Here is a 126,524-nt window from a genome sequence, read left to right on the forward strand (position 1 = left end):
GCAGGGGATGCCAGAAATCTGACTTGTATCTTAGGCAGACTTCTGGGAAAATTGATGAGCCAATCACAACAGATTATGTTTCTGGGGTGTGGTCAGTACACATTCATTGTACAGAACAGCTCCAGGTAGCCATATTGCATTGCATCCCTTTAGATGTGTTCCTATTGGGACTATCTCACCAAAAATGACATTTTTGTTGCAGGGGATGCCAGAAATCTGACTCTTAGGCAGACTTCTGGGAAAATCGGTGAACCAATAACACAAGCAGGAAATGATGTTTCTGGGGTGTGGTCAGTATACATTCTGTGAACAGAACACCTCCAGGTAGCCATATCGCATTTTCAGAAAATGACAAGAGCTGCAGATTGAAAAAGAAAGGTAATTTTTAAAACATTCAATTACAATATGATTTGTGTCACAATTGTATACGCTATATTATTTTCTCTTTATTTGCAGATTTTTTCCTCCACCTAAGTGGAGTTGCCATTTAAGTATCTCAGGACTCTGAGTGTTAAAATGAACTCTATTGTAACCTTTTATACAAGCACACAAAAAACACGCACTGATGTACATTAAAGCAGACATCAGCCCATATTAAAAGAGCGTGTTGGCATATGTAAAAATCTACATAAAAGCGTAATTTTATTGCACGTTACCGCAAGAGTATACAATGTGAGCCAGCCCTGATGGTAAGACCTGTGAGCTTGAGGTCTGCACACTCACCGCAAAATATACAAGGCAGTCTCACTCTTTGTGTTAACTGTATTCTAGACTCAACCACCTATAAATAAATGATTATTGTGGGGATGGACTGGCCCTTTAAGATTGCATACATCAATTGCCTCGAAGGGCGTCTGGTTAGTTTTAAAGGAAAGTTGAAAATATAAAGCCCTGGTGTGGTTTATATAATAGCCGATTCCAGGCAGGCACCAACAAAGAATTGTGTGTGTTGAGTGAAACCACAAATCATCACCAGGCAAACTTCCATCCTGCAGGGACATAACACTCGCCGGGCTTTGTGCGAGGAGAGTCACAGATTTTTTTTTTTCCATGAGCGAGTTTAAATATAATCACATATAACACTTCCTTATAAGACAAAGGATCCTGTCCAAAATAATGGAACTCACAGGGAGTGCCTGTATATTTTCTAGGAAAAATCCCATTTTTTTTATTATATTTTCAATGTGAACCATGCATGCCAATATTCTGAGAAGAGGTTTATATAAAACTTTTTTGTTTTGGATAAAGTGGGGAAGCCTTTGGGCCTGTTCACACTTGACACACGCTAAAACATTCCCTTCTGGCAAGCGGCATTGGAGTCCATTTTGCAGGGCAGCGAGGAGTGTTAAAGTGGAAGTAAATCCTCCTATCGCTTTCAGCCAAGGAAGCCGCCATCTTGGCCTCTGTTTGTTCTTCAACTGCCATGATGCTGCACCTGTGATCAGTTATGACACCAGCTATTGGATGGTTTTACAGTTTGATTGAGAGCACAGGCAATGAGACAGTTACATTCCTTGCACATGCCGGGAATGTAACTGTTTTTTTAACCGCTTCCGGAACGCCCACAGCACATTTACTGCGGCTGCGCAAAGTGACGTACCTGTAAGTCGATTCTTCTTCCTGGTCTGGAGCACGCTCCCCCCGCAGACCAGCTCCCGTTGTGATTGGGCACAGTGGGAGCCAATCAGTCGGTCCAGCAGATGCGATGTCTGCCGGGACCCACCAATCGTTCCCGAGAGAGGCAGACTGGCAGACTGTAAACAAGGCAGATCGCCATTCTGTCAGGGGAGAAGATATTGATCTTGTGTTCCTGCTAAACAGGAACACGGATCTCTGTCTTCCTCCAGTCAGACCATCCCCCTCACATTTAGCAAGCACCCCCTAGGGACACATTTAACCTTTTGATCGCCCCTGATGTTAACACCTCCCCTGCCAGTGTCATTAGTACAGTAACAGTGCATATTTTTAGCACTGATCACTGTAATAATGTCAATGGTCCCCAGAGAAGTGTCAGTTAGGTGTCCGATTTGTCCGCCGCAATGTCGTAGTCCTGCTAGAAATCGCCGATTGCCACCATTACTAGTAAAAAAACAAATAAAATAAATAAAAATGCCATAAAAATATCCCATAGTTTGTAGACATGATAACTTTTGCGCAAACCAATCAATATACATGTATTGGGATTTTTTTTTTTTAACCAAAAACATGTAGCAGAATACATTTTGGCCTAAATTAATGAAGAAATTACATAGTTACATAGTAGTTGAGGTTGAATAAAGACAATAGTCCATCCAGTTCAACCTGTGTAGGTGTGTGTGGCCGTAATAATCTCTCATACCCCTGAATGTTCTGATCATTGAGATGTACGTCCAAGAGTCTTTTGAAAGCCACCATACTTCCCGCAGAAACCACCTCTTGTGGTAGAGAATTCCACAATCTTGTAGCCCTAACAGTAAAGAACCTCCTGCGTTGCCTGAGGTTAAAACGCTTCTCCTCTAATCGCATTGTATGCCCTCTTGTCCTCAAGTCCTCATACAAATTCGATTTTTTAATTTTTTTTATTGAATGCGTTTCACAATAGTAAGTAAAAAATATATTTTTTTTAAATTGACGGTCAATGTTTGTTTATAGCGCAAAAAATAAGATCTGCAGATGCAATCAAATACCACCAAAAGAAAGCTCTATTTGTGGGGAAAAAAAGGAAATACACTTTTTTGGGTACATCGTCGCACAGCCGTACAATTGTCAGTTAAAATAAAGCAGTGCCGTAACGCAAAAAATAGCCTAGTCATTAAGGGGGTAAAACCTTCCAGGACTGAAGTGGTTAAACTGATAAATTGATGGGTTTACTTGTACTATAATACATAAAAAAAACTGATAACTTCTGACAAGTTCTAAAATCAGGCTCAAATGTGTGTCCTGGGAGGTTGCTATAAATAGATTAACAGACAGTTGGGCTTATCACAGCACAGCTCTTCCTTCCCCTGTCTATTTGGAGGGGGGAGGAGGGGTGCCTTTCCTCCAATCAGCTGTCATACCGTGTAAAGCTTCACTACACTCCCAGTGCTGAACAGGAAGAGAACATTTCTAACACAAATATATAGAGCTGAAGACAGCAGATACACATGTAAAACTTATGTAGGAGGATTTGTTTCATCTCTGTGTATCATTTGAGACTGTTCACTTTACTGGGTATATATGAGAGTTTACATCCACTTTAATTTTAAACATACTACTCCATGAGGAGCGTTTATCCTTTTTTATTCCTACATGGATTTAAGCCAATAGAGATGTGGAGAAGGTTACTCTGTGCTGAGTATAGGTGTCCATCCCGGTGTCACTACCGCAGATTAATATTATGCCTACCACTCTGGATAAAGTGATCACTGTGGTCTGGTAAGGCCGCACCTTTATCATTTATTGGGTGTTGGTGGATGCTACTGGCACATTTTGAAAACTGCAAAGAATTTGAAATGATGCATGTTTAATATAGGACTTTTTTTGGCTTTGGGGTTTTCCATGGACACTGTTTTTCACTTTCAATCAATGTTTGTATTAAAGCATTTGTAACCTTAAAAAAAAAAAAATATATATATATATATATATATATATATATATATATACCTTTAAAGCATGTTACCACTTAAAGTGGAGTTCCACCCTTAAAAGTAATTTTTCCCCATCTGCTTGCTCTCTTTCACCTGAAAAATAAAATGGATAATCACGATTTTTTTTTCTTTACTTACCTTGTTTTAGAATAAAATATACTCACCTGAGGACGCGCTGGCCTCAGCTGCCCACAGCTGCCCACACCTGAGATAGAAACATAGAATGTGTCGACAGATAAGAACCATTTGGCCCATCTAGTCTGCCCAATATATCTGAATCCTATGAATAGTCCCTGGCCCTATCTTATATGAAGGATAGCCTTATGCCTATCCCATGCATGCTTAAACACCTTCACTGTATTTGCAGCTACCACTTCTGCAGGAAGGTTATTCCATGCATCCACTACTCTCTCAGTAAAGTAATACTTCCTCATTTTACTTTTAAACCTTTGCCCCTCTAATTTAAAACTGTGTCCTCTTGTGGTAGTTTTTCTTCTTTTAAATATGCTCTCCTCCTTTACCGAGTTGATTCCCTTTATGTATTTAAAAGTTTCTATCATATCCCCTCTGTCTCTTCTTTCTTCCAAGCTATACATGTTAAGGTCCTTTAACCTTTCCTGGTATTTTTTTTCCTGCAATCCATGTACTAGTTTAGTAGCTCTTCTCTGAACTCTCTCTAGAGTATCTATATCCTTCTGGAGATATGGCCTCCAGTACTGCGCACAATACTCCAAGTGAGGTCTCACCAGTGTTCTGTACAGCGGCATAAGCACTTCTCTCTTTCTACTGCTTATACCTCTCCCTATACATCCAAGCATTCTGCTGGCATTTCGTGCTGCTCTATTACATTGTCTTCCCACCTTTAAGTCTTCTAAAATAATTACTCCTAAATCCCTTTCCTCAGATACTGAGGTCAGGACTGTGTCAAATATTCTATATTCTGCCCTTGGGTTTTTACGCCCCAGGTGCATTATCTTGCACTTATCCACATTAAATTTCAGTTGCCAGAGTTCTGACCATTCTTCTAGTTTTTCTAAATCCTTTTCCATTTGGCGTTTCCCTCCAGGAACATCAACCCTGTTACATATCTTTGTGTCATCAGCAAAAAGACAAACCTTACCATCGAGGCCTTTTGCAATATCACTTATGAAGATATTAAACAAAATTGGTCCCAGTACAGATCCCTGAGGTACCCCACTGGTAACATGACCTTCTTCTGAATGTTCTCCATTGACTACAACCCTCTGTTGTCTGTCACTCAGCCACTGCCTAATCCACTCAACAATATGGGAGTCCATGCTCAATGACTGCAGTTTATTGATAAGTCTTCTATGTGGGACAGTGTCAAAAGCCTTACTAAAATCTAGATATGCAATGTCTACTGCACCTCCACCGTCTATTATTTTAGTCACCCAGTCAAAAAAATCTATAAGATTTGTTTGACATGATCTCCCTGAAGTAAACCCATGTTGTTTTTCATCTTGCAATCCATGGGATTTAAGATGTTCCACAATCTTATCCTTTAATAGGGTTTCCATTAATTTGCCTATTGATGTCAGACTCACTGGTCTATAGTTGCTCGATTCCTCCCTACTACCTTTCTTGTGAATGGGCACGACATTTGCCAATTTCCAATCTTCCGGGACGACTCCTGTTACTAATGATTGGTTAAATAAATCTGTTAATGGTTTTGCCAGCTCACCACTAAGCTCTTTTCATGATTTTGGGTGTATCTCATCAGGACCCTTTGACTTATTTGTCTTCACTTTAGACAACAATCTTAGAACGTCTTCCTCTGTAAAGACACATGCCTCAAACGATTCATTAGTCATCCTTTCAAGTGGAGGTCCTTCTCCTTCTTTTTCTTCTGTAAAAACTGAACAGAAGTATTCATTAAGGCAATCGGCTAGCCCTTTATTCTCTTCTACATACCTTCCGTCCTTTGTTTTTAATTTAGTTATTCCTTGTTTTAATTTCCTTTTTTCATTTATATATCTGAAGAATGTCTTATCCCCCTTTTTTATAGACTGAGCTAGTTTTTCTTCTGCCTGCGCTTTAGAAGTTCTTATAACTTGCTTGGCCTCTTTCTGCCTAATCTTGTAGATTTCCTTATCTTCATTGCTCTGGGTTTTTTTATAATTACAAAATGCTAGCTTTTTATTTTTAATGATTTGGGCCACTTCTGCTGAGTACCACAGTGGTCTCTTCCTTTTTTTGCTTTTACTGACAAGTCTAATGCAATTTTCTGTTGCCTTTAATAAGGCAGCGCTGGACAAGACATTTTCAAGGTAAGTATTTCTTCTAAAAGGTAAGTGCGACCTGGGACAGATCAGAGGCTATCCATTGTGGAATGCACTAGCCCTGACTGTCCCGGGGGTATTTTTATTAAAAAAAACTTTCCGAGGGTGGAACTCTGCTTTAAGCCCCAGAGGATTTGGCTGCCCAAAGACCAGGCCCTATTTTGCGATTCGGCACTGCGTGACTTTAACGGACAATTGCACGGTCGTGCGATGCTGTACCCAAATTAAATTGACGTCCTTTTTTCCCACAAACAGAGCTTTCTTGTGGTGGTATTTGATCACCTGTGCGATTTATACTTTTTGCGCTATAAAAAAAAAAAGAGCGACAATTTTGAAAAAATAACAATATTTTTCAAATTTTTTTATATGAAATTCCCCCCCCCCCCCACCCCAAAAATGTAAAAATCAAAATTTTTTAACATTTTAGTCCAATTTGTTTTCTGCTACATATGTTTGGTAAAAAAAAATCGCAATAAGCATATTTTGATTGGTTTGCGCAAAAGTTATTGCGTTTACTAACTAAGGGAAAGATTTTTGTAATTTTTATTGTTTTTTTTTAACGAGTAATGGCGGTGATCTGCGTTTTTTTTTGCGGTACTGCGACATTGCGGCGGACAGATTGGACCCTTGACTGACATTTTTTACACTTTTGGGGGTACCAGTGACATTACTATAGTAATCAATGCTATATATATGCACTGTTACTGTAAAAATGACACTGGCAGGGAAGGGGTTAAGTTTATTGGTGATGCAGAGGATAAGTGTGTCCCTAGGGGCGTGCTTCTAATTGTAAAGGGGTGTGGCTAGTGATGTAACCACAGAGACATACGATCCTACATAGCAGGATCATATGATCTCTGCAGTTAGATCAGGGAGAATGACAGGCGGCTTTGTTTACAATAGCCGCCTGCCTTTCTCCCTCTGCACCGGGAGATCGCGAGTGACCGGCGGACATCGGGTCCGCCGGTCACACGCGCGGACATGTTAGGGAACGAGCAGGCTAGAGGCTCTCAGGCTAGCGACGTAGTACTACGTCACTTTGCCTGTACGGGGCTAACTGCCGCAGTAAATATACTGTGGGCGGTCGGCAAGTGGTTAAACAGCACAGTGCTTGTTCTGTGTAATTTGTTGCCTGTTCCTGTGTCTCTGTTGACCATGATAATCATAGTTACATAGTTAGTCAGCTTGAAAAAAGACACAAGTCCGACTGGTTCAACCAAAAAAAAAACAAAGAAACAAACAGTATTGAAAACCCAACTATACAGTGGGTACGGAAAGTATTCAGACCCCCTTAAATTTTTCACTCTTTGTTATATTGCAGCCATTTGCTAAAATCATTTAAGTTCATTCTTCTTCCTCATGAATGTACACATAGCACCCCATACTGACAGAAAAACACAGAATTGTTGACATTGTTGCAGATTTATTAAAAAAGAAAAACTGAAATATCACATGGTCCTAAGTATTCAGACCCTTTGCTCAGTATTTAGTAGAAGCCCCCTTTTGATCTAATACAGCCAGGAGTCTTTTTGGGAAAGATGCAACAAGTCTTTCACACCTGGATTTGGGGATCCTCTGCCATTCCTCCTTGCAGATCCTCTCCAGTTCTGTCAGGTTGGATGGTAAACGTTGGTGGACAGCCATTTTTAGGTCTCTCCAGAGATGCTCAATTGGGTTTAAGTCAGGGCTCTGGCTGGGTCATTCAAGAACAGTCACGGAGTTGTTGTGAAGCCACTCCTTCGTTATTTTAGCTGTGTTCTTAGGTTTATTGTCTTGTTGGAAGGTAAACCTTCGGCCCAGTCTGAGGTCCAGAGCACTCTGGAGAAGGTTTTTGTCCAGGATATCCCTGTACTTGGCCGCATTCATCTTTCTCTCGATTGCAACCAGTCGTCCTGTCCCTGCAGCTGAAAAACACCCCCACAGCATGATGCTGCCACCACCATGCTTCACTGTTGGGACTGTATTGGACAGGTGATGAGCAGTGCCTGGTTTTCTCCACACATACCGCTTAGAATTAAGACCAAAAAGTTCTATTTTGGTCTCATCAGACCAGAGAATCTAATTTCTCACCATCTTGGAGTCCTTCAGGTGTTTTTTTAGCAAACTCCATGCAGGCTTTCATGTGTCTTACAGGAGGAGAGGCTTCCGTCGGGCCACTCTGCCATAAAGCCCCGACTGGTGGAGGGCTGCAGTGATGGTTGACTTTCTACAACTTTCTCCCATCTCCTGACAGCATCTCTGGAGCTCAGCCACAGTGATCTTTGGGTTCTTCTTTACCTCTCTCACCAAGGCTCTTCTCCCCCGATAGCTCAGTTTGGCTGGACGGCCAGCTCTAGGAAGGGTTCTGGTCGTCCCAAACGTCTTCCATTTGAGGATTATGGAGGCCACTGTGCTCTTAGGAACCTTAAGTGCAGCAGAAATATTTTTGTAACCTTGGCCAGATCTGTGCCTTGCCACAATTCTGTCTCTGAGCTCTTCAGGCAGTTCCTTTGACCTCATGATTATCATTTGCTCTGACATGCATTGTGATCTGGAAGGTCTTATATAGACAGGTGTGTGGCTTTCCTAATCAAGTCCAATCAGTATAATCAAACACAGCTGGACTCAAATGAAGGTGTAGAACCATCTCAAGGATGATCAGAAGAAATGGAAAGCACCTGAGTTAAATATATGAGTGTCACAGCAAAGGGTCTGAATACTTAGGACCATGTGATATTTCAGTTTTTCTTTTTTAATAAATCTGCAACAATGTCAACAATTCTGTGTTTTTCTGTCAGTATGGGGTGCTATGTGTACATTCATGAGGAAGAAGAATGAACTTAAATGATTTTAGCAAATGGCTGCAATATAACAAAGAGTGAAAAATTTAAGGGGGTCTGAATACTTTCCGTACCCACTGTATAATCCCATAATCCTATACCCTCAGTTGATCCAGAGGAAGGGGAAAAAACCCCAGCAAAGCATGATCCAATTTGCTACAGCAGGGGAAAAAAATTCCTTCCTGATCCCCCGAGAGGCAATCGGATATTCCCTGGATCAACTTTACCTAAAAAAAATTTAGTACCCACTTATATTGAGTACACCTAGGAAAGAATACAGGCCTTTTTTAAAGCAATCTAGTGAGTGAGCCAGAACCACCTCTGGAGGGAGTCTATTCCACATTTTCACAGCTCTTACGGTGAAGAAACCTTTTCGTATTTGGAGACAAAATCTGTTTTCCTCTAGATGTAAAGAGTGCCCCCTGTCCTCTGTGTTGGCCCTAAAGTTAACAACTCAACACCAAGTTCACTAAATGGACCCCTTATGTATTTATACATGTTGATCATATCCTCCCTTAATCTCCTCTTTTCAAGAGAGAATAAATTCAGTTCCTCCAATCTTTTCTCATAGCTGAGCTCCTCTATGCCTCTTATCAGTTTGGTTGCCCTTCTCTGCACTTTCTCCAGTTCCCCTATATCCTTTTTAAGAACTGGTGCCCAAAACTGAACTGCATATTCCAGATGAGGTCTTACTAATGATTTGTACAGGGGCAAAATTATATCTCTCTCTCTCTGGAGTCCATGCCTCTGTTAATACAAGAAAGGACTTTGCATGCTATTATTAAGCTTATGATCTACCAGAACACCCATATCCTTCTCCACTATGGATTCCCCCAATTCTACTCCACCTAGTATGTATGATGCATACATATATTTATCAACATTAAACATTAAACCTCATTTGCCATATAGTTGCCCAATGGAACAGTGCATTGAGGTCAGCTTGTAAGTTGGAGACATTCTGTAAAGAAGTTATTGCACTACAAAGCTTGGTGTCATCTGCAAAGACTGAAATGGTACTTTTAATCCCATCATTTATCATTTATAAAGATATTAAAAAGTAAGGGTCCCAACACTGAACCTTGGGGTACACCACTGATAACCTTAGACCATTCAGAGTAAGAATCATTAACCACTACTTTCTGAATTCTATCTTTTAGCCACTTTTCTATCCAATTACAAACCGATCTTTCCAAGCCTGTAGACTTTACCTTACCCATTAGCCGTGTGGGGAACTGTGTCAAACGTTTTTGAAAAATCCAAGTATACTACATCCACAGCCACTCCTCTGTCCAAGGTTTTACTTACCTCCTCATAAAAAGAAATCAGGTTTGTTTGACAACATCTGTCTTTCATGAATCCGTGCTGTCTGTTGCTTAAAATATTTATGTGGTCTTTTATTAAACTCTTCAGTATCTTCCTGACTATAGAAGTTAAACTAACAGGTCTATAGTTATTTGCAAAGACTTTGATCCCTTTTTAAATATAGGCACCACATTGGCCCTACGCCAATCCAGTGGTACTATTCCAGTCCTTAACGAGTCCCTAAAAATTAGAAGCAAAGGCTTTGAAATTACAGCGCTCAATTCTTTTAGGATGCGTGGGTGGATGCCATCTGGTCCAGGTGCTTTATCCACCTTTATTCTGTCTGAATATTTCTGGACCATATCACTTTTGAGCCATTGTGGATCATTTGGGGCTGTGTCAATACCATCATCATTATGGTCATGAGCTTCCCCATGCTCCTTTGTATACACTAATGCCGGCATTTTCATTTCTTTAGGACAGTCAGTGTGTGAGGAAAGGAATGCTGATAACTGGCTTTCTTGTGACAGGGGACATTTACACTGATAATCAGGGCACTGATGATCAGTGTCTTTATTATCAGTGCAGCATATCAGTGCCCATCAGTGCAGCATATCAGTGAATCATATCAATGCCCACCAATGCAGCATCATTAGTGCCTATCAGTGCAGCCTCATCAGGGCCCATCAGTGCGGCCTCATCAGTACCCATCAGTGTAGCCTCATCAGCGCACATTAGTGAAGGAGAAAAATTACTTATTTGAAAAATTTTATAACAGAAACAAAAGAAAAAGTTTTTTTTTTCCAAAATCTTTAATCTGATTTAGTTTATTTAGGCAAAAAATAAAAAAACCCAATGGAGATTAAACACCATAAAAAAAAGCTCTATCTGTCCTATCTGTCTAAAAAAAATGATAAAAATGTAATTAGGGTTCAGTGTTGCATGACTGCGCAATTGTCATTCACAGTGCGACAGCACTGAAAGCTGAAAAGTTGCCTTAATAGGAAGGGGGTAAAAGTGCCCAGTAGGCAAGTGGTTAACAAGGCATTTTGAAGTGCAAGAATGGACCCAAAGAACATTAAGAACAGATTCAACCTTGATTTTACAGTTGCTTATACTATGAGTGCAGCGAAGATTCTGATTTTTAATAATACAGTCTCCAAATTCTGACCTTTACTTAATATATCACTTTTAAATATCATATGATTTTGAAGTGAAATAAAGGACCACTGTTCCATCTCAATATTTATTTTAATGCAAATATTACTGATGAAATTAAAGTCACTACAGCATAAAGTCAGATGGAGAAGAAATACATTTGCAATGCTCTAAAATGTATAAAAAAAGGAAAACAAAAAAGCTCTCAAAAGTTTGAGATTTAGATGCACCTAGGAAAGGCTTGTTTAGCGCCCCCAGACAACCTACTTATGGCTAGAGGCGACTATAATGTGAGAAGTGCCATAGTTATACTAGGCTCCCCTACACACATCTAGGGAGTGTATTCAGGCATCCAGGCCTGTGTGCAAGAACAACTTGTCATATCCTAAAGCGCAAATCCACCTGAAAGTGATAACTCAGTTTTAGGCAGATGCCGGACAGTTCCGTACCTTGTCCGCTTGCTAAAGGGGCAGCCCCCCAAAGAGCAATGCTTCACTTATGCATGAAAGTGGATGAGTTATATCACCCACTGTTTTCTCATTTCCCTTGCCCTCATGGCTAAGGGAAGCAAGGCAGTGCCACTCGTTTTGCTTTTTCTTTGTAATGTAAAAAAACAAGAAAATTCAGCAGCAATAGAAGGACCCTCTTACAACAGCCATGGCAGTCGGTGGAGCTAGGAACTCTAGAACAGAGATCTCAGGTTGGAGACCCTGGGAGATACAAGAATTTTGTAATCAACTTGCCAACATCTATTGACAACTATACTGCCAATACACACGTACCGATTGTTGAATTTTCGGCCGCCGCCCGATCGGCCGATTATCGGCTTGTTAGTATGATGATTCCGACAACCGACTGCGACTTTTCGGCCTAACAAAATCTGGTGTGCATGCTATAAAATTTTTGTTGGCCGTCAACAGAACGGCCGATTGTTCCTCAGTCAGTACAGATTTCGGCAGACAAAAATCAGTTGAGCAAGACTGGGCATGCTCAGAGAAGAAAAAACACACGGAAAGTTAACCATCACATGACATCACTTCTGCAGTTGGTTGTTGTTGGCTGATAAAATTCGTGTGCAGTCTAGAGCACATTTCAACCAACACAACAACACTGGACAAAAAACGGCCGATCGGTCGGCCAACAATCGGTGCGTGTGTACGAGGTTTAAGGAGAACTTTGAGAACCCTTCTGACCTTTAAAAAGAGATCTCCCATACAAATGTTTCTCACTGTACCCATTTCTATTGTTGACTAACCCCCAACACCCTAAAACAATGGTGGAGGGAACATATAGCAACATTACTCAGCACAATACCAAACGAGAAATGTTCTGTCTATGAACAATGGCTGCCATCCCTGTTGGGTCTACTAGAGTCTTAACTGAGTTACCAGTTTTGGGTGGTTTTATCTTTAAAGGGGATTTCCACTTTACCACAAAAGCTGATCACTGCCTAACATCTCCCCTCTTCTAACTTCCTATGAGAAGCCACAAGCTTAGAACGTACCTAAAGTGTACCTGTAGGCAACAAATTGAACTATAGCTTATTTAACAAGTGGGTGTCTGTCCTCCACATGAGTGTATGAGTGGCAAGGACCAATACGAAGCTCTCCAGATACTTCAGATCTTTCACTCTTCTCTCCATGGAAAAGCAAAGGATCCAGCGAAATTAAAATTTTCCTCTGCAATAAGAAAGAAATTTCAATCCTACAGGCTCTTTTGCAATTGATGGTTTAAATCTGAAGCTTAGCTTTTAATTTATGGCCACAATAGGTCCACAAAAAATGTAAACAATGGCATGGGTCTCATGAATCATGCAAGTGTAGAGTGGAAACCCCCCTTTAATGAGGCACAGAATCAGACTAGAAAACCATCTTCATTTCATATGCCCAAGACCTGGGCTGTACCGTAAAACAACATTATAACTGTTTATCTGTTTTTAACAGATTTCAAAAGTTTTTAAAACACAAATAAAAACACTGACAATATTTTCCATATTATAAATCCCTTGCGCATAGGGATTTTTATCACCATATAAAGCTACAAAAAAACTTTTTTTTTTTCCACCGCGTAACAGAAATCTCACTTTTGAGTGACATAAAAAAATTCATAAACCAGAATTTCCAAAAAAAAAAAAAAATTACAGTGCTCACATCTTGTTCCCTTTATTACAGCAGAGTTTATTGCCCGGAGACACTTCTTTCTTCCGCAGAGACTTTTTCCACGGTTCACTTATGTTCGACTTATCGCTGCAACCAGTTGCCAAAAAATCATAAATGCGACCTCTCCGTTCAAAAGCCCCGCTTCCGGTTGCACCATCGCAGCTTAAGCTGAGAAGGCCTCGTTTTTCCTCTGCTGTTTCGTCCTCGTTTAAGTTTAGCTTATGAGGAAGTCGGGAATTAGTCATAAAACCCCCGCATGAAGTCCCCTGGATGCTGTTCCTGTAGGAGGCCACTTCTGCTGAGTTGTAATCCAAGTGGTGAGAGCATCCTGGCAAGGACAGATTACTGCTGGATAGAGAAGAAGTTGCGGCATGCCCTCCATTTGCATTAACAGTAAAAGGGATGTTTAGATAATGGCTCCCACATTCCTGGTAAAAAGAACATGTCTGAAGGCTACTGTCATCCTTGGCGATCCGAAGGCGTTTGCGGTAGGGGCAGTCCTGGGGCACAAACCACTCCTGTGCCGACGTTGATCCCAGAGCGCAGGCTGAGAAGCACCAGTTGTTCTGCAGTAAGATCTCTCCATGAATCCGTTTCATCAAGTTGTTGATGAGGACTGACCTCCTCAGGAATACTTCTGGATCATCGATGAATTTTAATTTCTCCAGGGACATGTAAAGAACATGGGCCCTCTCCTCAAAGATAGATACATTCTGAATGGGGAAAAAAATAAGATAGTCAAAATAGGGCACTGTATCATATAAAGTTATCTAAACCACAGATGTACAACCTGAGGGTCATAATGCCAGATAACATCTCAATAACAACTGCCAGAGTCTAAAAATATATGACATTTAGTCTGTTGGGTTCTTCATGGATGAAATATTTACAAGCTTACAGAACAATGTCAGAATTACAATTTTCTAAGAAAATTAATGTTATTTATAACCATCTGGTGACCACAGGAATTTTTGGGGGGAAGCCCTTCAGAGTCCTGACTCACTGGTTATGCATCGAAACCAAAAACATTATTATTTACAACTAGACATTAAGCCCATTAAATTAACGGGCCCTAGAACATATGTGGTCAGAGTCCCCTTTAATAGTGTGGTCAGAGTCCCCTTTAATAATAGTGTGGTCAGAGTCCCCTTTAATAATAGTGTGGTCAGAGTCCCCTTTAATAATAGTGTGGTCAGAGTCCCCTTTAATAATAGTGTGGTCGGAGTCCCCTTTAATAATAGTGTGGTCAGAGTCCCCTTTTAATAGTGTGGCAATCCCACGGACACAGGGAATCTGGATGCAGAGACACTTGCATTTTATTAATATAGATAATACTTAAAAAAAATCTTAAAATGTACGGAAAGCCAAAAATGTTGCTTTAATGTTTAAAGAAGTTGTTACAACCCCTATCAAACTATTTTGTCTGTGCTAGGCTGGGAAGATTTTCCTTCACTTTCTGTCATGGAGATGCAACAGGAAATAAGAGGAAATCTTTATAAAATGAATCAAATTCTGATAATAGAAAGTTGTCCCCCATTGGATGATTTATTTTCAGCTACAGTATTTCTCTGATAACTTTCTTGGAGCCAACATGGCAGCATACTACCACGTGTATGCTGCCATGGAAAAGGAAAATTACAGTAAGTATTTGATGTAATTTTCTATTTTTTGGATTTCCTATCACTTTCTATCTCAGTAAGAATGGTCACCACGACAAACACAGAGTTAACTTTTCATAGCAGGAAAACATACCACAATAAAAACTTGACAAAGGGTCTAACCCTTCCCTACTACATCTAAAACACAAAGCTATATTTTAGATTGGCCTTTCAAAACAAGGATTTCGTGGAGCCCTCAGGTTCCTCCAGAGTTTTCTACAGGTTCCTGCTGCCACACATATGCTGCCATGGATTGGTGCCAGGAAAGGAAAATTACGGTAAGTATTTGATACAATTTTCTATTTTTTGGATTTCCTATCACTTTCTAACTCAGTGAGAATGGTTACCATGACAAACACAGGGGCAGCTCTTTTGAGCAGGAAAACTGCAATAAAAACTTGACAAAATGTCAAACCCTTCTCTACTACATCTAAAACTTAAAGCTAGACTTTAGACAGGCCTTTCCAAACAAGAATTCCATGGAGCTCTCAGGTTCCACCAGAGTTTGCTACAGGTTCCTGTAGCAAACTCAGGAGGAACCTGAGGGCTCCAGGGTGGGCAGTGACGGATTGATCTCCTGCCTGGTGGTGTTCACATAATTTTGGCACAGACAAAAATGACAAGGAGCTTGCAATCTAAAGTCCCTAACTCACATTCGTACATACAGATACTAGGGTCAGTTTAGTTGGGAGCCAATTAGCCTACCAGCAGGTCTTTGGAGTGTGGGAAGAAACCCATGCAGGCACAGGGAAAACATGCAAACTCCAGGCAGGTAGTAGGTTTCGAACTAACGACCCTAAGAGCCCTTTCACATGGGCTATCCAATCAGGTCCGCCTGTCAGTTTTTCAGGCAGACCTGCATGGATCCTCCAATTTTCTCTATGTTGCGGCAGATCCGCTGACACCCGTCGCTATCTGATCCATCCGTCTCGCAGATCAGATGGAAACAGGGGGTTCATTTCAATCCGATTTCCCCATAGAGGAGACTGGGACTGTGTTCGTCATTGCTCTGCCCAGCGGTGCAGACAGGACCTGTCATTCACCTGCTCAGTGGCCGCTGAGCAAGCGGAATATGCTGCATGGAGGCAGCTGTGTGAGAGGGGCCTATGGCTGCTAAACGGAAGTGCTATCCACTTAGTCACTGTGCTGCCCTTTTATTTTATCTTATCCTTTAATTAGCTATTCATTTTTATCTTTATTTTTTATTTCATTTTTTTAACCGGTTGCCGACTGCTCACAGTATATTTACTGCGGCAGTCAGCCCCGGCCAGGCAGAGTGACGTAGGTCTATGTCGCTCGCCTGTCACTCCTTTTAGAGCCAATAGCGGGCGAGCGCGCGCCCGCTGAGGCGGGCGAGCGCGCACCCGCTGAGGCGCGCGCCCGCTGAGGCTCGTTCACAGAGGAGTGCGGGCGTGTGACCGGCGGACCCGATGTAGAACTGTTGATCTTTGTTTTTACACTAGGAGACCTGTCCCCCTACAGTTAGAATCACGCCCCTAGGACACACTTAACCCCTCCCTGTCCAATACAGTTAACCCCTTCCCTGCCAGTGTCATTTTTACAGTAACAGTGCATATATATAGCACTGATTACTGCAGTAATGTCACTGGTACCCCCAAAAGTGTTAAAAAATGTCAGTCAAGGGTCCGATCTGTCCGCCGCAATGTCGCAGTACCGCAAAAAAAATTGCAGATCGCCGCCATTACTCGTTAAAAAAAAAAACACCAAAAATGACAAAAATCTTTCCCTTTGTTAGTAAACGCGATAACTTTTGCGCAAACCAATCAAAATACGCTTTTTGCGATTTTTTTTACCAAACATATGTAGCGTAAAACAATTTGGCCGAAAATGTTAAAAAATTTTGATTTTTACATTTTTTTTGGGGGGAATTTCATATAAAAAAAAGTGAAAAATATTGTTATTTTTGCAAAAATTACGCTCTGTTTTTGTTTATAGCGCATGATCAAAAAATCGCACAGGTGATCAAATACCACCAAAAGAAAGCTCTGTTTGTGGGAAAAAAAGGACGTGAAATTCGTTTAGGTACAGCGTCGCACGACTGCGCAATTGTCCGTCAAAGTCACGCAGTAAAAAATCGCAAAAAACCCCCTGGTCAGGAAGGGGGTAAAATTTTCCGGGGCTTAAGTGGTTAATACTGCCTTAAATCAGTATTAACTCCAAAAGCAAACATTTATGATAGTGCAGCTTACCAATTCCAAGGTGTGATGGCTGTATTAGTTTTTATCCAGAGTGGGGGCACTCTAATATAGGAGGTGTGTTAATGGCCAGATCAGCAGGTGAAAACCTTGGTAAAAAGCCTAATAAAGGATGTTACTACAAACTCCACATCTAATGATTGGTTTAATACCAGTTTAAATAGTTGGTTCTATACTTTGATACCAGATGCTGTAACCATGCTGCACATGCTAGGAGCCTGAGCTGACACAGGTGAGGGGGGGGGAAGTGACAGATTTGGTAGTGTCCTCAAAGGTTAGATGCTGGCACCATGCAGCCCAGGTCTGGAGCCCCGGCTGACCCCGATGAGATTGGAAGTGACAGATTTGGTAGTGTCCTCAGAAGTTAGATGCTGGCCCCATGCAGCACAGGTTTGGAGCCCCAGCTGACCCAGATGAGAAGGGAAGTGACAGATTTGGTAGTGTCCTCAGAAGTTAGATGCTGGCACCATGCAGCACAGGTCTGGACCCCCCCGACTGACCCAGATGAGAAGGGAAGTGACAGATTTGGTAGTGTCCTCAGAAGTTAGATGCTGGCACCATGCAGCACAGGTCTGGACCCCCCCGGCTGACCCAGATGAGAAGGGAAGTGATAGATTTGGTAGTGTCCTTAGAAGTAAGATGCTGGCACCATGCAGCACAGGTCTGGACCCCCGGCTGACCCAGATGAGAAGGGAAGTGACAGATTTGGTAGTGTCCTTAGAAGTAAGATGCTGGCACCATGCAGCACAGGTTTGGAGCCCCAGCTGACCGAGATGAGAAAGAAAGTTACAAACTTGGTTCTGTCTTCAGGGGCCCAATGCTGACACTAAAGCAGCACATTTTAGGATCCCCGGCTCAAAAAGGTAAAAAGTATGTGACAAATTCCCTTTGGTTTCTTTATAGAAAACAACCATGCACATAATTAAATAAACTTGTGGTTTCTTTCTTGTGCATATCAAGGAATTTAGCAGGAGATCTTCATATGCTATGATGACAGTATACCATATGAAATCTGAGATGTCTTTTGTAGATACACAGACGCCATGTATATAAATTATGCATTCCTTCAGGTCCTGTCTATTATAACTGATCAAAGTCAGGCTGTGCCATTGCAGCCACTGAGAAATGTAAATTTATTTTCAACTTCTTTACTAATAGGACACACCATCAAAACATCAATGGGTGAACCTGGCCTTTTCTTTATGAATCCAGCTAGTCTTTCACAAGTTTTGTAGAATAAACCTACACAACGTCTCTGGGAAATGCTTTAAGGACATCATATCATGGCACGTGTATTGTAGATTTATTTGTATATAAAGCTCTCAAGGCTTAGTCATATCATTTCTGTAGATTGGATTCTATCTTCATTGGCTTTGAGATGGCCATGGCAGCTAGATTAGAACAGGGAATACTGGTGGGTATACCTGAGCAAAAAAGTGGCTACAACTTGATTTAGCTTGCCAGCAACTATGCAAAAATATGGATTTTGTTTACTACAGCTTACCTGTAAAATCCATTTCTTGGAGTACATCACAGGACACAGAAACATATTTTTTTAAGATATGGGTTATACACCACCTTCAGGTGAATGGACACTGGCAACCAATCAGGCAGGAAGTCCCCCTATATAACCCCTCCTACACAGGAAGTACCTCAGTTTTGTAGCACTCAATAAAAAGGCCCCATACAAGAGGGGAGGGACCTCTGTGTTCCATGATGTACTCCAAGAAATAGATTTTACAGGTAAGCTGCAGTAAAAAATCCATATTTCTTTTTCATACATCACAGGACACAGAACCATATTCATTACCATATGGGACGTCCCATAGCAATGCATCTGAGGGGAGGGGGATGGAGAGGGGATTACCATAAATACCACCATCAGACCACAAAAGATCTACACAGCTGCCTGCAGAACGCTGCAACCAAATGCAGTCTCCTCCTAGGTCCTAACATACAGTTGATAGAAACGAGTGAACGTATGCACTAACAACAAACTGCCCAAGAGGCACCTACTTGTCTGGTAGAGTGTGCCTTCACAGGAAAAGGTGGAACCTTCCCTTTCAAACCATCCAACTGGATAATAACCTGGTGAATCCCATGAGAAATAGTAGACTTAGATGCTGTCTGCCCTTTCCTGGGCCCTTCTAGCAGTATGAACAAACGATTGGTCTTACGAACTTGAGCTGACCTTTCCAAATACATTTTAAGTGCCTGTAATACATCAAGAGAATGTAATAACTTTTCCTCCTCTGTTTGAGGATCTGGAAAAAAGGAAGGCAGTATAATGTCCTGATTCAAAAAACCTGGGTGTGGACGTAAAGTCACCCTATCTTGATGTAAAATCAAGAATGGCTCTTTACAAGAGCTGCTAGTTCCGATACTCTTATGGCTGCAGTTACTGCAATCAAAAAGACCCGTTTTCTGGTCAGAAAAACAAGGGGAATATGCCCCGCCCCATGGGCTCAAAAGGCTGTTTCTGTAAAACTGCCAGCACCAAATTTAGATCCCAAGGACACAATGGTGGCTTCACTGGTGGAAGAATAGTAACATTCCTTGGATGAAGGTTTGAACCAAGGAATGTGAAGCGATCGGTTTCTGGGAAAAAAACTGACAAGGCTGAAATTTGATCCTTAATAGTGCTCAAGGCTAATTTCATATCCAGCTCTACTTGCAAGAAGGCTAGAATTCTCCCGATAATATACTAGCGGGGATGCCATTTCCTGGCTTCACACCAGGTAATGTAAGATATCCAGACTCTGTAAAAAATGCTTCTAGAGGTTTTCTAGCATTTGCAGCTTCAATAGCCAAATTTAGAGACTGTAAAGCAGAGTGGAATATTGGACCTTGAGAGAGTAGGTCCGGACGCAGTGATAGAACCCAAGACCTTGTCACTGCCAATTTTTGAATTTGGTCATACCAAACTCTCCTCAGCCATGCTGGAGCTACCAGGATTACTGGTTTCCCCTCTAGCTGGATTCTGCATAAAAGACACGGTAGCAGCTGAACTGGAGGAAAGGCACAGATCAGGGAAAACTCCTCTCAAGGAGTCAACAAAGCTTCCACTCCACCTGGGAATGGATCCCTGGCCCTTGACACAAATCTCTTCAACTTGTTGTTGAACCAGATCGATGCAAAGATTTCGGGGTGTAGGGACCATTCCCTATTCCTGGAATGAAAACCGCTGACAGGCACGGAACCAACTTCTCTGCCCAGGATAGGATGATATCCACCTCTTTCTGGGCTGACTGACTTTTGGTGCCTCCCTGATGGTTGATATAAGCCACAGCTGTGGCATTGTCGGATTGTACCCTTACAGGGTGACCCTGAAGTCTGGACGTCCAGTACTTTAAAGCCTGACAGACTGCTCGGATTTCCAAGACATTGATGGGGAGACTTTTCTTTACCCAAGACCACTTCCCTTGGACAGTGGCTTCCTCCAGAACCGCTCCCCAACTAGAGAGAGCGGCACCTTTAGTCACTACTTTCCAGACTACTGGAAGAAAGGATTTCCCTTTTTCCAAATTTCTGGTTAACAACCAACAACTTAGACTATGACGTACTCTTGGTACCAGAGACATGCACCAGTCTAGGGAGTGAACCTTTCTGGTTCATGCTGACAGAATGTTGTTCTGTAAGGGTCTGGCATGGAATTGAGCATATGTAATTGCTCCGAATGTGGACACCATCTTGATTCTTCCCTAATAACTTCATGCAAAGACGTACAGAAGGATACTTTTGCCTTCTTAGGGATCAAACCAGATCCTTCAGGTCTGTGACCTTTCTTGATGGCAAGGATATCTTTGCCTGTATTGTGTCCACAAGGAAACCCAAATATTCCAGATGCTGGACCAGCTGTAATGCTGACTTTGCCAAGTCAAGTACCCAACCCACACGTTCTAAGAACTGTACTGTTTGGAAAATATTTCAGCTTAGAGCCGAAGCCAATCGATCTATTAGTAATAGATCATCTAGATATCCTATCACTGATATCCCTTGAGACCTTAGAGCGGCCAATACTACATCTTTGTGAACACTCTTGGAGCCATGGCCAACCCGAAGGACAGGGCCACAAACTGAAAATTACGGGGTTTTTTTTGCAAAGCGTAAAAACCTTTGATGGGCCTGAAATATAGGCACGTGAAGACATGCATCCTTGATGTCTATAGATGCTAGAAATTCTTCTCCCTGTAGGGAGGTCATGTCTGAATGAATTGATTCCATACAGAAAGCACAAATGTTCAGAAACTGGTTCAGAGCTTTTGAGATCCAGGATAGGTTTCACATCTCCATTCTGCTTGGGGATTACGAAAAGGTTTGAGTAAAAACCCCTGACTCTTTCATCCTCTTGAACCTCTCGCCGACCCTGCAACAGCAAAAGAGGCTTTTAGTAAAGATTCCAACTTATCAGCTGGATCTTTAAAAACCTAGGCATTATCCGCAGGACAAGTCAAACGTTTGTTAACTGAAGAAATGGCACAGTAGGTATACTCCATTTTTTTGTGAATTTTTCTTTCATAGGATACAATAGTGAAATCCTTTTAGGAAGAACAAAAATCCTATCAGGATGATCCCAATCAGCATACATTACCTGCTCAAGGAGCGGGTGTAAGGGAAAAGCTTGAGGACTATGAGGAGGGTGCAATGAGCCTAGAGAGGTAAAAGACACTTCAGACATCTCTAAGGGAGGTAATTTGTAGCCAAAGTGGACCATTTCAGTATGAGACAGAATTAACAATCTCTGAGAGGCCGAGTATGACTCATTGGATCCTGACTCCCCAGAAGTGGATTCAGCTTGACCTTCTATAGGGTCCTCCACAGCTGCTTCTTCCACATTCTCTGCCCAATCCTGACCTGATTCGGGTAGTGGCTCAGGTGAGGGGGATCTATCACCTTTCCTCCCTCCTTGCGATGCTGCAATCATGCCAGCAATCTTACCCTCAACGCTGGCTAAAGCTGATGCAAAATCGTCCCTAGTGACATAAGTTGCGACAGAAGCACTAGGAGTAGCTGCTATGTCTGACTACCGTAATGGCTCAGATTGGCTAATCGCCTCAGGCTATTCAGGGGGAGTAGACACAGAGGAAGCACAGCTAGGACCTTCAGTGCTCCTTCCAGCTGTGCCCCCCCAGCTCTTTTTCAGCCGGACATTGCTCTTAGGCAAGACAAACTTGAGGCACTAACTTTAGTGTATTCAAGGCTGGTGCCAAGCTATACAGCTTATCACACATATCTAATTATGCCAAAGATACAGAACCTGTCTTGTGCCAGTAAACATACACCACAGTGACTTACGCAACCCAGCTGCTGCTGCACTGCGATCCCCCAGCCTCTGACAGAGACTTGCATGCTGAAACACCTATTTATGAATCGTGCCACTTGTAGTTGCACTGCGCATGCGCAGTGTGCTACGTGGTGTCCACGTGCATGCCAATCGCGTCCAGACACGCCACTCTTGCTCCTTGCGTACGCTTGTGTATAAATGGTGAAGATTTGCGCATGATCCCTTGCTACAAACACGTCACTGAAGGCGTTGCGTGACCAGAGCTTTCCGAGGAGATTAATGCGTGGGCGCTTTCGCGCCAAGGCGAAACAATATGCCAACAACATAGGGTGAGAGCAGCTTAGGCAGACAGGTGCTTTGTCCCAGCTGATACCTTTTAGGTGATCAGCACAGGGTGAAAACAGAGTGTTTAAACAAATAAGGTATGCTTTAACACAAGCTGATACCCCTGCTGTTTTGCACAGGCAAAGAGAAATGTATAAACAACAAGGTGCTTTAACATAGCTGATGCACCCACTGCTTTGCACATAAAAAGCAAAATATGTTTAAACAAACAAGGTGTGCTTTAACATAGCTAATACACACATTGTCTCTTGCAGAGACCACGTGGCACCCGGTATCTGTTATCTTTTATAGGGAACAGTGCATAAAAATATTTTTACAAATATTTTTTAAAGTTGACTTACCAGTCCCGCCACAGGATTCTGTCTTATAACAAGAATCCAATCTTCACCCTTCATCAAATATACTATATGACGAAAAGTATGTCAATACCCTCCAAATTGCTGAGCTCGTTGCTTTTAGTGAAGGTTACTGATAATAGTATAATATTCAAAGACTTTTCAGATAATGGTGATCTTTTAACATTGGGACATCAGTTTGGGGAAAAATTTTTTTTTCTGTTCCAGCATGACTGTACAAAGCCAGCTCAATAAAGACAGGGATGATTAGTATGGGGTGGAGGAACTTGAACCTGCACAGAGCTTCGTCCTCAACCCTACTGAACACCTTCAGGATGAATTGAAATAAGTAGGCTAGGTATTCTCCTCCAACTAAATTACCTAACCTAACAAAATATATTTTGGGTGAATGGGTACAAGTTCCCATAGACACACTCCAGAATCTTTAGGAAAGCCTCCCCAGAAGAAACAAGGGTGTTATAGCTACAAAGGGGGCCAGCGTCATATTAATTTCCATAGTTTGGAACAGGATATCTATCAAATTCATATACTGTAGGTGTAATGGTCAAATTTCCACAGCCTTTTGTTCATAAAGAGCATGTTATACAGTATCTCTCATTTTTGTAAATATTTTATTATATCTTTATGCGACAACACTGAAGAAGTGACACTTTGCTACAATGTAAAGTAGTGAGTGTACAGCTTGCATAACAGTGTAAATTTGCTGTCCCCTCAAAATAACTCAACACACAGCCATTAATGTCTAAACTGCCGGCAACAAAAGTGAGTACACCCCTAAGTGAACATGTCCAAATTGGGCCCAAAGTGTCAAAACTTTTTGTGGCCACCATTATTTTCCAGCACTGTCTTAACCCTCTTGGGCATGGAGTTCACCAGAGCTTCACAGGTTGCCACTAGAGTCCTCTTCCACTCCTCCATGATGACATCACGGAGCTGGTGGATGTTAGAGACCTTGCGCTCCTCCACTTTCCGTTTAAGAATGCCCCACAGATGCTCAAAAGGTTAGGTCTAGAGACGTGCTTGGCCAGTCCATCACCTTTACCCTCAGCTTCTTTAGCAAAGCAGGAGTTGTTTTGGAGGTGTGTTTGGGATTGTTATGTTGGAATACTGCCCTGCGGCCCAGTCTCCGAAGGTTGGGGATCATGCTCTGCTTCAGTATGTCTGTGGCTGTAGCTCCCCAGTGCCCATGCTTGACTGTAGGCAAGACACACTTGTCTTTGTACTCCTCACCTGGTTGCCGTCACACACGCTTGACACCATCTGAACCAAATAAGTTTCTCTTGGTCACATCAGACCACTGGACATGGCTCCAGTAATCCATGTCCTTAGTCTGCTTGTCTTCAGCAAACTGTTTGTGGGCTTTCTTGTGCATCATCTTTAGAAGAGGCTTCCTTCTGGGACGACAGCCATGCAGACCAATTTGATAATTTGATGCAGTGTGCGGCGTATGGTCTGAGCACTAACAGGCTGACCCTCCACCCCTTCAACCTCTGCAGCAATGCTGGCAGCACTCATATGTCTATTTCCCAAAGACAACCTCTGAATATGATGCTGAGCACGTGCACTCATCTTTTTTGGTGGACCATGGCAAGCCCTGTTCTGAGTGGAACCTGTCCTGATAAATCGCTGTATGGTCTTGGCCCCCGTGCTACAGCTCAGTTTCAGGGACTTGGCAATCTTCTTATAGACTAGGCCATCTTTATGTAAAGCAACAATTCTTTTTTCAGCTCCCCTGAGAGTTCTGTGCCATGAGGTGCCATGTTGAACTTCCAGGGACCAGTATGAGAGAGTGAGAGCGATAACACCAAATTTAACACACCTGCTCCCCATTCACACCTGAGACCTTGTAACACTAACTAGTCAAATGACACCTGGGGAGGCAAAATGGCTAATTGGGCCCAATTTGGACATTGTCACTTAGGGGTGTACTCACTTTTGTTGCCAGCGGTTTAGACATTAATGTCTGTGTGTTGAGTTATTTTGAAGGGACAGCAAATTTACACTGCTATACAAGCTGTACACTCACTACTTTACATTGTAGCAAAGTGTAATTTATTCAGTGTTGTCACATGAAAAGACATAATAAAATATTTACAAAAATGTGAGGGGCTTTTGTGAGATACTGTACATATATTTTATACAAATAGGTTTAGCAATTTTTAGGAATGCCTATACAGTATACTTCTGAACCTAAACCCTCCAGAAATTGTTACTCCATTACAACCCTACAATCAAGGTGGATGGAGGAATCTTCCCCGCTGTGCCACTGTATTCTGAAAGTGGGACTCTTCCATCGTCAGAATGCACTGATTTGTTGAGCAGGAATAGCCATATATAGATCACTGGAGTGCCAGGCTGTGCAGGGGACAGGAGTGGCTGGCTCAGACTCTCAGCAGCGCACTGAGAGGCTGAGTAAGCTACCAGTCAGGCATATGGGAAGATCCCAACATTTTTGTTGAGATCCTTGCAGAGCCTTGGCCGGCCCTGTGATGTCGGCCGGCAGTGGACTTTAGCCTGCTGTCAGCTGAATCTTGGTCACTAAGGAACTAAGGGCACTTACCACAGGACCCACAGGAGAAGTATGGCCAAAAGAGCTTAGGCTATACTTCTCCTTTAAGTAGAAAGGGAGTCCTGGCTGGGAGATAGGTTGAGCACAATATACTGCTATATCCAAATGGAAAAGCATAGTGTGCTTTTTTGAAAATCTGAACTTACACGCAAAACCTGAAGAGAATTGCAACCATGGTCTGTACAACCCAAGTGGAATTTACAGGCTCCTGCATTGTATAAATCCCTGCCCTAGATCTGTAATGATGCACAGAGGAAGTAAACATTGGACTACTAGTGAGTAGATGTTGGTGCTCCGTTCAGATTTGTGAGTTTCTCTCTGCCATGGCAGATGGTATTTGTAGTCTTACATATACAGATCTCTGTGAATCTGTAAATGGATGATGCAACTGTGCTACCCTGAATTCAAAAGTCAACAGGATGCTCCAGAGAGAAACACCATGCGATCCTGGTAAGTGTATGCGGGGGCAGTTTGAGGGGGGGGGGGGTAGTTGGTAAATGCGACCATGTTTCATGTTACACCTTGGAAGTAACATTAAAATAGTCCCAAAGGTTTACTATGCCCGTTAAACAGGTCAACAATAGCAGCCCCCATATCTGTATCCATGCAAGTCCCCTTTAAACATACATGCAGGCGTGTTCTTCATATAAAAGTGCTTTTGCTGTAGAATAAACCAAACAGGCTATAAAAAGTCATTGTACTTCCAGAGAGCAGCAGACAAAGACTTCTGGAAATTATCAGGGAAGAACTTGGGCTCTGAGGACTTTATGAGGGTGGAGGATTGCCAAAAATGACACATACCATGCCACAGAATGAGATGGAAACATTTCTACTGAGACAGTGCTGGTGGGACAAGCTCTGAAACATTTCCGCCACACCAATATTGAGGTCATAGAAAAAGAAAAAGGCCTTGGTAATTTGATTCTTCGATGCGTTTTATTATTTTCTTTTTCTGTTAACATTCCCAAAACAGGAGTCTGCTGTTCATCGCTAAACAGCCGTAATAGGGAGAAGAGAGGCTCGCTGTGTTGTGGTCATGGACATGCACAAGCAACTGGAACGCCACTTAATGGAAAAAAAAACGAAGGGTTATAATGGCCACTGCCTGCCTACTACACTTTGCTTTGTGTATTGTCCTCTGTTCTATAGGTGTCCCCTACACTCAGAGCCTGCTTTACCATGAGGTGTGATAATCCCTTTTCTGTAGCTGCAGAAAGTTCTCCAGCAAATTGTAACATACCTGAACCATGCCTGGACTCTAAGGTGGCCTAATCATCATCAACTGAGACACAATCAAAGAGACACTGTCTGTGAAAATTGTCTTTAAAAAGGGCCCCGGGCCAATACGTCAAAGCCAGCAACTGTAAAGCAGGATGCAAGATTGGCCCCTGGGACACCAGATCCTCCCTGAGAGGTAGTCTCCGAGGTGTGTTAGTGATCAGCTGTACCAAGTCAGTGTACCAAGACCGGCAAGGCCAATCCGGGGCCACTAGAATGACCATAATTCCTTCTGCCTCGATCCTGCGCATGAATCTCAGCAGAAGCTTGAGACGATACTGGCCCCAGGGGTCCACCAGAGCGTCTGTGGCGTCCGCTGGCGGATCCCGTGACCATGCCACAAACCTGTGCACCTTTTTGTTGAGCCTGAGACACCAACAAATCCACCTCGGGGGTGCCCCACCATGAAACACAGCTGATGCAACACCTCCGGATAAAGGGACCACTCCCCTTGGTCCAATGCCTGTCGACTGAGATAATCCGCCTGCCAATTTTCCACCCCTGGAATGTGTACGGCGGAGAGGGCCAGAACAAAATGTTCTGCCCACCGAAGAATGCCGGCTACCTCCAGAACTGCGAATACACTCCTTGTTCCACCCTGGTGATTGACAAAAGCTACGGCCGTGGCATTGTCCGATTGGAATCGCACCCAACACCCCTGAAAGTGATCCGTCTAGTGATTCAGGCACAGTCTGATTGCTCGGAGTTCCAGGACATTGATCGGGGGTCTGGACTCCTCAGTGTTTAAACTCCCTGAGCGGAGTTCCGACTCAGGACACCTCCCCACCCGGACAGACTGGCATCCGTTGTGACCAGTGTCCAATACAGAGGGAAAAAATATTTGCCTTGGCGAAGAGGTGGAAAGCGAAACCACCAGATCAGAGACCCTTTTGTTTTTGGCTCAGCCAGATTTAAATGTCCAGAGACTTCAGACACTTGTCCCATTTGGCCACGATCTCCCTTTGCAGGGACCTCGTATGGAACTGTGCAAACGGGACCGCCTCGAAGGTAGAAACTATCAGGCCCAGCACCCTCATGCAAGTTCGGAGGGACAACCACCTGCTGGCTAGGAAAAGATGAATCTCTGCATGCAACTTCTGGAGTTTGTCCAGAGGAAGGAACACTCTGTCTATAGCCAAGTCCAGAGTCAGACCCAGATAGTCCAGTTTCATGGAAGGAACCAGAGAAGACTTCTGAAAATTCAGAAGCCAGCTGAAATCCCTCAGAGTCTGTATAGTAATGTCCACGTTGTCCATCAGAGCAGTAGGAGACTCTGCTTGCAAGAGAAAGTCGTCCAGGTAGCGCAGCACTGCGATTACTTACTGATGTAACGCAGAGGCAGAGGAAGCACTGGTGACAGACACATATTGGAATGTGTGAGCGTCCTTGATGTCGATAGAGGCAAGGAAATCTCCCTGATACAAAGATGCCACCACCATGCAAACAGACTACATTCTGAACTTCTGTACCCTCACAAAGCAGTTCGGGGCCTTGAGATCCAAAATTGGACGCACCTTACCTTCTTTCTTCAGGACCATGAACAGATTTGAATAAAACCCCTGAAAATTTTCCCGAGTCGGAACCGGAACACAATTACCCCTTGAAGTAACTGCCCCAAAGAGGGCTTGCAATCAGTCCAGGGACAGACGCACATTGGAAGGAAAGAACCTCTCTGGAGGGTGAGAACGAAACTCAATCTTGTAGCCGGACCATATCACTTTGTGGACCTACTTGTCTCGCACCATGGAGGTCCACAGGTCCAGAAACCAACAAAGACATACTCCCACCCCAGGCACGGGTGAGGGCGCACCTTCATGCAGAAGGAGCCTTGTCTGCGTGCCTGGAGAAACCCGCTTTGAACTTGCCAGACCAAGTTCGCTTGGATCCTCCTGAAGAGGCCTTGAAAGGCTTTCGACCCTTGTCAGCCAACCCTGAGGGACACAAAAACTTCCTCTGAGCCGAAAAGGACGGGCCTCGTCTGTGACGAGGTTCCTTACCCTTACTAGCCTGCGGAAGAAAGGTGCTTTCCCCCCTCTGAGACTGATGATGAGCTGAATGATGTCATGATGTCATCCAGCAAAAGCTCCAAACAGGTGATCTCCTTGAAAAGGAAGATCAGTTAGAGCTTTTTTTAGAAGTCTGATCCACAGACCGTCATTTGAGCCACAAAATATGCCTAAGGACCACTGCCGAAACAGACAGTCTAGAAATCAGGGGAGCCGCATCCAAAGAGGTATCACAGATAAACTGCAGCCCCTGGACCAACTGGTCCGCCAGCCCTGCAAAGGCAGGGGGGAGCTGCTCATCCTCCAGGTCACGGCGTAAAAGATTAGCTCACAGAGTTCGTGACGCCAGGGCAAAGGTGAAGAATGCCGGCCACAGTGAACATAATTTTTGTTAGCCGGATCCTTGAAATCTTCTACCGGAATCATGGTTGCCCTAATCAACCTGGAAACCGGGGGATCCACCACCGGTGGAATAGTCCACTTCTTAAGGAGGGACTCTTCAAATGGGTACCTCATTGCGAAACGCTTAGAGACCACAAAGACATTTTGGACGTTCCCACTCTTTTGCAACAAATCTGACAAAATAGGAAGAAAACTAAAACACCTTCGCCGCTCTAGACGGCTTGTGAGTGCCAAAGGGAACCGGTGCTTCCATCGCAGCTTCCGCTGCATTCCCCAATTTAAAAGTCTCACGCACAGACACAATCAGTGCGTCCACCAGCGCCTTTTCGTGCATAGCTACTGGAGTGGCGGTATCATCCTCACTATCTGAGAACTCAGGGCGCGTGATCACAGACCCCTCAGGGCGGGCTCTATCCGCAGTGGCCAGATCAGATTCCGAACCTGAGGAAACAGATGAAGCAGGGTAAGGCGGGGAGTGCTTTTTACTACCCAGACACCCAAAAAACACCTCCACCCAGGACACAAAGGACTCCAGGACCGCCATCAGTGCATCAATGAATGGTTGGGATCCAGAGGGCCCCACAGGCTCTGAGAGGGGGGGGGGTCAGGTGGGGAAATGTGCATGTGCTACAAGAACTCCATGAGGAATAAGGGTACACCATTAAAGTGCAAAAAAGCACCGCTAAGGAAAACCCCCACCGCGCTGGCCACACCACCTGGTCACCAGTCACAGAGCAACCCCCCCCCCGATCTTGCAGCAGAGAGAAGAAGAGGACCCCACCAGACTCAACACCCCACCAGGCAGTTACCGGCAGCACCAGGATCAAAGCACTTCAAGTGCGGCGTCCAGGAAGGAAAGAGGCACAGGAGTCATTACCAGGGGATAAGGAGGGGCTCCCACAGCTAAAATGGATGCCCACAAGGCTCCACAGTAATGGCTGAAATTCAATTCATTGCTGGACTAATGCAAAATGGCTACACACACATGGCCGTCAGCCTATGCAGAAAATAGGCTACAACAAAATGGTGGCTCCAGGAGGCTCCCAAGGACCCAGGAGGGATCCCTGGGCCCAGGCAAGACACAGAGTAAGAAGGGGAGGCTGTGGCAGGAGCCCCCCCCCACAGCCGATCGCCTGGTCGCTGGTGGCGCACCCCCCCCCCTGCCACCATCGCCAGTACAGCACCCTGCCCCAGCCCCAGGAGGTAGCCAGACCACCATACAACCCCAGTATAGGTAGAGAGGGGATGGGGGAGGCAGAGAAGGGGGATAGAAGACCCACAGGACCATCAGACTCAAGGGGGGCCTACCAGGAAGGAGAAAAACCCTGGGGTCCGACTGTCCCAGAGAGGGGCCCGCGTCCACCCCAAAACCCTCCAGGGGGAGAGGGGGGATAGCTACTCACCATACCATTAACCAGGCGGGCACCGCTCCAGACAGAAACTCCTCGCCATTGAAATAGGGGCACTGTCGCCCAGGATGAATGCTGCGACGCAGGCCGAGACCTGGTCATATGCGGCCCCACAGGACACCAAACCACCCCCCCCCCCCCCCACTGGTGGGGCTATGTAATCAAGCAACTGATCGGCAAACTGCATAGCTAATGTCTGCATCTCCAAGATAGCATGCACATCCAAAGGGAACTGGGAACTTCTTTCATAGGCAGCAAAATGATTAATGGCAGAGAAATATAATAGTTGTGAGAGGTGGGCAACACAAAACAGGTCAGGAGGAAAGATGATTGATGATGATTGAAGTCATTCATACAGGAAATGTAGGCAGGCTCAAAATAGCTACTGTAGCCTAAAATGGTTATATTGTGGTGAAGCAAGCTTGAGTGCTATCAGTTTCACCAAAGGAAAGGACTTGCTACAAGTGTGGGGTAAAAAAAAAGTAAGGCTGGAGTCTAGCTTTAAAGTAAACTGGTATGCACCAGTATGCATTAAACAGGCCAGAGCACTACCTATGGGGGTGGGGGGCTGCAAATACCTTGGACACCCTAGGTTCCCCAAATGTTGATACATTCTAACATGCAAATGTAAACTCCTACCAGTGTTTGCCAGACGCCCCCTATCTGCCACACCTGATTGGCCTATCAGTAAAATGGGCAGCCTTACTAGCCAACAAAAAAGTGCAGAAGGGGTCAGAGCAGCTTTCAGCACTATCGGGAAATGCTCAAACCAGTTGGCAAGCACATCAAATGCAGGTCAGAAGAATCCTATTTATGTCAATAGTGTAGTGTTGATGACTGTTTTGAGGCTGTCTGACCTGCTTTGCCTTTCCTAAATATGCTAAAGCACTATAAAGTGAAAAACCAAATTTTGATCATTATGAAGCGCGACTTCTCACACTACCAAAGGTCCCCTTTAAAAGATCTTCTACTGCAACTCAGACAGTTTTGAAATTGAACTCAGAGGATTTTTAAAAGCAATTAAAAATGTTTTACTGATGTGATTTATTTTAACAAGGAAAATCCTTGTGTAGAAATCTATGCAGTAATTTATTTTCCTTTTCCATTCCATGTGCCCACACACGAGAGATGGGTGGATCAGAGTGACTGATGCTTCTATTTTGTGGCAGCGGCCATGATTGTTAGGGCTGCCAATATGCGCTAATCATTTCCAGGGATTCTAAACTCCTAGTGGAGTCCAGATATGTGTGGTCAATCCATGGCAAGTAAGATGATACAGATGTATTAGTGCAGCCTTAAAGTGAAACGGTCTTGCAAATTTAAATGCCTAGTTCAAACTATCAATTAAAGTGAACCTGTCACCAGCCTAAAACAGCTGCTGCTGCCATCATGAGCAATGTTTTGTGCATTGGATGGGTGTTGTTCTGTTTCCATTTTCTTTCATTTTATAAGGGGAGTTTCTTATTAAAGGAAACCTGTCTTGAGAGTAACATGGAGACTGCCGTTTATGAAAATGGCAGTTGCCTGCCTAGCATGCTGACCATACTTTTTTAATGCTCGAATTCACTGACCCAGAACAAGACTGCGGGTAAGGAAGTCCTACTTTGCTATGGCTTCCCTGACCTGCATAGTTGTTCTGTTTCAGTGACTCACAAAGTAAAGGTGCCGTAGGGATAAAAAAGAACAAGCATCTTCAGAAGGAGATCAGCCCAATGACATAGTTCTCTTTGGGGAAGCCCAATGACACATTTTTCTTTGGAGCAGTCCAGTGAGGTATCTCTCTTTGGGACAGCCCAATTACATATTTCTCTTTGGGCGGCTCAATGACATATTACTCATTAGGACGGCCCAATGGTATATTTCTCATTAAGACAGCCCAATCACATATGACTCTTTGGGGCAGTGCAATGATGTATTTTGCTTTGGTGCAGCCCAATGACGTATTTCTCTTTGGAGCAGTCCAGTGAGATATCTCTTTTTGGGGCAGCCCAATGATATACCTCCTTTTGGGGTGGCCCAATGACATATTTCTCATTAGGACGGCCCAATGACATATTTTCTATTTGGGGCAGTGCAATGGCATATTTCTCTTTGGGGCAGCCCAATGATATATTTCTCTTTGAGGCAGCCCAATGACGTATTTCTCTTTGGAGCAGTCCAGTGAGATATCTCTTTTTGGGGCAGCCCAATGATATACCTCCTTTTGGGGTGGCCCAATGACATATTTCTCATTAGGACGGCCCAATGACATATTTTCTATTTGGGGCAGTGCAATGGCATATTTCTCTTTGGGGCAGCCCAATGATATATTTCTCTTTGAGGCAGCCCAATGACGTATTTTTCTTTTGGACAGCTCAATGATGTATTTCTCTTTTGGGCAGCCCAATTGTGTATTTCTCTTTGGGGAAGCCCAATGGCATATTTCTCATTGGGGCAGCTCAATGGTGTATTTCTCTTTGGGGCAGCCCAATTGCGTGTTTCTTACTGGGGCAATCTAATGATGTATTTCTCTTTGGGGCAGCCCAAGGGCGTATTTCTGTTTGGGGCAGTCCAGTTATGTATTTTCTTTTCGGGCACCCAATAACGTATTTCTCTTTGGGACAGCCTAATGACATATTTCTCTTTGGGGAAGCCCAATAATGTATCTCTGCTTTTGGGAAGCCCAATGACGTATCTCTGCTTTGGGGCAACCCAATTACCTATCTCTGCTTTGGGGCAGCCCAATGACATATTTCTGTTTTTGGGGCAGCCTGAAAAATGTATTTCTCAGTAGGGTAGTCCAATTAAATATTTCTATTTGGGACAGCCAATGACGTACTGTATATCTCTTTGGAGCAGCCCAATGGCAAATTTCTCTTTGGGACAGCCTAATGATGTATTTTTCTTAGCACAGGTTTCCTATAAGTAAAATGCCTGTCTGCTGGCAACTGTTGCTAAAATAAATGTCTAAAATAAAAGGATCCCTGCAAAGAAGACCCTGAATATTCACCTCTCCCACTGCTGGTATTGATGATCTCTGATATAGTGAAGAGCAACTGTCAGCAGAAGAATTTGCCGAATCCAACTCCTGGTCCCCTCTGCATGCAATGGCTTAATCTGCCTATGCTGAAGGAACAACAGCAAATTCCTCAAAGTGTCAGATTTTGCAGATTTTTTAGTAGGTGTACCTCTCCACTACAGCAGAAACTGGCAACGTGGGCAACGGGAGAGTTAGGAATGAAAAGTGCTTAATTTTCCTGCAGATTGATAATCAGGATTGCCCGTACATTGTAATTAGAACAAATATTTTTGGAACAGGCAAGTACAGTAAATGCTGATGCTCCAAGTTAAACCTCTGTGACCCAACCCCTACATTCCAACATGCTGTGTGGGTGCCTCAGTTACCAAAATATATTGCTGAAGGATGTTGGAAATGAGGGTCTAAATCAAAGCCAAAGTAGAGGCTTGTATGCTGAGTGCTGCAAGGTCAGCGAATTAGCCTAAAATCCTCATCTCAATATGCCGGCATTTATCACCTGTGCCAGGCGCAACATAGTTTATACATTTTTAGAAATAATTCCCATTGGATAGTAAAGATTTGTAACTCACTTTGCCTTTCCTGAACAAAAAGTTTTGGATTTCAGGTAAATTATCTGTTTACGACCGCGTCCACCCGCACCTGGTATTTCAGTTCTCAGTGGGCACTACTGAGATATATCACCTGCTCCTTCTATCTCTGTGGGATTCCAATACTTGAATTTCTCTGCCATAGCCGATGCCTTTGTCTGCTTTCTCAAGGTTATAACAAAAGTGTCATGCTCGACTGGGCTCCCCAATTATTTGTTCACGCTACATTAGGCAGAATCCATTGGGAGATCCTGAGACCATCACTTGGCTTTATAATGGCCCTGGCAGAGGGAGAAACTTTGAATTCTGATAGGATATCTAACCGCGGGGCCCCTGAGAGATACAAGACGGCAGCAAGTGATTCACATTGCTGACAACCACGCAAAACTGAAAGAACAAATTTGGGTTGTAATAGCTGTTAAATATTCAATTTATAAATTAGATAATATATTTTATTAATAATTATCCTCATTTATGAATGTGGCTGACAGGATTATCTATTCTATCATCTCCAGCAAAATCTTTTTTTTTTTTCTTTTTGTGATCAGAGTGGTGGAAGGGCTACAGCAGTGTTGTATCTTAGCCTAGGCCGACAAGGCCCAGGTCTAGGGCGGCACTCTGCTGGGGGGGCAGCAAAAAAGCTGCCCCCCCTCCACCTGAGACTTTATTGCCCACTGGTTGCTAGAGCCGCCTCTCTCACCCCCCCCCTCTCTCTCACCCTCCCTCCTCTCTCTCTCTCTCACTCACCCCCCCTCTCTCTCTCTCACCCCCCTCTCTCTCTCTCACCCCCTCTCTCTCTCACCCCCCCTCTCTCTCTCCCTCCCTCACCCAACTCCCTCTCTCTCTCACCCCTTGTAGTCCTTCAATGTTGGAGGGAGTCACATCCGTTAAAGAGAAAGGAGTGGGGCAAATTTACTTTGGAGGGGGGGGGGGCGCCCAATTTTAGTCTTGCCTAGGGCAGAACTAAAACAAAATACACCACTGGGCTACAGAGCATCTGTGAAGCTTTCATTTCTTTCTGTGGCTACTGTCCCCATTGGAAGATTTCCCCTTTATTACCTTCTGGGGACAACCCAAAATTTGGGATTTTCTTATACTTTCACTTTAAATTCTAATGATAAACAGGACTAATAGGATAAATCCCTCTAACGAGGGCACAGACAGCAATAAAAACTGGCAGGTGTTCAAATCCATCTCCACTCTATGTAAAAACTAAAGAAAATGTTTTACCTTTAATTATACTGAAAATAATGAGCTTTTATTGGCATTATAATTCTCCATTTTTGTCTGCATAGAGTTTCAAACACACCGGAAGATACCGCCAACCAATGGCCAACTGGGCCATAAAGAAATGTGAAATCTGTGCATGATGTGGAATTCAGGTGGTTTGGGGAAGATCTCAGCATGCGATTTGGACATGATAATAAAAAAATGTCTCTTTTAGGCGGCCCATACGTGATTTTAGATCCATCCTTCCTGCACAGTATTGATTTTAATTAGCTAGCAGAACTGCAACTACAATAAACGTGTGTGCGCACATTGCATGGTCTTTGTTGCTCTCATTTATGGTCAGAAGGTCTACACTTTGCATTGGCTATAAGCACTGCACAATTTGTACTGTTTGCTCCGGAAATAACAAAAATGATTGAAACCAAAAAAATTTGCTCCTTGCCCTCATTCTTGGTGAAGAATCTGCTACAATGAAATATGGTCAGTGTATATTATCCTATCAATATTATTATAAATCTCTCCATTTTTAAGGCTTGAATGCTATCAGCAAAATGTGATCGCCCTCAAATGTTACTGCTATGTGCTCAACCTCCTGGTCACCTCTCTGGGGTGCAATCTCCATATAAAACCTCTTGTGTTAGGGTTCTTTACCTTTTTTACAATGACAGACCCCAATGGATTGTCCAGTAAGCCCCATTATCATAATCACCAGTCTTAATAGGTACCTGTATGCAGTGGTGTATTTAGGTTTTGTGCTTCCCTAGGCCTGACTAAATTTGTGCACCCCCTAATTTAAATATGACCCACCCCTTTCTGTAAAGGCCACACCCCTTCTTGTTTATGACCCACCCTGTCATCTGTAAACCACAGACCATAACCACAGTCTATCAGTGCCCATCAGCATAGCTTCATCAGTTCCCATAAGTTCAACCTCATCAGTGCAGCCTTATCAGTGCCGCCTCTTTACTGCCCATCAGTTCAGCATATCAGTGTGGCCTCATCAGTGGTCACCAGTGCAGCCTCATCAGTGGCCACCAGTGCAGCCTTATCAGTGCCCATTAGTACAGCCTTATGTCACGGGATTAGTAAGAACACTCTTTTAAGATATTTGGACTTGTGTTTGCTGCCACTGATTGTAATTATAGGATTATTTCACTTATTTGTATAACAAATAGGAAGTCTATAGTCATTTTACAAATAATGAAATATTTTTTTTTGCTGCCCCCCCTGCAAAGTGCCGCCCTAGGCCTGGGCCTTGTTGGCCTAGGCCAGGATACAGCACTGCCTGTATGTAAAGGATGTAAATGTCTTGGTTTTACTTTATACATGGATAATTTGGAACACACCAGCTTAAAGTCGAACTTTAGTCAAAAAATGAAGTCCTGCTACATAACTTCAGGCTGGCCCCTCTTGCAGGTATAGCAAAACAAATAAGTGCCTATATGTGTTTAAAATCCAGTAATACACTGACTCACCCTGCTCTGCATATGCTCGGTTGCTTTCCATTTTTAGGCACTGCTGAATTTGTAGAGGCTGAAATAGCTGAAGGCCTTAAAGCAGAATTAAACCCTCCTATCCTTTACAGCCAATGAAGCTGCTTCTGTTTGATCTGCAACTGCCATGGTTCTGCACATGTGATCAGTTATGACACCAGCCATTTGATGGTTTGAGAGTTTGGTTGAGGACACAAGCAAATGTGACAGTTAGTAATCCTAGCATTTCAGGAATGTAACTGTTTTTTGAAACCATTAAATCGACTAGTTTACTTACGCTTTATGATTTACTGCTGTTCAGGGGCTTTGAACTTTAGAAAAATAGAAGCCTCCAGCAAGAAGAAACAGGAGCAATGCTGGAGGCAATATGCAGCACACACCAATTTTGGTAGCATAATTATTAATGTGGAATGTATGTTCCTTGCTAAAGAACATTATTTTTTGTCAAGTTATTATAGGTAAAGTTACGCTTTAAAGAAAACGATAAGAATTTTATCATTATTATTTATATAAAAACAGCAATCCCAAATACAAAAGTTAGCTACAATGAGTGAGATTTTTAGTGGCGGTTCACACATATGCGATGCGGGAACCCTGCGAAGCCACTATGGCCATAAAATCTTTTTTTTTTTTTTTTATTGTTTTGCCGAATCCTGATAACATGTCTATTGCTATTCTTCCTGCATTCTGACACCCAGGCTACAGATATCCTGCACAGCAGCGGTAGCATCATATGCAGCTTCACTGTCCCCTGCCCAATCACACAAGTCTTTTAATTCTGTAAACCTATTTACAAAATCCAAAGCTTCCTGTGCAGGGAGAGGTGAAAGGAGGTGTGGGCAGAGCGGCTGCAGTGTAGGCGAGCCGTATCTCTTCTGTGAGCCCAGACTATAGCAGAAGCTGTACTACTGGCACTCACTGAACCAGGAGGCGACATACACCTTGTATGCCAGGGCTGTCTTTAACACAGGGCAAAAGGGGCAGCTGCCCCAGGCCCAGTCATTGTTGTGGGGCCCAAAGCAGCAGCCCCTTAAGCCCGCACTGTCTTTAAATAGTTGATATGCGAATTCGGGAGGGCCCAAGAAAATGTTCGCCCAGGGTCCAATTAATATTAAAGACAGCCCTGTTGTATGCCAGCGGTTATTAAATGCTTTTTTTCCCCCATTTTTAAAAATTCAAGGTTATATAATGCGTAGAATTCTATTTATCTATTTTTTAATTATACATAGATACAGCCCATACCCCTATCACCTGGCACCCATCTGCCTAGATAATAACCCCAGCCCTAGAAGCCAATACCATCAACATCATGGTGTCACTGGCCCCCTAGTGGATGCTCCATAGGAATATATAGGTAATGCATTACAGAGAGGGGACTCAGGTCCCACAAACGGGCGAGAGGGAGGAAGAGATCTCCTCCCCAGAGCCACAAACATCTGCAAAGGTCAAGCAGCTAAAAAAAACAAAAAAACAAATAAAACAAAAAAAAACTGAAAAAAAAAAACATGCGTTATTCCACCTACAATTAAAAAACGGTTGGAAAAAACACAGGAGAGAAAACAATCACAATTGTATGATGTAACAAATGAAAGTAAAGACAAAATGGAACATACTTTATGACTACAGCTGCTGAGCCGCAGATGATAATCCTCTTCTACATATTTCCTTTTAAAGTGTGTATTCCTGGATGCAGTTTTTGGATGTGAAACTCCCCTGTAATGTGACTCTGTGGTAATAAATCAGATATGAAAGATGATGACACATAGTTCGCCCGAGGTTCTCCAAACAACATAACTTTGTTTCCTAAGACACACATACACAGAACACATCAAGCCACACAGCGATGCCCTACATCCCCAAACATTCCCAATATAACATGGTGCTGGAAGACGAGTGTGCAGCTCAGTACAACTTCAGAACAATGAAATATTGCAAATATTAAAAGGAAAACTAGAATGCTATAGGGTCAGTTGTATTTTAGTACAGCAATACATTTTTCAACAGATACCTAAGGATTTTCTAAAGAGAAGCAGTCTACTTTCAGACTTGCTGTCTCTGACTGAAACCTCAGACTGAATGGTAAGTAGGAAGTCATTGCTCTGATTTGTGTATACAATTCCGTTTGAGCTACTAAGCTCAGTAAACATCTGAAAGGCGTTTCAGGATCACTAGTGAAATTAAGCCTAGAGCATCAACTGTTGGCTTTTAAGCGGGAGTATTTTTACATAGAAAAAAAAAATATATATATAATATAAATAAGTTGCGCTAAAGAATGATCAAAGCATATAGAATGAAATATATCAAACAGTAAAAAATATAGAAATTAAATTGAAGTAATAGTCCAAAAGAAAAGTCCGTGAATCAATCCAAAAAATTGAAAACGTGATTTGGGGTAACCGTGTAGATGAAACGCTTACCAGAAACAGGTAAAATTCGTGCCAAATGATAACAACGTTTCCAGATGTTCACAGGGGCTCGGACATATATACTGTATTGTATATATTTATATATATATATATATATATACTATATTACCAAAACTATTTGGACACCTGCCTTTACACGAACATTAACTTTAATGGCATCCCAGTCTTAGACCATAGGATTCAATATTGAGTTGGCCCACCCTTTGCAGCTATAAAAGCTTCAACTCTTCTGGGAAGGCTGTCCACAAGGTTTAGGAGTGTGTCTATGGGAATGTTTGACCATTCTTCAAGAAGCGTATTTGTGAGTTCAGGCACTGATGTTAGAGAGAAGGCCTGGCTCGCAGTCTCTTTTCTAATTCATCCCAAAGGTGTTCTATCGGGCTGAGGTCAGCAAGCCAGTCAAGTTCCTTCACCCCAAACTTGCTTTGTGCACTAGCCCAAATAATTTGGTGGATGGGGGATTATGGTGTGTTGTTTTTTTTTAGGGACCGGGCTTGGCCCCTTAGTTCCAGTAAAGGGAACTCTAAGAGTCGGTTCACACTAGCGCGACTTGTCAGGCGACTTGTCAGCCTGACAAGTCGCGCTCCCTCGCGGTCCATTGACCGCTACAGGACCCGTTCTAATCGGAGCGAAACAAGTCGCTCCGACTTAGAAAAAGGGTCCTGTACTACTTTTGGGCGACCTCGGAGCGACTTGCATAGACTTCTATTATGTGAAGTCCCTGCAAGTCGCTCCGAAGTCGTGGTGCATTGTAATGCACAAGTCGCCCCCGAAGTAGTACAGAGTCGTGTCGCCCCAGTGTGAACTGACTCTTAAGGTGTCAGCATACCAAGACATTTTGGACAATTTCATGCTCCCAACTTTGTGGGAACAGTTTGCAGATGGCCCCTTCCTGTTCTAACATGACTGCACACCAGTGCACAAAGCAAGGTCCAAAAAGACATGGATGAGCGAATTGAACCAGATAAACTTGTCTGACCTCAACCCGATAGAACACCTTTGGGATTAATTAGAGTGCAGACTGTGAGCCAGGCCTTCTCTCTAACATCAGTGCCTGACCTCACAAATGCGCTTCTGGAAGAATGGTCAAACATTCCCATAGGCACACTCCTAAACCTTGTGGACAGCCTTCCCAGAAGGGTTGAAGCTGTTATAGTTGCAAAGGTCAGGCCAACTCAATTTTGAACCCTTTGGACTAAGACTGGGATGCCATTAAAGTTAATGTGAGTGTAAAGGCAGGTGTCCCAATACTTTTGGTAACATTTGGTAATATATATATATATATGTATAATTAAAATATGTACAAAACCACCATATATGTTTTTCAAGTGAACATGTACTGAATTAAACTACAAAGGGCAGCATTCAATTGAAGGCACCATAAGGTATCTCGGCATACCTCAGCTGGTTGCAGGACAGAGAAATGTCACCTAATAAGAATGTCCTCAAACAAGCTAGAACAGGGGCAGGCTACCCATTATAGTGCCAAGGGGCTTGGTTGCTAAGATGATAGCAATGTCTTGAAAATACAGAAAAATGGAGCATTTCATCAAACTGACTGATAAATCTATAGTAGAGAATAGTATGGAGGATGTTGACCTTTCATTCATTCACCTGTTGTCCATTAATAAAGCACTTTTCATTGATGGAAGCTGTAGTGTGGCTTCTTTGAATGGAGGAGAGGGATGAAAAGGGTGGGTATAGTTGGCACTCTTGATGAAAACTTGTCACAGATACAGCACTTGTATTACTCCTGCAGCACCAGAAGATTACGGCTGAGGGGTATAGGACAGGAGCAGTACTGTCCCTTGTGCTGATTTTTAAAATAAAATTTGTACTTAAACTTAAAGAGGAGCTCCAGCCACCTATAAAAAAATAAAAGTCAGCAGCTACAAAAAGTGTTAAAAAACAGCCATTCACCAGTCCTACGATCCAGCGGTGAGCTTACCCCAGCCATCTTTACCCAACCTCCTCCCTTGGCAGTGCCGGCATCTTCACTATGGGCAACCGGCTGTGACAGCTTCACAGCTGGGTGCCCGAGTCATGCGGCCCATCCTGATTTGGTGGATGCAGTCTTCTAGGACCTGTCACTGTCCCAGAAGACTGCAAGAGGGAGGGAGGGAGGAGAACTTGAATTGGGAGGAGGTACCTGTTAAAATCGTGTACCTGCTCCCCGCCCCTCAAAAGTGCCAATTGTGAAAAAGGAGTGCAGGAGGAGTTAAAGTGGGACTTCCCCTTTTGGGTGGAGTTTCACTTTAAGCTTTAAAACGGGAACATCTAACTGCAGAAAACAAGTGATTTGGGAGGCATACAAGTTGTGTTTACTTCCCAGATGATTTCTTTGGCATTGTGGCAGTGTAAATGAGGCCGAAGGCTACTATGTTCTGTAAGTGACATAGCTGCTGCCCGATTTCACTGCAAAAAAGAACAGTGTTGTCACCCTACTATAGTTAATGGGAAAAAAACTGATCTACTGGCAGGATCAACAAGTCATAATTCTAAAAACTGCTGTGTTAGGCTACTTTCACACTTGTGTGACATGTCCTGCCACTTGGGACTACAAATTTGCATGACAAGTCATACCCCATGATTTCCAATGAGTTCATATCTGTGTGACTTCAAGTTTCAGCGACTTCTAAATAGTCCCTGCACTGCTTTGGTCCGACTTTGATGTGACTTGAGGCCCATAGACCTCAAGATTACACAGGGATTGCTTCAAATCCAGTCAGCATTGCGTCAAAGTCGCAGCAGAATATCGCGGCAAAGTCTCACAAATTTAAGGTCGCACAAGTGTGAAAGGGAAAAAACAATAGGTGCAGCGCTCAAATATCAGTTCATATAAAGTCCGCAAGCAGGGGTGAGATAAGAGATCAGTAATCAGCCAATCCCAACAGAGATGTCAATCCAGGGGCCACCACCAACAATCACCCAGGTGTCAAAGCCTCTTACCGAAACTGACCGACCCCCATTACAAAGGTCAGTCTAACGCACATATTAAATCTCCTAGAGAGTCCATACACAGTCCCCACCAGTGGCGAGCGGAGCGTTGGGGGTGCAGGGGCGCCGCCCCCCCCTATCCATGTGTCCGGCCCCCTAATCTGCATGCGGGCGCCGGACGCATGGAGCTCAATGGTTTTTTTTTTTTTTTTAGTCACCTGATTAGAGCCAGAGGCTCTAATAGGCTTCAGCAAAGGGTGGGCCCGGGACGCAGAGCAGTGTGCCCCGAGCCCACCCAATGTGTGACAATAGCGAATGAAAATTGTCACACGGATCCTCCTCCTGGGCAATTAGGAAGCGGGTCCGAGACCCACCTTCTGATTGGCCGAAAGGCAAGCCCCATGCCATTGGCCGAGGAGGAGGCAGGAGGACTCGAGGAGACGCCGGGGGACTGAGGAGAAGCCGCTGCAGGTAAGTGCAATGGTCTCGGCGGGGGGGGTTCACGATGATCTCTGCATTGAAGGGGGCACACTGATCTCTCTGCATTGAAGGGGGCACACTGATCTCTCTGCATTGAAGGGGGCACACTGATCTCTCTGCATTGAAGGGGGCACACTGATCTCTGCATTGAAGGGGGCACTCTGATCTCTCTGCATTGAAGGGGGCACACTGATCTCTCTGCATTGAAGGTGGCACACTAATCTCTCTGCATTGAAGGTGGCACACTAATCTCTCTGCATTGAAGGTGGCACACTAATCTCTCTGCATTGAATGGGGACACACTGATCTCTCTGCATTAAATGGGGGCACACTTGCCGCAAAGCAATGCCTATTACATTTTTCTGTTTGCGCCCTCCCAAAAAATTTGAGCACCAGCCGCCACTGGTCCCCACAGTGATCCTTGGTTCCCAGCCCGATATTAGACAGTACCAGACCTGAGTCCCGGCTACTTACAGGCTGGAATGGGCTACAAGCCCAATGCCAAGCAGCTTGGTGAGAAAGTGACAACAGTTGGGATTATTTGCAAATGGAAAAAACACAAAATAACTGTCAATCTCCCTCGGTCTGGGGCTCTATGCAAGTTCTCACATCATGGAGTTTCAATGATCATGAGAACAGTGAGGAAAATCAGCCCAGAACTACATGGGAGAATCTTGTCAATAATGTCATGGCAGCTGGGACCAAAGTCATCAAGAAAACAATTAGTACCACACTACACCATCAAGGACTTTAATCCTGCATCGCCCGCAAAGTCCCCCTGCTCAAGAAAGCCAATGTACAGGCTCGTTTCAAGTTTGCCAATGAACATATGAATGATTCAGAGGAGAACTGGATGAAAGTGTTGTGGTCAGATGAGACCAAAATCAAGCTCTTTGGCATCAACTCAACTCGCAGTGTTTGGAGGAGGAGGAATGCTGCCTATGACCCCAAGAACACCATCCCCACCATCAGACATGGAGGTGGAAACATTATGCTTTGGGGGTGTTTTTCTCCTAAGGAGACAGAACAAGTTCAGCGCATCAAAGGGACCATGGACGGGGCCTCGTACCGTAAAATTTTGGGTGAGAATTTAAAAATGGGTTGTGGATGGGTATTCCAGCATGGCAATGACCCAAAACACACGGTCAAGGCAACAAAGGGGTGGCTCAAGAAGAAGCACATTAAGGGCCTGGAGTGGCCTAGCCAGTCTCCAGACGTTAATCCCATAGAAAATAAGTAGAGGGAGCTGAAAGGTTTGAGTTTCCAAACATCAGCCTCGAAACCTTAATGACTTGGAGAGGATCTGACAAGAGGAGTGGAACAAAATCCCTCCTGAGATGTGTGCAAACCTGGTGGCCAACTACAAGAAACGTCTGACCTCTGTGATTGCCAACAAGAGTTTTGCCACCAAGTACTAAGTCACGTTTTGCGAAGGGGTCAAATACTTATTTCACTCATTAAAATTCAAATCAATTCATAACTTTTTATGAAATGCAATTTTCTGGATTTTTTTTGTTGTTATTCTGTCTCTCACTGTTAAATAAACCTACTAAAATCATAGACTGATCATTTCTTTGTCAATGGGCAAACATACAAAATCAGCAGAGGATCAAATACTTTTTCCCCTCACTGTACCTGTAGTAGTGTGCCCCTTTATCCAGATGCAGGTGCAAGTCCCTTTAACTCAATTCCCCACAATCCTCTGGGCTCCCAGCATCCCCTGAGTTCCAGGACATGCCCAGGGAGTGAAATGCCAGCTCCGCCCAGCTTCCTGTGCTCAGAGAGATCCTGCCTGATGGGACAGCAGTGACTGGGCAAGTGAGCTGTCCCCAGGTGCTGGGTCCTCATTCAATCAGTCTGGTGTGTGGGCCACCAGCAGTGAGCACAAGAGCACGCAGCATCTATCCAAGCCCCAGTTACAGGAGAGGACTCTGTTACAGTCCATGTGGAGAAGTTGTCCAAGCCGTGGGTTGGTCGTATCTATGGCCCCCAGAGCCTTCTGACCGAAGTCAGCATCAGCAGTGCCAGTGTGAAGTCTGTGCCAGCAGGAAATCCCCTCAGCTCACAGTCTGCTGAATGAGCAAGTAATCTCTTGGAACACGTGAGAATCTTCAGCTCTTTATCCTATCAGTAAACTGAACTCAGAGCACTCTGCTGCCATCTAGTGGCCATTATAGAACTGCAATAGAATTGTTTTCATACTGTATGTGTTATACCTGTTTCGCCCTTCCTCATATTGCTGTTTTGTACTGCAAACCCCTGTCCACATGATCTCCTGTGTAATCTACGTTCTACATTGTTAAGTAAAGTAGAAATTGCACATCACCACTGGTCTGATCATTTGGCTGATACCGTTACATAACATACCTACTTACAATGATCCAACCTGGACAAATGTGACTATGTAAAAACTGCTATACCTAAACTTCAGCTTTAAGGCCCCAAAGATGGTTTAAATTTTGTCCGATTCCTGCTGAATTGGCCAGTTGAGTACTGTCCATCTGCTCCCGATCATAACCAGACACCATGGGCTGTCTATGACAGCTCAGTCATCATGTTAGGAGTGTGCTCTCATTACAGACACCTTGGCTGCCATGGGCGTATATGTGCAGTGTGTGGGCATTAAAGTAACCACCACCTAACTCAACAAGAGATCGAAAATCGAATAAGCCGGGTGGAACATTGGCTGAACACTGACTGCAACCCTCCAGATCCCAGGAAGCCATCGGCATCCCAATGCATTCTGAGATTTGTTATCTATGTGAACCTATTACCATTGTGATATGTGGATGACACATGCACCTCCTATGCTGCAATGATACATGAAGCTGGAATTACATTACAGTGATCAGACAATTTATAATGACAGTGATGTCACTTTACCTACAACCTATTATTGTTGTCTGTGCTGCACACTGGCTGCCATGTGTGTCTGGCAGGCGGTGGAGTCATCATTGTGTTTATCAGGCACCCACCTTAAATTTACTTATTATCAGATGTGTAACTATGGAAATGAGATTAGCAGGCTCACAAGCTTTGTCTGCCTGTCACTGTTCCTGCCAACATGCCATAAAATGCACAGAAAAAAAGTATCTATCTATCTATCTATCTATCTATCTATCTATCTATCTATCTATCTATCTATCTATCTATCTATCTATCTATCTATCTATCTATCTATCTATCTATCTATCTATCTATCTATCTGCAACGTGATTGGATAACCTTCTTAGATTTACCAGCTATGTTGTGCAACAGCGCATCTGATATACAGTACAGTATCGCACAAAAGTGAGAACACCCCTCACATTTTTGTAAATATTTTATTATATCTTCATATCTTCATGTGACAACACAGAAGAAATGTAAAGTAGTGAGTGTACAGCTTGTATAACAGTGTATTGTTGCTGTCCCCTCAAAGTAACTCAACACACAGCCATTAATCTCTAAACTGCTGGCAACAAAAGTGAGTACACCCCTAAGTGAAAATATCCAAATTGGGCCCAAAGTGTCAATATTTTCTGTGTGAGTGGCCACCATTATTTACCAGCACTGCCTTAACCCTCTTGGGCATGGAGGTCACCAGAGCTTCACAGGTTGCCACTGGATTCATCTTCCACTCCCCAATGACGACATCACAGAGCTGGTGGATGTTAGAGACATAGCTCCTCCACCTTCCATTTGAGGATGCCCCACAGACGCTCAATAGGTTTTAGGTCAGGAGACATGCTTGGCCAGTCCATCACCTTTACCCTCAGCTTCTTTAGCAAAGCAGTGGTCGTCTTGGAGGTGTGTTTGGAGTCATTATCATATTGGAATACAGTAATCCCCCGCTACATCGCGGTTCAGTTTTTGCGGTCCCGGTAATTCGCGTTTTTTTTTGTAATGTTATTTTACTATATAAATCATTACAAATGAAAGATTTTTGTGTTTTTCATAGCTCTTGCTCTGTCTCTAAGTATCTTTTATGTGTTTAAATGAGTTTCTATTGTTTTAAAAGTGTGTTTAAAGACCTTAAAATGCTTCTACACGTACAGTGACAGTAAAAAAATCATGCCTACAATGCATTTTAATAGGGTTTTTCTATTTCGCGGAATTTCACTTTTCGCGGCTGGGTCCGGAACGTAACCCCCGCAATGGAGGGGGGTTTACTGTACTGCCCTGCGGCCCAGTCTCTGAAGGGAGGGGTTCGTGCTCTGCTTCAGTATGTCACAGTACATGTTGCCATTCATGGTTCCCTCAATGAACTTTAGCTCCCCAGTGCCGGCAGCACTCATGCAGCCCCCAGACCATGACACTCCCACCACCATGCTTGACTGTAGGCAAGACACACTTGTCTTTGTACTCCTCACCTGGTTGCCACCACACACGCTTGACAGCATCTGAACCAAATAAGTTTATCTTGGTCTTATCAGACCACAGGACAAGGTTCCAGTAATCCATGTCCTTAGTCTGCTTGTCTTCAGCAAACTGTTTGAGGGCTTTCTTGTGCATCATCTTTAGAAGAGGTTTTCTTCTGTGACGACAGCCATGCAGACCAATTTGATGCAGTGTGCGGCGTATGGTCTGAGCACTGACAGGCTGACCCCCCCACCACTTCAACCTCTGCAGCAATGCTGGCAGCACTCATACGTCTATTTCCCAAAGGCAACCGCTTTATATGACGCTGAGCATGTGCACTCACTCACGGACAGACGGTCCGTTCTCATCTGATCTCCCCATAGCGGAGAGCGGGGATCTGACAGCTCCATCTCTGCACACAGTGCGGAGACGGAGCTGTCATCTGCCTGCTCAGCAGGAATCAGCAGATCGATCCCCCGCTGAGCAGAACGGACTCCGTCAGGCGCACTGCCTGTGTGAAAGGAGCCATAGAATCCTCTGTACCTTTCTCTGCAGCCTCAGCTGCACTGGACACTGAATGAATAGGAAATGTTCTGTGCTGAGTGGCTTCCTGTTCATTCACAAACTGAAGCACAGCAAACACAGTTTACTATAATTCTGTTATCAATGAACAGAGGAGAGGACATTCAGGACAATTCTGCCCATTCCAGGACGGTTGGGAGGAATGCATTTACATCGTGAAGCCTGACTATTCCCAGAATGTTGCTAGAATTGATCGCCTTCACTATCACAGGAGTGAGTTCTTAAACGCTGAGCTGAAAGCTACTGCACCAGGAGAGAGAGAAAGAGCATGTGAGGGGTTGTGAATCAGAGAAAGAGCTCACTCCTGTGATGGACGAGGTGAGCAGTAATGACTAGGCCTCACCTAACAACGTCCTAGCAATATCCTGGGAATATTCCAGTCAGGCTTCAGAAGGTAGGTAAATGGCTTACACCTACAGTAAGGGCATTATTAGTCGGAGCTGCATCGTTTGTTTTTATCTACTGACGCCCCTTATCTGCATTGGCAGTTTTTTAGTAAAGGCGAATTAGCCCTTCAACGCTGCGCTGAGTTATTTCCTCTGGAGACAGAGCCATCCTGGCAGAATCCAGGCATTGTATCCAGGCACAGCTTCCCTGACTTAGTGCCTTTATTAAAGATCAGTCATGCGGTCCCGTGAGGTGAATTCCCTGCAGCATTCTGGAAAGCTGATCCGTCTCCTCAGACATCCACAGAGCCCGACATGCAGAAGGTAATGATTAATGCAGATTAATGCACACAAAGCCTTGCTGAAGAATGGCATTAAAGGAGTTTTCTATTCCGGTCAAACATATCATTTTATAACTGACTCCGAGGACAAAGCTTTCCAGGGCACTGGTTCTAATTTATATTCCAGCATTCGTCCCTGGATACCCCTCCAATCAAAGCAATGGAGCTGTTAGTATCCTTATCCTCAGACCTGCAGCCAGGAGCTGGTTCCTTAATTCCAGCGCTGTCCACTGTAACCCCGCCCACATTTAGGGCTTATGCATGCAAGGGTTGTGTTTATGCTTTGCATGCAATGGATCTCAATAGGACTGGCTGTGTCCAAAGAAATACGACGCAAACCAGACCACACCATAAGGTTCGCACTGACCCGACACAGTCGTACGACTTTGGATTCGACTTTGCCCTGTGACTTTATGTCTGACTTCCATGCAACTTCAATGAATGGGATTCGACTTTTATATGACCATACCAGGCCATGCATACCATGCAATGGATCTCAATAGGACTAGCTGCGTCCAAAGAAAAACCAGATGAAATGCTGCCTCCACACTACACCATAAGGTTCACAATGATCCGACACAAAAGTCGTGTGACTTCGGATTCGAATTTGCCCTGCGACTTCATGTCCAAGTTCCATGCAACTTCAATTAATGGGATCTGACTTTGATCCGACCATACCAGGCTCCCAGATCCCGCCCGCTCCCCATGTGAATGAGTATGGGGTACATTATACCCCTACTTATTCACCCCTACAAAAAATCAATGTAGTGTAAATAAAAACAATACAGTTTTTGTCAAGTCCTTTATTAAAAGTGAAGAATTTCCCCCTGTCGTAGCTCCAACGTGTCTTCTTTCTCCGGTTGCCCCACAATGTGTTCTTCCTCTGGTCTTCTCCCTCCAGTGATGTGTTCTTCCTCCGGTCTTATCCCTCTGGTGCGGTCTTCTCTTCCGATGCTGTCTTCTCCGCCTCTGCTATCTTCTCCGCTGCTGACCCAGTCCTCCTCCGACGCTGGCTCCCTCCTTTATGTCATCTCAGATGTCTGCCAGTTCTTATATAGCCATGGGGCGTGGCCATCCGGTAAGGTCGCCATGAGACTCTGAGATGTCACAAGGGGCGGAGTCTCATGGCAACATCAGTGGATGGCCATGCCCAATAGCTATGTAAGAACTGGTAGACATCGGAGATGATACAAAGACAGGAGGCAGCATCAGAGGAGGACTGGGAGGCAGCGGGGAAGATAGAAGTGGAGAAAACAGCACCAGAAGAGAAGACAGCCCTGGGGGGAGAAGACTGGAGGAAGAACACATCACTGGAGGGAGAAGACCATAGGAAGAACAAATCAATGGGGGAACCTAAGAAAGAAGACACGTTGGAGCTACAACATTCTTCACTTTTAGTAAGGGTTTTGACAAAAACTGTCTCTTGTTTTTAATTACACAACACAATATTAGGGGTGAATGGGTAAGGGTACAATGTAGCCCATACTCATTTACATGGGGGGAAAGAATCTGTTGGGTCCCCTCATTAAAGGGGGCTTCCAGATTCCAATAAGCCCCCTGCCCGCAGACCCCACAACCACCACCTACCTCTTGTCCCTATCAACATGGAGACAAGGAGCTTTGAGGTGGGGGGCGCAGAGGCCCCTACCCCAAAGCACCCACCCTTCCCATGTTGAAGGCATGTAGCCTCGTATGTTTCAGGAGGGGGTACTCGCTCGTCCTCCCCCTTTCCTGACCTGCTGGGCTGCATGCTCAGATAGGGGTCTGGTATGGATTTTGGGGGGGACTCCACACCGTTTTTTGATAATTATTTTTCGCGTGGGGTTTCCCTTCAAAATCCCTACCAGACCGAAGGGTGGGAATCCCACACTTTTTTTTTTTTTATTCAATTTTGACGTGGGGTTCCCCATTAAGATCCTCAGAGCACATGTCGCACGCAACAAGTCGAATCAGTTAAGATGATGATGATCCCGACTTCCATTCAAATCAATGGGCAAAAATCATGCCCAGGTTAAGCTAAAGTAGTGCAGAAGCATTTTCAAAGTCGAATCAGCACAAGCTAGACCAGTTATGACGGCTCCCATAGGGAACCAATCATTTTGACATGTCATGCGACTTGTGCTCTGAAGTCGGAGCACATGTCGGATCAGTGTGAACCGGCCCTAAAAGTAAATGGGAATTTGCAGACATACTGTTAATGGATTTCCAAAGACAAAACGTCTTTTATTGTTTTTGGATGGAGTAGGGAATGAGTTCATTTCTTGTCATGAACTTCTTCAATGTCGGCAGTCACCATCACCCCTCTGAAAAGTATTTCAAGGGGATGGGATGACCTCACATGATTGACTATATTTTTTTGTGATCCTAAGGAGGATTTTGTATTGTTATACTACGCCGCAAGCTAGTGCCAAGCGGCTGTCACAGTCTCAATATGGCACAGTCTCATTGACTTCAATGAGCCAGTCTGACGAATGTCACTACTTACTAAAGCTGCATGATTAATCGTTAAAAAACTCGATTCAAACTCCCTCACGATCTTAATCCAGCATTTCCATGATTCATGTAACAAGTGCAGAGCAGTTCTCTGCTCACAGCTGTAAAAAAAAAAAAAAAAAAAAAACAGCCGAAAAAGTTTATCACATTGCTCAGTGCTGAGAGATAAAAAGAAACATTGTATTATTTGGTTCTTTTAGAGATCAAAGGGATAAACTTCGGTCTTCAAATTAGGTCAGTGTAACCACTTAAAGCGTTTTTCTGACACTTGTTGCTTACAAGTTAAATCAGTATTTTTTACTAGAAAACTACTTAGAACTCCCAAACATTATATATATATATTTTTTTAGCAGAGACCCTAAAGAATAAAATGGCGGTCATTGCAATATTTTATGTCACACTGTATGTGCACAGCGGCCTTTCAAAAGCAATTGTTTTTGGAAAAAATACACTTTAATGAATTAAAAAAAAAAAATAAAGAGTAAAGTTAGCCCAATTTTTTTTGTATAATGTGGAAGATCATGTTACGCCGAGAATCGCGAGAGAATTGTGATCTTTACCCTAAGCAAAAAAATTGTGATTCTCATTTTATCCAGAATCATGCAGCCCTACTACTTGCCAAAAGTTAACATGCCAAATTAAATTTGCTGTGCCTTGAAGTGAGGCACCTTGGCCAGGGAATGGAAATGGACGGTGTTATTTCGTAGGTGGGAGGTCAGGGGGTGGTAAAAACGCAGATCAACCACCTGTTTTACTGCCCATGTGAATGCTAAAATGTCCCCTCTTAAGCTCATCACACACATTGCAATCCGACCGTACAATATCTTGTAGATCTCACAACAACTATGTAATGTGAGGGTCCTCCTGACTTGATACAAATTGGTTGGATAGTTGAGGTACCACATACTGTAGTTTGGTAAAACTAAAGGAGATTGTACAGTGAAAGCGCAAAGTGTATGACAGTTGTTACTGGAACAGGTGAATCCACTGGAAGATTTCCCCCTCAGCTCCTGTTCATGTGGCATTTGTACAAACAACCACCTGGTTAGATGGAGAGGCGGAATATTCTGGGTAGTTCCCACTATTCTGCATTCCATCCAAAACTTCGAAAAAAAGTTTTGGCTTCAAGTACGTCTTAAAGTGCACTTTAACAATGCTGTCTACATGAGCCCTTACACTGCCAAAAATAAGAAGACTGCATAGCAGAGAGTCATATGACAAGATGCTATGGTCCTTTCCAAATAAAACTCAAATTAAAGGTACGTTGGGTGAACATATCTTGGATAGCATAATAGCCCCAGAATGTAATGGGATCACAGGCTCATCATCATTTATAATTGATGTGCTTACACTTCTAACACTGTACATGGGATGCCATACTGTATATTGTCACAAATACTGCTATGCGCAGTTTGTAGCTGTCAGAGAAACGGCCATGCTGCAACTGGCAACTCCGCCAGTACTTCCAATGGCCGCAATGGACTCAGGCCATAGACTCATTGTCAGTGAAATGGCTGTGCTGCAATTGACAACTTTGCCAGTACTTCCCATGGCCGCAATGGACTCAGGCCATAGACTAATTCACTGGCCTATAAAAGGACTCTGCTCAGCCCATCAGATTGCTGGATTGTCTTCAGCTCTTCCTGTTTCCTGAGCATTGCTACTTCCTGGATTCCAGTTTGACCCGGCTTGTTCCTGACCTGTCTGCTCTCTCTCCTGGCTTTGACCCTCGGCTTCGTCTAACCATCCCTGCTCCAGTTTGGCTCTCCCGTTATCTGATCTCGGCTTGGCTCACGGACTTGCTTCCTGTCTACCTGCCCTCCAATACCTGATCTTGGCTTTCCCACGGACTTGTCTGCTTCTGGCCTTCCTGCTATACCTTTGGCTTGCACCTGTTGCAGCTTCCTGTCGAGGCCTGTGTTTGACCCCCGGCCGGTCTTACATCTACTGCCTGGTTGTTCCTGGTTCCTCCTTGGACTGTCCGCTGTATACCTGCCATGCACTCTGCTAGAGACCGGCTGTCTACAATCAGAACCCTGCCGGCAACCAGTGCTTCTGTGGGCGCTACACCCTCTGTCTCAACTCCAGGGGTGTGCCGCACTCAGCCGCAAGGGGAGCCCTCTCTGCTTCTCGGCCTCGGATCAGGTATGTGACAGTAGCTGATGTCCTCGTAGGATACTAACCATTGAACAAAGAACACGCTGTGAGTGCATGATTCCCCACAGTTTCTCAGTACACATTGTGGATTAGGCCTTAAAGGGAAGCCATAATGGGTCAATTTTATTTAATTTTGGTATGTTTTTAGGTTAATAGTTTATAATATATGTTTTATGTTGTTTTATTTTACTATTTAAAAAAAAAAATTAGTTTTACGAATAACCAAGATGCAATAGTATAGGACAAGCACTCTCATGGAATATTGGGTGCTAAATGCCGTCAGGGGCTCGCCTCGTACTTTGCTCCACAGACAGCACAAACCCAAAGGAGAAGAACGTCTGTATTCTAAAGAATATTCATCAGAACAACATGAACAGAAAGTCCCCTTCTGAGACATCCTGCACTGACACGTTTCACCTAAAAGGATAGGTTTAATCACAGATGTGTGCTAAGCCCCGTACATGCTAGTAGTTTTTTTTTTTAACCTAGCAGGGCTAAGCAAAAAAAAAAAGACAGCTCAGGAGAAGCCGCTGCACTAAACAACCAACGTTAGTAGAGCAATCTCCCCCGCTCTTCTATTGTGTGTCCCCCCCCAGCGCCAGAACACTCCGGTCAGCGCTCTCAACCATTGGAGCCGGGAACCAGGAGCCGGTCAGCAGATGTTTTTCAGTCATTCCCCTTCGTCAGAAACCGACCGAACGGCTCCAGTACACACGAGCTGAATGTCGCCACCCGAAATTCAGCCTGTATGTACTACGCTTTAGTCTTCTCGTCGGCAGTAACACAGTCATGGGGGGAGAAGGGTAAGGCCATTAAGGGCATGGAGTCTATAAAGAAAAGCGAGTCACATGGAAAACAGCTGTCTTAAAGTGGAACTTTACCCCAAAAGGGAAGTTCCTCTTTAACGCACCCCCCCTTCCCCCCACCTTTGGTTTTTTTTTGGGGGGGGGAAGCGGGCACCTAGTTTTAGCAGGTACTCACTTCCGCTCTGACTGCCCCCCGCCCACAATCTGTTGGGACATGTCACAGGTCCCATGAGGCTGTGGGACCGTTCACCCAGCTTGCACATGCGCAGTGGAAAGCCAGTTGTGAAGCTACAAGAAGTCACAGCTGGCTTCCTTTAGTAAATATGCCATCACCAGAGACCCAAAGACAGGCAAAAAACTGGCCCACATAAGGACGGCACTGGATCCTTGGACAGTCGGCAGTATTTGTAGCTGCTGACTCAACATTTTTTTAATTTTTTTGTTAAGACTGAGGATTACAGTTCAGGTTACAGACTTTATTTCATGTTTATCTATATCAATACACTTCAACAGTCAACCCAGTGGTAGTAACATTTATTTGGACTTGTTCTGTAATGTTGAAGATGTTTCAGCAATCATCCCAGTTGCTTTCTTATTTATAGCCACGTGAGCAACTCAATCAACTCAAGCACCATGGAGATTGGATTAGGTAGACCATGGTGTTTTCATAAACTTTCATACCTCCCATCATGTTCTTGGAGAATTTACATCTTCTTCAACCCAACCCATGATACCATGGTGCTTGGATTGAACCGAGTTGTCCATGTGGCTGTAAAAACTGGAGTATGTTACCAACACTATAAATAATATTTTGCACCGTGCTGATCTTCCTAAATTAAAGTGGACCTTCACCTTAAAAGTGAAAGTACTGCTAATCTGTCTCAACCCCCTCCCCTACCTAAGTAAAACATTTGAAAGTTTTGGGGGTTTTCTGGGAGCAGGTACCCTTTTCATACATGTACCCACTCCCACTTCTGCATTATACACGTAGACGAGAATTATTTAAATTGGGCTCGTCCCCCCCACACCCTCAAGCTCCTGGGACAAGTCGCACTTCCCAGGAGGCTGCAGGGCCATCCTGACAGTGACGTATGATCTCACGCATGCGCAGTGGGGAGCAGGCTGTGACTTCCTGCTGTTTAACATTCGGCTCCCCACTGCCCTTAGCTAGCTGTGGGAGCTGGCAAGAAGTCACAGCTGACTCCACACAGCCATGATGGCGGTGCCAAGGATCTGAAGACCAGCAAAGAACTGGCCCAAGCGAAGACAGTGCTAGACTCCTGTTCTGGTGAGTGTCTGTTTGTTAAAAGTCAGTAGCTTTAGTATTTGTAGCTGTTTACTTTCATTTTCTTTTTGAAATGACTGGAGATCCTCATGTCTTGTGCCAACTGTCATAAAACCCAGTCCAAACTTGTATATTTCATATCTCACAGGTAAGGCCCCTTTCACACAGGCGGACCGTTCAGATCCGCCTGTCCGTTTTTTTTTGGAGGATCTGAACGGTCCCCTCATGCATCTCCATGTCCGCTGACATCCGATCCGTCAAACTGGACGGATGGAAACTGTATTTTCCATCCGTCCAGCGGATCGGATCAGATGGGATCGGATGAGAACGGACCGACGGTCCGTTCCCATTCGATTTCCCCCATAGAGATGCATGGGGAACTGACAGCTATGTCTCCACACACAGCGCGGAGACACAGCTGTCATCCTCCTGCTCCTGCTCAGCGGGGGATCGGCGCTGGGGCGCCTTAAGCTTCAGTGGAGTTTTAGTCAGGAAATAAAAGTCCTGCTGGATTGTCCTGCTAAAAAACATCAGCCTGGCCTCTATTGCAGGTATAGCTATGTAAAACATTAAGAATGTTTGTATACTGTTTAAAATCCAGTAATACATTGTCTCACCCTGCTCTGCACATGCTAAGCTTCTCTCCCATTTTAGGCATTTTTAGGCACTGCTGAGTTTGTAGAGGCCCATCTGCTGTCAGCCTTAAAGCTGAATTAAACCCTCCTATCCTTTGCAGCCAAGGAAGCTGCTTCTGTTTGATCTGCAACTGCCATGGTGCTGCACATGTGATCAGTTATGACACCAGCCATTTAATGGTTTGACAGTTTGAGGACACAAGCCAATGTGAGGGTTCCTTCATGCCAGGAATGTAACTGTTTTTTTTTTAACCATTAAATTGATGGATTAACACACTAGCCCAGCGGGTTTGAACAAAAAAAAAAACTGTCAGCTCTAATCAGAGTTTCTATACTAACTATGCAAAGTTAGTCCATTGATCGTCCCCGCTGAGCTTATTGTGCTGTGACAGGGGGACAGCCAAATGGCAGGCTTCTGTCGGACAGACCGACATGCACATGGGCCAAATGTCGGCTGTTTTTTTTTTTTTTTTTTACCGTGCGAACGGGGCTTTATGATTTATGACTGTTCAGGGGCTCTGGTCTTCAGCAAAATGGCGGCCTCCAGCATGAAGAAACAGGAGCAATGCTGGAGGCAATTTACAGCACACAATGATTTTGGTAACATAATTATTAATGTGGAATGTATGTTCCTTGCTAATGAACATTATTTTTTAACAAAGTTGTTATGGAAAAAAAATCCTCTTTAAAAGTCAGTAGCTTTAGTATGTGCAGCTGTTGACTTTAATTTTTTTTTAAACGACTGGAGATCCTCATATCTTGTGCCAACTGTCATAAAACTCTTGCAAAAATATCTCACAGGTGAAGCTTCTGTTAAATGTTAAAGCCGCTGGAGTTTACATTGTCTTCACACCACATGGAAACAGTTGCAGGTCTCTCTAATGGTATTGCCAACTGCTGTTTCTCGCAGATGATTCACAAATGTGAGTACATGTTTGTTTTCCCAATATTGCACTTTGTATCACAGGCACACCATGCGGTGGTGTTCAAGAAAATTTAAGCTAAACCGCTGATATAGCGCTCCGACACTCCTCCTGAGGAAGCCTACTCTAGCGAGTAGAGGATGCTTTATACTGAGTGTTAGAAATGTGTTTGGTACTTCTGAGTCAGCCTCCATTCATCCTTCGGTTCCACTTCATGGTGCACTCCTGGATGGAGGTCTGTTTCCTACACACTGGAAGAGGAACCTGGAGGTGGATAGCAGTTTAGAGGAGGTCCATCCTGCTGTGATAGCAGAAGTCTTCAGAGGGTAGTGTCTAGGGATCGACCGATTATCGGCAAGGCCGATATATCGAGGGCCGATATTGACTTTTGCCGATATATCTGTATCGGGCCCGAAACTGGCCGATATTGCCGATATTCCAAATATTGCTCAAGGGTAAAATTATGTCACATAGCATAATTCAGTTTACAAATGTTATTAAATATGCCACTCACATATGTACATATTGAAGATATAAACAATGAAGTGATGTCATGACATCACTTCCGGGTACTGCTTTTAAGTGCAGAGGAGGGGTTTGGGGTCTTTAATGGCGCTTTTCCACTGCATGGAACCAAACGGTTCGGCTCGCTTTTGTGCTTTTCCACTGCTGGTACCGCATGGTACGGTGTAGGAACGGTTCGGTACGGTACAGCGGCGCTTTTCCACTACATGGAACCGAACAGTACCACCTCGATTGTGGTTCCAAGAGGTACCATACCGGTACCATATCCCAAAATCCTTTGCATGCAGTCACTACTAGCCACTGATTGGTCAGAGAATCGTTGTTATCCCACCCACTTACTTTAGTACTATTTTAGTGGAAAAGCAAACCATACCGTACCGTACCGAACCGTTCCAACACCGTACCATGCGGTATCATGCAGTGGAAAACCAAGCAGGGCCGAGTAGGGCCGAGCCGGTACTTGCAGTGGAAAAGTGCCATTAGATCCCCAGATCCCTCCACAAGAGTACCTGCCAAGTGATAAAAATAAAAAAATAAAACATTTTTTAAATGTACGAAAATATCTGCCGATACCGATATGCAATGGCCAAAATATCGGAATCAGTATTGGCAACGAAAAACCAATATCGGTCAATCACTAGTAGTGTCAGAGTGATATAACAGCAGATTACTTTGACTCACCTTCTTAACTGTCACTGCATGGAGAGAAAGCGTGACTTGGATACAAAGAACCATATTGGTAAAACAAGCATCCACATTTGTGAACTAGAGCAAACGGCCATTTGTGATTACCATTTGAGAGAATCGCAACTTTGGTGTGAAAATGATATTAAAGCAGACCTCCACACAAAAGTGGAAGCACCCCCCCCCCCTCCACTGCCACATTTGACACTTTTTTTGGGGTGGGGAGCAGGTACCTGGTTTTGATACGTACACGCTCCCACTTCTGAGTAAGAACCCCGCTGCGATCTCCGAGCATTTCCGGCCCCTCCTCCTTCCCCTTGAGGCCTTCTGAGACACACACAGGTCCCAGAAGGCAGCAGGACCATTCAGACCCGCGCATGTGCAGAAGAAAACCAGCTGTAAAGCCTGAAAGCTTCACTGCTAGTTTCCCTTACAATGCCGGCGCCTGTACCTGAAGCCAATTGATGATTTGGCTCAGGGTGCCGACATAGCGGGATCCCTGGACAGTATTTGTAGCTGCTGACTTTTAATTTTTTTTTTCTGTGTGGACTAAGTTTTGTTAAAGTTTTCAAAAGGTATAAATAGTTAAACGCAGAACGAAGGCAAAACTTTATTTCCTTTTTTTGGATAGGGTAAGGGTGGGTTATAATCCCTGTCAGCTATTTTTCTATCTGTGTTCCATTGGGGAAATTTACCTTCACTTACTGTCCAATAGCCAAACAGGAAGTAAGAAGAAATCCCTGCACGTTAAGATAAACCATTGGGACCCCCCAGGTCACCATAAGCCCCATTGGAAGATTTCTCCTCTATTAGTGTTCTGGGGACAACACAAAGTGTGGGATTTTCTTTTACTTGCACATTTGATGGTAACAGTAAACAGGACAAAGAGAGGGTCTGAACAGGGGGCAGAGGTAGCAATAAAAACCTGACATGTGTTCTAATTCACATCCACTCTATCCAAAACTAAAAAAAATAAAGTTTTGCCTTTAGCTATACTTTAACTTGGTGAAATAAGTTGTTTTATTGAGTTTTTATTTTAGTTGTGACTGTGCTCTATGCACCTGCTGCTGTTTGTGATTATATTTTCTTCTCTGTGATCATTTTTTTATATAAAATGTTTATGTCAAATAAGTGCCGCTCAGTACTTTGCAAACATTGTGAACTAAAAATTATATATTATGGCAAAAACAATATTTCATCAATAAAAACATTAAAATATTAGTCTAAAGCAGGGGTCTCCAAACTTTCTAAACAAAGGGCCAGTTTACTGTCACTTAGATTTTAGGGGGGGCAGACTAGGGCCAGTGGGAGCAGAAAATGTCCTGGCATCCAGTAGGAGTAAACAATGCCCTGTCTTTGGTGTTAGTTGGAGGACTAATGCCCCAGCATTGGTGTCAGTGGGAAGAATAGTGCGCCATTGTTGGTGTCATTGGAGGAATAGTGCCCCATCGTTAGCATCAATGGAAGGAATTCTTTCCCAATGCTGGTGTCAATGGAAGGAATAGTGCCCCATCATTGGTGTCAGTGGGAGAAATTGTGCGCTTTCGTTGGTGTCAGTGGGAGGAAGAGTGTCCCATCGTTGGTGTCAGTGGGAGGAATGGTGCCCCATCATTGGTGTCAGTGGGAGGAATTGTACGCTTTCGTTGGTGTCAGTGGGAGGAAGAGTGTCCCATCGTAGGTGTCAGTGGGAGGAATGGTGCCCCATATTTGGTGTCAATGAAAGTAATTGTGCCCCATCGTTGGTGTCAATGGAAGGAATTGTGCCACATTGTTGGTGTTAGTGGGAGGAATTGTGCCCTTTTGATGGTGTCAGTGGGAGAAATAATGCCTCATTGCTGGTGACAGCGACAGGAATTATGCCCCATTGTTGGTGTCAATGGATGGGTTAGTGCCCCAAGGGCCAGATAAAGGCAAACAAAGGGCCACACCTTTAAGCATCTTCTATCTACAGGGTAGTTAGAATAGGAGTAAAAATAGCGGTGGGAGCAATTTTAGTATTAGATAGTTAAAATCTGAAATTCCACTTTAATAAATAGAAGTGAGCGTTCTTTTTAAAAACAAGAAGTGTAAGACCTTTTCTGGTGGGAACTGCAATGGGTGTACTGAATTTGGATCTCACGAGCAATGTTCCTCCCACCATGGTCCTTGAGGGATCTAAAAAAAACCAGCATCAATTGTGGGCATTATATATTTTGCAGGACAAAAATATTTTTTTCTTGTCTCTGCCAGGGATCTTGTATACACCCCCCCAGTATAGTCATGAAACCCAACACATTTTGTGTATTGTCTTAGTGGTATGAGTATAGAAGACACGTACCTGTAGAAGGGTCACATAGTCTGTACTCCTGGTGCTGGGCATGGAGAGAGGTGGAGGATCTGTCTGCGTTGTCCTGGGACTCCCACACACTCTTATAGTCCACAATGTCAGTAGCACCCTCAGAGGTAATGGGGCTGCAGAATCTGTTCATGGACAGAACCACAGTCATCTCTTATAAACAGTGATCTGCAAATGGACACAAAGCAGGATGTAAGTATTATGACAGCCGGCATTTAAAAGCACACCTCAAATATCACTGTTGTGATCAACCCCCAAATTATGTTCAAAATTCAGGTAAACAGTAAATACAGTATATATCTATCCTCAACAAGATAGCAGAATATTACAGGACACAGAGTGTGAGGGGCTCTTACCTTCATACAGTGATTTTCAAACTGTGGCCCTCTGCCTGTATATATCCGGCCCTTGGGGCAGTGTTACCCCCACTGACACCAACAATGGGGCAAAATTCCTCCCACTGACACTAATGATAGGGCATTATTCCTTCTCCTGATAACAACGAAAGAGCGCTATTCCTCCCACTAATACCAATGATTGGGCATGGTTTACTCCTATTGACACCAGGGCATTTTCTACTCACACTGACAGATCGGCCCCCCAAAGTCTAAAGAACAGTAAACTGGCCCTTTGCTTAGAAAGTGTAGAGACCCCTGTACTAGGGTATATAAGCATTTGATCACCAAGCAGTTTAATTTCTATATTTGCTCATAAATCAGACTTTTTTGTGCCAGTGTGAACGTTCTGTGAGCGATCATTTGACTTAAGCAGCATAATCTGGCCATTTCCTATTCATTTTCCTGTCTGTTTTATACCAAATCGATGATTTCTGTCCCACCCCAGGGACACTTTTTATCAAAAGTAAAGTCTTTTTCTAAAAGGTCACATGCAAGTCAGCCATTATAAGCAGATGGTAGATAGCTTTTGATTGTTTAATTGTATTTTCGATCTCATGGATCAAAAAAACATAAAACAGAATCCAGATGGAATTTTAAGGTTAACAGAAGAGCGCATATTGTTAGAAAAAATAAAGAGCCAATAAAGGCCCAAGAGGGAAGACCCAGCCATAAATATTTCAATATTTATGAAAAAGTATCAGACATTTACATGCACTAAGCGGCCAAGAATGGACAAGACACAGACAACCTGTGTATATAATCATTAATGTGTGTTCAAAATAAAAAAAATAAAAAATTATATTTACATTTCTTCATTACTGAACAGTGAAGTGCCATCCGGTGCCCCTGTGTTCACTCCAAAGATCCAAACGGATAAAATAAAACTACAAGGTGACTGTTTACTTCCATGATCGATCATTGTGGTTGGATTTTGTGCAGCTGCACCAGACAGGGGGGAAGGTAACCACTACTGAAGGTAGTTGTTTTAGTGTTAGGGATTACTAGGGGGTTAAGATAGGCCATAGCTAGGGTAAGAGATTGGAGGCTTCATTCAGTTTTAGAGGGACAGTTAGCCACTTAAGCCCCGGAAGATTTTACCCCCTTCCTGACCAGGGGGAATTTTGCGATTCGGCACTGCGTGACTTTAACGGACAATTGCGCGGTCGTGCGACGCTGTACCTAAACTAATTTGACGTCCTTTTTTTCCCCACAAACAGAGCTTTCTTTTGGTGGTATTTGATCACCTGTGCAATTTTTTGATCATGCGCTATAAACAAAAAAAGAGCGACAATTTTGCAAAAATAATATTTTTCACATTTTTTTATATGAAATTCCCCCCAAAAAAATGTAAAAATCAAAATTTTTTAACATTATGTTAAAAAATACATATGTTTGGTAAAAAAAATCGCAAAAAGCGTATTTTGATTGGTTTGCGCAAAAGTTATCGCGTTTACTAACAAAGGGAAAGATTTTTGTTGGTTTTTTTTTTTAACGCGTAATGGCGGCGATCTGCGATTTTTTTTTGCGGTACTGCGACATTGGGGGCGGACAGATCGGACCCTTGACTGACATTTTTGACACTTTTGGGGTTACCAGTGACATTACTGCAGTAATCAGTGCTATACATATGCACTGTTACTGTAAAAATACACTGGTAGTGAAGGGGTTAACTTTATTTGAGAGGGAGGGGCTGTGTGTGTCCCTAGGGGCGTGATTCTAACTGTGATTGGCTGTGGCTTGAGCTGTAGGAACAATGATCAACGGTCCTACATAGTAGAACCGTATGATCAGTGTTTCTACACAGGGGAGAATGACAGGCGGCTTGTTTACATTAGCCGCCTGACTTTCTCCCTCTGCAGCGACGATCGCAGAGTGACCGTCGGACATCGGGTCCGCCGGTCACACGCGCGGGGGTCCGTGACCGCGCGGGAGCGGGAGCGCGCCTCCGGCGGCGCGCGCTCGCTCCCCAGAGCCTCACAGGCTAGTGACGTACCCATACGTCGGCAAGTGGTTAAACAGGCCATAGATTATGAAATTTTCTTTCCTTCCACTGCCGTCAGTGTTGATGAAGTATTCCCTACCGCAGCTATTGTGTTCTGCCAGCTGGGAGGCTTCCCTACCGGCAGAACACAATGATTAGTGTTGCTGGATACAGCTAGTGGCAATAATTGTTCTAGAAAACCCAGACAGCCTGGTTTTGCACAAGTCTATCAATAAATTGACTTGTGTACAACCAGGGTGCCCATACATGGAGTTAAATTTGGCCGGTCCCTGCTGAACCAGCCGAATTTCGATCTATGTATGGCCGGCTTAAATGGTCAAGTGTTTGGGGAGAGTGTATGTAAACCCCAACAATTACCTTCTCTAATCTTATGTTTTCTAAGAAAAAAATACCTGTTGATCCTACCAGAATTTTTGACCTGTCCTGTGCATTTAGCAATCTTACTTCTGGCGATCCAACTGGAAATGGAAGCAGGAACCTACCAAAACTAGGCCAAAAAATGGCATAAAGTTTTAGAGGAGGAGGACATAAAGCGGAACTTCCTCTTTAGGGTGAATTTCCGCTTTCAGGTATTATTTGGGTGATAGTTAGGGATTAATAGATGAACTCTGGAAGCTGTGGTCAAAACAGGCAAGCATAAGAAATTGTCACCAGTACTGCCTGTGGTATCCCTGCAGCTGATCATGTTCCCATTACTGACTTTCCATGTCTTTTTACACCCTGTGCCTATGTATGGAGACGCCATCTTGGTACAAGCAGGGCTTTGCTTTCTCAAACTATAGCCATCCCCTGCTGACTGAGGGAGAAATAATTAAAGGGTTTGTTACCCCAACACTTCATATTCCTGATATGTGGCTGCTATACAATGTAGTTGTATGAGAATGTATCCTGTTCTCTTTGTATTGCTTCCTTTATGTGAGATCCCTGGTGTTTTCGGCAGTCCCTCTGCTTTTTCTATTAAAAACTGACCACACTGAGCAGGAGAGCAAACCACGGTCAGTTCTCTAGCTATGCTGGGAACTCAGTGTACTCTCCTCTAATGATCAGGCTTGTTCTGACACAGCCTTTCAGCTTAGTGTGCTGCTGCTTCTCCTCCCCCTCAGCTCTTATGCAGCTGAGAACAGAGGGGGTGTTTATTAATAAAAAAGGGAAAAAGGTATTTATAATGTTTATTTTTTTATATCTATACCAAAATGTTTTGTCTTGCATTTCAATTTTAAGCTAAATGGGTTCCAGATCCACATAATGAATCAAGCACAATGTGGAGAGCAGGGGAAATCTTTGCACTGCAGGTACTTAGGCGCAGTTTACTCTCCAGCATGGAGAACAACCAGCAGCACAGTAGTGACATCACCAAATCTCACTCCAAATATTGTGAGACTGGCAATCAGGGGCAGCAGTGCCTTAGATCTCAAATTGTAGATACACAGCTATAAGTTTCAGAGTACAGGTGTAAATGGTTATTTTTCTTCAGGAGTACAAGACAAAAGTTAGACTTTTTTGGGTGCTGTTTAGGCATAATTACCCTTTCTAGATGTTCCTTATAACAGCTAATCTTCATTCTTTGAGCTCAGGTCCACTTTCAGGTATAATACATATACACTGCTCAAAAAAATTAAAGAAACACTTTTTAATCAGAGTGTAGCATCAAGTCAATTAAACTCCTGGGACATTGATTGGGTTAGTTAAGTAGCAGAGGGGGTTGTTAATCAGTTTCAGCTGCTTTGGCGTTAATGAAATTAACAACAAGGGCACTAGATGGGCAACAATGAGACAGCCTCCAAAACATAATAGTTTTACAGGTGGAGGCCACTGAATTTTTTTTTCCCTTCTCATCTTTTCTGACTGTTTTTTGCTAGTTTTGCATTTGACTAGGGCCAGTGTCACTACTGGTAGCATGAGGCGATACCTGGACCCTATAGAGGTTACACAGGCAGTCCAACTCCTCTAGGATGGCACATCAATACGTGCCATTGCCAGAAGGAATGCTGTGTCTCCCTCCCACCACAGTCTCAAGAGCATGCAGGGGATTCCAGGAGACAGGCAGTTACACTAGGAGAGCTAGACAGGGCTGTAGAAGGTCCATAACCCATCAGCAGGACCGGTATCTACTCATTTGTGCAAGGAGGAACAGGATGAGCACTGCCAGAGCAATACAGAATGACCTCCAGCTGGCCACTGGTGTGAATGTCTCTGACCAAACAATCAGAAACAGACTTCACGAGGGTGGCCTGAGGGCCCGACATCTTCTAGTGGGCTCTGTGCTCAATGCCCGGCACTGTGGAGCTCAATTGGCATTTGCCATTGAACATCAGAATTGGCAGTTCTGCCACTGGCGCACTGTGCTTTTCACAGATGATAGCAGGTTCACTCTGAGCACATGCGGAAGACGTGAAAGAGTCTGAAGAAGCTGTGGAGAACGTTATGGTGCCTGTAACATTGTTCAGCATGACCGGTTTGGTGGTGGGTCAGTGATGGTGTTAGTGAGGCATATCCATGGAGGGACGCACAGACCGCTACAGGCTAGACAATGGCACCCTGACTGCCATTAAGTATTGGGATGAAATCTTTGGACCCATTGTCAGACCTGACGCTGGTGCAGTGGTTCCTGGGTTCCTCCTGGTGCACAACAATGTCTGGCCTCATGTGACTAGAGTATGCAGCCAGTTCCTGGAGGAAGAAGGGATTGATACCATTGAATGGCCCCCAAGCTTGCCTGATCTAAGTCCAACAGAACACCTCTGGGACATTACTTTTTGGTTCATCTGACGCCACCAGGTTGCACTTCAGTCTGTTCAGGAGCTCAGTGATGCCCTGATCCAGATCTGGGATGGAATACCCCAGGACACCATCCGTCGTATCAAACGGAGCATGCCCCGACGTTGTAAGGCATGCATACAAGCACATGGGGGCCATACAAAGTACTGAGTACCATTTTGAGTTGCTACAATAAAATTTCAGTAAAATGGAATAGCCTGCTGCATTATTGTTTCACTTTGATTTTTGGGGTGTCTTTGAATTCAGCCCTCTGTAGGATGATAATTTTTATTTGCATTAAAGGATGTGGCATCCTTTCCTTCCTAACACATTACCCAGTCCATATCAGTATAGATATCAAGCATGAGATTTTTCCCCATTGAGATCCGATGTGTTTTCAAAGTGTTCCTTAAATTTTTTTTTTGAGCAGTGTATATTATTATTATTATTATTATACAGGATTTATATAGCGCCAACAGTTTGCGCAGCGCTTAACAAAATGAAGGCAGACATTACAGTTACAATACAATTTGGAACAAAAGGAATCAGAGGGCCCTGCTCGTTAGAGCTTACAATCTAAAAGGGAGGGTCAATTGATACAAAAGGCAATACCTGTGGGGGATGAGCTGATGGAGCAAGTGAAACAGTGTTATTAGTTAGTAGCCGGGTAGGCTTCTTTAAAGAGAAGGGTTTTCAGGGATCGCCTAAAGATGGATAGATTAGGGGACAGTCGGACAGATTGGGGTAGAGAGTTCCAAAGAATGGGAGAAGCTCTGGAGAAATCCTGGAGGCGAGCATGGTAAGAGGTGACAAGGGAGCTAGAGAGCAGGAGGTCTTGGGAGGACCGAAGAGAGCAGCTTGGTTGATATTTTGAGATCAGGTTAGTGATGTAGCTGGGGGCAGAGTTGTGGATGGCTTTGTAAACTATTGTTAGTACTTTGAATTTTATTCATTGGGTGAGCAGAAGCCAGTGAAGGGATTGGCAGAGAGGGGTGGAGGACACTGAACGGTTGGTAAGGTGGATAAGTCTTGCAGCAGCATTCATTATGGATTGAAGGGGGGATAATCTATGTAAGGGTAATCCAATGAGGAGGGAGTTGCAATAGTTGAGGCGAGAGATAACCAGGGCGTGAGTTAAAAGCTTGGTGGTGTCATTGGTTAAAAAGGGCCGTATTCTAGCGATGTTGTGGAGGTTAAGGCGGCATGATTTGGACAGGGATTGGATGTGAGCCTGAAAGGACAGTGCAGAGTCCAGGGTTACCCCTAGCACCCTGGCATGTGTGGAAGGACTAATAGTTATTCCATTGATCTTGACAGAGAATTCCGGGGAAGGGGCACGTGGAGGAGGAAATATTATGAGCTCGGTTTTAGATAGATTCAGTTTGAGGAAGTGGTGGGACATCCAGGCTGATATCTCTGTTAGTAGATCAGTGATGCGGGAGGAGACTGATGGGGTGAGCTGAGGGGTAGAGAGGTAGATTTGGGTGTCATCAGCATAGAAATGGTAGTGGAAGCCATGGGAGGCTATTAGCTGACCCAGGGAGGAGGTATAGATTGAGAATAGTAGCGGTCCAAGGACAAAACCTTGGGGTCCCCAACAGTAAGAGGAGTTGCAGAGGAGTAAGTGGAATTATAAGTGACACTGAATGTGCGGTGAGATAGGTAAGATTCGAACCAATGGAGAGCACAGCCACGGAGACCAAGCAAACTGAGTTATTTGAGAAGGAGGGGGTGGTCAACAGTATCAAAGGCAGCAGAGAGGTCCAAGAGTAAGAGTATTGAGTAGTGACCATTGGTTTTTGCTGTTAGTAAGTCATTTGTAAGTTTTAGGAGAGAAGTTTCTGTGGAGTGTTGCCGGCGAAATCCAGACTGAAGGGGATCAAGGAGGTTATTCTCAATGAGGTGCTTGCTCAGGCGGTTGTAGACTAAACGTTCAAGGAGCTTGGAAGCAAAAGGGAGTAAAGAGATGGGTCTTAAGTTATTAAGACTGGTGGGGTCTAGTGAGGCTTTCTTTGGTATGGGAGTTACTAGCGCATGTTTTAGAGAGTTGGGGAAGATGCCAGTGGAGAGGGAGAGGCTGAAGATATGAGTTAAACAGTGTGTATATATATATATATATATATATATACACACACACACACACACTGTATATATACACTCACCAGCCACTTTATTAGGTACACCTTGCTAGTACTGGGTTGGATCCTCTTTTGCATTCAGAACTGCCTTATTTCTTCATGGCTAAAAGATGTTGGAAACATGCGAATCTCCAGTTCCACCACATCCCAAAGGTGCTCTATTGCATTGAGATCTGGTGAGTGTGGAGGCCATTGGAGTACAGTGACCTCATTATCATGTTCAAGAAACCAGTTTGAGATGATCTGAGCTTTGTGACATGGTGCATTATCCTGCTTGAAGTAGCCATCAAAACATGGGTACACTGTAGTCATAAAGGGATGGACATGGTCAGCAACAATACTCAGGTAGGCCGTGGCGACTGGCGACTTTAAACAATGCTCAATTGGTACTAAGGGGCCCAAAGTGTGCCAAGAAAATATTCCCCACACCATTACACCACCACCAATCTGAATTGTTGATACAAGACAGGATGAATCCATGCTTTCATGTTTTATGCCAAATTCTGACCCTACCATCTGAATTTCACAGCTGAAATCGAGACTCATCAGACCAGGCAATATTTTTCCAATCTTCTATTGTCAAATTTTGGTGAGCCTGTGTGAATTGTTGCCTTAGTTTCCTATTCTTAGCTGCCAGGAGTGGCACCTCTGCTATAAGGTTCAATGTGTTGTGCATTCAGAGATGGTATTCTGCATACCTTGGTTGTAGCGAGTGGTTATTTGAGTTACTGTTGCCATTCTATCATCTCAAACCAGTCTGCCTATTCTCCTCTGACCTATGACATCAACAAGGCATTGTCATCTACACAACTGCCGTTCACTGGATATTTTCTCTTTTTCCGCCCATTCTCTGTAAATCCAAGAGATGGTTGTGTGTGAAAATCCCAGTAGATCAGCAGTTTTAGAAATACTCAGACCAGCCCGTCTGGCACCAACAATCATGCCACGTTCAAAATCACCTAAATCCCCTTCCTTCCTCATTCTGATGCTCGGTTTGAACTTCGGCAAGCTGTCTTCACCATGTCTAGATTCCTAAATGCATTAAATTGCTGCCTTGCGATTGGCTGATTAGCAATTTGTGTTACCAAGCCATTGAACAGGTGTACCTAATAAAGTGGCCGGTGAATATATATATATATATATATATATATATATCTATATCTATATATATATATATATATATATATATATATATATATATATATATATGCAGGAACTCCCCTTTCAAGCCACTCCTTATCTTCACCCCTACCAACCTCTGAGCACCATCCCTTGATTACTCCCTATATCCACCTCCCAGTTCCACCAAGCATCATTTTGTAGTAATTTTATGGAATTTTTTATTAATAAGCCATGAAATATATCCCCTGCATCCAGCAACAATACACCCCCCTTTCAACAATAGTTTTTCCCAGCAACAAAAGACCCCCTCCCCACAGCAAAGTACCCCCCAAGCAACAATGGACCCATCATAGCATTAATAGACCCCTCCAGCAACAATAGATCTCCTAGAAGCCAGCATCAATAGACCCTCCAGCAGCCAACAGTTGACTCCTCCATCTATAGTAGATCCTTCCCAGCAACAAATGAACCCCAGCAACAATAGATCCTCAAGCACACCTCAACACCCGTTGTCATTTCATGCATTCAGTGCTAGAGGTGCCGGAACTGCGTTCCCCCGCGTTCCTGCTGAAAAAAAGCCCTGGATATATATACACACATACATATATACACGCACAAATATATATTTTTTTCCCTGGAGTTTGCAAATTGTTCTTTAATAAAATATACATATAAATATATATTACTACATATATATATATATATATATATATATATATATATTACTACAATAATATCCAAAACCCTGGAACAAGGAGAGCTGGCCTGTTGATGCCAAAGTTAACATATTGACCAATCAGAGTCTTTGACTAGTTTCTATGTGTAAACATTCCACCTTTGCCCATGTTTTCCTATACGTATACCTACTAAGAAAAAACATTCTACCTGCCACTGCATATTATCCAAATGGTACCAATTTGTATTGTAGTATTTGTAAAAGTAAAAAAAAACAGAAAATAAGAAAATTAAAAAATGTTTTATTAATTTATGTACATGATCTATATATGTATCTATGTATCTATGTATCTATGTATCTATCTATCTATGTATCTATCTATCTATCTATCTATCTATCTATCTATCTATCTATCTATCTATCTATCTATCTATCTATCTATCTATCTATCTATCTATCTATCTATCTATCTATCTATCTATCTATCTATCTATCTATCTATCTTTATATAAACACTATACTGTATATATGTAACTATTTGATTTAAACCGTTCAAAAATAACCACTATAATGGATTTTCTATAAGAATTCCTTCTTGCTGTAACGTTCCCCTATTGCACTGATTGCACCATTCCGCGACACCTTGTAAAGCTGACACAAGTACCTCCAGGTATGAACACAAAACACATTGATACTCAGAAAACACCCAATAGATTTTATAATTGGTGCTAGGAAAGTGACATCCACAATCTGATTAGTTGCCTTTGTCTGGTGTTTGCACAGCAGGGTAACCGATATCTCTTACTAACCTCGCGTATTCTCCAGGTACCAGACAAGGAAAGTCCTCTTGCACAGCAGTAAAAGGAAAAACTCGCTGGAAATATTTTCTATCGCGGTAAAGAATACGACCCTTTCCCGATACAAAAGAAAAAAAAGAATGCATTGATTTACTTAAAAGTCCTTTTCGTTCCGGTCAGGTCACTTCTATGTCATCCTTTCCCGGCGACCAGCGACACGTCTCTCCGTCGTCTTTATGAAGAGCAGAGCATCGCTTTGGTAGTTTCCACTCGGACTAAACTGGATCTGCCTCCAGTCAAAACATTGTGAGATTAAGACAGAAAATTGGCTTTGGTTCCAAGACGTGAGTTCCAATCCCACAGGAGCCAAGCACAACATGAAGAGAGCAGGGAGGAATATTAAACAGGAGTAGGGTTTGGGAGCTAGTCATCCGACACTCAGCCTCCGACTTTCAATAGTGCTTTCTCTCTCTCATTAGATGTGCCTATTGTGCTGTCCCCCCTCCCTCCGCATTTCCCTGTTCTACTCTTATCCTCACCTTCCTGTACACTAAGCCGCGTTTCATCTCGCTACATTGCCGCACACTTCCACAACTCATTATTTCCAGTATAACACCGTAGTGTGCACTCAGCAAGCTTTTAAAGAAGAAAGCCACATTTGCCATTTTAGGTGCCAATGTTGTGTTTGATTTAAAGCAGCACTTGAATATTTGAATATGAATTAAAAGTGTGTATGGAAATATGAATTAAAAATGCACTTGAGTAGCAGCCAATGTATACCTGCATTGGAACCTCCTTAAAAAAATCTTGGTTTGGCAAGATAGGCACACAATCTAGCACCTAATCGCCACTTGTGGTTGGGGTGGACGGGGACTCCAGTGCTGTATTATGGGGAGAGTGTCACCTGTTCCTGGTGGTAGGGTAAGGTTTAATAATCCTTCTTTGCAGCAAACCTGCATCTATAGCAAAACTCAGATTTGCTTTAACCACTTTACCACCGAAGGATTTTGCTGTCTTACGTCTGGGCCACTTTTTGCGATTCGGCACTGTGCGACTTTAACTGACAATTGCGCGGTCGTGCAACGCCGTACCCAAACGAAATTTACGTCCTTTTTTCCCCACAAACAGAGCTTTCTTTTGGTGGTATTTGATCACCTGTGCGATTTTTACTTTTTGCGCTATAAACAAAAAAGGAGCGTAAATTTTGAAAAAATAACAATATTTTCACATTTTTTTATATGAAATTCCCCCCCCAAAAAATGTAAAAATCAAAATTTTTTTAAATTTTTGGCCAATTTGTTTTCTGCTACCTATGTTTGGTAAAAAAAAAAATCACAATAAGCGTATTTTGATTGGTTTGCGCAAAAGTTATTGCGTTTACTAACTAAGGGAAAGATTTCTGTCATTTTTGGTGTTTTTTTTTTTTAACGAGTAATGGCGGCGATCTGCGATTTTTTTTTGCGGGACTGCGACATAGTGGCGGACAGATCGGACCCTTGACTGACATTTTTGACACTTTTGGGGGTACCAGTGACATTACTACAGTAATCAGTGCTATAAATATGCACTGTTACTGTACAAATGACACTGGCAGGGAAGGGGTTAATTTTATTGGAGAGGGAGAGGTTAATGTATGCCTGGTGCTTACTAACGTGTGTGGGGGGAGGTGACTGAGTGACACAAGGACAGATCGCAGGTTCAGCTATGCTGAACCCTGCAATCTGACCCTGCCTGTCACTTAGGAGATCCGCCCGCTTTGTTTACACAAGCAGGCGGATCTCCACACTCGATTCCCCGACGATCGGGGAAGAGCAGCGGCAATCGCCGCTGCTCCTCCCCTGGCCCGACTCCCGCTGTGACTGAATACAGCGGGAGCGAGCCTCCGGCGGCGTGCGGCGCCGCGGAGAAAGGGGAGTGTCTGGCGACGTAGAGCCACTTTGCCGCAGTACAGCTCTAGTGAGCAGTCGGCAAGTGGTTAAAATATCTCTTTCATTTGCCCATGCAGGGTAAAAGTAGCCACAGACCTTTAGGACCTAATAGGGCCACCCAGAGCTTGAATTCCAGATGATTCTCCATAATTCTGGCAAAATATGAGCAATGTATGGCTAGCTTAACCACTTGCCCTACTGGGCACTTTCACCCCCTTCCTGACCAGGCCAATTTTCAACTTTCAGTGCTGTCGTACTTTGAATGACATTTGTGTAGTCATGCAACACTTTCCTTTGCTCCCCATGGCTCCATCCAGTTGTCTAGTGTGAGGTGGGAAAGCCCTGTATAAGCTCCAAACTGGCTTGTCAGAGGTGCACCAATCAAGGGGAGTGAGTCATATGCTCCTTCATAGCCAGGAGAGTTGAGTATATTCTCTCACTTCAGGTGGCTGAATGACTGAACAAAGTAAAAGTGTATGTGCTGCTGGTGAGGGAGTAAGTTAAATTACACTGTTTATAATTCATTAAAAAATAAATGGGGGCATTAAAACAAACTCTAAAAAAAAAAGCTGCCTACTAAAGGAGATTCCTAACACTTATCACTGCAGCGGGTGGTGAGCCCCCATTTTGCTATCTTCGAGATCTTTGGTTTCCAGCAGTCTTCAGATACAAGACACTTCCTAGTATGATGGTTGCCCACATTCTCCACCACTGTTTTATATGCAGGCCCCAACACAGAGGTGACGCAGGTGGCTGCAGTGGAAAGCATGCCACACAGTTGGCTTCCAGGCATTCAACAACCCTGGAAGTGTGTTGGATGTGAATACAGTATTCTGAGGCCGAGAGGTAAGTATCAAGAGTCTTATCTTACAAGCATTTTTTTATAAAATGTTTTCAATTGATGGAGTCACTTTAAGCCCAATCTTAGAGCTCTGACACAACCCCCTATGTCACAGTGGACTGGGAGATCTTCTCCACAGGTGTTGGGAGACCAGCAGGGTACGGGAAAACAGCAGTTGGTTATCCAGAGCTTCAACGTGGAGTTGAGGCATATCTGCTGAATTTGGGGTTCAGTGGCACCTGGGCAGCACAGGAGAAGATTACCTAACAGCTAGATGTACCGTGTATGCTAGTTACTCGAGGGAACTAGCATTAGTTGGGCATGATTTTTGCAATGGGCTTGTGCCCATTTATGTATTATAAAAACTCTATAACAAATTTAATCTGTGTCACACATCCATTGAAGGATGGTGTGAACCGTTGTACGGCTGTATGGCGTATATCCTGAGTAAACATATGGAGACGAATGCAAACCTGATTGGCGTTGATTATTTCATGGCTCAAACTTAACATTTGAACTTAACATGAACTTAACACTAAAACCAGGTGGCAGACTGTTCAGGGCCCGTTGCACCCTTGCAAAGTCAAAAACTTCACTCAATTCCCTATCTATAGACAGAAACGGGTGCCAAACCAAAGGATGAAAGAGTCCAAGATGATTTTAATTGTTTGTAATGTGATCACATATGAACTCTCCTTTGTACTGCAATCATACACTGTGGTTAGAGGCAATTAACCACCACTAACCATAGTGTATGATTGCAGTAGAAAGGAGAGTTCATATCAGACTCAATATACTTTTTTTTTGGTTGCTTAGAATGTTTGTAAGTCCATTCAAGTCCTCATTTTTTTTTTCTATACCCCTTTCTGTACCAGCACAAGGTCAGCTCCAGGCAACCATGGTTTTATGAGCTTGGTTTTAAGGAAATTGAGTGACCTGCACAAAGCCCTGTCCTCAACCCTAATGAACACCTCCGGGATGAATCTAAAGGCTGATTGCAAGCCATAGTGAACATTAATCGCCAGGTAAGCTCTGCGCCTTGTGCCCCTCTGCATGCCAGATTTGCATTCCTAAATGCAGTGTACCTTTAAATCAGCTTCTGTTATTGCGCTTTGATTATGTTCATTGTGTAATCAGCGCTGTAGAATGGCGGAGTTCGAAGACTACTGCCGGGAACTCAGCTTAATCCGCACAGGGATTGTATTACATGACTGTTATTTAATAAACCAGTCTGCAAAGGCGAGCTACTGAACAAGACATCCAGGGTTCAGCTTTTCACTGTGATTGAAGTCCCACGAATGTAAAGTTCTAATTAATTCCTAAATTTCTCACCATTACTGCTGAAGAGGCTTGAACAGGGCGATAATTACAGAGGAACTCCAGTCTAAGGAACCCTCTTCTCTAGTTTCCAATAGCAGGGATGATTAGATCTCTAAACATAACATATTATAAGTCTTTAGAGCTATTAATATACACAATAAAGGGTATCTATAGCCCAAACCTTTCCTCTAAAGCTGGCTATAAATGGATCGAAATTTGGTTCAGCAGGGACTGACCGAATTTCGATCCATCTATAACTTTTCCCATTCCATAGAAGTTGATCTAATGATCTTCTTTCTAACCAGCTTGTTGAAACATTTTCCCTTCGACCTGTGCTGCAGCCAATGGGCTGCAGCGTAGATCAATGTATTCTGGCAGTGGAGGCGTCCTGCCTGTTAGAATACAATAACAGTGAGATGGATTCCTCCATCTACCTTGCTTGTGTGGATAAGGGGAATCCATTAAATTTAGATATAAAAAATCTGATACATGTATAGCCAGTCTTAGTTATGGACAGAGTATAGGATAGATAGAACCTTTGTTGGGTTTTTGGTCCCCTTCGAGAGATTTCCCCAAACTTACATTTCCAAACAGGAAGTAAATGGAAAGAGAGGCGAAACCTTAGATAGTTGTCACTGCAACAGGTATCCCCACTGGAAGATTTCCGCTCTATATTTGTACTGGTGACCACAGTAAAATTTTGGATTTCATATCGCTTTCTACCACCAATGAATTCCCAACAGTATTGGTTTATGGGAGCAGACCTTTTTGTTTTATATACACTATATTACCAAAAGTATTAGGAACGCCTGCCTTTACACGCACATGAACTTTAATGGCATCCCAGTCTTAGTCCACAGGGTTCAATATTGAGCTGGCCCACCAACTCTTCTAGAAAGGCTGTCCACAAGGTTTAGGAGTGTGTCTATGGTAATGTTTGAAGCACATTTGTGAGGTCAGGCACTGATGTTAGAGAGAAGGCCTGGCTCGCAGTCTCTATTCTAATTCATCCCAGAGGTGTTCTATTGGTTTGAGGTCAGGACTCTGAGTAGGCCAATCAAGTTCCTCCACCCCAAACTCACTCATCCATGTCTTTATGGACCTTGCTTTGTGCACCGGTGGGCAGTCTTGTTGGAACAGGAAGGGGCCATCCCCAAACTGTTCCCACAAAGTTCGGAGCATGAAATTGTCCAAAATGTTATGGTATGCTGAGGCCTTAAGAGTTCCCTTTACTGGAACTATGGGGCCAAGCCCAACCCCTGAAAAATGACCCCAAACCATAATCCCCTCTCCACCAAATGATTTGGACCAGTGCACAAAGCAAGGTCCATAAAGACATGGATGAGCGAGTATGGGGGTGGAGGACCCTGACTGGCCTGTACAGAGTCCTGACCTCAACCTGATAGAACACCTTTAGGATGAATTAGAGTGGAGACTGCGAGCCAGGCCTTCTCATCCTGACCTCACAAACGCGCTTCTGAAAGAATGGTCAAACATTCCTATAAACACTCCTAAACCTTGTGGACAGCCTTCCTGCAAGAGTTGAAGCTGTTATAGCTGCCAGCTCAAGGGTGGGCCAGCTCAATAATAAACCCTACAGACTAAGACTGGGATGCTATTAAAGTTAATGTGTGTGTGTGTAAAGGCAGGCGTCCCAATATTTTTGGTAACATAGTGAATATGATCTGCAGGGACTAATGTTTTAAAAGTTTATACATGTAGAGACTCACAGTGATATGGATTTCTCATACATAATACATCTTATGTTCACATATAACCACGGTCTGTATGTAGGAACGTAGTCACCCTCTCTTTCTCAATCCTTAGATTGATTATAGGATGTGTAATGTGCATAGAGCACCACGTAATGTGCACTCTCATCCCAAAAGAAACAAAAAGTTTAGAAGTCTATGAGTAATCTGGTTGGTAACTTCTATATATTGGGGTAGGCAGCCTGTTTTGCACAGTATTCAGCAGGGTAATTGACTGCACTATCTGCCACGCAGCTAACCATTGCATAGAACTTTGTATATTTCTTCCCGATCAGCACAGTAATCCAGCATGGAACTTTCTCACTGTGCAGAAACTTCCTGTAATAAAGACCGGTCACTGCTGCTCTCTCTCCTTGTGCAGAGTGACTGGTCTTGTCTCCGCCCCCTCCTGTAGTTTTCTGCAGGCAGCCTGTAGTGGGTGGGGACTACTGGGCCACTCCCACCTCTCTGTTCAATGCACAGGTTATGTACAGCACAGTGATGATGTCACCACTACTTTTACAAGGTAATATTTGGGTTTGTAAAAGCATTTTTCTGCCTTTAAAGTGGATTTATATCCTTTGAGGCTTTTAAGAAATACATTTAAATGAAAGTTTTTGTGTCTGGAGATCAGATTTAAATATTATGATGGTAACTTGGCACAGTAAACGCAGACCATGTGAAAATTCTAAAAAAAGTGGCACAATCAATAAGTACTCGCTAGTAATATATGAAGTCACCCATAAACGCTTGAGTCACATTCCAGAAATAAAACATTAAATGGGTAAAAACATAAACTCGGAGATAGAGCGCCTTTTCCTGTCCCAATGGATGCTATTATTTGTATTTTATTTTTCTTTTACAAGTTTTCCTTCTAGGGGAATTTAAAACCAAAGGTAGGATTCCATGCGGGTGAGTCAGTCCTACTGGAACCGCGTCCAGAAATTGAGGCCAGCTTTGCAGGAGCCCTCAGAAGAATGGCTCTCCTTATTGCCAGACGGCCCGCTCAGGAGGATTACTGGGGGTTTAGTCTGTGTACTGTATGCGTGTGAGAAATGCACACACATGGAGCTGGACGGGAGCCAAGAGGAGCCGTATCTCCTGAAAAGAAACCCTTTCACCACTGCGGGGCCCCGGAACATCCAGACCTTCCAGGAAAGCAGATGTGCAACCAACAGGACATGGACAATGCAGGCTTATATAATAAAGAGGATCGAGCTCACATACATTTTCTCATGTTAAGCAAAGTTATATGAATGAGTAACACTTCCAGGTGTCTATCACCTCTCACAGAGATCTCCCTGACATCTGCTTTTCTCTCCATCAGGATGGCACCATCTTATCCCAAGCATCATCCAGGGTCAGCATCCACTTCCTTCATAGAGATGATTAGGCCCAGGGATGACAATGTAAATACTGATGTCTGTGCAGTTAGTGGCTGTGTTCACAATCTGTGATGACACAGATCAGCCCCTGCTGCAGCCTTGCAACTTTCTAAAAAGTTAGTGTTGTTTGATCATTGTGGGAGAGGAGACTAAAGTGGGGTACACACTAGTAGAAAATCTGCCGAAAATTCCCATCCGAGGTAAAATCGTACGATTTTCGGCTAGTGTGTACACAACTTTCAGCAGCCGATGCCGACATTTTCAATGAAAAAAAACGAAGGGACAAACACCAACATTTTTATCGTCCGTCCCCAGACGACCAATTTTCCTTTAATGTGTATGCAGTACGTCCGCAAAAAATCGGATATGAAAGACCACACATGATCTGAAGTTGCTGATGTGCCTGCAGCAGACTGATGACATCATCTTAGTCTAGGCAAAGTCACCTTTCTGGAGCTTATCAACAGCCCTTTGGGCTCCATTCACACCTTAGCGTGACAATTTACTGGTGTTTTTCTGGCATTTTTTCAAAGCATTTTTGCACTTTTTTTGCAAGCATTTTAAAAGCATTTTAGAAGTGTTTTACAGCTTTAGGCATTTTTGTTTAGCCAATAGAAAGCACTAGGGGAGAAGGGGGAAGAGAAAATTAGGGGTGGAGAGCTGCTATTTTATCAGAAAAAGCTTATAAAAAAGAACACTCAGGGGTTTTACACGTCTAATCTGCCAAAAAGAAGCTCATGTACTTTTAAGTTACATTTAAGTTTTTAGTTAAGTTCACGGCTGAGGACCATAAAGTAGCTTAGCATGAATACAGCTAGTAGAGCTCACAGCTGAGGACCATGTAGTAGCTTTAAAGGATAAGTTCACCTTTCTACAAAAAATAATAAATGCTCATATTTTTGCATGTAAAAAATGTGCATTTATTCTTTTTTGTTGCAGAAGCCTGTAAAGCAATGCACCCGTGATCAGCAGATCATTGATGCCATGCAGAGCTCCTGCACACTGTCAGTGTATCTGCCTGCCTGTACCCATACGACTAAGCCACTACATCCTGACAGGAAGACTCAATGAACTTCCACAGTGCTACACAGTGCCATGGTAGTTCATTGAGAACTACAAGCCGACTGCCGCTAAGGATGTCCGGGCTTGTAGTTTGTTCAGACACACAGAGCTGCGTGTTTGAATGATGAAGCCGTATGGGCGGAGCCCAGCATGGCAGCGCTGTTTTCAAACAGTGACAGCTAGTATGGGGAATTTCTCCCCGTACTGCTGCCACAGGGAGGCGGGGGGCAGTGGATGGCAGCTGCAGCAATGGGAACATGTTAAATCGGTTGGAACATGTAACATGTTCCCAAAGGTTAACTTATCCTTTAAGGTGCAGCACAGAAAGGAGGCTCCACTCACAAAGTCCTGGAATAGGATCAGTCCAAAGGGGCAGCCCCTTGTTGAGTTATTCGGCGCCCAGTACCAGAACTCCAGAGGCAAGTAGTCCCTGTCCTCCTCAGATCAGCATTCCATTCTCCAGGGGGAGAAGAGACAATCTCCTCCGGGGTCCACAATGTCTTTAGCCACCAACTGGGCACACCTCCCCAGGGATTAGCCAGGCCCTGTTCAATATTCCGACTGGTCATTTAAATTTCCCTTCCTAAACTCTAGAGGCAGGGGAGAGCAATCAAACTCCTAGCCAGTGCAGCCCTGAGAAGACAAAGCTAAACAAACATTGCTCCAGTTACAGCAAGAGCTAAAAACTAAATCTGCCTACCAGCCCAACTAGAAATATGCTAAATCTACAAACTGTGGATTTATACAGCCTTCCAGAAGACATAAACCATTGCTAGGCTTTCTCATTTACCCAGCTTCATGTATACATACTGTGGATTAACAAAGCCTGCTAGTAAACCCATAGCCAATGCTGGGCTTTCTAATTTACTCGGTGCCATATATTCACACCGTAAATTAGGAAAGTCTTCCAGAAAGCATAAAGACGCTTCTGGGATTTCTAATTTACTTATTTCCTGTGGCATTACACAGTAATCCAAAAAGCATAGGATGAAAACTTCAATTGTTGGCCCAGTGTCATCTTTACACCCTGTGGATTACCACAGCCTGCCAGAAAGCATACTCTGGGCTTTCTCTTTTACACAGTGTCATGTATACAGTACACCCTATTTGTAGAGCAGTCCCGAAGAAGCAGCTGGTAGTTTGGGTTTATTTCCTCCCCTTAATGCACACACAGCCAGGCACACAGTATTTTTGGCGGTCTTCCGCTGGCTCAAGAATCAGTTTAGAGGTTTATTTTTTGTGTGTGTGTTCTTATTGGGGAACGATAAACTTGGGTGGGGATAGGAAGCATGGGATACCATGGCACTGCAGAGCTTGAAAAACTTGAGGACTACCAAGTTTCTGGCTGCTCTTGGCCAACAATTGACATCTATACCACTCCAGCTGCACTTGTACAGTATTTCACCCCTGCTTGGCTGTACTTGCACACATTCTGACTCTACTTCTTCCAGCAAAAAAAGTCCCAAAGAATCCCTATGCTGCCTGTGACCTGTTCTCTTCCCAGAGACTAACGCACCATCACAGTCACTCTTGCAGCACTAGGGTCTTGTACTCACTCGGCCACAGGATCATTGATTGCCTCCTGCCGATATCCACCAGACTCTTTCCCTGTGAGGGAGATGAAGAATTACTCAGCCTCTGGACAACATGGGCTCTTTTACACAGCTTTCATCCCAGATTTCCTCATGTGAGCTTTCTCCTGGCCCCTTGGATTCCTGGGATGCTCTGTAAATGCCCCCCCCCCCCCAGCTAAGCCTAGCTGGGACCTCTGTGTTTTCAACCTGGCTTCTTTCTGGCCAGGAGGAAGAGGCCCCTCAACAGGGGTCTTCTCCAAGATGGACCCTGAAATACTGCCTTCCACCAGCAGGCTGCAATCTCCAATGCTACTCAGGGATCATACTATTTATAGGCTCTTCCCCACCTTCTGAGCACACCTCCCCAGGGATTAGCTGAAGTTCCATAAATATTCAGGCTGCAGTCTCTGCCCTCCTTCCACTATGTTCTAGAAATCTATAGAATACAGGCAGAAGTAGCAGAGCAGCAACCTGAGAGCCTGAGCCAGCCGCTCCCACCCGTTCCACAGCCCAATGCTCCAGAGAACCAAGCCTAAAGACCCATACACATGGCCTGTGTGTACTACAGCCGGTCCCTGGCTGGCTTCTGTCAAAGGGGCATGACTGAAAAAGGTCTGCCAACTGGCTGAGAGCTCTGACTGGAGTGTTCTGGCAAGGGGGGAATGCTCCCCTATCAGAACACGAAAGAACAGCAAGGGAGATCGCTGTACTAAGATCGGAGTGTTAGTACAGTGGCTTCGACCTGAGCTGTCCTTTTTTTTTTTTATTCGTTCAGCCCTGCTAAGTTGAAGGAAAAAAAAAACTAGCAGTGTGTACGAGGCTTAAGAACTCATGCCCACGGAAGCTCAAAAGCTCCTGTGTGCTGAGGTGTCAAATACCCAGCGCTATCTGGCACCCTGAGATGGAGCATGTGCTACAGCTGCCAATGCAAGTGAATGGCTTCTGCACTGGCATTTACCCACGCATAGATGTGCAGTTCTTCTTTCTGAATGCACTACTTTCACAATTAAGGAAAAGCACCAGCATGAGCATGTGCAGGTAAACACCAATGCAGAAGCCATTTACTTGTACTAGCGGCTAGGAATCGACCGATTATTGGCAAAGCCGATATATCGGGGGCCAATATGCACTTTTCCGGACATATCGGAATCGGCCCCGGAGGTTACCGATATTGCCGACATTTCGGGAAAGTGCTGTACCGGAGTGATGCCTGCAGCTAGCGGCATCACCCCGGTACCAACGTCCATAGCCAACGGTTGGCTGTCTTGTAATGACAACCGATGCGGCTGAGAAGCCGCTCGGCTGTCATTACAAGGATCGGGAGGGGACGTCTCCCCGCCACTCCCGCCGCCTTCCATGGCTCGTCTGGGCCTCCTGTCCCACTGGGAGACCCGGGCAACCAGCCTGCACGGCCGCTGATGACCCAATCAAAGGCGCATTCAGCTCTGATCGGGTCTCCGTGCAAAAACCCGGAAGTGATGTTTTTCGGGTACTGTCTGGCGCCAGATTAAAAAAAATTACAGCATTCAAAACAGTCAAATGCTTTTAGGTGCAGAGGAGGAGGTTGGGGTCTTTTAGACCCCCCAGATCCCTCCACAAAAGTACCTGTCAAAAAAAAAAAATTTTTTTAATTTTCTTTAAATATACAAAAATATTAGCCAATATCGGCCGATACTGATATGCATTTGCCAAAATATCGGTATCGGCAACGAAAAACCGATATCGGTCGATCACTACTAGCGGCTGTATGTGGCACATGCAGCTCCTTGGGCACCAGAAATCGCCAGGTATTTTTTACGCTTCAGCACACAGTAGCTGCTAAGTGTCTATGCGCAGGAGGCCTAAAATACTATTTGAAAGAAAAATCCGATTACCTCCTGGGGGATCAGGAAGGAATTTTTACCCCTGCTGTAGCAAATCAGATCATGCTTTGCTGGGGTTTTTCGCCTTCCTCTGGATCAACTGTGGGTATGGGATTGGATATATGGGATTGTATGATTTTTTTTTTTCCTCTTTTATTAGTTGAACTAGATGGACTTGTGTCTTTTTTCCACCTGACTAACTATGTAAAAGCCATTATAGCATCCCTTAAAGATGAAAGATAGTCAGATTGTCTCAAAATAATTTTGCAACGAGAAACGAGAATACGTATTAGAGATCTACATCTCTATTCTCAAATCTCACTCAAAAGTAAAATGACCTTTGAAAACTCATCCTCCTACGCACATATGCACTACGAATGGAGGAAACACAGCCACTGCTACCCTGGATCTGAAACGCGCCAGCCTGAACACCTGGAAGGAAGTGAGGAGTGCGAAATGGCTGTATATACCATTACACGGATATCTGCAGTTTAAATCCCAGCACCTCGGGGATCTTGTGTAATACATGTGCTCTCCCTCTGTCACCCCCCCCCCCCAGCTCAGGATGTGTATAACATATGGTCTCAAGACTTATAACGGTTATTTTATTTTTTTTTCAGGAAAGCGAACAGAAAGTGCTCAAGGCGATGATCGAAGAAGAAAAAAAAAAAACCTGGCTGTTTACCTTACGCAAATAAACAACGTCGTTCCCGCCTTATTTTACAAGCCGCTGAGCTCGTTAAAACTAGCCTGTGGATAGGTCGGCCCCTCGCCGCGCTGGAACAGATAGAGCGCTGCATGTGCCGTGGTTTGTGCAGAGGGCCCGAGGTGCTCTGATTGATGTGCTTTGCATATAAAGGGAAGTCATAGCATTTGACACCTTCCAGGGTCATTTGTCTTCCCTCTAGTGCAGCTGGCTTTATGGGAGATCAGCTACGCAAGGCTGCCGCCACTTCGTATATCACATTTTTACTTTCAGATGGATTTTTTATTTTCTTTTTTACTTGAAAAGAAGCTTTATGGTGCTCATAGATGCATCGATAAAAGATTTATTTATTTTACGATCAATCCTTTCTGATAGGAATGATCAATCTATAGTTGACAACCCATTTGAATATGTCCCACATGAAGAATGGGATTTCCAATGATAGTTAACCCCTTGGTGCTGACACCTCCCGGTCTTTAGGAGGTTTTAGGTGCCAGGAGGCAGGGCGTGGTTTATAATCATGTGGCCGCTGTGATTGGCTGTCACATGATCTGAAAGCTCCTGATAGCAAGTAGCGATTGGGAGCTTTCCATTAGCCACTGGTAACTGTGCCGCTCCGGGCACAGCTGTGTTTGCAATCTGGTACGCAAATATGTGGCCGCTCAGCGCCAAAGCCCACCAGAGTTGTATAAAGTACTCATACTTGAGTAAAAGTACAAGTGCTCAATCAAAAAGTGACTTGAGTAGAAGTGGAAGTGCTCGATCAAAAAGTGACTTGAGTAGAAGTACTAAAGTATTCCACATTTTTTGTACTTAAGTATTGCAAGTAGTTTTTTAAAAAATTTTGCTACTCAAGTACTGAAAGTAAAAGTAACAGTACTGTGTTATGTAGTTATTAAAGAAAGAAGTCAAAAGTTTGAACATCATATTTTTTTTATTATTTCAAATGCAGCTTTTATTTATACATACAGTAGCATTTATTTTCGTATGCGCGGATAATACACATGTTTTGAGCTTCCTGAAACCTGCCATCTACTGTTCTGGCAGTGGTAATTTTTATAATTGTAACGAGTAACTATGCAGCACAAAAAAAAAATATCGGAGTAGAAGTATTGAAATCATCGAAAAAATGTAGTGAAGTAAAAGTGGAAGTAGGAGAAAAAAATTATACTCTAGGAAAGTACAGATACCGCCTTTCGGTACTTAAGTACAGTAGTGAAGTAGTGCTACTTAGTTACTATACATCTCTGAAGCCCACCCACCGAGAGGCCACATATTTGCGCGCCGTCAGCCCTAAGCGGTTAAGATATAGTCACAAGTTACGATTGTAAGTTATCAATCACATGTCTGTTTCTCGCATTTTATCTCATAATCTGATCGATCAAAATACGATTGTATTTATGAAAAAAAGCATCTTAGTGATGCTGATTGATACAAAACCACTGACTCAGCTTGAATGAATTCAGTCCAAATGGAGTTCAAATTGATCTGAAGGGAAGTTACGGCTATTTAATTATTTGTGAATTTGATCATTTTGATAGAAATATGCATTGATTGGTTAGAAATATTGAAGCGTGTATGCCCACTGATAAACTGCATGCAAACAGTCTTTGTTATTTCTGAAATGTGTGTATGCTTGTTTTTTCAATCAGCTTTTGAGGAGGTGCAGCATGGTAAACACTCAGAGTCCGGTTGAGGAGAACAGAACCTTTTGTTAAAAGCGGTAACAAAATGTCCCGGTACAAAAAAAAAAAACCCCTGCAAGACAATGGTATAATATGCAATACTTACCTTAGAACGAAGCCCCCACATGGTCGCCCGGACACCGCTGTCATGTTCCCTTGGCGTCTCTTCCGGGTTCAGCGGCTCCAGCGCTATGAGTGGCCGGAGCCGCGATGACGTCACTCCCGCGCATGTGCGCAGGAGTTCACTTTCCGGCAAGGAGCTCTGTGGGTCCGCAGGACCATCAGAGCGCATGCGCTGCTGGTGTCAGCGGCTGCATGCAGGGTGCATATCTCCTAAACCGTGCAGGTTTAGGAGATATTAATTTTACCTACAGGTAAGCCTTATTATAGGCTTACTTGTAGGTAAAAGTTAAAAAGTGGAGCTTTAATGTAGAATCCAGTAATTCACAACAAACCCGGCGGGCAGGCACCCGACCGGGAACACTCACAGAATATAACAGCAGTATGTATTGGAGCAGGTCTCAGCTGAGGGGGGAAATGCGGCCTGACCAGTCAGTACCCAAATGAGATTTCCAGGAAGGGTGGCGTGTCCCAATCCTTTCCCTACTCACTTGGAACCTCTCCCTGCCCCTAATCACTAGCCCTGTTAGACAGTGACCTGTCCCTACACTACCCACACGTGAAATGTGCGCCAAATCCGGGACCCAGTGTCTTAAACAGACTGTGCCTGACCCAAGATGGCCACCAGAATGACATGGGGCAGCAGCGTCCAACTGCATAGCTTCCCTAGTGACCCTGGAAACAATAACGGAACCATGTTCCTCCTTCCTGACCCCCCCCCCCTTTCCACAATGCCACTGCAGTCGAGCGTCACCTACAGTGGAGAAAGTAGACTGCACCTGCCTACAAGTTGCATATTTTGGCAAAAAAATTGTGAAAAAACATAAGACTTATAAAACAAACCATGTTAATACTTATAATCTCTCAAGAGATGGCCCCAAAGATGTCTATGGAGATCAACTGTGCAGGTAAAGACAGTGCACAGAAGTTATACCTTAAAGCCCAACTCCAGGTACAACAAAAAAAGCCTGTTCATTCTGCCCCATACACTAAACTGCAACAGTTAATGTGCGGCAGTGCTGCGTTTTGGGCCTATTGAACTGGTGGTAGGGGGTGATGTAATGTGCGTTTCAGTACATTACACAGTTCCCTATAGTTCTCTTTTTATTTTTGTACTAACTTTATTTGAAGTGCATGAAATTGACACTTCATTCATGTCACTGCACAGCAGCGCAGTGCATTGCACTGATGTACAGTGACATGCAATGCTGCCCAGTCCTCTGCGATAAAATGCAGCATGTCTCTGGGGTGCATCAATAGATTTCAACGCACACGTTCCTGTAGAGATGGCTGTGTATGTAAGTGGGTGCCAAAGCGATCACCTGCAGAAACAGTCAGAGAGATGTCACCAGCACACCAAGATCTCCAAAATGGGTCTAAAGCTTTATTCAGCGATCACATTGTTACAGCAAATCGCAAAATTTCGGATCCACGCAGGACCCCTTCATCAGGCCTGATGAAGTGGTCCTGCATTGCTCCAAAACGTTTTGATTTTCTGTAATGATGTGATCGCTGAATAAAGCTTTGTACCCATTTTGGAGATCTTGGTGTGCTGGTGACATCTCTCTCTTGCGCTATCAATATGGCACACAGAAAGCAATAAATAAAGGGTAAACATTGTAAACACCCCTGTCTGTGGTAAATGGGTTTGTCCAACCCACTAACTGCTATACCTGCAGGAAAGCTTTTTTTATAAAAAAAAAAAAAAACAACATACTTACTGGCAGGATCACCAGGCGAAAATATAAAAGAAACCACAAACAAATAAAACACTGCGCTGGCAAGTGGAGCTGCTAGCACTTGGAATAGCGATACGGGCTTCCAACATAAAAATAATACACAAATAGTGCAGCGCTGATAACGATGGAAACATGAATATAACATGATTGTAAAAAAGTTATAAAAAAATTGATGACACAGGAATAATAAATAAGTTCAAAAAAGTCCATAAAAAGTAATCAAATCCAGGAGAGAAAAAGGGGTAGATGACACCACCAATCCCAGAGGAACCACAAAACGGATAGGGAGGAAGGGTGACTGTCAGGAAAGACACTTCACACCCTCTGTGATATGATAGTCTCCTTACCAGATCAAGTGGACCACTAGGTTATAGGTGGTCAAACCAGGTGTTTCATCTATCCAAACAGAGATGTTCATATATTCTCCAGTATGTCAAACAGGTCATATCAATGTTACATGACTAAACCAGATGATCGATTGAACCTCCATCCAACAACACTAGGAACGGTCACCAATCCTCACAATCATATGATATGAAAGAGAGAAGAAGCTCCAAAAGTGCATTAAAATAGTATAATGTTTATTAAAAGAAAAAAATAAATTGCACCCACGATAAACTGGGCAAGAGTCAGGCGTATGAACAGCAATGGTGTTGCAGTGTTCCTGCAGGCTTCGTCCCAACTCAGCCCGGCTTCTGGGAGGGATACCGGCCACCCTCCAACCAGAGCCAAGAAGCGTGATTTTGTCAACGCCGTAGACCATGCCCTACATGTTTCGTCATATGTGACGTCATCTGGGGGTTGGTTTCCCAGATCTTAAAGAGGAAGTAAACCCTCCTCTGACACTTTTACCTATAGGTAAGCCTATGATAAGGCTTACCTATAGGTACTGTAAATATCTCCTAAACATGTACCGTTTAGGAGATATTTACCTTACATGCAGCCAGTGACGTCACTGGCGCATGCGCTCTGAAGGAACGGCCGCTGGTGCCGTTCCTTCAGAGGCCCGTGCCATGACCGGCGGCTCCTGTGCGCGGGAGTGAGTCACCGCGGCTCCAGCCAATCAGATGGGCGGATGCCGGGATCCTGGAAGACGGGCGACTGGACATGTCGCCCGTCATAGAGGTAAGCGGGCGGCACGGCGGGGGCTCGTTCTGAGGTAAGTATTTCATAATGAGCTAGTATGCGATGCATACTAGCTCATTGTTTGTTTCTCTTGCAGGTTGAAAAAAAAATGTGGGGTTTACAACCTCTTTAAAGTGGAGCCCATACCAACCCCAAGACGACGTCACGTATGACGAAACATGTAGGGCTTGGTCTACAACGGTGACGACATCATGCTTCTCGGTTCTGGTTGGAGGGTGGCTGGTATCCCTCCCAGAAACGGGGCTGAGTGGAACGAAGCCCGCAGGAACGCCACAACACCATTGCTGTTCATACGCCTGACCTATGATATGATTGTGAGGATTGGTGACCGTTCTTAGAGTTGTTGGATGGAGGTTCAATCGATCATCTGGTTTAGTCATGTAACATTGATATGACCTGTTTGACATGGAGGATATATGAACATCTCTGTTTAGATAGATGAAACACCTGATTTGACCACCTATAACCTAGTGGTCCACTTGATCTGGTAAGGAGACTATCATATCACAGAGGGTGTGAAGTGTCTTTCCTGACTTTCCAGTCACCCTTCCTCCCTATCCATTTGTGGTTCCTCTGGGATTGGTGGTGTCATCTACCCCTTTTTCTCTCCTGGATTTGATTACTTTTTAATGGACTTTCTATGAACTTATTTATTATTCCTGTGTCATCAATTTTATTTTAACTTTTTTACAATCATGTTATATTCATGTTTCTATCGTTATCAGCGCTGCACTATTTGTGTATTATGAAAATAAAAGAAAGAAAGCATAAATTAGACCCCGTTCACACTGGGGCGACCTGGTCGCCTGACAAGTCGCCGTGGGTCGCCTGCCATAGAGCAGCACAGGACCCGTTCTAATAGGAGCGACACAAGTCGCTCCGACTTAGAAAAAGAAGGGTCCGGAGCTTCTTTGGGGCGACCTGGAGCGACTTGCATTGACTTCAATGATATGAAGTCCATGCCGGCCGCTCCGAGGTCGCGGTGCGAGATGCGCACCGTGAATTCACAGGTCGCCCGGCAAAGTCGGGTCGCCCCAGTGTGAACGGGGTCTAAGAATACAAATGCAGTCATCGAACCTTTAAATTGGTAAGCTGCAATATAATAAAAATTTGCATGAGTTTAATACAGTGACATGTCAATTTGGATCAGCAATAAAAGGCTAAACCGATGTATCTATTTTTTCATCATTCCTCTCCTTTTGCAATGTTGCGGGATGTAGAAGGGAAGCATTATAGCCTTTGGTAAAGACCCTACTAGAGGATTACATACTTTACATCAATTATCTTTTTCTTTGTAATCTAGCTTCCATACTCCCACATTCGTCGGTGAGGCGTTTAGGGTCTCTCTATCCTCTGTCCTTCCATCCGCACTTGGTGGTGATTATAGCGTCGGTCCAGGAATTCTAGGCCTCTGTATCCCCACATGTAAACATTATATTTATGTATGTTTTTGTATTTTCTAGGTGTATTAGCATTGCATTGTTATTATTATTGAACATCTGCCCCTGAAGAAGCAGTGGAGAGGACTACGAAACATGTCGGGCGCTAGTCTGGGATAGCCTTTTGGCATTCTGGATTTGTATAGTATTGATGGTTCTACAATGTAATTTGCTGTATCATTGTGATGTGATTTTAATGATGCACATATATGGTTTTATTTTAATAATATAATAAAAGATTTGATTGTTTTATACATGGTGTACTATCGAGTCACATAATATGTTTATATGGTACCACTAAAGTCCCCTAGAGCCCTCACCTTTCTTTAATCCTTTTCAGAGCCTTTAATCCTTTTTATGGCTTCTTTTTTCTCTCTGGGAACCCTACTGTGCCTCCTGTGGGTACTTTGGGTCTCCGGTTTCTTGTTCACTCTAATTCTTTTGCCGTTTCATGGCTAATTTTAGCCATAGATTCGGTAGTCTATGCCTATAGGTTTGGAGGACTCCTGGCCTTTGGGTCCCCCAAACCCATACTTTAGGGATCTTCCCTAATCACAGTTTTAAACCAGTGTATGCTTAACTTTTATTTTATCCATGAGGATGTAGGAGGATTGGGGAAGGGGTGCTGTGACTGTGGGTGATATAATGGGAGGGGGTTTTGCTATGGCCGGGACAGCAAACAAAAGGGACAGCTGCCATAAAATCAATAAAAAACAAAAAAAAGCTCCCAGTAATAAGAACTCCGCTCAAAAAAAGGAAGACAGCAAATGCTGATTGCTGCCAAGCTAGCAATCAAACTAGTTGCTGACACAGAAAGTAGTCCTAATAGGGACTTTTGGGGAACAATGAGTTATGAACACAGGGGAGGGTGCCATTAACCCCACTACTGAAATTTAGAATAGTAAAGCACAGATTTCTAACTGTCCCTAATCTCTCCCTTTTAGTGAAGGGCTAAAAGTTTGGCCCAAGCTGGCAGGAGACTGTCACATGATAGCAGGCCACCAGCCCAATCAGCTGTGGTCAGGGAATGCCCCACCCTGCAGCTGCACGTAACAAAGGGTGGGATGCTGGTGACATCATTGACCAAATATGGCAATGTGACAATAATTTGACATTAGAAAAATACGGCCACGGGGAATTCCCCCAGCCACAGCTGACTGAGCCACCGGCCTGCAATCGTGTTATAGTACACTGCTCCCTATGTAATGTATGTCACCCCAGAGCATTTGTAGCTGCCAATGCATTCAACAACTAAACACCCGCTGATATAAAATCTATTACAGGATAAGTCACACCAGGAGTCAGTTCTTTTCATTAGTTCTGAACAGATGATAAATGTGAACTTCAAGCATGCAGCATCTTTGTGTGGATCCCACGCTCCTCTGCACTTACTACAGGCAGCAATGAATCATATAAAGAGGGACGAAGCCCGGGTTCCCCGGATTCAGCATCCACATAGCAAGTAGCAGCAACAGGAAAACCCCAGGTCCTACAGATGCTGGGATGCTGCAATTTACATACAACATTCCCCCTATTTTCCAGAAAGAAGCCATGAATCATAATCTGACAACTTATTTTCCTGCCCGCCTGGTTTGTCAAGGAACCTCATTTACATATTGCAGATTTAGGCAGATCCCAGCATGTATTTACAGCACAATCATGCACATGAATATTGCATTTTTGGCTGAATCCGTGCGACTCCCTTAACTGGACCCAAACAGTGTCAATGTACAACAAATGGCGTAAGCCTTAAAGCGGAGTTCCACCCAAAAATGAAATTTCCGCTTTAAGGCCTCCTGACCTCCTGACATGCCACATCTGGCATGTCATTTTTTTTGGGGGGGGAGCGGATACCTAGATTTGACAGGTACCCGCTCCCACTTCCACTTGTGCAACCTAGGCAGCTTGAGCAGAGGTTCTCCTCTCACCCTCCCTCCCTGCACTCTTCTGGGACACGTCACAGGTCCCAGAAGAGTGCCCGTCCACTCATTCGCAGTGCACACCCGGCTGTGAAGCCAAAAGCTGTCACAGCCAGGTGCCCACACTAGAGATGCTGGCGGCGCGGGGAGAACAGGGAGAGAACTGAGGCTCCCGCCGGCAGCATTGCTGGACCGTGGGACAGGTGAGTGTGTTTATTAAAAGTCAGCAGCTACACTTTTTGTAGCTGCTGACTTTTAGCAAACACAAAAATGGGTGAACTCCATTTTAAACTGATTTACTTGCTAAAGGACTTCTAATTCTCTTCAGTCAGTCTTGTGATTTATACACCTCTACCTCACTGTACAGCAAGTAATTTCTTTATTGTTCCTGGGATCATTTCCCTGCTAATTGGGCTGTGATGACAATTTATTTTCCAACAAGCAGGCTAAGAAGGGAAGGTGCATGGATGAGCTAGGAAACACAGTAGCTGTGCAAAGTACAAGACTGAATGAACAGAATTACTAAGGTAAAAGTGTAAACCTATATGTATTTCTACAAATAAACATTATAATACAAGGAAAACCCAACAGAGGGTTTACAGACAATTATGTTTTTTCTAAGAGCATAGTAAAAGCTGTTTACTTTCAGACTATCTCTTTCTCTGAGGATGGGGAGTTCAATTCTAAATCAGTTGTGAGTAAATTTTTGTTGGAGATAGTGAGCCCAATAAATAACAGTCTTTCCTGACACCAATATGGCAGCATACATGTGACTTAGCTCTGCCCCTATATCCACCCATAGGACATGTTTCAATCTATTAAAGGAAAGCTAGAGCAACCTCCCCCATCCTTCTGGACAAGGTTAGGCCTATGACCCACAAGCATTTTTCACAAGGTGGCTTCTGTTTTCATCTTACAAATTGGCGGTTCCATCCTCTCCCACAGAGACATTACCCAACCTACACAATCTGGATATACTAAGTGTCTAAAAAGCCTACCTTCAAGCAGCTTCCTAATTTAAATCCTCTGGGAGACCGTTCATGTTTCCATCAGGCAAGTTCGGAGGAGGAAGCTACAGCAAAGCCTTGTTATATTGGAGTGTCAAGGCCAACCAGAAAACTTACAATGCAGCCTTCTTTAAAGCAGAGCTCCACCCAAATGAGAAGTTCCGCTTTAAGGCCTCCTCCCTGGCTCCTGTTTATGAAACTGAGCTTTTGGGGAGGAGGGGGGGGGCGAGTACCTGATTGTGAAAGGTACTCGTTCCCACTTCCCTTCTGGTCGCCTCAGGCGATTGGAAGAGGAAATTCTCCTTCCCGAAGTCTTCTGGAACACATGATGAGTTCCAGAAGACTTCAAGATCAGTCACAGAGGGCAGCGCTGCTTGTGCATGCGCAGTGGGCACCCGGCTGTGAATCCGTTACCGTTAGCTGTCACAGCCGAGTGCCCATAGCGAAGATGCCGGCGCCACCAAGGGAGGACACAGGGAGAAACCGGCTGGTGTAAGTGCACCGCTGCATCATGGGACAGGTGAGTGGCTGTTTGTTAATATTCAGCAACTACACTTCTAATAGCTGCTGACTTTTAACCTGTTGCCGACCGCCCACCGCAGTTATACGGCGGCAGGCAGCCGCTCCCAGGAGAATCGCTGTAGCTGTACGTCGCTCGCCCTCGGGAGTCTAGGGGGCGAGTGTGCACTGGCGGCGGCGCGCTCCCGACCCGCTTGTTAGCGTGGAAGTCGATGCACGGGCAGGCGGCTCCGATTTCTGCCTGACACCCGCAAACGTTCCCCACCGAGAGAGAAGAACAGTCAGCTGTTGTAAACACAGCCGACCGTTCTTCTCCCTGGAATGATCATAGAGCCCATGTGATCCTTCTATATAGGTTCACATGTCTCTATGGTCATTTCAGGAGCCACGCCCCCCCCCCCCAGTTAGAATCACTCCCCTTGGCTTACATTTAACCCCTCGATCACCCATAATGTTAACCCCTTCCCTGCCAGTGTCATTATTACAGAAACAGTGCATATTTTTTAGCACTGATTACTGTAGTAATGTCACTGGTCCCCCCAAAAGTGTCACAAATATCAGTTAGGGGTCCGATCTGTCCGCTGCAATGTCGCAGTCCTGCAAAAAATCGCAGATTGCCGCCATTACTAGTAAAAAAAAAAAAAAAAAAAAAACAAGAAAAATGACATAAATCTTTCCCGTGGTTAGTAGATGCGATAACTTCTGCGCAAACCAATCAAAATATGCTTATTGCGATTTTTTTTTTACCAAAAATATGTAGCAGAAAACAAATTGGCCTAAAATGTTAAAAAAATTTGATTTTTAAGTTTTTTTTTTAAATGTCATATAGAAGAATGTGAAAAATATTGTTTATTTTTTTCAAAATTGTCGCTTTTTTTGTTTATAGCGCAAAAAATAAAAATCGCAGAGGTGATCAAATACCACCAAAAGAAAGCTCTGTTTGTGGGGAAAAAAGGACATCAATTTTATTTGGGTACAGCGTCGCACGACTGCGCAATTGTCCATTAGAATAACCCTTGCCGAATCGCAAAATAGGGCCTGGTCAGGAAGGGGGCAAATCCTTCCGGTCCTAAAGTGGTTAATAAACACAAAAATAAAAACGGAACTCCGCTTAAAGTTCGGGGCAGCGCATACAAAATGTCTATGGAGAAATCTGCAAAGCAGCAGGCTGGTTGGTGCAGTGCCCCTGCCTCAGACACTACAGGGATGATCCAGGGACTAATATGTTAATGGAATTTGACGCAATGATGGTCCAGGCTTCCATGTCCATTGTAATAAAGTTTGATTATACATTTTAGCACCTCCCTATTTAGCTTGTTATTTATCACATGTATGTTGCCATGTTGGCATCAGGAAAACAGAAAATTGTATCAAATACTTACTGTAATTTTACTTTCCTGACACAACCCATGGCAGCATACAAACCTACCCTTTTTTTTTTTTTGCTATTTTTTTGTAATGAGAATGGGGGAGGTTGCGCAAGCTTTCCTTTTTTGTACATTTAAACATGTCCTGTGGGTGGATATAGGGGCGGAGCTATATAACACGTATGCTGCCATGGATTGGCATCAGGAAAGGAAAATTACGGTAAGTATTTGATACAATTTTCCGTTTTTTTTTACCAGCACAGCTAAGAATAGACATATACATGCGTGAAAGAGATACCAAAGTTCCACCTTCTCATTGACAATGGAAAACACAAAATATTCATAGGTAATATTACACAGTTAGCTGATGAATAAAAAAATGTAAATTGTATTTTTAGTCCTGACATGTAAACAGATATATATTACCCTAATTTATGAAAATATATATATAGTAAAACCTTGGTTTGAGAGTAACTTGGTTTGAGAGCGCTTTGCAAGACAAGCAAATTTTTTAAATACATTTTGACTTGATATACAAGCGATGTCTTGATATACAAGCAATGTCTTGATATACAAGCAATGTCTTGATATACAAGTAGCGTCATGTATAAAAAAGAAAAGAGGAGCCTCTAAGTGTAGCTAATTGTGCACCTCTAAGTGTGCGGATTCCCGCATCACACTGCCATATGCGTACCGCTGGTAGTGTCAATACAAAGTTAACGACACCCCCAGATCAGTTTGCATATCACACTGTCAATTTGGACAGGAATCGGATCGCATGGGTGTGAACACTCAAGTCGCTCCGACTTAGAAAAAGGTTCAAGCACTACTTGGGGGCGACTTCAGGGCGGCTTGCCTTGACTTCTATTTTTTTTTTTTAACAAACAAATTGGTCTTTATTGAAAAATGGCATGACTTCTATTTTTTTAAGGGAGGACTCTCAGGTTCTCTAAGTTCTTGTTAGCCCATGACTCTTAGGGGTGAATTTAAAAAAAAAATGCATAGCAATTCACCCATTGAAATTCATGTACTGTATATTTGTTCTGTGCAAATGTGGCAAAAAAAATAAAATAAATTAAAAAATATTAGGCTATTTACTGTGTTGGACAATTTGTTTTCACTGATTTAAAAAAGAACGTACCTCATTTGGCCACTAAATGGAGTGAAATATTATAGTACATGACTATTAGGGCTCTTTCACACGGGCTTTCCGTGTGAGAGCTCCGCTGCGGTCCTTTTTTTTTTTCACGGAGCGGATGACATTTCTGTCATCCGCTCCGTAGGTCCGCATATCATCCCATCCGTTTGCGGATGATATGCGGACATAATGTAAGTCTATGGGGATTGCGGATGTCAGCGGATGACACCGCTGACATCCGATTTTCCTTCCTTTCCGTTTTTTGAACGGAGGAAAAATAGGGTTCCGTTCCGTTCGAAAAAACGGAACAGAACTGAAAGGAAGGAAATCGGATGTCAGCGGATGGTATTCCGCTGATATCCGTAATGCCATAGACTTACATTATGTCCGCAAATCATCCGCAAAAAAATAGGATGATTTGCGGACATACGGAAAGCCCGTGTGAAAGAGCCCTTATACTTAGCGCCATCTGGTGGCCAAATGCATTATTCTCCATTTTACATGAACGGAAAATCTTTGTTCCGTGCAGGAAATAGCCTTTTACATTGGATTTTTTCCCTATTTGCACAGAAAGAGTGTACATGCACTTTTACTGGGCGAATTGCTATGCTATTTTTTTTTATTTTTTTATTAAAACACCCCATAATGTATTATATTTTTATGCTTATTAGAGAAAAAAAACTTTTTTTTTTACTGTTAAACATTTAGGAAATAATTGCACAATCTATTTATTTGGAAACATTTAGCTTTTTATCTATTTCATAGTTTCATAGTAGGTAAGGTTGAAAAAAGACAGTCTATCCAGTTCAACCCGTGTAGGTGTATGTGTGTCAGTGTCGATAATTATTTCCCATATCCCTATATGTTGTGTTCGCTAAGATGCACGTCCAAGAGTCCTTTAAAAATATCAATACTCGTCGTGAACACCACCAACTGTGGAAGAGAGTTCCACATCCTGATCGCCTTGACAGTGAAAAAACCCCTACGCAGCTTAAGGTTAAACCCCTTCTCCTCCAATCTCAGGCTGAAAAGTTTTCTTCCTACACTGGGATCACCATTGAGATATTTGTACATCGCTATCATATCTACTCTCAAGCGTCTCTTCTCCAGAGAGAAAAAATTGTGCTTGTAGCCGTTCCTCGTAATTGATGTCCTCCGGTCCCCTTATTAATTTTGTTGCTCTTTATTCAGGTCTTCCTGTAAAATTTCTATGTCCTGATGTGAAGTGATTGCCCTGCTTATTTTTGTGTCTTCCACAAAAACTTAGGTTGAGCTTTTTATCCCATTCTCTATATAATTTATGAATAAATTAAACAGAATAGGTTCCAAGACAGAGCCTTGGGGTAGCCCACATACCACACCAGACCATTCTGAATACACGTTATTTATCACCACCCTTTGAATACGCCCCTGCAACCATTTTTCTATCCAAGAACAACCCTATGGTCCATGCCTAGAGAACTCAGCTTGTAGATTAAGCGTTTATGGGGAACTGTATTGAATGCTTTTGCAAAATCAAGATATACCACATCCACAGGCTTTCCCCTATATAGATGGCAGCTCAATTCCTCGTAGAATGTTAACAGATTGGTCTGGCAGTAACGACCCTTCGTAAACCCATGCTGATTACTACTAATGATACTGTTTTCATCAGCAAATTTATAGATATAGTCCCTTACTATCCCCTCTAATAGTTTACATACTATTGATGTTAGGCTGACTGGCCTGTAGTTTCCAGGTATATGTCTCTGCCCTTTTTTGAATATTGGTACCACATGGATTTTTCCCCAATCAGCTGCTATTATTCCTGTCAATATGCTGTCCATAAAGATTAGGAATAATGGTTTAGCTATAACCAGACTGAGTTCTTTGAGGACTCTCGGATGTAAGCCATCTAGTCCTGTTGATTTAATGTATTAAGCTTTTCTAGTCTTTTCTTGACTCCGACCTCTGTTAGCCACAAGGGTACTTCCTGTGACGTGTTACTAACAGTACAGTCATGGTTGGGGAGGAAGCATTTAGTACAGTTGCCTTCTCCATGTCATCTGTAAACATCCTCCTTTCATTGTCTTTTATGTGGGCAATGTGCTCTTCCCTTGTTTTTTTACTGTTACTATATCTAAAAAAAAAAGGCAGTGCTGGAAATATATCTAAAAAAAAAAAAAATGTGAAAGCACAAAGTTCAGTGAACAGACGTGCACAAAAAATTGGTGGTGACTTGAAAAGTGAAGAAGTGATCCAGTACAGTGCTCCAGAATCATCCACCACCCCCCTGTGAAATGGACACTCACCAGAAAAGTTGGTTGCCATTACAGCAGCAAACACACACTCTGTTGTGGGGAAGGCTGTTCAGTAACTCGCACCATGCAGATGTAGCTGTGGTAAATAAAGCCAAATTGTTATGAGGCAGGTGGAAGCCTGTCGTGCAGAGAAGGCTTACCGTTGCCGGTGGGCGGAGCTTGGTTGGAAACCCGAGGTGAGTAGCACAGGCTAACCTGAGGTGCGGGGTCTAAGCATCCACCGGTCTTCACCAGGGCCTCTGAAGGTGAGGATGGATTTGGCTGCAGGTGGATACCAGGTCGCGGTCCCCAGGGTCGCCCCACCAGGGGGTAACCGGTCAAGGTCCGAAGGTGGATGAGCCGACAAGGAGAATCCAGAAGAGTAGTCAAAACGAGCCGGGATCAGGACAGGCAGCAAACAAGCGAAGTCAGGGACGAGCCAAGGGTCAACAGGTATCAGACAGGAAATCAACAGGAAGCAGGTTCAGAACACAGGAAGCTGAAGACAACACAGCAATGTGCAGTGCTGTTGAGCTGTTTAAATAAGGCAGCCTGTTTGCCAATTATTGCAATTAGTCTGCTCTGGATTAACCCTTTAGGTTGCAGACAGCACATCATGACACACATCAGTGTGCTCAGGAAGCGTTCCTAACATTGCCCCCCCCTTAAGGGCAACCTCCGGGTGCCCAACAAACTGCTTTTCTGAGGATGGGCAAGAAAAAACGCCTGGATTAAATCTGCAGCATGGATGTTCCGCTCCGGTTCCCAGGAATTTTCTTCCGGCCCATAGCCTTTCCACTTGATCAGGTACTGAAGCTGGTTACCTCTCTTCCGACAGTCAAGTATGGCCTCCACTTCATACTCCACATCTCCATCAATAATCACAGGTTCGGGAGGTCCAGAATTTCTGCCAGGGAAGGCATCAGGAACCACGGGCTTTAAGAGGGTGACATGGAATACAGGATGGATCCGCAGGGTATCAGGTAAGGATAGTTCGTAAGCAACGGCATTGAGTCTCCTTTTAACTGAAAATGGACCGATAAATTTGGGAGCCAACTTCTTGGACGGGCAGGCCAAGCGGAAGTTAGCTGTGGACAGCAAAACCCGATCACCGGGCTGGAGGATTAACTCTCCCCTCTTTTTCTCGTCAAAGGTTTTCTTGGACGCTGCCTGAGCCTTGGTCAACGTTTCCCGCAGAAGTTTGTTATTGCTGGTGACAAAGTTGAAAATGTCCTGGACTGCGGGAACTCCAGATTCAGAGGAGATGTCAGGCAGGAAGGAGGGATGGAACCCGTAATTGGCAAAGAAGGGGGATTGCCCGGTGACGGAATGTTTGGAATTATTATATGCGAATTCCGCAAATGGCAATAAGGTTACCCAGTCATCCTGGACAAAGGTAGTGAAGCAACGGAGGTATTGCTCCAGGGTCTGGTTTGTCCTCTCGGTTTGACCGTTGGTTTGTGGATGGTAGGATGAGGACATAGCCAGGTCGATCTTCAGGAGCCCACATAATGCCTTCCAGAAACGGGACGTGAATTGCACCCCTCTGTCAGAGATGATACTGGTAGGTACACCATGTAGTCTTACTACCTCCTTGAGAAAGATGTCTGCGGTCTCTTTCGCGGTGGGAGTACCCTTGAGGGGTAAAAAGTGGGCCATCTTGGAAAGCCGGTCTACGACCACAAAGATGGCAGAGCACCCTGCTGAAAGAGGCAGTTCCACGATGAAGTCCATGGCGATTGTCTGCCAGGGCCTGTCAGGAATTGGGAGTGGTCTGAGAAGCCCCCAAGCCTTGCTTCTTGCGGTCTTACTCCGGGAGCAAGTGGTGCAGGAAAGGACATAGTGTCTGCAGTTCTTTTCCATCTCGGGCCACCAAAAGGTGCGCTGCAGAAGGTCAAGAGTTCTTTGGATGCCAAAATGACCGGCTAGAAGATGATCATGACAGGCACCCAGAACTGCCACTCGGACGTCCACTGGAACAAAAATCTTTTCCCCGGCCCATAACAAGCCATCCCTGCGTGACAGGAGAGTTCCCGGTGGGTCAGAAATTTTAGCCGAGGCTTGTTCGAGACGGGACCTCAGACCTGTGAGAAGAAGCAGAAAGTTCTTTTCAGACAGAATGGTGTCAGGTACTGGGACCTCTTTAGGGTTGTCAAACATCCGAGACAGGGCGTCTGGTTTGACATTTTTGGATCCAGGTCGGTAGGTGATGTGGAACGAAAACCTAGAGAAGAACAGTGCCCATCGTGCCTGACGGGGTCGCAGACGTTTGGCAGATCTCAGGTACTCAAGGTTTTTATGGTCCGTGAAAATGAGAATAGGGTGTGCCGCACCCTCAAGCAGATATCGCCATTCTTCCAGGGCGGCTTTAATAGCCAAAAGTTCCCGGTCTCCCACATCATAATTCCTCTCCGCCGTGGAGAGTTTTCGGGAAAAGAAAGCTATTGGGTGCATCAGGTCCTTGACCCCCTGTCTTTGGGAGATGACTGCCCCAATAGCGACTTCTGAGGCATCTACCTCAAGGAGGTAGGGTAAGGTGGGATCTGGATGGCTCAGGATAGGAGCAGATGTAAAGAGCTTCTTTAAAATCATGAAAGCGGACTGGGCCTCAGGAGTCCAAGAATAACGGACATCTTTCTTGGTGAGCTGGGTGATAGGGGAGATGATGTTGGAGAATCCCCTTATGAACCTCCTATAAAAATTGGCAAAGCCGACAAAGCGCTGCACTCCTTTCTTATCAGATGGCGGAGGCCAATCCAGAATAGCAGAAACTTTCTGGGGGTCCATCTTTATTCCTTCCGTGGAAATTATTAGCCCCAAAAATGAAATGCTGCTTTGCTCGAAGTCGCATTTTTCAGCCTTGGCATATAGACCATGCTGGCGTAGGCGGCTGAGAACATTTCGGACATGCTCGCGGTGTTGTTCCAGGGATGCGGAAAAGATCAAAATGTCATCCAGGTATACAATGACAAAGATGTCCAACCAATCCCTGAAGATGTCGTTCACAAAATGTTGGAACGTAGCTGGAGCATTACAGAGGCCGAACGGCATCACTAGATACTCAAAATGTCCGAACCGGGTGCGGAAAGCCGTCTTCCACTCGTCCCCCTCTCGGATGCGGACTAGGTTATAGGCCCCACGAAGGTCCAATTTTGTGAACAGGGCAGCGGACCTGAGTCTCTGAAAAAGCTCGGGAACCAGAGGAAGGGGGTAGCGGTTCTTAATAGTGATCTTGTTTAGATCCCTGTAGTCAATACAAGGTCGGAGAGAGTGATCTTTTTTTTCCACGAAGAAAATACCTGCTCCCGCCGGAGAAGTGGATGGGCGGATGAACCCTTTCTTTAGGTTTTCGTCCACATAATCCTTCAGCACGTCAAGTTCCCGTTCAGATAAGGGATAGATCCGGCCGAACGGAATCGCAGCCCCAGGCAGTAATTCGATGGGACAGTCATACGGACGATGCGGGGGCAAGGTCTCGGCGCCCCGTTTACTGAACACGTCCAGAAAGTCGTGGTAGGCCTGGGGCACGACGGAGCGTAGTTCAGGCTCAGACTCGAGACAGAGTAGGGCTTTGGAAGCTTGGAGCGGCATGGGTAGGCAGGAGTTTCTGCAATATGATGACGGGAATTGGATGGCTCCTGTGGTCCAATCGATCTGCGGGTTGTGGGCCTGCAACCACGGCAACCCCAGGATAACGGGAAATAAGGGAGATGCAATAATGTCCAGACTTATCATCTCCTTGTGGCCAGACGAGGAGACCATGGGAAGAGGAGGGGTTTCCTGGGTCACAGGTCCGGATTTAATGTGGGATCCGTCAGCCAGAAAGATGGTGAGGCCTTGGGTCTTCGGCTGGAGAGGTATGCCGTGTTGAGCAGCGAAGGTGCGATCAATAAAGCAGCTGCAGGCTCCTGAATCAATGATCGCTGTAACCGGGACGGGACCTTCCGAGAGCTGCAATGACACAGGGAAAGCTAGGTGAGAGGTATTGGTAACAGATGCCACACAACTGGGTGGAGGAACAGAACGAAACTTGCAGAGTTTTGCAGGGCAGGAATGCACATAATGGCCGGCTTCTCCACAATAGAGACAGAGGTTACCCATTTGCCGACGACACCTCTCTTCTGGAGACAGGGCTGGTCGCATGACTCCGAGTTGCATGGGCTCAGGCATATCTGGAGTGGCACCAGTAGGAGCAGGACAGACAGGGACTGGTCCAGTCGGGGAAAAACGTGCAGGAGTAGTCACCCGTGGCAGCATCCAGGTTGGCCGAAACTGTTGTGGAGGCCGCTCTGCCCGGCGCTCCCGTAGCCGGCGGTCGATCCGAATGACCTGGGAAATCAGATCTTCCATGGTGTCAGGTATACCCACTCGGGCTAGTTCATCCTTCAGTCCTTCAGATAAGCCCAGGCGGAACTGGTAGCGCAGTGCCGCCTCGTTCCAGGAGGTATCGGAACTCAGGCAGCGGAAGTCGGTGACGTAGTCCTCGACGGGCCTGCGACCCTGCTGGAGAACGTGAAGTGCAGCTTCTGCGGTGGAGGACCGCTGCGGATCATCATAAAGTTGAGCCATGGCCGTAAAAAATGATGATAATGAGTCCAGATGGGGACTGCTCTCCTCTAGAAGCCGATGGGCCCAGGATTGAGGCTCGCCTAAGAGCAAAGAAACAACAAACCCCACCTTGGTGACCTCCAGGGAAAAGGTCCGGGGCTGCAAGGAGAAGTACAATTGGCAGGCATTACGGAAGGCTCGGAATTTACCCCGGTCTCCGGAGAATTTTTCAGGGTTCGGAACACGGGGTTCCGGTGGCAACATCACTACCGTGGGACTAGGAGCAGATCCTGTGGACGCTGCAGAGGTGGACGGAGCTGATAACACTGGAGGGTTCCCCGGGAGAGGGGCGGATTGTAATCGTCCCTCTAGCTGTGTGTAACCATCCTGGAGGGTCTTCACGGCTTGTGACAGGGCTGCGAGGTGCTGGCAAATTTCCTCCAACGGTGAGGCCTCTCTTGCAGGCTCCGACATGGCTGTGTTGTACTGTTATGAGGCAGGTGGAAGCCTGTCGTGCAGAGAAGGCTTACCGTTGCCGGTGGGCGGAGCTTGGTTGGAAACCCGAGGTGAGTAGCACAGGCTAACCTGAGGTGCGGGGTCTAAGCATCCACCGGTCTTCACCAGGGCCTCTGAAGGTGAGGATGGATTTGGCTGCAGGTGGATACCAGGTCGCGGTCCCCAGGGTCGCCCCACCAGGGGGTAACCGGTCAAGGTCCGAAGGTGGATGAGCCGACAAGGAGAATCCAGAAGAGTAGTCAAAACGAGCCGGGATCAGGACAGGCAGCAAACAAGCGAAGTCAGGGACGAGCCAAGGGTCAACAGGTATCAGACAGGAAATCAACAGGAAGCAGGTTCAGAACACAGGAAGCTGAAGACAACACAGCAATGTGCAGTGCTGTTGAGCTGTTTAAATAAGGCAGCCTGTTTGCCAATTATTGCAATTAGTCTGCTCTGGATTAACCCTTTAGGTTGCAGACAGCACATCATGACACACATCAGTGTGCTCAGGAAGCGTTCCTAACACAAATGGACCCCTTGAGAACGTCCTATTGGATGAAACACATCGGCGAGGAGACACTAGTGCCAACATCAGGCCACTGTCCGATACCGGGTCGGTAGTGGCACACATTGTCATATGGTTTTATGATTCATTTTATTTTGGCTTTTAACATACACATCCAATAAATACTACACTATGGAGACTTTATCTGGCTCCAGGTGAGCTTTATTTACCACAGCTACACCTGGATGGTGCAAGCTGCTGGGAAGCCTTCCCCACAACAGATGGTGGATATACCCTGAGTGCGTGTTTGCTGCTGTAACGGCAGCCAGCTTTTCCGGTGAGTGTCCATTTCACAGGGGTGTGGTGGATGATTCTGGAGCACTGTACTGGATCACTTCTTCACTTTCCAAGTCACCACCAATTTTTTCAGCACATCTGTGCACTGAATTTTGTGCTTTTACCAATAATTTTATATTGCTGATCCTTTCATGGAACTGTGCATTTAAATCTATATTTTTCACTATATTGTTTTTTATTGTTGATTTTCAAGATTGGACTCAGATATATATATATATATATATATACATTTTTTTCACTTTATAATACAAGATGCCAAACACAGCGCTTGCAATAGTGTAGATATAAAAAAAATGGGTAGGTGTAAAGAACGTCAATTAATAAGAGGTAAGCATTCATACAGTGTAAAGTGCAGTCTTGCTATACCAAATGTTAACAACAAATGCCATCAATTAATAAAAAAAACTAAAGTGCAATGGTGCCAAAACTAAATAGCAATAATTTTGTGCATAAAGTGCAATAGTACTTAATGCAACATGCAATAAACAGCATAAATACAATAACTGGTGCTAAGGTGCTGAAAGTGGTGTAAAATGTCCAAAATTAGGTAAACAGTCCCACTCAAAGTGCAGCTCAATAAGGTGCTAAAGCCAAAAAAATGTTTCACTTTAGCACTTCTTTGGACTTTATTTCAGTGTGTAGTCCATTTATAAACACAGTACTGTATTCACATTTCATTGTTGTTCATCTACTTTTGGCGTTACACACTACTTCTATATGTATTGCCCATTGGAATGCACTGTGTGATACCTTTGTTTAATATGTTCCTCAAGCTCTCCCATTTTTCCTTCGTGTTCAATGTTTCTAGGATTCGGTCCCAATTGATGTCTTGTAGTATTGAGTGCAGTTCAAAAAAGTTTGCTTGTTTGAAATTTTGTGTTTTTGTACTTCCCCATGCCTCCTTTTTCCTATGATTTACGCTAAAAGTGATCAACCTGTGATCACTAGATCCCAAGTTGTCCCATATTTCCACATCTGTGATCGGATTTGAATTGTTCATAATAAAACATCTAGTAATGCATTCTCTCTAGTCTGGAAATCCACAGCTTGGAACACGAAGTTGTCCTGTAAGACATTTAGGAAATGATGGGCCCCATTATGATGACATTTCCCTGCCTCACTGCCATTTCTAACTGTGACAAGAGGTCCAGCTACTCCTCTTCCTTCAGGATGGGGAGGCTGTAACATACCCCTACTATTAATTTTCCATCTTCTTCTCTCACCCTCCTTGAGCTTCCGCCCATATAGATTCCAACTCCCTCTTGCCTGCCCCATTTACATTGTCACTCCTCTTATTCCTCTAAATAATTCTGTAATATTTCCATTAATATTATTTTATCTTTTATTTTGGCTTCTTTGGAACACGGAACAGGAGAGGAGTAGATCCAGTAAGCAGATATTTGGGTGAATGGGAGCCAAGGGTTTGTAATGGATTGCATTAGAGGGATGAAAATCATATAATTATGAATGTTCAATTTTCATAAACTATAGCAATGGTCTGGTGGATGGATTATACAGGATTATGTTCACAAATGTGCCCAATATGTATTCCAAAGCTAATTTCATTTGCAGCGAATTGGGAAAGTTTTATAAAGGAATTATTCGATTTTTTAAAACATATATCTTATGTGTATGTGGAGGCTGTGAACAGGTTACTCCATGGATGGGTCAGACACGAAGATACATTGATGATGTATCTGGTAATCATTCTATGGTGACTGTACACAAATCTACTCCATTACATTTCTATGTGCAAACCCAAACTGAGACAAGATACATCAATTAAATATCACTGATTTAAACAGCAGAACTCCTCAGCTTATGAATACTTTATACTAGTCAGTGTGTCCGATCACAGAACAGTTGAAATGTTGACAAGGGAAGTGTCTAAAAAAGAAAAGTGTACGGGAGTTAAACACAAAGTGATTAATATAATCACTGTAATTGCAGTTTAAGCTGAAGTCACTATTTTATCCTCATGAGGTCTTGAGACAAGTCCTGTTTACTGGCAGGGACAGTCTCTGCTATACCTGCATGATACCACAATGACAGGTCATCTTCACTGACAGGGTCAATCTTTGCCATACCTGCATGATGCCACAATGCCAGGTCGGTCTCTGCTACATCTGTATGATAAACATATACATCTGTATGATGCCTTACTTCCAGGTCCTCTTTACTGTTCCGGTTGGCCTCTGCTAAATCTGCATGATGCAATAATGCCAGGCCCTTATTGCTGGCCAGTTTGGTCTCTGTATCTGCATAATGCGAGGTCCTCTTTGCTGGCAGGGCCAGTCTCTGCTGTACCAGCATGATACCATAATTAACATGTCCTCTTTACTGGCCGGGTCAGTCTCTGCTACACCTGCATTGTGTTATAATGTCAGGTCCTCTTTACTGGCCAATTTCATCTTTGTTACACCTGCATGATGCCATAAAACAGGTCCTCTTTGCTGACAGGGTTGGTCTCTGCTACACGTGCATGATGCCATTGTGCCAGGTCCTTGTTACAGGCAGGGTCAGTCTCTGCTACACTGCATGATGCCAAAATGACATGTCCTCTTTGCTGGCAGGTTCAGTCTCTGCTACATTGCATGATGTCAGGTCCTCTTTGCTGGCGCCTTGCGTTAAAAAACAGTACTAACATGACATTTAGTCACTGCTGTGTATGCATATGATGACAGGTCTTCTTTAGTTTTACCTCTATTCATAGATGCCATCTAACTCAAAAGCCTGCACTGTGTGACCTGCTGTTGGCTCCCATTCACAGGTATAGGCAGATTATTCGGCACTGGTCCTCACTATGTCATGTTCAGTTGCTCAGTGGTAGTGTATGCCAGCCTATCTGCCACAATCTCTCTTGTCATTATTGTGAATTCCACTTATCTGATCCAGAGTATGAGAGACAGAAGCAGAGAGACTGTCACCAAGCCAGGTCTTTCTCATAAACCAAGTCAGGCAGGATACCTAATGACAGAGCAAAGCCAGGAGTGAGGTCTACCTTTGCTCTGTCAATGGCTCCCTGATGTTACTCTGCCACTCCCCAGGGTCATTAGTTCCCTCTCAGAGGGCCCGGACTTGCCCATTAGGCTTTATGCATTCAGCTCATGATTCCCTTTATGACGTTCCAAAGTCAGGCCTACTGCAGCTCCATGCCTAAGAGGTCTTTTGCATCCTGCTCCCAGTCTTAGACCATGTACCCAGTAGTCCACTTAGACCAGGGGTCTTCAAACTATGGCCCTCCAGTTGTTCAGGAACTACAGTTCCCATCATGCCTAGTCATGTCTGTGAATATCAGAGTTTTACATGCCTCATGGGATGTGTAGTTCCGCAACAGCTGGAGGGCCATAGTTTGAGGATCCCTGACTTAGACGATGTTACCCAGTCCACTTAGACCATGTTACCCAGGCCACTTAGACCATGTTTTGTGACACAGGCTGACTACAGTTGGCTCTTCTGAGTGTAGGCTGATCTCTGCCCTGATCAGGGCCTTTGCAGGAGCTGACTACATCTGCAAGTGTTTGGGGTGCTTGGCTTCCATGCCCCAACTGCTCCAGGCTCCTCCCAACCTGGCGTATACTGTATATAGGCACTAACTCCATCTATGATCTAAAAATAGGCAAATATAGAGGAAATGGGGTTTTCAAGGTGCTACACACAGAAAATATTTTTACTTTCTGCTATAAAACATATCCAATGAAAAAATATAAAAAAAAAATCAAATTTCTTCATAAAGTTAGGCAAAAAGGTATTCTGCTACATGTCTTTGGTAAAACAAAAAATCCCAATAAGTGTATATTGATTGGTTTGTGTGAAAGGTATAGCTTCTACAAACAATGGTATGTATACTGGAATATTTTTATTTTTTATTTTATTTTTTTAATACTAGTAATAGCGGTGAACAGCGACTCTGGAAGGACAATCTGACACTAACTGACAGTGACACTAATACAGTGATCATACAATACACTGTCACTGTACTAATGACACTGGCTGGGAAGAGAATAACATCTAGGGGCAATCAAAGGGTTAACTTTGTTTCTAACGAGAGTAATGTGTGCTGCTTTTACTAAGAGATGTGACTGTTTTATCTCCCTGCTCAGGAAGGAGAAAAAAAAACAGCCTCGTCGATGCTTCGTGTACAGAGCCCTATGTTGTTAATAAACGCAGGGCTCTGTACTGTCATTCTCTAAGCCAATCAGCAGGTCTCAGCCATAAATCATTGGCTGGGGCCTGTGGACTAACTTGTGCTGTACTGAATGACAGCATGGATGGAGCGCTGTTACCCCTACTTGGAAATGCTGGATCATGTACATACTGTATATACGTGATCCAGCGCAGAGTGGCTGCCCTGCCACAGTATATCTACATGGGGCGGTCCGCAAGTGGTTAAATAGAGTTTGCCTGGTTTTTGGTTTAGTGCAGAATTTGGATCACATAGAGACTAGAGCAGTGGTTCTTAACCTGGGTTCGATCGAACCCCAGGGGTTCGGTGAGTCTGTCTCGTGGGTTCGGCGGAGGCACACCCGACTCATATGATTCGTGATGACACGCACAGTGGTGGGATTCATATGATTCGTGATGATGCGCACAGTGGTGGGATTCAGTATATCATCCTCCTGATCCGATGACCGCTCTGCTGCTCTCTGTCCTCTGTCGGTGCTCTCTCTCGGCAGGGAGGCGGCCGGAGCCCACACACTGCACTGGTTGCTAGGCTAGAGCCGCTTAGCATCTAGCAACAATTGACGTCACCCGTTTCTCCTCCAGGCCTCCGCCTCCCAGACAGCCCCCGACTCCCCGCCTATTACAATTTGACTCTAGTAGGAAAGGGTGGACCCGGGGCGCAGAGCAGTGCACCATGAGCCCACCCATTGTGTGACAATAGCGAATTAAAATTCGCTATTGTCACACGGATCCTTGGCAAGTTGGCACGCTGTTCACTCTGCATTAAAGGGGGCACAAATGATGATCTCTGCATTGAAGGGGGCACGAATGATAATCTCTGCATTAAAGGGGGCACGCTGGTCTCTGCATTGAAAGGGGGCACGCTGGTCTCTGTGTATTGAAAGGGGGCACGCTGGTCTCTGTACGTTGAAAGGGGGCACGCTGGTCACTGTGCATTGAAAGGGAGCACGCTGGTCACTGTGCATTGAAAGGGGGCACGCTGGTCACTGTGCATTGAAAGGGGGCACGCTGGTCACTGTGCATTGAAAGGGAGCACGCTGGTCACTGTGCATTGAAAGGGAGCACACTGGTCACTGTGCATTGAAAGGGGGGCACGCTGGTCAATGTGCATTGAAAGGGGGCACGCTGGTCATTCTGCATTGAAAGGGGGCACGCTGGTCATTCTGCATTGAAAGGGGGGCACGCTGGTCACTGTGCATTGAAAGGGGGGCACGCTGGTCACTGTGCATTGAAAAGGGGGGCACGCTGGTCACTGTGCATTGAAAGGGGGCACGCTGGTCACTGTGCATTGAAAGGGGGCACGCTGGTCACTGTGCATTGAAAGGGGGCACGCTGGTCATATATACCTAAAATAATATATACCTATGTTTTGAATTTGAAAAAATCATATTTTATTTTTCCAATTAAGAAGGGTTCGGTGAATGCGCATATGAAACTGGTGGGGTTCAGTATCTCCAACAAGGTTAAGAACCACTGGACTAGAGAGTGAAACTAAATTGATAAGCAACGTTAATGACTCTGACTCTCAGCATCCTTAGCAGTTTCGGTGATATTTAAGAGCACCCTGTTTTTAGTGCAACAGCTTTTTCTTGACCTTAGAGATGGTGTGGAAAAACTAACCCAAACACACAGTCTGGTGTGCTAGAGACGATTTTATTATTCCTAGTAGACACACTCTCACCAGTTTTCAAGGGTACTTCTATATTTCCACATGATAAGGTTTCTCAATCTGACAACCAGCATTACTGTTTAATGTAACAAAATGAAATTACAATTTGTTAGATACCAAATATAATATAGATCAGACATTAGTAAATGGGGTCCATTTAGGAGCCGACTCTTCCACTCACTGCTGCCATCCTCTTCAAGCTGACATCAGAGGCAGGACAGCTCCAAATGGAGGGTGGGAGCTGCCACGTTACCTTTTCAAGCTAACCAGCAGGTGATTGGTTGTTAGCAACCGATCACAAGCTAAATACCAGAAAAAGTTGTGCAGCCCCCCCCCCCCCCTCCATCTGGGGCTGTCATGATGTCAGCTCTACACTGATGTTAAATTGCACTGAACAAAAATATGTGGCGTTTGCCAATGCTCTGAGGTGCCTTTAAGAATCAAACATGCGATTTGGACCTTTGCTGGAAGAGAATTTTAGTGACTGGACCTCTGGGAATTTAAATGCAATACCCCTGATATAGATCCTAGGTATATAATGTGTCTCATTATCCTTCTTAACCTTGTAACATAGGTCTTTTGGTGTCTAATTGATTGGTATCTTTATTATACATTAGTGTAACCACTAACCACTACGACAGCAGGAATTATGGAATATATATACATTTTGACTCTGGGAGTTAAATTTTAGGCAAAAAAAAAATCCCTCACAAATGCATATTCCTGAGCTGCATGCTGAACTGTTTATGACTTTGCCATTTACGTCACGACCTCATAAGACATCTTACGCAGACCCTGGCTAGTACAAATTTATGGAAACTCTGCATTACATCTAACTTCTCTGCTTTTTTGTCAAATGCATGGCTGCCTAAACACAGACATGAGATTTTAATCTGACCATTTTTGTTACCAACTTCTGGAAAAATAAGGCTGGCACTGTGTACGGTCATTTTTTTCTATTCTCTCTTAAAAGGGACTAACAACTGACAAAAATGCCACCACTAGACATAGGGCAGACTATTACTCTGAACAAGGAAGTGGAGCCCACCAAACCAGTCACAGGAACAGACCCTCACAGACTCCCAATGGTGTGACCACAGCTACACCCAGTGATTGAGCACTAATGACAAACCTCAGCTACACAAAGGAAGGACCACAATTTGGTAAGGAGGACTAGGATTTGGCAGATGTTGGCACCAAATTGTGCAAATCCCCGCATTGCTTCTTAGATAGGGCAGCCACCTACCTGTTGTTGATTTAACCTTCCACCATTTTTTGCCATACTCCTGACCTTAGGCCTGCTCATGACCAGCCTCAGGCCTGAATATTGGAGAATAAAGAAATGCGACACACTAATGCATTTTCCCGCACTTTACTGTAACCTTTCCATAACATATTACATTGATATACTAGCAGCTTTCAGCTCAAAAGGCAAGTACATATCTTTTAATCACCCTTCCTTCTACACCTCCATTCCTCTCCTTGGAGCACTACAGAGCTGGGAGCACTACAGAGCTGGGGCCACTTCTCCATGTATAATAAGTTCTCAGCATTTGGCTTCCATCACCAAGTCACAGAACCCAGAACTGAAAGTCAGGGGAATCAAGGTACTCTCATTGGTATACTAGTTTCTTCCCAACAGTAAGTACAAAAATCCTGTTTTCTCTTTCATTCATCGACGGACACAGTGCTCCATAAATCATAACTACTGGGACGTCCAAAAGCAGTGCCAAAAGGAAAATGAGGGGTGGGGAAAAAAAATCCAAGGCTAAACATAAGAGCCCTTAACCAGGACACAGGAACCTTAGCCGGGTCACAGGAGGCCCATCGGATATAAAAATGTAAATAAAAACTTCCCTCAAGAGGAAACAGCCCCTCTTAAAAAGTAGTCTGCAAAACCCTGCGGCCAAAAGAAGCATCCGCAGATGCCAAAGTATCTACTTTGTAGAATTTTGTGAAGGTATGCACTGAGGACCAAGTGGTAACTGCGGTTTTGCACGATTGTTGCACAATAAATCATGTGAAGCTTGTCGACCAAAAAAAGTTCAGGACCTTCTTTTGGGTGACAATAAGACATCTGAAATGCGTGTTGTGCGATTTGTCATTCACACCTGAGCGTTTTGAAATTGTGGGCAGAATCACGGCAAATCTGCCCGCGATTCAAAACGCCCAGGTGTGAATGCTGCCTAACTTTGGAAGGATTTTTGTTTTGGTTATGAGACCGGAAGTAAAGGAAAATCTCCTCAATGGTACGTGGATGGAAAAAACTGCCAGGAGTTATAACCCTCCCTTACTCTATCCAAAATGAAAAAAAAGGTTTGCCTATACAGTAGTTCTAATTTAAGCTCCGTTCACATGTTAGCGTATGGATCGTGGGCAGAACCGCCGCGATTCCGCCTGCGATCCGGAGATTATTGCAAATCGCGGGACGCCTGTGCGTTGCCCGTTGATTTGCAATAGCCCCCCAAACGCTGAGCGATGTTGCCGCGATTTCCGCCTGCCGAATCGCGGTAACATCGCGCAAAAAAAGTCGCGGGACGCAATACGCTCCAAAGAAGCTCTTGTACTTTTTTGGGCTTAATGCGTCCCGCGATTTTTTTTTGCGCGATGTTACCGCGATTCGGCAGGCGGAAATCGCGGCAACATCGCTCAGCGTTTGGGGGGCTATTGCAAATCAACGGGCAACGCACAGGCGTCCCCCTATTTGCAATAATCTCCGGATCGCGGGCGGAATCGCGGCGGTTCTGCCCGCGATCCATACGCTAACATGTGAACGGAGCCTTAAGGGTAAGCAATGAGTCTGGGAGGTAATTAGGTGCTCGCTTTAGGGGTTCAATTGAAGTGAAACTCTAGGCAGATATTAAAAAGAATTCCAGGCATGGTATATTCTTACATAGTTACACTGATCCAGCCTGGAAGTTGTAAATCAATGAAGGTTACCGAGCATCGGTGCCAATACTAGGCATTTCTGTGAGTATTTGTACTCATGAAAATGCTCTGATACCCGGAACCGATACCTTTGCGGTGTGATTCATGCCCATACAAAATTAGCGGGCTCAAATCGCACTGAAAATAATCGCATGCCACTAGAACAGGAATGTAAAGTGATTCCTGTCCGAATCACATGTGATTTCACCCACTGCTTCAGCGTGAACCCAAAAGCATTGATGGAAGGAGTGCGTGTGTCCGCCTCCTTCCCGTCTAACTGACCGCTGCTGGGCTTTCCAGGGTGTGAGTGCTGGGGAACTTCCATGGGCAGGCTGAAGAGGTCCCTGCGGGGTAAGGTTGCCACCGCATCCCTTTAATCCAGGACACATATTAATTACACAGACTCTGAGGCTGATATAATGCACATAAGGCACTAAGGCCCCTTTCACACATGCGGACCATTCAGATCCGCCTGTCAGAGTTTTTTTGACGGATCTGAACGGACCCCCAATGCATCTCTATGGGGCATCGGATGTCAGCAGGAACATGGCCGCTGCTATCGGATCCGTCAAATCTGGACGGATGAAAACCCTATTTTCCATCCATCCAGCGGATAGGAAGGGTTCGGATGAGAACGGACAGACGGTCCGTTCTCATCCGATTCCCCCATAGAAAACAGCAGGACCTGACAGCTGTGTCTCCGCACACAGCACGGTGACACAGCTGCCATCCGCCTGCTCAGCGGGGGATCGGCGGATCAATCCCCCGCTGAGAAAAACAGAGTCCGCCGACGGATTCCGCTGTGTGAAAGGGGCCTAAGTGAGTTTAATTACCACCTTAACAGCCTCAGAACCTGTGTAATTAATGTGTGTCCTGGTTTAAAGGGATGAGGTGGCAACCCTACGGCGGGGGTATGAGCTGGGTGCCATGGATCGTGTGTGGGGGTAAATGATAGACCTAGAACGCACATGTCAGGAATTAGAGGAGCGCACTGACAATTGCACCAGATCTTCCATCTCCATGTGTCTCTGCTGACTGCCTGGCTCTTCAAATGGAACATGGCTTCCTTCCCTCGGAGGTGAGTTGAACCTAGCCCAACCTCTCTGCATCATTATTAACCTCTTACTGCACCCACCCCATCTTCATGCAGTGAGGGGTTACAGGTTGGTGATTGATTGGGTGCAGTAAGGGGTGATGTTTGGAGTTTGAGTGATGGGCAGTAAGGGGTTAATGTATGGAGATGGGCTGATTCACCCCATCTCTATACATTAACCCCTTACTGCACCCACCCCATCTCGTAAACCCCTCACTGCCCATCACACCATCTCCATACAGTAACCCCTCCCTGCAACTAACCCATCTCCATCCAGTAACCCCTTACTGCCCATCACCTCATTTCCATACAGTAACCCCTTACTGCCCATCACCCCATCTCCATGCATTAACCCCTCACTGCACCCACCCCATCTCCATCCAGTAACCCCTTACCGACCATCACTCCATCTCATAACCCCCTTACTGCCCATCACCCCATCTTCATTCAGTAACCCCTTACCGACCATCACTCCATCTCATAACCCCCTTACTGCCCATCACCCCATCTTCATTCAGTAACCCCTTACTGCCCATCACCTCATCTTTATACATTAACCCTTATTGCACCTCCCCATCCCAAAACAGTAACTTCTGATCTCCATAGTCAGTGCTGGGGGATGAAAGTGGAGGAAATAAAAGTAGAATGTGGAGTGCTGTCAGAGGAGGGACTGGCCTGTGATCTGGAACTAAAAGTGAAACAGATGTAAGGCCTGGTTCACACCTATTCATTTTTTAGTGTGTTTTCAGTTTTGCAGAAACAAACTACAGTCCATGTAACATGGTTTCCTATGGGTCACGTTCACATCTGTGCATTTTATGGAAAGGGCCAGGGACTTTTTTCTGGTTTTTGATTCTACAGACTTAAATGGATCAAAAATGTGTATTGAAAAACGCTTTTGTGAGATACTGTGTGTATATACATGTAGCACCCTCCTAGGTAGGTGCTAGAGAGTATAGTTTTTGCTCTGTCTGCCTATCAGAAGAGCAGCAGGCAAATTCTATATTGCTTAACAGAGAGCAGGATCTGTGAGTTAGGTCTGCTCATTGTGCTCAGTATGTGATTCATTTGGTCGGGGAGTGTTCCGCACTGGTCCAATAGGGAGGCACATTGGACTGTGGAGGAAACCTGACCAATAGGTATTAGCACAGACTAGTGGTCTTGGTGCATTCTGGGGTGTGGTATAAAAGTCAGGAGCAAGTGTGCTGCGGGGTCTTTGGCTGGTGAGCAGAGTCACGGAAGGAGGGTGACGGCTGTCTCCTCCACTGCATTGGTGGCACATGGTCACAGGCGGTCGGCCTGGGGACCAGTAGGAAAAGAGCTGAACCCAGAGGTCCAGAAGAGCTGACTGGAAGGGGTTGAGACACTGGAGACCCTCGAAAAACGGTATCGTGAGTAAAGGGGATCGTGTCTAATGGCCTGACCTGAGAGGGGGGCCACCCCGGTGTAGGATAGTCAGAGGATGGGTGTCAGTCTTTGGAGTGAAAGGGGATACTAGGCGGATATCCCAAAGATAGTCTTCCTTACAAGTGATCTTACAGAAACGTAATCCTGATTCATCTATTGGCGAGGTGGATCTGCAGCCGGCTGCATCTTCAGACAGGAGTCCTCATCCATTGTGAATAGGTAAATTTGGAGTATCCCATTCCTCCCTTCTCCCATCCCTAAATTAAATAAAAACCACAAAAACAACTACAACCCCTAGACTGTTAATTGACTGAGCCAAGAAGTAAAGAGTTAAATGTGCATGCTGCAGTTACTACAGTAACCCAGAGGGATACCAAGGTGAATAATCCAGCAGTCCTCAAGGAGGCAGTGCTACACATACAGTATCTCACAAAAGTGAGTACACCCCTCACATTTTTGTAAATATTTTATTATACCTTTTCATGTGACAACACTAAAGAAATGACACTTTGCTACAATGTAAAGTAGTAAGTGTACAGCTTGTATAACAGTGTTAATTTGCTGTCCCCTCAAAATAACTCAACACACAGCCATTGATGTCTAAACTGCTGGCAACAAAAGTGAGTACACCCCTAAGTGAACATGTCCAAATTGGGCCCAAAGTGTCAATATTTTGTTTGGCCACTATTATTTTCCAGCACTGCCTTAACCCTCTTGGGCATGGAGTTCACCAGAGCTTCACAGGCTACCACTGAAGTCCTCTTCCACTCCTCCATGGCGACATCATGGAGCTGGTGGATGTTAGAGACCTTGCACTTCTCCACCTTCCATTTAAGGATGCCCCACAGATGTTCAATAAGGTTTAGGTCGGGAGTCATGCTTGGCCAGTCCATCACCTTTACCCTCAGATTCTTTAGCAAGGCAGTGGTCGTCTTGGAAGTATGTTTTGGGTTGTTATGTTGGAATACTGCCCTGCGGCACAGTCTCCGAAGGGAGGGGATCATGCTCTGCTTCAGTATGTCACAGTACATGTTGTCATTCATGGTGATCTCAATGAACTGTAGCTCCCCAGTGCCGGCAGCACTCATGCAGCCCCAGACCATGACACTCCTACCACCATGCTTGACTGTAGGCAAGACACACTTGTCTTTGTACTCCTCACCTGCTTGCTGCCACACGCTTGACACCATCTGAACCAAATACGTTTATCTTGGTCTCATCAGACCACAGGACATGGTTCCAGTAATCCATGTGCTTAGTCTGCTTGTCTTAAGCAAATTGCTTGCGTACTTTCTTGTGCATAATCTTTAGAAGAGGCTTCCTTCTGGGATGACAGCCATGCAGAACAATTTGATGCAGTGTGCGGCGTATGGTCTGAGCACTGACAGGCTGACCCCCCACCCCTTCAATCTCTGCAGCAATGCTGGCAGCACTCATACGTCAATTTCCCAAAGACAACCTCTGGATATGACACTGAGCACGTGAACTCCACTTCTTTGGTTGACCATAGCGAGGATCCTGTCCTGTTAAACTGCTGTATGGTCTTGGCCACCGTGCTGCAGCTCAGTTTCAGTGTCTTGGCAATCTTCTTATAGCCTAGGCCAGTGATGGCGAACCTTGGCACCCCAGATGTTTTGGAACTACATTTTCCAGAGTGCATGAGCATCATGGGAAATGTAGTTCCAAAACATCTGGGGTGCCAAGGTTCGCCATCACTGGCCTAGGCCATCTTTATGTAGAGCAACAATTATTTTTTTCAGATCTTCAGAGAGTTCTGATGAGATGCCATGTTGAACTTCCAGTGCCCAGTATGAGAGAGTGAGAGCGATAACACCAAATTTAACACACCTGCTCCCCATTCACATGGGACACGAGACACATGGCACCATGGAGGGAAAGTGGCTAATTGGGCCTTATTTGGACATTTTCACTTAGGGGTGTACTCACTTTTGTTGCCAGCGGTTTAGACATTAATGGCTGTGTGTTGATTTATTTTGAGGGGACAGCAAATTTACACTGTTATACAAGCTGTACACTCACTACTTTACATTGTAGCAAAGTGTCATTTCTTCAGTGTTGTCACATGAAAAATATAATAAAATATTTACAAAAATGTGAGGGGTGTACTCACTTTTGTGAGATACTGTGTGTATGTGTGTATATATATATATATATATATATATATATATATAGCCTCTGAAGAGCTGGAAAAAAAATCTGGTTGAAGAGTACAGTGTTGCCCCCCACAGGACACATGAAGCACAGACAGGAACCGTCTCCATCAATCACATCCTTGTAAGTCTGTTGAGTGCAGAACAGCTAGAAGCACAGCAGTTGAACCTCCCCTCCCCCAGGTACTGTATGTCATAAACACTAAAATATTCATCTGCCCAACCTAAAATGACCTTCCTGGCAGCCTGAGCTTACTGCTGGTTACAGACTGCTCCTTCCTCCCTGCCCGGGGCTGTGTTCTGACCTGTACGCCACACAAGCACAGACATGATCCCTAGATACACAATCATATGCTCTCCCTTCTAGAGGAGACAATTAGTATTCCAAACATCAATTAAGAGTTATTATTTTATTAACCCCTTCCTGGCCCCATTGCCTGCAGGATGCGGTGTCACAACATCAACGCATGCAAGGACCAGTGATTTCCCATGGCAACCTTTTACCACCTACAGCAAGAGGTGCCAACTGTCCCTGATCTCCATTTTTTGGAGATGTGTCCCTGGAAATTGTTGTCCCTGGAAATGTCCTGAAACATGTCATGGTAAAATCCCTGTTTTAACATAACATCTTGGGGTTTCCAGTTTTGTTTTTGAAGCCTTACATTTCATTTTTATATAAAAGTGTTACCCTTGGTCTTGGTGTTAAAAGAAGAAAAAACTTGCAGTAATTAGACTTGGCGGCCTTTTAAGTTAAGGGAAGGCTTAGGTGAGCAATAACTGAAGCAGCAACCACTGCAGCTTGGTGTGCCGTAAAAAGAATCCAAAACGCCCGTGAGTATTCTACTATGTGGCCCAATAGCTTTCTTATATGGCAAGAAGCAAAAAGTGATCGCCCTAGAGCAGGACCCTTTGCCATGTTCCCTTATTTGACAATCATGAGCAAGTCCTCCTGATCCAGTTTAATAAATACGCCGTTACTGAATCGCCATTGGTCACGGTCCTTTATTAGTATCATATCCATCTTAGGTATACTTTAGCAGCAAAACGCTTCTGAGAATGAATTTAAATGATCAGCGACTGTGCTGCATCTGTACTGGAACTAAAGTCTTGACAAACCCTGCCAAGCACAGAATGTGAAGGTCTATTTATGTAAGATCACAGTTACCCCCTAAGATTGCATTGATAAGGCACAGCATATGGCAGGCTGAGAGGGCATGATGGAAGTTGTAGTCCACCAATGTAGTCCCACAATCACTGATGAGTCACAGGTTGCAAAAGACTGTTCTAGGCACCAGTAGTTGTAGTAACATTGATTAGCATGGGTTGGCATGTATAGTGGCGTGGTACAGATTGGCATTTTCAGCTTGACTTGTAGTTCTAGAGCAGCTTGAAAGGCAGCTGTCCTATGCTGACCTAGGCACTTTTGAATTTTACAGCAGCCATTCTCAACTTTTTACCCCAGGGGAACCCCTAAAATAATTTCGAATCCCAGGGTAACCCTTACTAAACCAATTTATTGGAGGTCAATGAGCCTTTTTAATGGTGGTCAGTAGGAAGAATGTTCTGATTACGCCCCTTTTCAGCAAGAAGAATGCCCCTTACATCGATGGTCAGTGGGAAGAACGTCCCTTACCTTGGTGATCGGTATAAAGAATCCCCCCCCCTTTACATAGGTGGTCAGTATGAAGAATGCCCCCCGTACACTGGTGGTCAGTGGGAAGAATTCCACTCTTACATTGATGGTCAGAAGGAAGAACTGCCCTCTTACATTGGCAGTCAGTGGGAAGAATGTCTCTTACATTGATGGTCAGTGGGAAGAATGTCTCTTACATTGATTGTCAGTGGGAAGAATGTCTCTTACATTGATGGTCAGTGGGAAGAATGTCTCTTACATTGATGGTCAGTGGGAAGAATGTCTCTTACATTGATTGTCAGTGGGAAGAATGTCTCTTACATTGATGGTCAGTGGGAAGAATGTCTCTTACATTGATGTCAGTGGGAAGAATGTCTCTTACATTGATTGTCAGTGGGAAGAATGTCTCTTACATTGATGGTCAGTGGGAAGAATGTCCCTTACCTTGGTGATTGGTATAAAGAATACCCCCCCCCCCTTTTACATGGGTGGTCAGTATGAAGAATGCCCCCCTTACACTAGTGGTCAGTGGGAAGAACTCCCACCTTACATTGATGGTCAGTAGAGAGAACTCCCCCCTTCCATTGGCAGTCAGTAGGAAAAATGTTCCTTACATTGGTTAGCAATGGGAAGAATGCCCCTTACATTGATAATCAATGTGAAGAATCCCCCTTATATTGGTGGTTAATGTGAAGAATGTCCCCTTTACATTGGTGAACAAAAGGAAGAATGCCCCTTACATTGGTGGACAACAGGATCAATGGCCATTACATTGGTGGTCAAATGAAAAGAATGTTCCTTATGTTGGTGATCAGTATGAAGAATGTCCCTCTTCCAGTGATGGTTAGAATTCCCCCTTTACATTCAAGGTCAGAGTGAAGAATCCCCCCCCTTACATTTGTGGACAATAGGAAGAATGCCCCTTACATTGGTAGGCGATAGAAAGAATACCCCTTAAAATGGTGGTCAATGGAAAGAATGCCCCTTAAAATGGTGGTCAAAGGAAAGAATGTCCCTTACATCCAGTGGTGGTCAGAATGCCCCCTTTACATTAATTGTCAAAGTGAAGAATGCCCCCTTACATTGTAGGACAACAGCAAGAATGCCCCTTACAATGGAGGTCAATAGAAAGAATGTCCTTTACATTGGTGGTCAATGGAAAGAATGTTCCCTGTGTTGGTGATCAGTATGAAGAATGCCCCCTTCCAGTGGTGGTCAGAATTCCCCTCTTTACATTGATTGTCAGAGTGAAGAATCCCCCCTTACATTGGTGGACAATGGAAAGAATGTCCCTTACGTTGGTGATCAGTATGAAGAATGCCCGCTTCCAGTGGTGGTCAGAATGCCACCTTTACTTACACACAGCTAAAGAGAGCACTGGTGTCATTCAGCTGGCTCTCCTATGTGGCATTAGACCCAGAACACTATCAGATCGGTGGTCAATCAGCCACAACTCAAGGAACCCCTAGCCATCTCTGGAGGAGCCTTGTATGAGAATAACTGATGTAAAGATTAGTTACTATGGGATGGCACAGCGTAGAATGGCAGGGTTTGCTAGGCACACAGTTCCACAGCAGCTGGAAAGGCACAGTATTCAAAAGGCTGCTCAAAGCAATATCACTAAAAACTCCTAAGCATTATTTAGCATAGGTTGGCACACATGATGGCACCGTACAGACTAGCAGGGTTTGCTGGACTTGTAGTTCCACAGCAACTGGCTAGCAATGATTTGCAAAATGCAGCTGTATGCAGTATCACCAGTAAGTGCCCAGCATTATAAAGCATATGTTAGCACACATGTTGGCACAGTATAGACTGGCAAGGTTTGCTGGGCTTGTAGTTCCACAGCAGCTGGCTAGCCATGAATTGCAATTGGTTTGAAATGCAATATTACCAGTAAGTCACCAAAGTTATTTTCATTAGAAGAGCATAGACTGGCAGGGTTTGTTGGACTTGTAGTTCCACAGCAGCTTACCCAAAGCAGTTTGCAGTAAACTGCTTGAGGCAATATCCCAAGTAATTCCTCATCATGAGGTTGGCACACATGTTGGAACAATATAAACTGGCAGGGTCTGCTGAGCTTGTATCTCCACAGTAGCTGACCAGCCATGGTTTACAAAAGGCTGCTCTATGCAGAATCACCAGCAAGTCCCTAATATTATTTGGCATAGGTTGGCATGCTCAGTGGCAGATCATGGACTGGCAGGGTTTAGTGGAATTATAGTCCCACAACAGCTGCCCCATCACAGAAGGCTGTTCAATGCAACATCAACTCATAGACATTACTTAGCACAGGGTGGCATAGTGTAGACTGGCAAGGTACGCAAAAACCTGCCCCATGCAAGATCAACCTCTCTATGTGATCTGCCAATCATGCCACCCCAGAGAAGAGCAATCCATGCACACTTCTGACAAACTTTTTGCACCCTCCCTCTATACCCATGATCTTACCAGGGCTGTGCAGTGCAGGGGGTCCTGTGTGTGCTGGGTGGCAGGCTGGCAGCGATCAGACCTCCAGCTCCTTGCTGGCATCTGTGAGACCCGAGCTGTGCAATGTGTGACTTGCAGCAGACGTTGTGCTTATGAAATGATGGCTTTAGAGTCTAGCAGCGAGCGTGTGAAACCAGTAAATCCTGTTTAACATTTCCCTGTGGATCTGGCAGGAGGAATTGTAGTGGTGCCCCCAGGGTGACAGAGGAAATATGACAACCTCGTGTCTACACCAACAACCCCCAATCCCAACGATGGCGGGCGGCCTCTGCTGACAGCTGCTGGTACTGCAGGGACTAAGCTCCCAGCCACAAAGTATCATCTATAAGCGCAGTGTATGCACTCTGTACACATTGTAACCTATGATCCCACTGTTACCAGGGTGTACCTAAACTCAGGCATTCAAATATACATATTTCTTTATTTTTATGTGTACTTAAAGCAATATTAACCGCTGCAATTCCAGGCACTTTCACCCCCTTCCTGCCCAGGGCAATTTTCAGCTTTCAGCGTTGTCGCACTTTGAATGACAATTGCGCGGTCATGCAAGGCTGTACTCATATGAAATTTTTATATTTTTTTTCATAAACTAGAGCTTTCGTGTTGTGGTATTTAACCACTTTATAACCGTCCACATTCAATCCTTTCTTGCCCAGGCCAATTTTCTGCTTTAAGCACTTAAGCCCCAGAAGATTTTACCCCCTTCCTGACCAGGCCCTATTTTGCGATTCGGCACTGCGTGATTTTAACGGACAATTGCGCGGTCGTGCGATGCTGTACCCAAATGAAATTGACGTCCTTTTTTTCCCACAAACAGAGCTTTCTTTTGGTGGTATTTGATCACCTGTGCGATATTTTGATCATGCGCTATAAACAAAAAAATGCGACACTTTTGCAAAAATAACAATATTTTTCACATTTTTTTATATGAAATTCCAAAAAAATATGAAAAAATCTAAATTTTTTAACATTTTAGGCCAAATTGTTTTCTGCTACACATGTTTGGTAAAAAAAAAAAACGCAATAAGCGTATTTTGATTGGTTTGCGCAAAAGTTATTGCGTTTACTAACTAAGGGAAAGATTTATGTCATTTTTATTGTTTTTTTTTAACGAGTAATGGCGGCGATCTGCGACATTGCGGCGGACAGATCGGACCCTTGACTGACATTTTTGACACTTTTGGGGGTACCAGTGACATTACTACAGTAATCAGTGCTATATATATGCACTGTTACTGTAAAAATGACACTGGCAGGGAAGGGGTTAACTTTATTGGAGATGGAGGGGTTAAGTGTGTCCCTAGGGGCGTGCTTCTTACTGTGCAGGGATGTGGCTTTTCATACATAGCAGGACCGTATGATCTCTGCTGTTACACAAGGGAGAATTTGTTTACATTAGCCGCCGGCCTTTCTCCCTCTGTAACGGACATCGGGTCCGCCGGTCACACGCACCGGGACCACAGTGAACGAGCGGGGGCGCGCGCTCGCCCCCGGCGGCGCGCGCTCGCCCCCTATTGGCTCGCAGGCGAGTGACGTACCCATAAGTCACTTTGCCTGCACGGGGCTGACCGCCGCAGTATATGTACTTGTGGCGGTCGGCAAGTGGTTAAGCACTGTTGCACTTTGAATGACAATTGCGCTGTCATGCAACGCTGTATCCATTTTTATCATCTTTTTCACACAGCTAGAGCTTTCTTTTGGCGGTATTTTACCACTTTAATACTGGGCACTTTCACCCCCTTCCTTCCCAGACCAATTTTCAGCTTTCAGCACTCTTACACGTCATTGGAGGCACAGTGGCACCGCCCCCCCCCCCCCCCCCTATCCATGCATCCAGCCCCTAATCTACATGCAGGGCTCCGGATTCCAATAGGGTTTTTTTTTTTTAAGCAAGTGATTAGAGCCAGAGGCTCTAATAGGATTAAAAAAAGGGTGGGCTCGGGGCACAGAGCACTGCACCCTGAGCCCACCCAGTTGTGTGACAATAGCGAATAAATATTCGCTATTGTCACACGGATCCTGCTCCTGGCCAATCAGGAAGCAGGTCCCAATTGGCCGATAGGAGAAGCCATGCCATTGGTTAAGGAGGAGGAGAAGGGAGGAGACGCAGGAGACTGAGGAGAAGCCACCGCTGCTGCTGCCTGCCTCCTGCCTCCACATGTTCATGGTGAGTGAGCTGGCGACCGGGGGGGGGGGTATGGTGTGCGGGCTGGTGTGGTCCAGGGTGGGTATGGTGTGGTCCGTTTGCTGCCTCCCCCGGCCCATGGAGCACCAGCCGCCACTGTGCGCGGTCATGCAATGCTGCAGCCAAACTAAATTTTTTGCATATTTTGGATACAAATAGAGCTTTTTTTGTGGTATTTATTCACCACTGAGTTTTTATTTTTTGCTAAAGTGAAAAAAGACCAACAATTTGGGGGGGGGGTTCTTAGTTCCTGTTGCAAAAGTTTGTAAATAAGTAATTTTTCTCCTTCAATGATGGGCACTGATGAGGAGGCACTTAAATGCAGCACTGATGGGCACTGGTAGGCGGCAGTGATGGGCAGCCTTTATGGGTACTGATAGGCAGCACTGATGGGCACTGATAGGCAGCACTGATGGGCACTGATAGGCAGCCTTTATAGAAACTCATAAGCTGCACTTATGGGCACTGATAGGCAGCACTGATGAGGAGGCACTGAAAGGCAGCATTGATAGGCACTGATTGTCATCAATGATAGACACTGATTGGCATCACTGGTAGGCACAGGTTGGCATCACCGGTGGACACAGGTGAGCACAGGTGGGGATCACTGGTGGGCACTGGCAGTCATCCCTGATGGGGCTGCACTGATAATAAATGCACTAATTATCAGTGCAGACCCGTCTGTCAAGAGCTGTTAGAGCGAGTAGAGGAATGCCGATAACCAGAACTTCCTATTTTCACTGGGATCAGCTGTGATTAGAGCTGTGGTAAAGAGCCTACGTCCGAATGACACACCGCACCACCGATCACCACGCTGCGTGCCCCTGGGGGCAGGCATGAGCGACTTGTTCTGAAGGACATCATTTGACATGCAGTCAAAACAATGAAGCCCCAGCCCCCTGACTCTATCGGCAAGCTGTATTGGCTGAGAGATACAGGCTCCTATCCAGAGCCAGACTGGGAATAAAACTTAGCCCTGGAAATAATTTCATACCATCCTCATAGCATTATTATACCAGTCCAACAGCACAACATCATTATTTCTGGAGCAAATTCTGGTTAAAAGTGGTAAGAGTGCGGACATGGTACAGGAGATGTCAGAGGCTGGGGGCATGGTACAGGTGATGTCAGATGCTGCGGGCATGGTAGAGGAGATGCAGAGGCTGCAGGCATGGTACAGGAGATGCAGAGGCTGCGGTCATGGTACAGGAGATGCAGGGGCTGCAGGCATGGTACAGGAGATGTTAGAGGCTGCGGACATAGTACAGGAGCTGCAGAGGCTGCAGACATGGCACAGGAGATGTCAGAGGCTGCAGGCATAGTACAGGAGATGCAAAGGCTGCAGGCATGGTACAGGAGATGCAAGGGCTGCAGACATGGTACAGGAGGACATGTTAGAGGCTGTGGGCATTGTACAGGAGATGCAGGGGCTACGGGAATGGTACAGGAGATGCAGAGGGTGCAAGCATGGTGCAGGAGATGCAGGGGCTGTGGACGCGGTACAGGAGATGTCATGGGCTGTGTGGGCAAAGTATAGGCGATGCAGAGACTGCAGGCAATGCACAGGAGATGTCAGTGGCATGGTACAGGAGATACAGAGGGTGCGGGCACGGTACAGGAAATGCAGAGGCTGCTGGTATGGTACAGAAAATGTCAGAGGCTGCGAACATGGTACAGGAGAAGCAGAGGCTGCTGGCATAGTACAGAAGATGCAGAGGCTGTGGGCATGGTACAGGAGATGCAAAGGCTGCATACATGCTAAAGGAGATACAGGGGCTGCGGGCATGGTACAGGAGATGCAGAGGCTGTGGGCATTGTACAGGAGATGCAGAGGCTCAGGACATGGTACAGGACATGTAGAGGCTGCAGGCATGATTCAGGAGATGTCAGAGGCTGCGGGGATGGTACATGAGATGTCAGAGGCTGTGGACATGGTACAGGAGATGCAGAGGCTGCAGGCATGGTACAGAGGATGTCAGAGGCTGTGAGCATGGTACAGGAGATGTCAGTGGCTGTGGGCATTGTACAGGAGATGCAGAGGCTGCGGACATGGTACAGGAGATGCAGAGGCTGCGGGCATGGAACAGGAGATGCAGGGGCTGTGGACATGGTACAGGAGATGCAGAGGCTGCGGGCATGGTACAGGAAATGCAGGGGCTGCGGAGGGGTCTTACTTACGGATTTGGGAGGCGCCTTACATTTAAAAATGGCGCCATCCAGCACCATCATGTCTCTGCGCATGCCCCATTTGCCCGAGAATGGCCGAACATGTACGGGCTTTCCTGTGCGGCGGCAGCACATGAGCAGTTGACGCTTCGGGCCGGCCGCAGCCATTTTTCTATGGGTGCCACTGCCCTTCAAGCAGCCCTAGGTAGGAGGACTTGCCAGCATACCAGGAAATGTCCAGGTATCCTGGTAGGCCAGTCCGGCCCTGCTCCTATCAATCCTTTCCTATGCTGTTATACACATTACACTCATTCACACTATCTCTTCGGCACCCTCTGCTGGCCTTTTCTATATTGGCAACACAATTCCATCCCCAGCCTAAAATAATAGCACATTAACCACTTGACCTTGGGAAGGTTTACCCACCCTTAATGACTAGGCCATTTTTTGCTATACGGTACTGTGTTACTTTAACTGACAATTTTTTCCCCACCAATAGAGCTTTCTTTTGGTGGTATTTGATCACCACTGCGTTTTTTTTTTATTCTTTGCGCCATAAACAACAAAATATACCACAACAGTTAAATCTGTGTCTGTAGTGCATGTTTAAACCTTAATATTATAACATGTGATTAGATTTTTTCTAAAGGAGTATATAATGAATTTTGAAATTCTAGAAAAATGCTTAAATAATGCATTAAAATTTAACTAAATCCATTAGATTTTAATCAACTAAAATACGACAAACACAAAAAAACTTCATACTAAAATATGACTAAAACTAAAATGCCATTTTAGTAAAAAGACTATGACTCAAACTAAATAGAAATATGTCGTCAAAATTACCAATGGATGGAGGAGTGTAAGTGTGGGCACCACGGGTTGTGTGCCTACAGCTTCCAGTGATGAAACTACAACCTCTATATCATCTCTTCTAAACTCTACACCTTTAGAACAAAGGGTGTGTGTGGTTCCTGCGCTGTCAGGGGTGAAATAGGTACCTAAATGCTGCACCACTGGTACTGATACTCACCAGTTAAACAAAATATATAGTGGGGGTAGTAGTGCGCTTTAAGGTAAAGGGTGAATATGAAAAATGTGTATAAACATCAAATAAATATCAGGTGTTTGTGATGAACGTGGTTCAGAGATTCTGAAAATTATATCTGTGGTGTCTCCTTAATAGGTGTATATAGAATATTCCTGATGAAAAAAAGTGCTATGTGCTTCAAACTACTGATATAATATATAAATACGTAAATTGATGGATAAATAATATTCCTTAAAAATGAATAAATTATTGTGACACACATATAATAGTGCTCATAAAAAGTGCTGGGTGCAGATATAGTGACTTTATTTCCTCCACCTTGTGCCACTTCTAGGTGTACTAAACTCTCACCTTTATATCGAGGATATTGTGCCTGTGATATATCTCCAGGGTCTCTGGGATGCTGGCTGCTGCTCCTTTCTTT

General features: G+C 44.4%; 1 protein-coding gene across 2 annotated transcripts; it reads right to left on the bottom strand.

The window, feature by feature from the left end:
- Positions 1 to 12,912: 12,912 nt before the first annotated feature.
- On the bottom strand, positions 12,913 to 120,912 carry SERTAD4 (SERTA domain containing 4). Of its 2 annotated transcripts, none has more exons than XM_082249769.1 (4): positions 120,660 to 120,912; positions 60,520 to 60,705; positions 38,815 to 38,927; positions 12,913 to 14,062 (listed from the first exon to the last, which is right to left on the bottom strand). In XM_082249769.1, the coding sequence occupies exons 2-4, from the start codon at positions 60,686 to 60,688 to the stop codon at positions 13,337 to 13,339; spliced, it is 1,008 nt and encodes a 335-aa protein (XP_082105895.1). In that variant the 5' UTR covers positions 60,689 to 60,705; positions 120,660 to 120,912; the 3' UTR covers positions 12,913 to 13,336. The 2 variants fall into 2 exon arrangements, with proteins under 2 accessions (XP_082105895.1, XP_082105896.1); XM_082249770.1 differs by lacking the exon at positions 120,660 to 120,912 and adding an exon at positions 70,440 to 70,865.
- Between the last annotated feature and the right edge of the window lie 5,612 nt (positions 120,913 to 126,524).

The sequence above is a fragment of the Pelophylax lessonae genome (genome assembly GCF_965119305.1).
Source record: "Pelophylax lessonae genome assembly, chromosome: 3".
NCBI classification, from domain to species: Eukaryota; Metazoa; Chordata; class Amphibia; order Anura; family Ranidae; genus Pelophylax; species Pelophylax lessonae.

Coding starts and splice junctions, on each gene's coding strand:
- SERTAD4 (XM_082249769.1), bottom strand. CDS start 60,688: ATGACTGTGGTTCTGTCCATGAACAGATTCTGCAGCCCCATTACCTCT. Junction 38,928..60,519: donor ACTATGTGACCCTTCTACAG/GTACGTGTCTTC, acceptor TTATTACCACAG/AGTCACATTACAGGGGAGTT. Junction 14,063..38,814: donor TCAGCAGCTGTAGTCATAAA/GTATGTTCCATT, acceptor TTCCCCATTCAG/AATGTATCTATCTTTGAGGA.